The 117,529-nt window shown below is 33.8% G+C and overlaps 1 protein-coding gene across 4 annotated transcripts; it reads left to right on the plus strand.

Annotated features, from left to right (window-relative positions):
- Positions 1–5,575: 5,575 nt before the first annotated feature.
- LOC143237851 (cGMP-dependent 3',5'-cyclic phosphodiesterase-like) lies at positions 5,576–82,890 on the plus strand. 4 transcript variants are annotated; one of them, XM_076477529.1, is made up of 29 exons: positions 5,587–5,724; positions 23,966–24,087; positions 29,731–29,790; positions 35,591–35,643; positions 39,297–39,371; positions 40,750–40,791; positions 46,414–46,482; positions 51,103–51,233; positions 52,824–52,935; positions 53,765–53,804; positions 54,900–54,963; positions 56,143–56,227; positions 56,857–56,917; positions 58,596–58,677; positions 62,054–62,088; positions 62,592–62,704; positions 62,947–63,024; positions 63,616–63,738; positions 64,857–64,927; positions 65,394–65,519; positions 72,432–72,519; positions 73,351–73,398; positions 73,944–74,018; positions 74,634–74,733; positions 75,221–75,333; positions 76,958–77,103; positions 77,906–78,090; positions 78,507–78,578; positions 80,034–82,890. In XM_076477529.1, the coding sequence occupies exons 3-28, from the start codon at positions 29,754–29,756 to the stop codon at positions 78,524–78,526; spliced, it is 2,172 nt and encodes a 723-aa protein (XP_076333644.1). In that variant the 5' UTR covers positions 5,587–5,724; positions 23,966–24,087; positions 29,731–29,753; the 3' UTR covers positions 78,527–78,578; positions 80,034–82,890. The 4 variants fall into 4 exon arrangements, with proteins under 4 accessions (XP_076333645.1, XP_076333644.1, XP_076333643.1 ...); XM_076477530.1 differs by lacking the exon at positions 23,966–24,087 and having other exon boundaries at positions 5,576–5,724; XM_076477527.1 differs by lacking the exons at positions 5,587–5,724; positions 23,966–24,087 and adding an exon at positions 28,760–28,888.
- Positions 82,891–117,529: the final 34,639 nt, after the last annotated feature.

Below are 117,529 nucleotides of genomic sequence, written 5' to 3' on the forward strand. Positions count from 1 at the left end.
TAATGCAATACGTATAGATCACACAATCGCTATGAATTTTTAAATTAAAAATTAAACTCAGTCCATACATACTTTAGAATCTAAATAAAATTTCCAACATTTTTATAGTACAAAATAAGTTATTTTTCTCCCACAATTGTAAAGGTTTGCAGGTAAAACTTCATGTTCACATTTTGATAAAAGTATAAGTTTAGCTGAAAATATGATAAATTTGCTATTTCGAGTGAACTTAATGCAGTAAATATATCATTTCTGATAGATTTACTGTTGAATTAAATATAATTAAAATTGTAATTTGCATAAGAGCTATTAATAGTTCACTTAGGTTGCATGAAATAAAAGACTTGGTAATATTTATATTTTTAACACATCTTTTGGGTTCACAATTATAGGTGGATAACTATAATGTTATTACTTCATTGTGTTCACTGCTTTAAAATACTCACTGAACACCAGATACAACATGTTTCTCTCACTCGATTTTGCCAGTTTTCTACTCTCACTGCCTTCATCTTCTGTCAGAGTCTTGACCTTGGTGTCATTTCCTGAAGATATGTAGAAGTCAAACAGTATGGCAAGAAGGAAAAACAAAACGAGAATTTCTAAGAGTGGAGTCTTTCGTCACTGAAGGTTGACATTACAGCCAATATACTCACAAGCGTTATTAAATGCTGAAACTATCTGGAACGCTTACTCAGTTTGTAATATTTAACTTAGATCTTTTTACCTGGGTCTAAGAATAAGGGCCGAATTGTCATTAAAAATACGACATAAATACTTATATAAAAATTCAACTACAATAATAATACTGAACAAAAAGCGACATATTTCTAACCATTACTTATGAAGCTGTATCAACATAGATACTAGAAACTGTATGAGTATTTTTGAAAAATATACTATTATTGTTCTCACAAGCAACAGTTTCTAACAAATGTGTTCGAATTTGTACTAATACGCATGTCAGAATGTTCGATGAGTTATTTATGAAAATTATATTACTTTTGTTTTAGCAGCATTTTCTAATAATGTTTTGATAAACGTATTGACATACATTGTAATATTTTTGGTGACTATTATTGACAATTACATTATTATTATTCTAACAACAATCTCAAATAATCACTTGTTAAACTATATTGATATACACTAGAATATTTTTGGTGAGTATTCTTGGCAATTATATTAGTATTGTTTAAATAACAATTTCAAAAAGTCACTTGTTGGTCATTTTAGACCATGAGTATTTTCATCTTTGTTAACTCTTTAATTACTAACAGGGTATATAATATTTATTTATTTTAGCATTTCCGGGCAAAGTTAGTCGGAAGTGCTTTCTACATATATCTGTCTCTAATATTGAATAGATAAACTAGAAAAAAATCAACCATACCTATCTCCGACAGTGGGAACTGACCATCACTTTCATATCGTACTCATAACCCTAAAGTGAGCATATGCCACGTTTATTGTAGCAAGGGGCTGAGAACCACAGACTTTCGGATTCATAGTCTGTGCACGACCACCATGAAGCCACGTCTGGCTTTGACTTTTAGATGTCTTTCAACAAAGTTTCAAGTTTGACATTATCAGGTTATATGCCATAAAGCTTGGTACAACTAATCAAATTCTTATTGGATTTGAGTTGTACACTAGCAAAGGGTTTTGATTTTTCTCTGCGGAGGAAATATGAACTGTATCAGAATTAAACACAAACTTTGATACATATCGCACATATTTTACAAAACATGTACACTTCGTGTGATAACAGTACTCTAAACCCTCACAATCTCTTGAACTGGTAAATAAGATTTTCTTTGTTCGAGGTGTTTTGAAATTATGTTAACCTGTTTAAAAGCTTTTGTTTCGGAATACATAGTGCCATTCCCTTTGAATCCCTGTTGCTCTGCTGTAATATTCCATGTACCTCCTTTAGACCTGTAGAATTTCCTTTTAGTAGCCATGGCAGCCGAGACTCAAGGGTCCTTATGTTTCGTTAAGATAATAAATATTAAGTTACTGTGTTACGTTAATGTACTTTCGTTTATAACACATGTCTCCCATTTCATTGGTTAATTAAGTTTCGGTTTACTGTGTTCCTCTTGCTGAAACAAAGTCTAAAAGACTAAGTCACTCATAAATACCTGTTGTTTCCTTCTGGAAGCAAAATTCGTGTTGAACGTTTAATAGCTTATCTTCTGTTGTTTGTAATTAAGCACAAAGCTATTAATAGGCTATGTGTGCTTTGCCTACAACAGGTATCGAAATCCGGATTCTAGCGTTGTAAGTCTGCAGACGCATTGTTGTACCACTGGCTTGTGTAAAAATCGCTTCTGCTTTTACAAACAATAATTTATTTCTACAGCATTATGAGAGCATTATAAGTGTTGTTCAACAAAAGTAGCTATATAAGGACTATTAAACTCTTCTTCTGGTTAGGGCTAAGAACAATACAAAAACTTTATGGAAATATATTGTTCTAAAATATCGTATTAATTACTAGTACTGTTTTTCAGTCGCTAACTTAGTGTGAATTAATTAAAATGTGTGTTAGAAACTCTACGATAAAACAGCAGTGAGTACTGAAAAAAAAGTCAGCTATTCTCTGTAATCTACCATAAAAGCTCTACTCTAGGATATGATTTTTTAACGTTTCTAAAAAAGTTAAGATTTTTTCGTTTGACTTCCATGTCACTTTATTTATTGTTAGACTTTTACTGCCTGAATGTTAAAAATAACACAACTTTTAGTTACTTCTCACCAACACCAAAGAAACTGATAAGCACACACTGAATTATTAAATCATATTTATGGAATACATTTAACTGAGATACGGTTTCGGTCTTCACTTCCATTGCTTATTCGAATAGAAACTTTAGCCTGTTCTCAGAGAAGATTTAGTTTGTATTATTTTATGTCATTTTTTAATTGCTACCAAATATGATTGGTTTGTTTTACTCAAGTAGCTCGTAAAATATTATCGTAGGTGAAGCTATGTTAACCACTAGTGAAACTAGGTGGGCTTTTAAATAACCAGTCGTGTCTAGTCTCTTAAGTGTATATTTATAACCCAAAAGTAGACAAATGCAATAGACCGAGATCAGCCTACTGTGGAGTTCTGAAGTGAATGTGCTATTGTATTTAATGTACCATAGTAGAACATGTGTACGTTTTGAGGAGAAACATTCATGTAAATAAATTTAATATTGTACAAGCAATTGCGAAGTAGGCTTAGGTCTGTTTTGTGATCGTTAATCTAAATACCGGCTTACAAGATTCATTCATAAGTATGTATGTGGGTGTATATGTTTTTCTTGTAGCCAAATCCACCTCAGGCCATCTGCTGAGTCCACCGAGGAGAATGAAACCCCTGATTTTAGCGTTGTAAATCCGTAGAAATAGCGCTGTATCAGCGGGGACAACATCCATAAGTAAATAATGTACAATATTTTCAACCTGAGCAACAAATTATGCGACACATGGCCTAAACGATTACGTCTGTCAAAAACCCTAATGTTCAGACACAGCTGTGCCTAATTTAGAACTGCTTGACCAAAGGGAGGACAGCCAGTCACCACCACTCGCAGCTTACACATCTGTTCTCTCAACTGACTAGCGAGATTAATCAACTGTCACTGTTTAAACGTGGCCACAGATGAAAGTGAAAGAGTGTTCAGCAACACTTCACACAAGCTCGAACATGAGACTTTCCCATTTTCAGTCTGAGACGATAACCACTGTCCTTACTCCACCAAGCACAAGAGTAACTTACAGTTAAAATTACACGGGCAAGGGGGAGTAATTTCTTATCATTCTCTACCAAAGGAAAAGTAGTTCTCAGAACAATTTGTTTTTGTGTAATATCTAGAAACAGATATTAATAAGAATAAACTCCTAAAGTAATGTCATTAAGTTTAATTTGAATTACGCCCAGAGAAATATATTTCATGCTTGGTCAAGGTTTTATTAACAGATCTTTACTGTAATAGTAGATTTCAGGCTTTCCACCTACGTTTGGCATATGGGATTGGGAGGGTTTCTTTGTATGTTTATCGTTAAACACAAAGCTACAGAATGGGCTATCTGTGCTCTGCTTCCCCCCCCCCACTGGTATCGTAACCTGGTTTCTAGTGTTGTAAGTCCAAAGACATGCCTCTGTGTCCCTGGGATATTGGTAGCCCATTAGCCTATATTATATAATAAAACTGTACAGTACGTAACTGAGAACTACCGTCTACATGTGCATCAACATTCATCAACCCACTTAAAATGAAGATAAATAAATCCTGCTCTATCCTCATCTAGTTACGTTTCGTATTGTAAGTATTTTGTTATCACTTACAATTACTCATTTTAGCCATCGTTAATCAGTGATAGAAATGAAGGTCAAGGATAAAACTCTGTCAGTTTGATGGGAAATTAATGTCATCTCACTGAGCAAACGAATCGCCCCAGGCCTTGACCGGTCAGCTTGGTCAAGCCTTTAAAGTGACAGCTGTAACCAATGTGTTTCCGAATTGCTGAAAGGTTCGGGTACGTTGTTTTCCCCTCTGCATTCGGAACTTGTGTGTATACGCGTTTGTGTGTGTGTGTGGATGAGTAGAACGTGATTGTTGTTAGGAAATCATAGTAAGTGGATAAATTCTATACTCTTTACATACATGTGTGTACTTTAGAGCTATAAACTCGGATAAATCTCTAATTCTTAAAAATTAGATCACAGTTATTTAAGTTTAAAATTTGTAATTTTTATTTAAAATTCAGTTTTTAGAAATTATTCATAAAACCCAACATCCCCAAATCTAACTACTTCAACCAAAAATATCAAGACATTACCACGTGATGTAGCTCTATAACTAATTACACATTTAAAAAAAAGTAATGTTTATTTCAATCCTCGAAGTGCAGTTTGCTCCTCTTGTCCGTAAAGCTCTACTATACCACAAATATTCCAAGCAGTTGAAGTTATGGGTGCGTTATAAAAATGATAGTCAGTCTCATAGCATGGATGATATGATACAGAGTAATACCGATTAGTTGGCTACATTCAATATGGCCGTACGACAGTAGATAGCCTTTATAATATAAAATGCAAATGCCTCAGTTCTCGTTCATTAAGTATGAAGTTTCCTGAATAACAGAAAAAAAAAATTTAATTTTTTCTATATTTTTTAAATCATTATTAGCAACCTCGGATTAAGACATGAACTTACCGGGCTGGAACCTTTAGTCTCACACTCAAGCCATGACTACAACGCATTTCTGTCACGAGAGGTCTTCTCTAAGTTGACAAGCCTAGAGCCAATAAAACCCTTAATCCAGCCTTGATTATCAGTTCAAATGTTTCAGGCCATTGTAAGTGATATAAATAAATATCATGTTATGAAAAACAAACGGTAAAATGACCAACTAGTTTAATTGTGCATAATAACTGGGAGTCTTTCAACTTTGTCAACGAAGTCGGAAGTGCAATGTTTTTAATTCACTCTACCATTCTCCCCTGTATGGCTATATTGGAAAAGTCCAGTTCCGGGCTTTTATCCACTGCTGTTAGTGGCACATCGTTCAGAAGACTGCATCATTCGTGTTCGTTCGCTTAGTGCATGTAGAGAGATTCCAGACCATCAAGTGCTATTTTATTGTAGTGACCAGGAGACGTGTCAAAACGTTTGTGCGATGTTGGTATTTATGTGAAAATCTGTACGAAATAAACAGGAATAAAAGGTAGGCAAGGATAGTGTATTCAATGATTTCAGCAGTATTACTAAATCACTGATTAATTTTGATCTGAATTTCAAGCGAAAAACATTACGATTAAGCAAAGATGTAATGTGAATATATACTAGTATCGACACAGTACAATTTTTAAGTGCATGTGTACTAGGTAAGTTATTCATTTGATTCAATAAATAATTTATTGATTTCACATTAAGAAAAGGGAAGATTTTGTTTGTTTTTTTTTCGTTTGAGAGGAGGAGGGTTCGATTCCTCTCTGTGGTTTCAGCAGATAGTCTGATGTGGCTTTGCTATAAGAAAAACACACACACGCGTTTGCAAAGACATTAATGTTTAATTTTATTAGAACCGATGTTATAATAATTCACTGGAATTCTATTACATTAGTTACGTAACCAGCTAGCCAAACTGTGTGTGATAAGTAGTGAAAAGATAGTTAATTGTTATATAAAACGAAGAGAAAGAAAAACAAAGAGTTTCAGAGATTAAACTTCATATACAAAAGAAGTTTTGGGAAAGATAAACCTAGGATTTTCATTTGACATCAAAATGTTGAAACGTCAAGCTCAGATATTTTACGTGAACAAACGTCTAAAATTAAACATCTATTTAGCGAAAATGCTAGACTTTATTTAATCCTAATATTAAGTACATCACGTGGTTGCTTAACATTATAATTACTATGCAAGTATACTCTTTAAAACAAGAAACGCAAAAGAGATATTTTTGTTATTATAAAGAGAAATATATGTGATAACGTTACAAGCTCAGAGTATGTGATGTTACACGTGTTAAGGCACTGATTATCAGACCAAAATGACGATAAAAGTTGTGCACTTTGAAAACGGAAGAAAACATCGGATTTTTCGCCAAAACGCATGCGTGTCCAATAAATTTGTTTGAGAGGTCCGCATTTCTGCAAGTGCAACATGTTCAAAATCCCTATAAAAGTGACGGGTTCTCGGTTTCCATAGCTCAGTGTTAAGCCACCGACACGCAATACAGTTACGCCTAGACTGACTGAACCACAACGCAACAACGCCATTGGTCACATTCGGGATAGGACCACCACTGCGACGTCTACTGCCTCAACCATACCAGGGCTGCGTAGAATTTCCGATCAGACCTTACGCAACCGTCGACGAGATTCTTAGGCCCCATGTGCAACCCATCATGGTGAACGTCAACGACGTTTTTCAACATGACAACGCCTGTCCTCACACAGCCCGACTCACCACTGTCTTCTTGAGACACCACAACATCAACGTTCTTTCCTGGCCCTCCAGATCACCAGATGTAAACCCCATCGAACATCTTTGGGACGAGTTAGACCGACGTCTGCGACGGCGACAACCTCAACTGCAGACTCTACCTCAACTTGCAGCAGCTTTGCAGGCTGAGTGGACAGCCATTACACAGGATGTGATTCGTCATTTCATCGCTTCCATAGGCAGGAGATGCCAAGCAGTTATTGATGCTCACGGGGGGCATATTCGTTATTGACGTTGAGTGACGTTAAACTTCACCTAGTGAGCGTGGACTTCGCCTTTGCAGACTTTGGATGTTCAGCAGTGAATGTGCAAAGTTTCACACATGTCATACAGAACTACCCGACATAAACTTGTTAACAATTTGTCTCATATTTTGCCTTTTGCGTTTCCTTTTTTTGAAGAGTATATTTTAATTGTATGTATGTGTTTGTGTCCGAGTATTTTTATAACAAAGCCACATCTGACCGAGGGGAATCGATGTTTGTTTGTTTTTTGAATTTCGCACAAAGCTACTCGAGGACTATCTGTGCTAGCCGTCCCTAATTTAGCAGTGTAAGACTAGAGGCAAGGCAGCTAGTCATCACCACCCACCGCCAACTTTTGGGCTACTCTTTTACCAACGAATAGTGGGATTGACCGTTACATATAACGCCCCCACGGCTGAAAGGGCGAGCATGTTTAGCGCGACGGGGATGCAAACCCGCGACCCTCAGATTACAAGTCGTATACATTAACACGCTTGGCCATGCCGGGCCGGAGGGGAATCGAGCCCATGAGTTTAGCAGCGTTAATCTGAAGGTTTGCTTTCTCCCAGCGAGAGATACGATTACATGCCAAACACAACATTTCATACGTTGCATCTTTATCCTGTCATTCTAGCAATACAGAACATTCACAAGTTGGTACAGATTCTAACCATATGAATACGTAATTGCCATAAATCTCTAAAAGAAAATGTATAAGCAGTATTTAACGTATTAAAAGGGAATCTGTTAAAGACATACAACTTGTAAACAATTTGACATTGAGAGTTTCTGTAACATTTTGATTGTGTTTTTTTCACAAAATGTAAAATTTATAGCACAGCTACTACTATCACTGTAGCATGCCATGCAGGAAGGTTAGACCTGTAATGTGATAATTCAAAACTGAATAAAATTTTTAAGATGATAATTAACTTTCCAAGTGTGCTTTCTAAATTATCTCAGTCGATACTTCATTCAAATAGCTAAATATGTAATTTGTATCCCTCATAGCAAGATACAGAAAAGTCAAATCTATTACGAAATTGGAAATGTGTAGCAATCAATATTTAACGACTGTTTCGGTCAAAATTAAAACTTCTTTTGGAAAGCAACAACATATATTTCTATTCCGACTCATACGATTTTAGGAGCTATCATTTCCACTTAGATGACGTGTCATTCAAGTTGAGTTTCGAATATAGGCTTACTGTTTCTACACTCAAGGTATTCCAGTATGCGCAGCAAGTTCTCCTTGATGTTTCGTTGCACTGTTTGGTCTTATGTTCTTTCATAAGAAACAACAACAAACAAAGATGCTAGAAACAACATACTTAGGATAGGATTTCTAAAAAACTAGACATACAATATTATCAGAACCATGTGATTTCTTCTCCCTTGTACTGGACCATTGCTTTTCTTGAAGCTCTATTTTTGTTTTATTTTGACTGTACATCAGTACCTGTGGCCTTGATAGCAAGGAAGCGACTTTAGCGTGACTGCCTGTCATTCCCTCTTCTTCCTGTTACCATGGGCGTTGGAACAAATATGTGGTGGGAAGGGGAAATTTGGAAGTAAGTCAAGCTTGTTAGAATTGTGCCTGCTTTCGGCAGACGGAAACATATTACCCTAGAAAAGTTTTGACAGTTAATATAAGGGACGAGGTAAGACAGAAATAAGAAGTGAACACAAGTAAAATTTGTGTGAATATAATCTTCAATGTTCACTTTAACTGTTTTAACTTTTATAGTAACCAAATTCGTTTTTGTAGCCTTTATCTGTTTAGGAAAGGATCGTTAGTTTGAGCCATAAACTCAATTCAAGTTAGTGAGGTTAGAAAACTATATGGGAGGGGAAGGCACAGTGGATTCGGGTTCTCGTTTCAGCTTATGCATGGAAATGTTATAAATAACTTAATGTTTTTACCTCTTTCATTAACATTATAACGTTATCATTTAGATACAGAGGGAGGTAGTTTGTTAGTAGATTCAGTTAATTGCCTCCTTTAGTTTCAAGAGTGGTGCTAACTTTAGTTAGTTACCTTTAAGTTATGCATGGACACAGTTCTTGAAACACTTGCAGGTTATTCCTACCAAACTTAGTAATCAATGCAGATGTTTTTAATCTGTACTGGGTAAAGATTTTTAATCGATTATCCCTTACTCAAAACCACAGCATAAATCAAAACGATTTTTGCATTAACTTGTGACAAATTATGTTCATTTGTACTAAATTATCCAATAAGCAGAACTTCTTAGGTAAAAATTAAAAATTACAATTTTGACCTATTTCATTTGCATGTTTTTAGCAGTTATGAGAATAATTTTTAGAAGCTATTTACTACAAAGTCGAATAAGCAATTTCTGCTTAATGTACCATTTAAAGATTTAAAAACATGTTTAATATATGGGAAGAAGGTGCTGTACCTTCTGTAACTCTACTGATTGTGTGTTATAATAAGCCTGGTTGGCGCCATATTCTTATAGCACTATAATGTCCCTTCAAAATATGTTTATTAGTATTACAACACAGTAAATTCCAATTAGAATGTGTTATCAATTGCCAACACACACACACAATAGAAATGTGTGACTATAACAGCATTGTTAAATAATTATCAATTGTTGCAATACAGTAAAATGTATCCAAATATTTTTCACTAATTATTACAACTTAACAAACCACATTTGAAAAATGTTAGCATATGTTTTGCAAGTTCGCTCCTGCTCATGAAGTCGAAACATATAGAGTCCACATTTTATGAATGTTTTAAATTGTGTATCAATTTTAACACTGGTTGTCATTTATTTATTGTTTTAATGATAACGGTTGTTACAACACAATAAACACACTCGAAAAAATAGCAATTGCTATGACGCGATAAAATACATTTCAAAAGTATTCTGATTGCTACAATGACACTCAAAAAATATGTTCTAGAGAAAGGCTGGTTTTCCCAAAACTACAGCACGTGTATATGAACAGAATCCAGAAAAATAAAGAAATGAAATTAACTATATTGTGTTGCTATAGAATGGCTTTTTAATCGTTTCATTATCAGAAAAGAGTGGATGAGAGGGCTCCTCATGTTTTTCAATCAGAATGAAACTTGATACAATGATATAGAATGACATGAGAAAGGTCACCAAAGGGATGGCAGTTGGACGTCCCATCTTCTATACAAATAAATTTAAATATATGTATATGTGTATCTGTTCCTTATTCGTTTCCATATTTCTTGATCAAACAACATTCAGCTTGACACAGTAATGGCATGAGAAAGGTTAGATTTCCATATAATTTCATGTGTAATTTTTAGAAAAACTACCAAATCGGTACAACTTGCCACAGTGATAGAGGATATATGGGGGTTAGACCCCCATCTAATTTAATATTAATTTAGTTCTTGAAAACAGTGTATCTTTCTTTGCATTATTAGTACATTTATGCGTTATTATTGCACATTTAATCTTGATTATGTTAAGAAAATATGGAAGCATAATTTCCTATCCTTTTTTCTTTTACATATTAGCTCTATTTCACCTTCCAACGGACAGGTACTCTAGCTGGTATGTTTATATATCTGTGTTGTGTGAATGTGTCGCACATAGATATATATGCATGTGTATGTGTTTGTTATGAAAGTTCATTAACAACATATCTCAAACACTGGCTGACTTTGAATATTTGAGTATTGTGTCTTATTTCAGGTTATTTCATCAAAACTTACTGAAAAGTATTTTTGAACCTTTGGTTAACAAATTATCAGTAACATTTCTTGTGCGTTTTTTTAAAGAAACACAGTATGTTAAGGATGATATTACTGTAGAATAGACACTGAAAATTAATGCCAAAGTTCAGTTTGTGTATTTGCATATAGACTATACGCTATAAAAGACCGTCATAATAAAGAATGTACGTTATAAAATACAGTAGAATTCTCTCGAGAACTCTTGATCATATGATAATTGTTCTTCTTTTTAATTCGTTCTCCCTAAATTTCGTGATGTTACGAACAAATCAATATTAAATTCAAAGAGTCGCTTCTCTTTATTGTCCCCAGAAAATACTTAAAATACAAAGAAGGATGTACGTATGCTGAATACTGTTAGAAAGCAAATAGGAGTCTATGAAGTCATCTAGAAAAAAACCATAAAACCACCTTTTATACTTAGCAATATTTTAAGTAAAATATTTAATTGTTCATTATGGTCGTATTTCTGTAACTAAAAAGAAATTCATATTTCAACATTTTGTAGATACTTAAAAAAAAAAGTGACAGGTAATCCAAAATCCTCCATAATTTTTCGTTAATTGTTACTTCCATGTAACTGTTTATGAGAAACGTTGTAAAACGATTATTATATAACTTTAATTTGAGACAACCAGTTAAGATTTTACGATTATACAAGTGGGTAATTTTAGTGGAAGAACTTTATGCCAAAAACATCAGTCGCTCAGTTATTAATTCTTTATGGTTACTGTCAGTTAAACATAAAATAATAATAAATGGAGAGACAAATTATTTCGTAAAACACACTGACAGAGAGTTTTTATCTTCAAACATTGGGAAAATACTCTTTGTATTGTTCTCCAGTGGCACAGTAATATGTCGGTGGACTTACAACGCTATAAAACAGGTTTCGATACCGATGGTTGGTAGAGAACAGATAGCCCATAGTGTAGTTTTGTGCTTAACTACAAAAACAAACAAAAACTTTGTACTACGTTCTCTGTATGGAATCATACAACTAGCATTTAATCAGATTCTTCTGTATGCGACCTGATGGTTAGTCTGCTTAACTGAGGATCCGAGGATCTATGGTTCACAACTTGTTGAGTAAACACACAAAAAAACATGATCGTGAGTGCCTGTCAAATCTAGTTATATTTCATTTAAGCAGCTTAAGTATTTCCTTCTCTCCAATTCAAAATTAAGAAGAGTTGGTAAGTTGGCCTTTGTGTATCTTTGCGCAAATATTCGAAACAAATCAAATCAAATTTTCGTGTATGCATCGACGACTGTTGAATGAACTATGTCAAACTGCCCAGTCTTAAGAGTTCAGAGTAATAAAGTGCTGACTTCTCCTTACAATCATAACCTATCAAAAACTTTTTTAAAGTTTTAATTACAGGTTAACAAGGAAAATTCTTAGTTGCGGCTTCTATGTGATACTTTGTAAATGGCTCCAAATTTATTAAACTTATGATATAACTGTGTTTTATTATACGACTTAAAAAAAGGAATTTCCCCAAACATTTTTCTTCTGTCCAGCACCAGTTGGAAAATGGATGTCAAAGAACAACTATATAAACTATACATATTACACGTACTTGCAACTGAAAGATATTTATAATGAACTTACCAGTCCAAATAAAAATTACAAATCGAATAACGACTGACACGAAATTCCTTGGTGCGTTTATTGAAACAAAGGGCCCAGCATGGCCAGGTGGTTTAAGACGTTCGACTCGTAATCCGAGGGTCGCAGGTTCGAATCCCGGTCTCACCACACATGCTCATCCTTTCAGCCGTGGGGACGTTATAATGTGACGGTCAGTCCCACTATTCGGTAGTAAAAGAGTAGCCCAAGAGTTGGCGGTGGGTGGTGATGACTAGCTGCCTTCCCTCCAGTCTTACACTGCTAAATTAGGGACAGCTAGCACAGATAGCCCTCGAGTAGCTTTGTGCAAAATTCAAAAACAAACAAACAAGCTCTCGTGTAGCTTTGCGCGTAATTCAAAAAGAAATTATTGAAACAAAGTACAGTTGGGACCAGGTGGAGTTGGTTGCCTGGGTTTGTGAAACTGAGAAGTACAGTATAGGTCAGGTAGAGTTGCTTGGTTTTTTGAAACTGAGAAATACGGTATGGGTCAGGTAGTGTTGCCTGGGTTTGTGAAACTGAGAAGTACAGTATAGGTCAGGTAGAGTTGCTTGGTTTTTTGAAACTGAGAAGTACGGTATGGTTCAGGTAGTGTTGCCTGAGTTTGTGAAACTGAGAAGTACGGTATGGGTCAAATTGTTTGTTTTAAATTTTACGCAAGGCTACACGAGAGCTATCTACGCTAGCCGTTCCTTATTTAGCAATGTAAGACTAGAGGGAAGACAGTCAGTCATCACCACCCACCGCCAACTCTTGGGCTACCCTTTTGCCAACGAATAGTGGGATTTATCATCACATTATTGTATTCCCACGGATGAAAGGGCGAGCATGTTTGATGCAACGGAGATAGAGATCAGATAGAGTTGCCTAGGTTTGAGAAATGTAAAAGTATAGCATAGGTAAGTCAGAATTGCTTGACTTAGTGAAACCTGGGAGTGGACAGTATAGGCCTCGTAGTTTCGCCGTTAGGAAGCACAAAAATTACAACTTTATTCCATTTTATAAAATTTCAGTACATGTTTTCAAATTCTTACTATTACCAATCAAACATTTAGGTGTTCTGTTCATGTAGTAATGTATTCTCTGCCTTACATTGCTTGGTGGAACTAAATTGTAAAATAAATGGTAAAATAATTTTATATTTGTGGTAACACTGAGAATTAGATTGGTAAAATAAATCATTAGTGAATGTTAAGATGTTTCAATCAATGTTGTCGAAATGACAGCATCTGTTAGTTGTGCCTACCTCTTTTATTTTAATTTTTTTAAAGAAAACCAGTCATTGAAATGAGCATTTTGACATGAAAGATAGTTGACGTTTTTGTTGGGTTTTCTTTATACTAAAAAAAAACTGGATATATAGGAAGCGTTAAACGACTTCTTCGTGTATTCCTGTGGAGTTTAGATTTATTGAAGAGTAGTACGGTAAAATATTATTGGTTGAAATGACGCGGTGTGCTTGTAACATACACAAAGAAAAATTCCTATCTTTAAAAACAAAGGAAAAAATAGATTTTGGCACATTGCCAAATATAGATTTGTTTCATTATTCTGTTATTTTTCAAAAAAATCACTTTCAGGAATTGAGTTTCAGATAGACTTTAATTATAGTTTCTACACATTGGGTTGGATAATTTTAATGACCATGACGAAATGATTTAGAAAATGTGTCTGTTAGTAACAACAAACTCTCCTGAAAAATTTCTGAACTGTAAAGCTATTGATCGATTTTTGCATTTACCCTCTTACATTGATCGTTTGAGAAGCAAGAAGTGAACATTACGGAGACTATAATATTTGGGGCAGTGATGTAAAAAAAATAACTTTGTTCGAATTATTATCCAACTAACTACAAATAAGAAAGACCTGTGCAGTGCAAAGCAAACAACTGTTTACAGCAATTGCACAGTTTTTAGTGTTGAAAGCTACTTTGTTTTTATTAGTATATCTTGGTTATATAGTAAATCAACACGAATTGCATCATTGTTTTTTGTGCTCCATAAAATCGTTCACTTAATAAATTTCGATTGTAAAAATAAAGATTTGTAAACACTGTAATATGGAATATACAGATAGCAATTTCAAGGAACGCTTTTCCTTACGTTAATTTTTACATCTTCTAGCAAAATAATTTTTCGAAAATTTGGGAGTTTTATCATGTTTATTAAGAAATACCCTGTCTCGTCTGGAGATTGTAACACATCGTATTGATTAGGCTTAGTATGTGGTTGCACGATCCTTTGAACGCGCTTTACTTCTTAAAGCTCTTTTAGACAAGTTCTCGAGTTACTGATTAATTTAAATATTATAAAAGGGGAATACTGTACAGACAACTTTAGTAATTACTAAAATATTAGAAATATCAAATAATTAAACATGTAATCGCCCTGTTCAGGAAAAATCATCAAAGTTGAAGAAACTCAACATGAAAAATAGAATAAGCAAAACAAAAGATCCTAGGTTCGAACCTGTGAAACGCCGCTGAATACGTTCCGCACTTTCAGCTGTAGGCGGATTATGTAAATGTAATCAATCTAGACTTAAAAGAGAGTCAAACAGGTAGTAGGTGGTGCTGACTGGCTTCTATCCATCTGGTCAACAGTTCTAAATTAGGTAAGATCAAGCCAAAAATCTTGGCTGTTTAGCCCATGTATCGCATAAGATGCGATTCAAATTGAAAATGCTAAATATTTCAGACTGGGCTTTTACATTACAAGTTCGAAATGTGTGGGTAACTATCATCCGATCGACAGTCTGAGACAAAACCACTGTAAAGTATTTTAAATCTGAAAAGGGAATCACAGTCTGTGAGCTTTCTGTGTAAATGAACAGTGAGATCTTATAATATGATAACTTTAGTATTATATGAGGTTTGTGTTATGTAGCTGATATACTTTTTGAGTCTTCTATATAGTTTTTAATAATAATCACGAGGGTTGTGTTATCTGGTTAACTAATTTCTTTATCTCCTTCTATAAGGTTCACAATTACATCACGGCCAACTTAGAAGTAATTTTATCTGTGGAAACGTTTGACGCGGAAAAGTTGGTTGGTTGGCGTTTATTGGCGCAAAGCAACTGGTACGCAAAAATATAATTCTACTTACTACGAACAAAATACTTGGAAGCAGTCTTACGTTACAGCAGTGAGATCTATAGTATTCAAGTTATCTTTACCTTTTGGGTTTTCTACATGTAATATAATCTCCGAATACAGAGCGCTTTTGAATGATCTGTACCTTCAGGCAAGGTAAACTGATAACAAGGTGTCAAAACTACATTCCTTAAGTGTTATGCTTAAAGTGAGCTAGTATCTGTCGTATGGCAATTTGCATGCATATAATCTTTAAACTCATAGACTTTGAGCTATAAAGTTCACGTTATTCTTTGATCTTTCGCTATATAGTCCGCTATATACCGGGACAGCAGTAAGTCTACGGATTTACAGTGTTCAAGTCAGGAGTTCGATTCCGATCGATGGACAGAGCAAATAATTCGGTGTGGCTTTCCTATACAAAAAATATCACACACTCTTTTTCTATATAATTCATAGCTATGGGAGCTAACTCAGGTACATTTAACTTATATGAGCCAAATATACACTCTGAAATTACGATCTATCTCAGGTACATTTATCTTATATTAACCAAACATACACTCTGAAATCACGATCTATCTCAGGTACACTTAACTTATATGAACCAAATATACACTCTGAAATCACGATCTATCTCAGGTACATTTAACTTATGTGAATCAAATATACACTCTGAAATCACGATCTATGTCAGGTACATTTCTCTTATATGAACCAAACATACACTCTGAAATCAGGTACATTTAACTTATATGAACCAAATATACACTCTGAAATCACGATCTATCTCAGGTACACTTAACTTATATGAACCAAATATACACTCTGAAATCACGATCTGTTTCAGGTGCATTTATCTTATATGAACCAAACATACACTCTGAAATCACGATCTGTTTCAGGTGCATTTATCTTATATGAACCAAACATACACTCTGAAATCAGGTACATTTAACTTATATGAACCAAATATACACTCTGAAATCACGATCTATCTCAGGTACACTTAACTTATATGAACCAAATATACACTCTAAAATCACGATCTATCTCAGGTACACTTAACTTATATGAACCAAATATACACTCTGAAATCACGATCTATCTCAGGTACACTTAAATTATATGAACCAAATATACACTCTGAAATCACGATCTATCTCAGTTACACTTAACTTATATGAACCAAAGTGTATAACTCTGAAATCAAGATAATTATTTCTCGTATCTTTTTTTCAAAATTTCCGATTTTACGATAATGTTACGAACGGATACAATATGATACAATAACGTTTTATTCTCTAGCTTTAACCCTTTCTATGCCGCGTGTACAGATAAACAACTCTTCCCAGAGTTAGTTTATTAAAAAGATTCATAAATTAAGAAAATTATCTTTGATGCAGTTAATTCATATTAAGATTTTTTATATGCAATCAATCCATATTTAGAAGAAAACCATAGAGGCGGTAGGGGTTTCTGATACTTTTATTCGTTTTTTGACCCTTAATAGATTAGATGATCGTAACTTTTCTGCTCAAACTGGCAAGGCTTGAAATATATTTAAGATAAACGACAATGTTTTGCATATTTTTTCACCATTTTTTAGTAAATTAATACATTTTAAAACAAGTTCCTTTTTTATTTTTCCTTCTCACATTCATTTTAATTTAGTCCTTTTTCCGAGAATTACAATAACGACACTCATTAGAACTTTTCACAATTATAAGACACTAACGATGTTCGTCAAAAAATTGTCGTCATTCAGTAAATTAATGAAATATCGAATGGTCTTAAAACATAGACGTTTACTAACATTTATGTGAATCATTACGTTGAGAATTGGGTGTTCTTATCAACATTAATTCAAAAACAAGGTGTTCGATATGTATTAGGTCCGGCATGGCCAAGTGGGTAAAGCACTCAACTCGCCCTTTCAGTCATGGAGCGTTATAATGTGATGGTCATTCCCACTATTCGTTGGTAAAAGAGTAGCCCAAGCGTTGGCGGTGGGTGGTGATAACTAGCTGCCTTCCCTATAGTCTTACACTAATAAATTAGGAACAGCTAGTGCACATAGCCCTCGTCTAGCTTTGCGTGAAATTCGAAAACAAACTATGTATGTTAAATGTATTTCCAACATGTCTGAAAATATCGTCTTCATCTACGTGAAATGTACTCTATGCCCTGTATAAAGTATGCTTTGCAATTACGCACACTCACAAAAACAAATAAAATGGAATTACTAGTCGTCACTAATCATTACTCAGTGCATAATGTACTAAGAGTTTTCCAAAACTTCGTCTAGATATTTAGTTGAAATCCACAAAGTTATAGATAGCAATATGCAGTTCCATACGTTTTGTACTTACGATTTTTGGTATACTACAAAAATAACAGCCAATTCTACTTTTCGGGTACAAGTACTGCTGTCTTTCTGGTCCACAGTTCTAAATAAGGGACTGCTAAGACTTAACAGTTGGGTCAGACTTCAAGGTTCAAACGATGTGTCGCATATGGGGCCATTTATAGTTAAAATACCAAATTTCACCCGAATTACTATTATCTTCTCTGGCAAAGTCAAATAAAATGGGAATTTTAAAAAACACACCAAAATATTTAGAACCAGTCATATTATGCATTGTTCTCAGGATAGCACACTAAAATAACTGTGACAACTGACTCCTGCTTTACGAATGGTCAGAAACGTTTAGAACTTTAATCAGACTGTAAGTGAGCTGTCTCGAATGTTAAAATGGTTTATCAAAAATAACTTGCAGATGAAAAGCAATCATATTTAATTGCTTGTCACTTAGCAGTGATTAAAATTTTTCTTGTAATATTATACGTAATAACAAGTGAGGAAATAAGGAGAAGTTATACATGATAAGCTGTGAATTTTTTAAAACAGGCATGAGAGTACATGTGGCATGAACTGTGAATATTTTAAAACAGGCATGAGAGTACATGTGGCATGAACTGTGAATATTTTAAAACAGGCATGAGAGTACATGTGGCGTGAACTGTGAATATTTTAAAACAGGCATGAGAGTACATGTGGCGTGAACTGTGAATATTTTAAAACAGGCATGAGAGTACATGTGGCGTGAGCTGTGAATCTTTTAAAACAGGCATGAGAGTACATGTGGCGTGAACTGTGAATATTTTAAAACAGGCATGAGAGTACATGTGGCGTGAGCTGTGAATATTTTAAAACAGGCATGAGAGTACATGTGGCGTGAACTGTGAATATTTTAAAACAGGCATGAGAGTACATGTGGCGTGAACTGTGAATATTTTAAAACAGGCATGAGAGTACATGTGGCGTGAGCTGCGAACCTTTTAAAACAGGCATGAGAGTACATGAGGCATGAGCTGCAAACCTTTTAAAACAGGCATGAGAGTACATGTGGCGTGAGCTGCGAACCTTTTAAAACAGGCATAAGGGTACATGTGGTATGAGCTGTTAACCTTTTAAAATAGGCATGAGAATATATGTGACAATTCTAGAGCCAACAGTTCTGTAGAAGTAGACTGCTTCTACATTCGTCGTCTTATTCTTTTGAATTTTAACGAATTAAATGAGTGTATATATTTTTTTCACTAGTGAGGCTCGAAATACTTTTAACATAAGAAATGCCTGGCAAAAATATAGTGATTTAATTTTAAAGCTCACTAAAAGTAATATCTTGCATTGAAAATGATTTGCTTGGTTAGAATATTAAGAAATCACACCAAGCCTATACAGGTAAACCATATAAAGACATTACTCGGTGTTACAATAAACTAGATTGACGTTGTTTACAGTAAATTAGACTAAAATATTATTTACTAAACTGAAACATAACTTTGTACAATAAACCAGACTCATTTAATATACAATATTGGAAAGTATATTATACAGAGTAACAGAATATGAGTACAGCTAATATCAGAATAAGACATTAAACAGAATTTACAAAACTATAGCAACATACGATTAAACAAACGGAAACAGTAAAGTAGGCTGAAATACTATATTGTAAACTAAACTAAAAACATATTAGGTTGACCAGAAATAAATGTCATTTTTGAACTGCGAGGTTTGGAAAAGTATAAACCAGGGTTGTAAAACATACTTTAATCAAAGTAAGCACCATTTGCTTTAACACACTTTTGCCAAAGTGTAACGACGTTGTTATGCCCCTGCTACAGAAATCAGAATTTGTATGGTCAGCCAACTTCCTGAAAGTTTCTTCTACAGCTGCCTGGTTTTGAAAGCGTTTATTGTTCAAAAAGTTGTCAAAGTGATTGAAAATATGAAAATCTGTAGGAGAAGAGTCTGGGAAATAAGGTGAATAAGGCACAACCTCGGTTCCCAATTCGTTCAATTTTTGGAGTGTCATCCTTTACACGTGGGGACGAGTATTATCATAAAGAAGAACATGGCCCCTTCAGTTGACCAGAGTTGGTGTTTCTCATGCAACTTGTGATGCATTTTGGTCAATTCTTGACAATATATGTTCGCTGTGATTGTTTCTCCTGGATTCAAAATGTTGTAGTGAATGATGCCGGCCGCAGTCCACCATACAGTCACTATGACTTTCCTTTGGTGAAACTTGGACTTTGGGAAATGCGCTGGGGCTGTTTTGCGAAAGAACTATTGTGCAGATCGTTTCCGATTATCGTACAAAATTCACTTTTCATCGCATGTCACTATCCGTTCAAGAAATTGATCTTTTCGGTTCCGCAACAGCAAAGTAGAGCAGGTCTCATAACATCGATTTCGTTGTCAGCTCATGCGGAACACACTTACCCAACTCTGTATTCTTTTCAGTCGCACTCATGGGGTTGGAAATGCTTGATTTGCTTGTGCCTAACTTATCTACAAGCTCACGTACTGTTGTGCGAGGGTCTGTCTTAACTGCTTCCTTTAATATGTTTTCATCCATGACCTTCGTGGTCTTCAAGACTTTCATCTCCATATTAAAACCTTTGGAACCAACGTTGAATTGTATGTTAAGTAACAAATCCATGGCCGAATGCCTGGTTGATTTTCCGTGTAGTTTGGTAGCTTTTCGTTCAAATTTGAAGTCCTAGAAGAAAATTAGACAAAATTCCTTCTTGTCCATGTAGCCTTTGGGGTTGCAAAACTTACTCTGAGTGGAGTTGAAACAGCAGACGATTAAGATACCTTAAGCGACAAAAGTTGAATTAAACCAACCAACAAACGATAACTTACTCAATATTCAGCTTCGAAATGTCATCATGGAAGTTCCGACATTTATTTCTGAACAACCTAATACGTGCGATATATCAAATTTGACGTGCAATATTCTCGATTATGGCATTATACGACAGACTAGGCTAATTAGCAATAACTCCTGACAAAAGAAACTACCTACATACGTTTAAACTATGCAAACTCAACACAATGACTAATTTAGTTAATTCAGTACATTGGCTTCAATACTAATACATAATATATATCTTTATATAAAAGCTTGTAAGACTAATAATGTATCAGTTTATAAGCTGGGTAGCCTCTCTGTTACCGATAGTTTCGGCCTTAAATCCAATATCTCACCAAGTATACGATCAGTTTAGGATTTTTACATTAGTCTTAAACTCACGTACTGAGCTAACAATGCAAAACAGTCCTCTTATTAATATTTAAATCGCTGTAGACATAGAAGCAAGTTTTTTGTTCAAGAGATATTGCTGATTCACCGTCTGAAATCAGCGTTATGTCTAAGGCTTATCCTGCTAAAAATCGGGTTTCAATACTCGCAGTAAGAGGAACAAAGATAACCCATTGTAGAGCCTTACACTTATCAACAAACAAACACTGCATCTTGTATGCGCAAATCTTTATATAATCCACCTTAACTACGTATAACAACTAACAATAGCCCATTAAACGGTTCTTACAACGTAACTTTATCTTAATACTGAGTTAAATGGTTGTTGCACGTGTTGCTATTTAGCTATAGAATCTGTAGTTGGACTACAGATAGTATAGCGAAAAGCTAATCTTTATGTAAATATAAATAACAGATTAAATGAATAACAAAATTGTGATTGAAGCAGATGCAATAATTAGAACAAAGGTACTAAAAATAAAATGTGCTGTGTCTACATCTACAGTTAGTTAGTGATACGTTTATAGTTACTGATGATAATACAGTTAATTAGTGGTGTTTTTATTTGATGATGTTAGGCATTTCTTTAAACGCGCTTCAATATATTTCATACCATTATATATGTAAAAACAGCTGGTATGAGCCTGACGATGACCCAAGAAGGTCGAAACGTTGTTTGCTCCTCTATATAAAATTTTCTCAGCCCATACCAGCCATTTTTACATATATATTTTTCTCTACAAGTGGGTTTTCTCGTCATTACGGATTATTATTTCTTACCATTACCGACTAGAACTGATAAATCATTAACCGTAATTTTTTTAGCAAAGAAATAACCTGAATTTTGATGGTGATTCATTGAATTTGGAAATTTAAAATTATTTAAGTATTACTTTATAAGGTTCTTCAAAATAAACGTCAAAGTCTCACAAAACTCTAACATGTTTTTGTATGACATTATTGGTTTAACGTGTTTGTACATCTCGTTACCTAAAGGTTTTAGTGCTTGAATACTGCACCATAATTCTTTTAAAAAACATTATATGATTTTTGGTTGTTGTTGTTTTACAATTGAAATCAAAATTTCTGATAACTCTAGGTGTAGTGAATCAGAGGGTGCATGGTTCGCGATTTGTTGCCACAAAAATAGACAAATTAGTTAGGGACCGTTAGTGCGCTATAAAAGTGACGCTCAAATTCCAGTTTTCAGTCAGTCAAAAATATCCCAAGAGTTAGCGGTGAATGTTGTTAATCTTCCTTCAAGCCCATCAGTTCAAAATGAGAGGTGGCTATGTGCACATAGCCTTAATATAGCTTTTTGAAAACTTACCGAAACGAAAGCTTTATCGCCATTTACTCAAATGGCGAGTATTGGTTAGTATGATTTGTGTTTATAATTGTCTTAACCTCTATTTACCCATTCCTCAGGTTGGTATACTTTTCTACACCATTTATGTTTATTAATGAGTGACATAACAAATCACTTGTTTTCTACGACTTTATTTTAGTATATATTCCAGAAATTTTATACCATAGAAGTCATTAAAAGCAGTAAGTTACCATTAGCTACAATAGGAAGGTTACCAGTGGGTAAGTGGTCAACAGGAAAATAAACTAAGGTGATGATTTTGCTTCACAATGAGGAGATTAAGCCTTTTGTACTTTCTCATTAGTTAAATTAGCTAACATTTTATTATAAATCAATATTCTGTTGCGCCCTCTTGCAAGAATAGAGTTAATAACTGAGTATGTGTTTTTTGCGAGGGTTATATAATAAGTATAACACAGAAGGGTCTCTGACATGCAGGGCAATATACTTTTACCAGGCTAATACAACGTCTAAATAACGGACTTGTACAAGTTTAAGTACCTAATAAAGAACAGAAAAATATACTAAGCCAGGTTTGGACAAGTCAGAGGATGCCACTCTTGAACGAGATCATTAAATCTACACAATCTATGAAAACTCGGTTCTCTTGTCCAATATTCAAAAAAGAAATATCAAAGAAACGTTAGATTTACGTTGTTTTTTATTATATTTAATAGTAGTAACTGTAATAAAAGGGAAGAGCATAACTTTCTAGCTTTATTTTATTCTAACATATAAAAACGGTATAAACCAGACATAATGAACATCTTTAGTTTAAGAGTTCCATCAGCAATAAAACCTATGTTATTAGTGGCCTCTTATGTCTGCTTTGTTCAATATTTCAATGGGAAGCTCTGAAAGAGCTAAAATCCTAAGCATATACATGAAAAATATATATGTAGAACGTACACACAACGTCTTTAGTTACCATTGTAAAAAAAGCATTTTTTAAAGATGAACGCTGCGCTAAAAAACAAATAACGCATAAAAAGAATCAAAGTAATTGTATCACTTAAATTCAATGATACATCTTAGTTTAGCTACTGAAGTAAGGGGGTTTCTTATTAATGAAGGGGACGGGGGAGAAAAATACTTTGTAGATAGTTATGCAGTGATGTATGTGGAGACTTTTGTGTGAAATTAGTTTATATTGTGCAGATTAAGGACTGTTTGAAAGTTTTGTTACCCAGCTGCGTAGACGGAAGCTTGGGACCTTATAACGTACGAAATAATGGTTTGACTTTTGCAGGAAATGTAGCTGTTATAGCAAATTGTGGACAGCATTGCGTTTTATGTCCGGATCTCTCTTGTATGTATGGTGGAGTGTTATTACGCATTGTTAGTGCAGCAAAAGGAAACTGTCAGAGTACCGTAAGTTGTTAGTACATATTTTTCTTGTTTGTATGGTGGAGTGTCATAACCTTTTATTGGTGCAACAAAAGTAAACTGTCAGCGTAGTGTAAGCTGTTGGTACAGATTTTTCTTGTTCCTATGCTGGAGTGTCATAACATATTGTTGGTGCAACAAAAGTAAACTGTCAGCGTAGTGTAAATTGTTGGTACAGATTTTTTTTGTTTGTATAATGAGGGAGTGCTATCAGATATTGTTGATGCAACAATTATAATAAATATTTGTAGTTGTGCGTTTTCGTAATAAGGACAGTTGCCAAAATTAAGTGCGATAAGACAATTAAGAAATCATTTTACGTTCAGTTTTCAAACATCAAATGTCTAATTATTAGTAGAAACGTTTTGACTATTTTATAACGGGGATTTCCTCAACTGAGTTTTGAGTTAAAACAAAAACATCACTACCATAAAGCTAAATAGTTTTCTGTACGAATTGTAACATATTGTACATTTTCAATATCTCTATTCGTGTTTTTATATTTTTATTTCTTCTTAGTAGTTTAGCACGAGCCCTTTCATACTAAAATACTATTAGGAATGAGCTCGTCCATTATACCTACATGTGGGTTAGTGAGTAGGAAGATTCGTGGTTCCAGTACTGCTTCATACTTTGGGGTTCTGAGTACGATAAAAACTAATGATCAAATCCCACTATTAAGTCAATGTTCTTGACTAACTGCTGTTCCTTTTATATATCATTTTAAAATTACTTTCAACAGTTGTTGTTGCTTTGTGTCAAAATTATTAATTCTAAAGTAACGTTCACCGTAGAACTTATAAAACATTAGAAGTTTTTAGTAAGTCCGAACATATCTTGAAATATTACGGCAAAGTATTCTGCTTGTTATCGAACTGGAACAAAATACAGTTAAATACCTGTGTTCGAAGGAAAACGAAGTTTAACAATAAAAAGGGTAACGACACTTCTGATATAGATAAACAATATTGTTCACCAGAAGTGTTGCTATTCTTTTAATTATTAAATAAATGTGGTATTGTTTTGTGTATATCACAAGTTGTGCAAGTGAAAATAAAGCTCATGTTTCATTGAAGTCGTACGAACTTTACAAAACGTCACCTAATTATAAAAGCAGGTTTAGTGTCAATGATGATAAGCTGAGTGTGGCCAAGTGGTTAACGTGCCAGGTTTCAAATCAAATGGTCCAAGGTTCGAACAGTATATGCTACTGAATGGTATCCATACTTTCAGCTATAGGAACATTGCCAATTCTGCTATAGACTTAATAATATCCACGTAGGCGGCTAGTGCTGCTAGCTGGATGACCTCTATCTCTCTCAGACCATTACTTTTAAATCATGGTCGGTTATACAAAAACAGTTCTGAACTGAACTTTTAGCCATCGTGTCACATGAATTGACGTTTGGATTGAAAATATCCCACGTTTTAAAATGATAAAAATAAACATAACTGCTGCATGTTTTTCTTTTATGGCCGTTGTGTTGAGGATACATTTTCTTAGCTTTGTCTCAACTGTTCTTGTAAAGTTTGCTGTTCATTGTCATGAAAAGCACTCTTTAGTAGCAGATTATGATAGTTTATATGTTGATAGACAGTAACTACTTCAGTTACTTGGCTTTTTTCAAAGTTACTTATTATTTTCTGTAAACAAACTAAGTCACTTTTCCAAATCAATGTTAGAACTTGCTTTACGATGTTAAAGTTTCTGTTTGTCAAAACAGATTGTACAAATTTAGTTTTATAAACATTACATACATGAAAGCTGTATTTTAATTGCTTATTCCATGTCAAAATTGACTTTACACCAATACTTACATAAAAAACTTAGTTTAACTTTTGTTACAAGTTACACTTAATTAAAGTTATCTCACTCGGTACTCATCAGATTATTTATTTTTTATTAAAGAATTAAAGTCCTTAATAAATGGAGTTTAAGTCTAAACTCTTAATGAAGGAAAGAGAAAAATGCAGTTTAAAACCAAAAGTATACGAAAATTAAGGAAAAACACGGAAAGGAGCGCAAAAAATGAAAAAAACTGAATAGAAAAAAAAAGAATATTTGGATGAATAATGGAAAACAGGGAAGTGAGAGCGAAAGGAAAAAGAAAAAATAATTAGCTATAACAATTTCGACCAATAAGAGACCGTGATTATCGTGCTGGCTAACAACAAACACGTATGAAAATGTAAATAAAATAATCCTCTGAAAAATATGCATGAAGAAAGAAGATGATGAAATATAGCTTATGACGTTGGTAATGACGTGTTTGAATAAGTTATTCAGCCTGTGCGAACAGTCTGAACCGAAAATTCAATGATACATGTATATGTATGTACTTAGGCTTACGTTACAGTACAGTTTGGTAAGTCGATTCCGGTGACAAATACATCAGATGACATGGCAAAAGTTTTGGTGTATCATTATCCGTTTTTTACTGTTTTCTTTTTACTATTTTAATCGACGTGCATAAAATATGAACATTTTATCATATGATAGTTATCCATTTATAATACTGCTTTTGACACATTTTAGAAAAATTTGCTGTTCATTTTCATGAAAAGCACTTTTTAGTAGCAGATTATGGTAGTTTATACCATGATAGACAGTAACTACTTTAGTGACTTGGCTTCGTTCAGAGTTACTTATTATTTTCTGTGAACAAACTAAGTCATTTTCTCAAATCAATGTTAAAACTTGTTTTGTAGCACTAAATAAGTTGAGCCACAGGGAGCCGCTGGAAAATTAGACTTGATATAATACAAGGCTAGTATCCTCCGTAATATTATTATTAGTGTTAGTACACGTTACTATCGTTTTTAGTATAGTTTGGTCTTTAATCACGAGTATCGAGAATTCACCTACAACAATATATGAAGCGCTTTATTCGTCTCCTATGGAACAGCGATAAGTATACAGTCTTACAATGGCGGACGCAGCAGAGAGTGCAATGTGGCTTTGCTCTAAATTGAGTCTAAAACAAATAAACAAACAAAAAACACTCTATTTGACAAAATATTCCATAAAATCAACGTAATATTCTAGGACACAAATGTCATTGATTGTATTTGTTACAACAAATATATGGATCCTAACGAAATTAAACAAGCTGCGTTGTAGACACATGAGTAAAGATATTTCAAGATTTACTAATCCAGTATGTGTCGAGTATTGATTTATATAATATTATTTTGTGTACGGATTTACAACGTTAAACTCAGGGGTTTGATTCCCTTTGGTGGACTCAGCAGATAGCTAATGTGACTTTACTATAGGAAAACACACACACACATACTATTTTGTGCAGCCGCACTTGAATAGACAATTGCCCCAAGACGGTGTCTGGATAAAATGAAAAAATAAGAAATTAATGACTTTTACATTTTACAATAGAAATCTTAATATCAGTTTCAACATACTTCGTACATGTGGGCTAATATATAAAGAAATTATAGGATTTTAAACAAACCTTGAAAATTAAATATAATTATGTATATAATTGTTTATTTAAAAAAGATATAACGCATTGCGTCAAAATATAAAATTCTGAAAAAAAAATTAAGGTTTAATGAGTATGTACATTACATGATGCTAACATCAATATTTCACAATAAACATTTCTGTGGAGGTTAAGTTTTAGAAATCAATCTTACTGCATCATGTACTAGAAAGTAATTTATTAATTTAGTTGATGAATATATGTGCATACTTGCCTTTAGAACTTCATCAATCATGTCACATGAAATGTATAAGTTTACTAAAGTAGACTTGTCGTTTCTTAAGCCATTTACTAAGCGGTTACCCCAAGAAATTTATATATTACAAACAGGCGAGTCTTCGTAACACAATATTTCACTTCTCTAACAGGGCCCGGCATAGCCAGATGTGTTAAAGCGTTCGACTCGTAATCTGTGGGTCGCAGGTTCGAATCCCCGTCACACAAAATATGCTCGCCCTTTCAGCCGTGGGGACGTTATAATGTGACGATCATTCCCACTATTCGGTGGTAAAAGAATAGTCCAAGAGTTGGTGGTGGTGAGTGGTAATGACCAGCTGCCTTCCTTCTAGTCTTACACAACTAAACTAGGGACGGTTAGCGCAGACAGCCCTCGTGTAGCTTTGCGCGAAATTCAAAAAAACAAACAAATCAAACTTCTTTAACAGAAAGATAGCTTTAAAATATCATTTGTAGCCAAAGAACAGATAACATGTGATATATGCTGATACATATATAAAGCAAAATCGTTTTTGTTATCAGTTTCTTTACATAAACCTAAAGCAATTTGTATTGTCTTTATTTCTGAGTAGGAGTGTATACATTATGAGGATAAGTTATTCATGGCTATGAATATATTATCAAACATCTGAAATTACTGAAAATGTACTAATCTCAATGTTTAAAAAAGCCAAAACAAAAATACCGCTTAGTCATATGTTTGCCTCCAACCACATTCATAGAATGATCTGGTGAGAAAATATGTTTACTGTGTTCAGTTTACTCTTATCTCAAAGAACATCAATAAATAGTATTTGCAGTAGTTATCAGTCATATCGTGATTAGTGTTGGATTAGCAAAAATAATAAAAATGTTTTACCCTCTCTTCCGCTCAGTGACTGTATTTTTTTTTATCCCTTGTAGCATGAAATATCGCAGTTTGATCCATGCAGAGACTAGAGTGATTTAGTGGTTAGCGTGCCGAGCTGCGTTGCCGATAGTCCGTCCGTGTTTCGCGAACGAAAACAGTAAAATAAAAACCGCACTCCCTGTTTCTGAGACGATGATATGTTAGTAACCCATGAGTTGATAGTGGACGATATTTACTACCATATTCTGCTCTATTTAATACTTTAGAATATCTTTCTGGAAATTGTTGAGTGTACATTTTTTGAAAATATGCTGTCACGTTTAACTGAAATATCCTAAAATTGATATAGAAATAAGTGTTAATTATAAGATTAAGTTTCACGTCATAGGACCAGATACATAGGAGCAGTTCAGTTCTTAGACTGAAATATAACTTAATGATTTGTAGGCTTTGTTCCAATGATGTAGGTAGTAATACATCAATAATGTGTTAACCAATAAAAATAGATATTATTTTTTAAAAATAGTAATAATAAGGGATATGTGTCTTTCCAATTTTCATTAATGGCATAGATTGTAGTAACGGAAACTTACTGTAAACATGTTAAACTAGAATGAGTTATAGTGATGAAAACTTACCCTTATCGTATTCGACTGCTGTAGGTTAAGTGACGGAACTCTTCTGTATGGTCTATTCATCTAATAGATATTGTAGTGACAGAAAATTACTCTTGTCGTGTTTAACTTACTGCTTAACGTAAAGTTCCATAACATCAGTTAAAAAGTCTCTATAGCTGCTTTTTCTTATATAATTTGGAAAAGGGGAGATTCTGACTCCCTGCATTTGCTTTTGTTGTGAGTCAAATTTTTATCTGACCTTTTGTATTTCTGGACGTATTTTATGAGTGTGGTTTTAAAATCGCTTAACATACAACATTAAGTTTATAAAACTAAAAAGTAACTGTGAAGTTTAATTTTTAACAAGAAACTTGGTATTGTAATAATAAACAAACAACAAAAAGTATTCCTTTTTTTTTTTCAGTACCGATTCTTGGGCCTGTCAGAATGCAATCTGACCCCTACGAGTTACTGAAATTTTGTGGTAAGTGCATTGTATCTCATTTTAAATACCTCCATATTGTACTATACACTTTAGCTTAAACCCATTTTACATCACTGGAGATTGTTATGTGTATCTTAACCTAAACTCAAATTATAGAATTCCAGGTTTTAACTATATTCCTTAATTTAAACCCATATTAGACACATACATGGAGACTGTACTGTGTGCTTTAGCTTTAAAAATAAAGTAGATAACATGAGCTTGTATTGTTTGCCACGACCTAAACTCAAATCAAATAACTCAAAATAGTACTGTATACCTTACCTTTCTCTCTTCAGTCACACCAAATATGCTCGATCTTTCGGCCGTTGGGGTGTTATAAAGTGATGGTCAATCACACTACTCGTTGGTAAAATAGTAGCCCAAGAGGTGGCGGTGAGCGGTGATGACAAGCTGCCTTCCCTCCAGTCTTACACTGCTAAATTAGGGACGGCTAGCGCAGATAGCCCTCGTGTAGCTATGGGTGAAATTCTAACCAGAACAACCCGAGCCAGACATTTACGTCCATTGATCTATTCATTTTCACGGTCTTAACTTTTTTCGTTTCTTGGGGCTCCCCGCTAGTACAGCAGTATGTCTACGGATTTACAACGCAAAATCAGGGGTTCGATTCCCTTCGGTGGGCTCGGCAGATAGCCCAATGTGGCTTTGCTATAAGAAAACACACACTCGTTTCTTGGGAGGCGAACAAAGATCCACAAAACAGTAAACAGTTTCCGCCCATTCCGAGTAAGACTGTTTATAGTCACTGCTACTAGACTCGCGTACCACAATAGAAGTTTGAGAGGGCCAACTGGCTTTCTTCTACCACCCTTTTAGAGGTTGATCTTACCGTCATTAACCTATCCTATGTTTATGACTGTGTGAAGGCGGTAATTATTCATAATTGTACAAGCAGCTGGCTTTACCATCTCTAAAATCTCAACAACTTTCCCACGATATAGTTATCCACGGTGAATACTTGACAGGCTATAAGCATTCAAGGCTCAGAAATGGACTTGGAATATCATATGATTTATAGATATTTCACATTTATTTACCATACATCATTTCAGAAATCACGTGTCCGTACTGAGCAAGTCAGACATTAAAGAAAAAAATATTTATTAAATTTTTATCTATTATCTCTTCCGCCAACAGTTCCAAGGTCAATTAGAATAAATTTAGAACGCTTAGTGGGAAGTCTACATCTAATCCCTTTTGGTTTTAAAATACGACAGCCAAAAATTTACTAATTTACAGGGTACTGCTAAACCTCTTGAATAATGCTTATTCAATCACTCCAGCACTGACACCAGTTTTCCTGAGCTCTTAAACATCAAGCCTCCAACGTCTTTCAACATAACAGTCTGTGTAGCTACAATCAATCATTTAGTTTGGAAGATGAACTTTATAGTGGTTTCGAAGTGCATGATTCACACCAGATGATTTACATTACAAAACGGTATGCTGTCCCTCTTCTCCCTCTCTGAATCTTCTTCTAGTTCTTGTCATTCACAAAAAGGATCCTAAACTTTCTTCTAATTATAGTCCACTTGCTTTAACTAGTTGTCCCTACAAAGTTTTAGAGAGGATAGTTGATGCTCACATTGTTTGGTTCCTGGAATCAAGCAGTTTCCTCTTCAACACCCAGTGCGGTATCCACAAACGGTAATATGACGGTAATATGGAAAATGTCACTGGTAACATCCATTTATATGGACTGCAAGGCTATTTTCCCATTTTTTTCAGTAAGATTTTAGTACCGGTCATTTTGGGACAATATGTGATCAATATTATCCTGATTCTTTCCACAGGAGTTTGATATACCTCAAATTGTATCTTGAATATATCACATCTTACCATTAAAATTAATGCTATCATTGAACAACACATTCTACAATTGCAATAATCTCTGTGTATGTAACTTTCAGGCATCATGTGAGATATATAAATCCCTTAGATTGGACTTCTGACTTCAGTAAAGATTGCACCTGATCTCCATCTGAGAAGTAGATAAATTCCTGGTACCTGAGACAAAATTATCAGGACTTCTCTGTGATAATAAGACGACTTTTTCCACACGTTAAGAAGGTTAATTGTCTCACTTATTTTCTATATCCTCTTTTCCACATCTTGCAGATTGGATGCATGCTCAAGATCTGTCGTGTCTTCATTTGATCTAAGCTGAACTATGGATTTCTGGTCTATTCCTCCACTAGAATCATACATTGAAGATGTTGGTCCCTGCACAACATTGGGAGCTTTGACTGTGGATAGGGATTATCTGCATTTCTCAAATATAAAATGTGTACACAGTCCTGTGGATCTCCATTTCATCTCAGACATTTGCAATTTTCTTTACAGTAAGCTATTAAGCTTCAATCTGCCATTTATTCCACCTATCAATGTATCTTATGTCTTTCTAGGTTCTGATTTTTGTAAATATAAGGTATGATATTCCCACTTTTGGCTCTTATATCCAAAAAAGGTTGAATGAGATGGACCTGACATTAACTGATCAACCCACCTTGGGTCTTAACCACTACTACATCTGATGTTTTTTTTTAGATCACTGAAAAAGCTGAGTAATCACTACTGGCAGTACCGACTTATCTTTAACAAACACCTTTTTGCCATCCTTTTTTTTTTTCATTTTTATGGATGGATCAAAATAGGGTAATTCTGGGGCTTTGCTGTGGTTTTTATTTGTAACTGTTCACACAATTTCCTCTGAGAGTTGCATTCTATTATATATATCAACTCACTTAACACAATGAAATATCTTGAATCACTTAACTTTAGTTTTCCCTCACTTCATGTGAATATCCAGAAATATCTCACACATTTCTTTCTGTTATTTCCTATTATATATTTTTTTCATATTTCCAGGATGTATCTTTATCTGAAGTAATAAGCTTTCTGATCCCACAACAAAATCAGCCTATTCTGGCAATTTCTCAGGCATGTCTATTCCATATTTTATTTGCAAGCCTATGAACAAAGCAAAACTTCTTCCCAATTGGAAGGCAGTTAAGAATACGTAATGATCTAACAACGTTTACACATAAGGATTACTGCTGTTAATTGACATAGTTTACATAGTTGTTCTTTTACAAGGATCTGCATTGGCAACAGCTTTCTTGCACGTTATTTTCTCTTACAGGTGAATGATCTGTAAATGCTGTCTGAACATTGTGACACTCAAGGCTGCTACGTGTTTAGATTTTTACGTGTCAAATACTCTTTAGCTCTCCAATTATTTCCATTTTCATTTATCTATATTTAGTTCTTTTAACTAATTTTTTATTGTTTTTTCAATTTATTGGTAAGATATCCTGGTACTTTGCACCATAAAAACACAAAGTAAAACAAAATCAGTGAACCATAACCCAGTGGATGAGGATACGTAGATTTATACAAGTTAATATGAACTGAGATTTAATCTTCTCTTAAATATATCTTAAACTAACATACTTACTTAGGTGAGCTAAGATTGGAATACTTGATTATGACTTTGATATAAGTTGTCAATTTTGCATAAACACAATTAAATTTGTCTTCACTGTATACAGAGGTCTTTTGTCTTTCTCCTAACTTCACCAGCCAGAAAAGATTTATGGTTTAGCAAATACAATCAACTGCATTTGGCTTAAGCCATAAACTACTTGGTATCCATTCACTACTGAAGATTCACAAGTTATCTGTAAGCTATAATTGTAACAGTCAGCAAAGTGGTATGCAAAAAGTTAAACACATTCCAAGTGGTATTGAAGTGTTTGCATAATAATTGAAGCAGACACCTTTTCACTGACATGTTTGAAATATTTCCATATTGGATTACATTTCTACAGCTGTTATAAGTATAAAAGATATGGACAAATCATTTTAAATTATTGAAATTAATTGAAGCATTCCACTAATGGAGGGTCTCTTCGTTACAATGACTGTAAAGTAGCTACAGCATATTGTAAAAGTAAAATAAATTGCCTCACTAAGTCTATTTTCAAAATATAATTTAATCGTGCTTATTATCAGTGTGGCCTGGCATGGCCAAGCGCGTAAGGCGTGCGACTCCTAATCCGAGGGTCGCGGGTTCGCGCCCGCGTCACGCCAAACATGCTCGCCCTCCCACCCGTGGGGGCGTTATAATGTTACGGTCAATCCCACTATTCGTTGGTAAAAGAGTAGCCCAGGAGTTGGCGGTGGGTGGTGATGACTAGCTGCCTTCCCTCTAGTCTTACACTGCTAAATACTCACTTAAATACTTGTTGAAGAATCCGCAAGCGATTGCGGCCCTATGTTCCTAGATGGAATCTAATGGTGATACCTAACTAACTATTATCAGTGTTCCCCAAAGTGGGAACCACGGTCTCTCTGGGACCTATGAAGTATTTTTCTGGAGGGCCGCCAAAAACAAACTTTCTGAATTAGTTTCAATTCTAAATGAACAATAAGCCAATTAATTAAATTATGAAGTTATTGTTTTTACTAAGGCGCTGTTTTTTCAATCACAATGCGGAAGTAGTGAAACGGGAACAACCACATTTGTCGGTGGCGAGACTCGTGAGATTGTTGACTGATTGTGTTCAACTTAAGCACCCATAACGTAAGAGAGATTAGTCTACAATTGCCCTACTTTTCGTAAAATGTTAATAAGAGTGGTTAGAGATTATAGGCCTCAAATCTTTTTATTCAAATCAAGTGAGTCCAGACTAAAAGAGTTTGAGAACCACTTCTTTATATAAATGACTTCTAAAAACAAGTCGTGATGCAACGGATAAGCTTGTAACTAGAAAATCGCAAAAGTCTTTCGGAAAAGAAAGTTATATAGAGTTAGATTTTTAAACAATACAAAAGTGAAAAGACTCGACACTTTGAAGCAAGAAATATTCACAAACGTGCTAAGAAAGAGTGTTTAGGACAGCACAGAACTCTGAAAACATATCCCAAGCCAATAAGCCATCGTGTGTGAAATGAAGACTGTGATTTTGAAAAAAATGATCTTATGGTCTAAAAAATATGATTAAACTAGGTACCTTTTAACAAGATAATGAGCAAGGATTTGAAACTTTGTAAGGATCACGATCCAGAAATGTATAAGGTTTCAGCCAGATTTCGAAATCAATACCTTTTTCACAAAAGAGATGGCCGAAAAACTGAAGTCAAAACCATACCATTCGACCACATACTCTTCAGCAATACTGATGCAATCCCAATGGACTTTTGTGCATTAAGGCTGCTAAAAGAGGTCTTGGAAGTTCATGTTCACTGTTGAAAACATGTCAAGGTGTGGCTCGAAATTGATTTTATTGTCTTTAATATAGGCTTTTTGCAAAGAAATTTGCAGTGATGGTTATTATATCTGATAGGCTTTATATAGTTATTTTAAATGTTGCAAGGTTAAGGGTAGAAAGTGTGAATATAATGCCTTTTGTGGTCTCCCTCTGGTGCAGCAGTAAATCTACGGATAGCCCGGTGTGGCTTTGATATAAGAAAACACATACACACTTTTTCTGAAGTTGCATTCAAGATTAAAAGACAATGGTAAGTGTTAAAATGATAATTGAGTGATGTATCTCGAATAAGATGACTTTATAGTTTGTGAAAAACTATGGAGTATATCTTGTATGTTTCTAGTTTTGTAGATGTTTTCCTGTGATATGTCTGTAGCTGTACTCCGTAGCATTGTTGGACCAACAGTCTTAGCGTTTTGTTGGTAATAATATTTATGATATGTCACAACATAGACGTTAATATATTAAGATTTTTCACGCTATTCCTATTTTTTATATCGCAGAAACGTTGCATATTTCGTCTTCGACGGAGTTACAAGTAAAAATCTGTCAATACGTAAGTATATATTTTTAATTCTTTCCAGGTCATAATATCTCAAAAAATCGAAATAAATTTTTCTAGTGGGTACAAATGAGACTTTCAATTAAAACTAATCTAACCTTTAAAAGACATTGTTTCTAATAGATACATGAAATGTATAAATTATGAAATGCTAGATATTACAAATTGTTTAATAATCCGATTAAAATTTATCGCTGCTTGACTGTTAAACTCTTTATCACTTTTTAAACTTACAGATTTTTTTTAAAATGCTTATGAAGAATCTATTTTAGAAGTGACAAACCGATTAGAATACTCACGCTTACAAAGTTGCTACTAAGAAACAAAAACGACCATTATACCCAAAATGTACCTAATTTCTAGCAAAAGAAGTACTAAATGTTCTTTCACAATAAGAATGATATCTCAAACTCTTTACTAGTTTGGGGGAAAAATTATGACGTTTTAAACTTAAAAAATGGAAAGGTTTTCATTGCAATTTCTCCTCGCTTTTATTAGTCGCGGCATAGTGGCTCATGGAATGGTTCTGCGTTTTATTCAAGTACAAACGTTTAATTCATAGCTTCATCATCTCTTGACCGATTTGAGATCTAATTATAGTTTTGTACTCAGAAGGGCAAATCCTTTCGATTCGTGTGTCTTATTATGCGCAAGGTCTCATACAATAATTTACCCTAATCCTGTATAAAAAGAATTTCAATTTAAGAGTAAGCTCGTAAAGACCCTGATGAATGAAATAGAATCTGATATAAGCTTGACCTATGCTTGGTATTTCTGACGCACAAAAATACAGCTAATAAAAAGGGGAAAAAGTTATTATAAATCAATCTACTCTTATTCTGCCTAAACGAATTTCAAGTGCCGCGGCTATTGCGGATTCTTTTTTCTTACCCAACCTTCCACTCTGATTATCTTGATTTCTCTCTTTTTCTCACTGTTATTTACCGAGTGTCCTGTTTTCTCATTTCTTTATTAATATTTTCTTCATATTCTCGCTTTCGGACCCAGAATGGCTTTGCTGTTAGAAAAATCTGAATGCGGGTCTAAGAGTTTATTGTTTGTGGACAAAACAATACTTTTCATAGTTTGATTCAGAGTTTCAGCTATAAGAATGACATTCAGGTTTTATTATTTCATCGTACAAGAGTAGTTTTAAATTATATATGTAATATTCACTACCTATCTTTCCTTTAGTCACTACAAAATTAGGACCGATTACGTGCAAATTGTCCTCGAGTGTCTTTGCACGAAATTAAACAAAAACGGAGTTTATAGCTTGAAACTAGTAAAGATTTTCTTTACAACTACTAGTTACTTTTTATTATTGAACTCCTTTCACCTTATCGCTTTCATATCAACCACATTTATTTTTTCTTCTATGACCTGGCGTGGCCAGATAGTTAAGGCACTCGACTCGGGCTTGAATCCACGTCACACAAAAGATGTTCGTCCCTTATAGCCGTGGGGGCGTTATAATGTACAGTCAATCTCACTATTCGTTGGTAAAAAAGTATCCCAAGAGTTGGCGGTGTGGTTGGTCATGACTAGCTGCCTTCTCTCTAATCTTACACTGTGACGGCTGGCGCAAGTAGCCCTCTTGTAATTTTGCGCGAAATTAAAAAAAAAAAACTTTTCTGTTTTATATTAATCGACTTTTTATTCTAATTGTTTTGACGATTATTGATCAAGTTTTTTACTGTCTTCTTTTCACTCTCATACCAACCAACTTTTATTCTCTTACTTATCCCTTGTCATCATCGTTTTTCTATTATTTCCCTCCCTGTCTGCGAACTTACAACACTAGAAACCGGTATTCGATACCCGTGGTGGCAGAACACAAATAGCCCATTGTATAGCTTTGTGCATAATAACATACAAAAATATATTTTCCGTTTTCCATAGTTCTGGTTCTCTCTCTGTTTTTTCTCAGCTAACTTTCTTATTCTTCTATTTTTTAACTCAACAATCTTTTACTCTTCTTTTCATTCCTCTTCCAACTCTTAGTAATCATCTTTACTCTCTTATTCTGCTTTAATTATCAACTTTCCAAGCCACTGGCCTGCTAATTAACATATAAGTCTGGAAATCTGAGGGCAATTTAGTAAGTGCGTTATAAGTGTAATAGTCAATAATCCCATTATTCCTCCAGTGGCACAGCGGTATGTCTGCGGGCTTACAATGCTAGAATCCGGGTTTCGATACTCGTGATGCACAGGTAGCCAATTGTGTAGCTTTGTGCTTAGTTACAAAGAAACAAACATTCCAGTTATCCGGCTAAGAGTAACATCTTTAGTAATTAGTGCCGACTGATTGCCTTTCTTCTAGAACATAGCACAAAATTAGAGACGACTATGCTTGAAATATATGTTTCTCTGATCTAACCATTTAGCAGATTGTTGTGTGTATACCATACATGACATTCAGGAATGAATATACTTTATTAGGTGCTTAACAAACCTTAATGTACCTTTCTCTCTATCCTTAACTAGTTTTCTTTTCAAACAAACCCTGCTATCTAACTATTCAAGACCTCACTTCAAATCTTTTCATATTTCATCAATCTTTTTGTAATATTAAAAAGGTTTTATTAAAAAAAACTTCTCTTGTTATAACACTTAACATCCAACTTTTCTTCCTACAAGAGTCCCTGTTTTCTTCTCATTTTTATTTGAAACCTCCTTTTGGTATTTTCGCTAACCTTATTTTCATCGGCAACCATGGATAAGAGATGGATTGTTACAGCTGAAGCTACCCCAAAATATGCCTTAGTTTCCCTTACAGTCCATCTCCACCCAACGAAAAATGTCCACTGTTAAAGCTGGTTTATTTTCTGAATATCGTAATACGTGTGCACAAAATATTTAAGAGTTCAGTCTCCTACGAGCAGCACACTTCAGCACAATTAATGGGTTGACACTGCCCTTGTTTTCTCTGTTTGCTTTTTTAAATAATTCTTTCTATCCGTTCACATCACAATTTCTTTCCAATTCAAATTTCTTTTAAAAATTAACGGACATTAAAGTCTACGTAGCTTTGGTAATTTCATTTATTGCCGTGTGTGATTAACTAGATACTTAAAGTAATTGCCTACGTAACGAGTTTACGCGAAACTGAATGGTTTGATAACCACACTATAAAAAAGCTATACCACTTTATAAATTGTACGAGCTAAATTTAAAACTTTGAAAACATACACAGAAATAGCTTTATATTAAGTGTACACGAATAATCTTTGACAATAGTTTAGGAAAATAAATCACTAGTATAGATATATGAAGTTTGAAGTATTTGACTCAGCTATAGTTAAAAAGTTTCACTTTTAAGTTAGGGCAAACTAGGGTCCGATGGAGAAAAGAGTGAATGACAAAATTAAAGTGAAATATTTAATGACCTGTTTGTGTTTTAAACTTTATGTATAACTGAGTAACAGCTGCCGTGTTTTGAATCTAATCTTCCTTTGTTTCGCTTAAAATAATTATTTTCACATTTCTTCATTGAATTAATGATTGATATTACATTGACAGATTCGACTAGCTTCAATATGTATTTCCAAATTATAATCTTCTAATGTATCTATTAGTATACGCTTTTGTCGTCCTATGTCTCTTGTCACCTGTTTTCTATACTAAGTTTACATTAATTATTAGTTGGAGGATAAGACTGGAGCAGACAAAAGCTTCCTTCTGTTGGTGTCAGAAGACCAAGATGAACTGAGCTGTAAGGTAAGGTGAATAACCTGATGACCCTTAAGGTCAACAACAATATGAAGAAAAGAAGGGTGCTTTAAGTTTTTAATATTCACCTAATTATTATGATGACGAACATAAAAGATAGACCCAAGCAAACAGAAATAAATAGATTGGTTTAGTTTGTTTTGAATTTCGCGCAAAGCTACACGAGGGCTATCTGCACTAGCCATCCCTGTTTATGTAGTGTAAGACCAGAGGGAAGGCAGCTAGTGATCACCACCCACCGCCAACTCTTGGGACACTCTTTTACCAACGAATAGTGGGATTGTCCGTCACATAATAACGCCCCCACGGCTGAAAGGGCGAGCAAGTTTGGTGTGACGTGAATTAGAACCCGCAGCATTTGGATTACGAGTCAAGTGACTTAACCACCTGGCCATACCAGGCATGAAATAAACAGAATATGTGAAGAAGAAATCTACAAATTAGTATAGATTATCATCACACGGGAAACATGTACTGATAAAACTTGAGCAGCACTATTGTAAAATTAATTTATTCAAGAAATATATTCAAAAATATGATAATTACTAAAAATAGTTAATTATTAACTGAATTAACAAAAATTAATTGATTAACTGAATTATCTAAAATTAATTGATTAACTTATTTAAATAACTTAATTAAATAACTAACTAAAATAATTAATTAATTAATAATTACTACTTATAATTACTAAAATTACTATGATAACGATTAGCACCGTGAACGAATATAGCTACTATAGTAAAACTACGAATGTTTGAAACCAAGAATAGCATTATACATAATTCTAACAAAAGACAACGTAAATCCTAACTTAAATACAAAAGAAATAATTATATTACTTCTAAATTCACAAATCGCTCATCTCTTGTTAATTTATAATACAATGTCAAAATACGTTTTCATTGTCGTAACCAGCAGCTATAAATATCTATGATATCGTTGGTACTTGCTATCTTTAATGTCTCTTATATTTTTCCTTCATTTTATCGATGCTTTTGTGACGTCAGGTTAAAGAGAGGAAAAAGCGCGAATATAAATAACTCTTACGTGATAAATCACTAGTCTTCCAAGAACATTCTTGGAGTACTTTTGACAAGGATTAGAATTCCTGGGAGAAAGAAGAGATCACTGATATTATTATGATGAGTTGTCTTGGAAATATAATCTATTAACAGTACTGTATTCCTGGCTCTGGTTAAGAAAGATTAGTAACTCCAACGCGAAACTGAAATTATCCATAACAACACCAAGAGAATCTGATGGATGCATATCACTTGATAATATATAAGCTACAATAGATGAATAGTGACTATACAATAAAGTTAGTTTGCCTTACTAACAACAATTTGTTTTATTTGTACAGGTAGTTGGAGATAAAATTCTTGATGAAGAGGTGAAGTTTTTGGTGAGTAGTAAGACATACATATCCTGTTTCATATTTATAATGTTGACAGGTTCTTGTGTGAGACTTTTTATCAAATATCAACTGATTCTCAATATGAACAGTAAATTGTTCTGTTCACGAAAGTATGGCGTCGTTCGAAATAATGCGGATGTTCCCTTTGGAATACTGTCTAATTATTGTAATAATTTTTACACTCTAGGTTAGGTTGGATGAATCAATTGAATACTCACTTTAGCATTGAGCTGAAAATTTGTGGAGAATGGACCTTGTAACTTTTGTTTCCCAAATTGTAAAGAATATTCCTCCTAAGTATGAGTTGAGAAACTGTTGAATGTTATCTGTAGCTTTTAGGTGAGAGATCGAACTTTTCTTGTAGCTTTGAGCTAGAAGATCGTAATGAATATTACTGTAGTTTTGAGTCATGAGATTATAATGAATGTTATATGTGGATCTGAGTTAGGAGACTGTAATGAATGTTACTGTAGTTTTCAGTCACAAGGTTATAATGAGTGTTATATGTGGATCTGAGTTAGATATTGTAACAAATGTCACTGTAGCCTTCAGACACGAGGTTATAATGAATGATATGTAGATCAGAGTTAGAGACTGTAATGAATATTAGTGTAGTTTTCAGTCACAAGGTTATAATGAGTGTTATATGTGGATCTGAGTTAGATATTGTAACAAATGTCACTGTTGCTTTCAGACACGAGGTTATAATGAATGATATATAGATCAGAGTTAGAAGAGTGTAATGAATATTAGTGTAGTTTTCAGTCACAAGGTTATAATGAGTGTTATATGTGGATCTGAGTTAGATATTGTAACAAATGTCACTGTAGCCTTCAGACACGAGGTTATAATGAATGATATGTAGATCAGAGTTAGGAGACTGTAATGAATATTAGTGTAGTTTTCAGTCACAAGGTTATAATGAGTGTTATATGTGGATCTGAGTTAGATATTGTAACAAATGTCACTGTTGCTTTCAGACACGAGGTTATAATGAATGATATATAGATCAGAGTTAGAAGAGTGTAATGAATATTAGTGTAGTTTTCAGTCACAAGGTTATAATGAGTGTTAAATGTGGATCTGAGTTAGATATTGTAATAAATGTCACTGTAGCCTTCAGACACGAGGTTATAATGAGTGTTATATGTAGATCAGAGTTAGGAGACTGTAATGAATATTAGTGTAGCTTTCAGTCACAAGGTTATACTGAGTGTTCTAAGTAGATCTGAGTTAGATATTGTAGTAAATGTTACTGAGCTTTGAGTCACGAGGTTATAGTGAATGTTATATGTAGATCTGAGTTAGAAGACTATGATGAATATTGAATGTAATTTTAAGTTGCTCTTTCTGGCACCAAAGGATATGCAAGTATCACGTTGAGTCTGGCATTGCAACTCTATGTAATTTCATATAAAACACTGTTGCTATGAAGCAGCTACCCATATTACCCGTTCTACACACAAAATTAATTTGATCTTACAGACTCAATGATATATTCAGTGACGTACTAACACATTATCCCATCAAGCAGCTACAGACTCAGTGATATATTCAGTGACGTACTAACACATTATCCCATCAATCAGCTACAGACTCAATGATATATTCAGTGACGTACTAACATTATCCCATCAACAGATACAGACTTATCCAGTGACGTATCATCCCATCATCAACAGACTCAATGATATATTCAGTGACGTACTAACACATTATCCCATCAATCAGCTACAGACTCAATGATATATTCAGTGACGTACTAACACATTATCCCATCAATCAGCTACAGACTCAATGATATATTCAGTGACGTACTAACCCATTATCCCATCAATCAGCTACAGACTCAATGATACATTCAGTGACGTACTAACACATTATCCCATCAATCAGCTACAGACTCAATGATATATTCAGTGACGTACTAACACATTATCCCATCAATCAGCTTATTATTTGTACCCACCTCTCACACTTCGCGTTTGGGGCCTGGCATGGCCTAGCGCGTAAGGCGTGCGACTCGTAATCCGAGGGTCGCGGGTTCGCGCCCGCGTTGCGCCAAACATGCTCGCCCTCCCAGCCGTGGGGGCGTTATAATGTGACGGTCAATCCCACTATTTGTTGGTAAAAGAGTAGCCCAAGAGTTGGCGGTGGGTGGTGATGACTAGCTGCCTTCCCTCTAGTCTTACACTACTAAATTAGGGACGGCTAGCACAGATAGCCCTCGAGTAGCTTTGTGCGAAATTCCAAAAAAAACAAACACTTCGCGTTCTTCCTACAGTAAAAAATGTTATTTTGAGCGACTTTTCTTTCTTTGGCGGTCAAGAATTTATCATTAATTGATCACGCATTAGCCGAGCAAGTGCTCAGTCAGGTATTGCCTTGGCTACTCAAGTGTTTGTGATGAATGCCATTTTCAACTTTGAACTGCAAGATTGTGATAAGTGTTGTACATATTTGCTTTATAAGAAACTAAAACCCCAGGAAGCTTTAAAAAAATCAGACAGTAATAATTAGTGATGAAAATAACTTGAAGCTTCATTCTAGCAAACCTTACCAAAGTGTCAATTTCTAGAAAATTTCCTTGAAACCTATTCAGTGTCGTTTTATTTACTGTTTTTCTTGTTTTGTTTTCTTACCGTAAAACTAATGTCTGGATGTTTTAAAATGAAAAGTGTCAAAATATGAACGTTAAACATTCTATCAGTTGACATCTTGAAGATTTTCTTATGATTGATAGCTTACTGGTAACGTGGTTTAATAACCTTAAAAAATAAAAATCCAATAAACGTTTTATTAATTCTATACCGTATATTAGAGTAAAAAATTTGTCATTACTTTAACAACAACCGGAATCGTACAATCTTAAACAACAACCTTGCCTGACAAAATGGATGTTAGGTGGATCTGGCAACGACAGGTATGGCTGATCTTGTAGTTTTAGTGTGTGTGTTTTCTTAGAGCAAAGCCATATCAGGCTATCTTCTGAGTACGCCGTAGTTTCAAACTTGTTTGTTTGTTTTTAATTTCGCGCAAAATTACACGAGGGCTATCTGCACTAGCCGTCCCTAATTTAACAGTGTATGACCAAAGGGAATTCACCTAGTCATCACCACCCATCGACAACTCTTGGGCTACTCTTTTACTAACGAATAACGGGATTGACAGTCACATTATAACGCCACACGGCTGAAAGAGCGAGCATGCTTGGTGTGACGAGGATTCGAACCTGCGATCCTCAACTTGCGAGTCGAGCCTCAGAGGGAAAGCAGCTAGTCATCACCTCTCACCACCAGCTCTTAGGCTACTCTTTTAACAGCGAATAATGATATTGACCTTCACATTATAATGTCCCCACGGCTGAAAGGTGAGCTTGTTTAGTGTGACTGGAATACAAACCCGCAACCCTCCGATTACGAGTAGAACGCCCTAACAACCTGGTCATGCCGGTTTCATTCTTATCATGCGGAAAGAGTTTGTTTATGATCATATGCTTTTCATTACATTTTTCCAGTAGCCATTGTTTCTCCATTGAATTAACTAATATTGTTTTAAATATACGCACATTATGTTTTTCTTTTGTTTTCTTGCTTTATCCCCTGTCTAATTATACGTAAACAAAAACACGCAGCATATGACACTTACTAAACCTTTTCTTAGCTGAGACCAGAATTCTTACAACATTATGTTTTTTTCAATTATCGGCTATCTATTATATTTTAATAATATTTTAGACATGTCACAAATTACAAAATGATCCATTATTCGGAGAAGCATAATATAACTTAACAATCGCTATTCGCTTCAACTTGATACTTTAAACCTAAAATCTGATACGAACCACGATTAAAGTGAACATATCAACTTAGTGAAACATACGCTGACCCAATAATTCCACTCTGTGTAAGTCCAAACAACACCGCACCTTATTTAAAACTCAGAGAATCCTCAAATAAACAAGCAACATATATTTTTAAATTGAGAAAAACTGGATAGTTAAACAGCTTTTGCGGAAAAGACGGGTACGATATCACTCATGGGAATTTACAGAGGTGAACAAGATTTTATAAGCAGAATTATCGTGTTTTACAGAATTTTAACTTAATATTAAATACTGTAAATAAAACATTCGCTTCAGAAATCCTTTAAAGAAATATCATATTTTGCATGATTTTGTAGTAGGTTACATGTGAAAACCGTATCACATGACGTCGTATAAATTAGGTTGTGCCATGAAACCTCTATTGTGTGGCTTAGTAGTTGGTTGTTAAGCGTTGAAAATTGCCATGTGCCTGGCTAGAAAAAGGTTGTGTGTGTTGGAAACTGTGTCGTGTGGCTCATAGTAAGTTGTGCATGTGAAAATATTATCGCGTGACTTAGTAGTTGGTTATGTGTCATACCCTTCCTTATCTCTGAATTCGGATACGAAATATTGTAACGTCGTCTTTTTACGTGATTTTTATGTAAATAATAATAGTTAGTCCAGCTTCGTAGTGTGTAAGGCTTTTTTGCGTTCCAATAGGTTATGCGTTGGTGTGAGGCAGTGATAACAGCATTTTCAGTAGTAGCCACTATTGTTTAACTTTTCAAGAATGTGTCAAACAAAGAGTATCTTGGGTTTCTGATGAGAAACACGCTGTTTTTCAGAGATATCCTATTGAAACGTTAGTGTAACTTTTGTGGTCGAGAGACTGAAATGAAGAGTTCAAAATTTTCGATGAATCTTTTGACTGAAAGACATCTTTAATAACGTAGTATGTAACAGCCACTTTGTGTTAACTCGATGATTAAGTGATTCCAACAAAATTTTTGAATCATACGATCCATATCTCCAGTGTCAATACCTGTAACCAGTGTTAAACGTCGGTATTCAAATAAAATTATAATTTTATTTCCCTGTAGGTAAGTTTTGATTTGTTCACAAAACGTTTCAAAGATGTCAGCCGAACCATGGATGTCTGACTTCAGAGTTCCATTTTTTCTGAAACTTTGTTGACAAGTAGTATAATTAAGATTAAATAGACGAAGCCCAGGAACGGTTTTAGCCAACTTTATTTTCCTATCGGATTATATCTGCCAAAAACGAATGCTGTTAGTGGTCGATAATTTTCTCGGTAAAGCTCTTTAATAGGAGTGTTGAGGCTTAGTGCTAAGCGAAATGGGATAAAATGAGATTTCAGAGCCTTAGTTATCTTGGCAGCCTTGATTTAAAGCAGAAAAAAAATAGCTTAGTGCATTAAGAAACTTTTAGTTGAAAACCATGTAAATAAAATATGATGCTGAGATGATTTAATTAAAATTTTCCTCTTTCATTTTCAATCCTACATTTGAGCTTGATATATTTTATTTTTATGTGAAGTTCATTATTTTCAGAGTATAGAATCATCTACACATCTTTAATGTCGAACTGGTCGTATCTTGTATGCGTTAATAAGTCGGTTTGCAGACCAGGTGTTAGAATTAAGCAAAATAACCAAGTGTTGAGCGACGTTAAGGATCTTGAAGTTCATGGCATGTTAATGATAATTTTAATTGGTTTGTAAGTCATGTAAAGAAAACAAGTGGAAATTTCCTTTCATCCCACAATGGACTTGCACTTTGTTACAGATTCAAAGCAACAGTTTCAAAACTGCTATTACAGAAAAGAGACCAATCACCTTTCAGGATATAAAAAATGTGAGTACAAAAGATAATTGATTCAGTTTATTAGTTCCTTGTTGTGCTGTAAAAAATATTCTTCGTTGTTTTAGAATTCTTCATATGTTGTAAATTCTCCTTAAATGGTAAAAATGAAATAAAATATACAGTTTTACATCGTCATAAAAACGTTTAAAAATACTACACATTGTAAAATATGCGTAGATTTAATATTCGTTTTTGTTTTACTGAAAAAGAAAGCAAAATAAAGTATGCAAGACAAGGGCATTTATTCAATATTTTTACGTATATATTTATTTTTATGTTTCTTTTAGCTAAAAGTTCTACAATCGCATTATTTATTTAATTGTCAGGAAATACAATTATTTATTTGCTTTTGTAAAATGGAAATCCTTGGGTAGCTAATGGCTTAGTCAAGACTGAACTAATGCTGTTAACCCAACTATTTTATTTAATAGAAATGACTTTACGTTTACGTCATAGAATTACCAGAAAGAAGAAAATGAACTTTAAGTCTGACTGGTTTATTTGTGTGTTTTGGTTTTTTTTCTTATAGCCAAGCTACATCGGGCTATCTACTGTGTCCTTCAAGGCTGGTTTATTTAACCTCTGTTTAAATTACTAATACATTTGTATTTGTAATGACAACAAATCTTACATTTTGCAACCTCTCTGTACCTTTATATATACACATTTTAGTGCTTTAGACTGTATACGGTACTTTCTTGAAATTACGAAGTCTATGAATCTTTTCATCGGATGAAAAATGGTAGACACGTTATTATAAAAAACGTGATTCAAATTTATGAAACTGATATTCGGGTTATAGATTAATCCAGTTCGCGTCGCGATACTTGGTTTGATTTGAATTTCGCGCAAAACTACTCAAGGGCTGTTTGCGCGAGCCATCCCTAATTAAGCTAGTCATCACCGCCAACTGTGGGGCTACTCTTTAACCAACGAATAGTGGGATTGACCGACACATTTTAACGCCCCCACGGCTGAAATGGCGAACATATTTGTTGAGACGAGGATTCGACCCCGCGACCTTTAGATTACGAGTCGAATGCCTTTACCACCTGGCCATGCCGGACCGTCGTGATACTTTCTCTCACTCAGAAGCTCTAAGCAACAATACTCGACTACACAGTTAAAAAGTTGTACAGTTATTCAAACGTTTATTTAATGAGTTTGTTCAGATTTGCCTGAATTAAATAGACCACTTTGTTCTTCTAATAATATAGTGCTCTTTTTGACAAGTCTCTCAACAAGCTACATCTTATCTATTTTCTAAAAACAATTGAAAGTTCATTGATGAACATAAGCATGCCATACATAAGCATTACATGATTTATAAAAACACGCTTTTAAAATTTCAATAACGTGATTAATGCGCCAATGAAACAAGTTTCGTGTTACATATATTTTAGCTTATTCTAAAGCTTTTGTTGCACTCGTTTTAGGTTGTGATTGTAAAGAGAATTGTTTGTTTGTTTGGAATTAAGTATAAAGCCACAAAAGGGCAATCTGGGCTCTACCCACTACGGGTGTCAAAACCCGCTTTTTAGAGGTGTGAGTCCGCAGACATATCGCTGTGCCTCGGGGGAGTTCTGTAAAGAGAAAGAATGATATTGCAAAATAAAATCGCAGAGAATATTTTATCGCTCTTACGTAAGAGAAGTTATTTTATTGTTAGAAAAAGCTGATGATTCTCTCCCTAATCTCCAATTATGTTAATTTCAAATGTTATTATCATAAGTGAAAGGCCAAGATCAACATAACTACAATTAAGTCAGGCCTAATATTTAGTGTATCAGATTGTAATATCAACTGTGTGTGCATAGTACGAGCAACAGTCAATTTAATTATTCGGTTTAAAGAGCTGGACAACAGTCCTTGTGACGATGGGTGCTGCTGGCTGACTGATCGCTTAGCCCACGTGTGCGTAATGTACCACTCGGCTTTAAATTTCCAATTAAATATGTTTTCGGCGAAATAAATTTTGTGATAAATTGTATATGTCAAGGATCATAATATTCTTCTTTGGCTTATGATAACATGTAAAGATAAAACGGGAAAAGTACCTTGGAATCCCAGGATCGGATTGTTTGTTTTTTTGCACCAGTTAAACACTCAATACTGTCGTGTGAAACCGAAAGCATTTTTTTTTCTGTTCAAATTAGTTAATAACCTATCAGTGAAACTAAAATATATACACGTTAATCAATAGCTATTTGTTCTTTAGATTTTATAAAATCCAATATTTATTTATACAGTCTAAGATATATTTAAAATGTTTAAAACTAAATTCATACGCTTTATTTTAAAAATCAGGCCTGTAGCCATGGCATAAGAGGTTTGAGGGCTCTTTACCCCAAATTGAGTGATGTTGTTGTTTATCTCACCAGTCAAACATGAGGAGCAAACGTTTTCACGTGGTGCGTGTATAATTTATTAACATGTGAAAGAAAAGAACCACGAATATAATTTCAATTATTTATTTTTGGCAGAAATTTTCTGCACCATTTTTGCCATCATTTGTATTTGCATTATTTTGTATTTGCATTATTTTAAAAGAGCACAGCTTTAAATTAATTGTTATTCTCAGTAACATTATTATTATTAATAACCAGAAAATTAGATTTCATAATTGAATGGTAACATATATTATGAATTTATACTAGTCCCTGTAAGTGACCAATGGATGATCATTTTTAGCCGGAAGGGAATTTGGCCTGTTTCCTCCAATCTCTCTTCACAGTTATAGGCCTGAAAACTAAAAGAACCCCGATATAAACAAATTTTGTTGAGATATTTTGTGTTTTTATTCTAGCGTAACAGTTATGAGCTTAAGAGACTTACTTAAGAGATTCTAAATTATTCTTGCTTAGTTTTAAGGGTATATCTTGATTGGATTTCGAACGACCAACAATTAATTCCTAAACTTACGAAAACGTAAAAACAAATTATATTTAGTCAATCAGGTGAAGAAACGTAAAAAGACAATTGGAACTGAATAGCAGTAAAAGTTACATTTCTGCATTTCATCCTATAAGTATTTGGTTGGAATAATATATTAATGTGGCCAAAGTTCATGATATTTACATATACTGTTACGAAACCATCCGCCCTCTCATAAAAAATATTAATGAGAATAAAGACAAATAAGCAGTAAAAAACACAAATAAAATTTCATTATCAACTGGTCCATAAACAAATTAAGCTAAATTTTACGATCTCCTGATTCTCAAGTTCGGAAACAAAAAAACACCATTTGTACTAATTATTTCCAGTGAGTCCAAACGTCACCTAGTCTTAGGTATCTGAAATGTGAATGTAAAATTCATGATTATTGTTGGTTACTACCAATACGCTCTCCGTAATTTGAGGCTGTGGATGTGCTATAAAAGTGGCGATCAAAGTTTACTATTCCATCAAACAAGAGCTGACGGTAGGTGGTGTTGGTTAGTTGTATAGTTAATCTTGTCCATAAGTTCATAATTGGAAACAGCTATATACATATGCAGGTAGGTTTTGTATCTTCGCGCGAGATTCAAACATTATTCTTCAAAATGAAAAGTTTCCCGCTGGTACAGCGCTAAGTTTACAGATTTACAACACTAAACTCAGGGGTTCGATTCTCCTCGGTGAACTCAGCAAATAACCCGATGTGGCTTTGCTATAAAAAAACACACATACCCAAAATGAAAAGCTTTTAGTAAGCACATAGCGTCATATATTTACATTTGCAAAAATAAGAAAGTAATGCTCAAAATAACATGTCAAGGTATCAAATGTGGTGTAAAAGCAAGTTAATGTCAAACATTAATTTAAACTGCGAAAAGATGAAACTACAATTTCAAACAAAATTTTTAATTTAAGTAGGTTTGTTACTAGATAACACTACATAAGTTCCTACAATTGATCAAGGTATTAATAGTTTTAACTGTACAAAACATATCATTCCTTCTTACTTCAATATGCATCATTCTTTGTTTGGTTTTAGAATTTCGCGCAAAGCTATACGGGAACTACCTGCGCTAGTTCTAATTTAGGAGTGTTAGACTAGAGAGAAGACAGCTCGTCATCACTACCCACTGCCAATTGTTGGGCTACTCTTTTACTAAAGAATAGTGGGACTGACCGTCCCCAGGGCTGAAAGGGTGAGCGGGGATTCAAATCCGCGACCCTCAAATTACGAGTCGAGCGCCCTAACACCTGGCCATGCCGGAAAACAATAACTGTTTGTAGGTGTCTGAAGAAAACAACGACTAAAATAATATTTATATGATATGCCTGAACCACGAAACAGCTAGTTTTAAGACTAGTAAAACAACGATCTTAAAAGTATATACGTTCTTTCATATATCGTGCCCGTGTTTCGTTAATATAAAACTATCATCAATGTTGAATATGGCTAAAAACCATTAATCTTATTAAAATGTTGTTGTTTTTGTTTTGTTTTTACGATGATATAAACTAGGACATTCAGAAATTACATGTAGTAATAATTATATCGTATTAATACTCCTACTGTCAGCTTTTCTGTCGATAAGTATTCGCTAAGTTCAATACTAGCAACCCTTAAGGAAAGTCGCTTTTTTTGTAAAGCTAACAGAATAATTCTTCTTTCTTCAGGAATACAGGGAAGATGTAACAAAACTTGTCAATTTCCCAGTACGTTCACTTATTTGTATCCCCATATTACACCCTTCACATTCGGACAAGGTTGTACTTTTAGCCTGCCTGGCCAATAAATGTTTTGAAAGGTAAGCTACCTTATTATTGTTTATTCATTGTGTGCAATAAATATTTTTACATGTTTGTTGGAAAACAATGGTGATAATTTAGACTTTAAATGAAAACTCACTGAGATACTGTTATAAGTGCTGCAAGGCGAAATTCAGTGTATGTTGACTTCCGAAATTTATGTTTGTTTGTTGTTGTTTTTTTAATTTCGCGCAAAGATACTCTGCGTTAGCCGACTCTAATTTAGCAGTGTAAGACTAGAGGGAAGGCAGCTAGTCATCACCACTCACCGCCAACTGTTGGGCTACTCTTTTACCAACGAATAGTGGGATTGACCATAACATTATAACGCCCCCACGGCTGAAAGGGCGAACATGTTTGGTGCGGCTGGGATTCGAAACCACGACCCTCGGATTACAAGTCGAACGCCTTAACACGCTTGACCATGCTGGGCCCCGAATTTTATGTCTGGCTGACATTACTGTATAGGAGCCAAACTGTTCTCAGTATAGTTCATTTTGGGTTTTTTTCAGTAGATGGCGTGTCAGTCCAAGGATCTGTTGGTCACTTCCCGTTATCGCAAAAACCAAAAGAAAAAAAATCGCGTTTAACACTTTAGGACCATGGGTGTGTTATATAAGGGTGACAGTCAGACTAGTTGCTGTTAATCGCTAAGCTACACAATAGGCTATCAGTGCTTTGTCTGTCACAGGTATCAAAACCGATCCTTAACTAGCAAACCAATTGCTGAGCTATGAAGAACTGAAAATTAAAGGCCAATATTCAGTAAGACAAGAGTATCCAAAGAGTTAGTGGTGGGTACAACTGACTGACTAGCTGCCCTCTCTCTCTATCTAGTCCCTCGATTATAAATTAGAAACAGATAGGTTACAAATTTTAAGATTATCAGTGATTTTTTGTCACTACAACAGTACTACTTCAATACTTTATAATTTTAAAAATCTTCTTAAGACAGAAATACTTCTCGAATAAAACAGTTAGCATTATATAAATATTAAAGTGTACGTTAAAATTATGAGTCCTTACTGCACATTCTAATGTACCAGTGCAAGTAAAAATATTATACAAATACTTCAATTCTGTAATTGAATGCCTTTACTTCCAAGTAACCTTCTTAATAAATGATATAGTTATTTTTGTTGGTTACTCTATCTAATATTTCTAATTCTAAATAGCGTACTTTTATAACCTTTCTTTTTTTCTCTCTCAAGACCGCTTACAATCGTTGGGACATCTCAGGCCCTAATGCATCACTAGTGGTTCTAGGACAGATTTACTTTCTACATAGTTGTCCTTAATCTAGCAGCAAATAGTGGGATTTACTGTTACATTGTAATGACCCCACTCCTGCAAGGACCAGCATGTAGGGAGATGGAGAAACCCGCGGATGACGAGTCGAGCACCCTAATCACCAGATCATAATAGGCCCATTTCCTTACCAAAATACTTCACGACAACATTTTTTGTGCAATATAGGCTGATTTAAGCAAGAAATAACATGTTCAATAAAAATTTAATAATGTTTTTTTTTGTTTTGCTTGATTACCTGCAAACCATATAACACATTAATTATTCGATTTCATCTGCAGGTTTACGACAGAAACTGAAGCCATAGTAAAAGAATATTTTATGCCCGTAATTCCAATTCTGCTTAGAACACGAGAATATGAAGAAGAGAAGAGACTAAGGGAACAATGTCAGGTCGGTTTCTTAAGGGTCATGTGAGTCGAACGTCATATGTCATTTCAAACTGTGAGATCGTACAGTTGATAGTTAACAATTATTTCACTAATAAAAAAAAGTAGTAACGCAATCATCCACTTCATCAAATAAATTACATTTTATATTCCATGCAAAATAAATGTCGTAATTTTAAATATCAAATGGTTATAAAAGGAAGATTTTTTTCATAACTTAAGTATATCCATGATCTTCCAAGCAAGGAGTCTTGCGATCAGTGTTTCTTAAATGTTTTATGTGTATATGTTACATAACTATTAATTAGACATAAAAAGAAGTGTCGATTCTAAAGCTTTTAACTTTGAGTTCACTGTTACTTAGTACTTATGATCAAAGTATCACTTAGTTTTATGTTGACTACGTAGTATAAATCATTTAAGAAATTGAACGAAAGTCGTATCCAGTTGTGTTTACTTGTTCAGTTTAATAGTTTAACTATCTTAGAATATGGGATACATTTGGACTCAAGTACTCAAATAAAGATATTGACTGTATGTTGTCCATAATATTACTTGTTACCTACTCGACAAAGGTATTAATTGTATGTTGTCCTTTAAAATGACTTGTTATATACACAAACAAAGATATTGACTGTATGCTGTTTCTTATAAAGACTTGTTACGTACTCAAACAAAGATATTGATTATAAATTGTCCTTTAAAATAACTTGTTACATAAGTACGCCCTTATTAATTGTCTCAAGAGGTTTCCATAGATAAAAATAATAAAAATTACTTTTACATAATTACGTGTGTTCCTAACTATTTTGAAACTGTATTTCCATTTCTAGTCACTGCTAGCTGTTGCCAAGAATCTTTTTATCCACTTAGGTGAGTGTCTTTTATTTCTGCTTTAAAAACTATGCGGTTGTTTCTCTGCGTATAAAATAAAGTTTGTTAGTCCTATATTTTACCGTTGCATGATGTTCACAAACATCACATAAAATAACAATGATTCCGTCATTTCCGGAAATTCTACACATTGTTGAGAACGGTTTTTTTTTTCTTTTGACCTAACAACTGAAATAATCGTCCTTCAAAAATATCTGAGACTTAACTTGTATAATTTTAATACCAACCGAAATGTCCTATACTACACTATGTATCAGTCAACCTGTTGTCATGAAACAGAATGGACGTTTCTGTTTTACTTTTGCCTAAACAGTAGAAATAAATCCTTGTTATTTTAAAGTAATAATTTCATTGCATTGCTGATTAATAAAATATATATTTACGCTCTTGTTATTTGACAATAATATATATTTATCTATATAATTTAAAAGTATGATTATAATTATTTTACTTAAAAACATTTTAAAGTACCTTCATGATTAACATTTTTAAGTCTTATTGACAAGGGCCATGCATAGCCTAACGCGTTAAGGCGTGCGCTTCGTCGCGCCAAAACATGCTCCCCCTCCCAGCAGTGAGGGTGTATAATGTTACGATCAATCCCACTATTCGTTGGTAAAAGAGTAGCCCAAGAGTTGGCGGTGGGTGGTGATGACTAGCTGCCTTCCCTCTAGTCTTACACTGCTAAATTAGGGATGGCTAGCACAGATAGCCCTCAAGTTGTTTTGTGCGAAATTCCAAAACAAACTTATTGACAAGTAACGTAGTTACGTGCTGTATATAATATTTCTACACCAGTAATGTTCAATTTCTGAACAGAAAAAAAAATGCCTAAATTAATTAAAATACGTTGAGTTTTATCCTAAAAATATATATAAACTGATTAACAATCATACCAAATAAAAAATACTCTTGGATTTTTTTATACTTTTGAAAGTTATATGATATCAATTTATTGCAGACTAAAGTTTTTTTATATTTTTGAAAAGCGCAATTTTATCTTTCATTTATTTTTGCGCAAAACAAATCCATCTCGTGACGAATCTAGTTTACTATCATCTTTTTCTCTCATAGATGATGTTACACTTCTTTTAAAAGAAGTAATGGCTGAAGCAAGAAACCTCACCAACGCCGAGAGGTACGTACATATTATACAAGTATATATATGTTATTGCAAAATACCACTGCAAGATGGAATCACTACATAAACAGCAACTGAATGGCTCATTTTTGTACATACATTTGCGACTCGGGTTTTAACTTAGGTTAAGTTACAAAACTCATTGAATAATTAGTTTATTAATATAGATTCAATTTTCTGGGTTTGTCTAGCTACATTGTCAGCAAAGAACGCAATTAATAGACGTGTATTAATATAAGTAAGGTACCTCGTTACGTTTCAAGATTTATAACGTTTGAAACTTTTTCGATCCCCGCTGAGGACACAACGATTTTGACCAGTTGTGCAGCTTTACACTAAAACAAAGCAAAAAAAAAAACACTTTAGATATTGAAAAAGTTTTATTCGTACCTATATCATAGAAAGTAGAAAATAAACGAGAAACAATAAATTATATTGATTTATATTTTCACTTGGTTTTAAGCCTAAAATCATAAAGGAACCAATTTTCTGCTATTTAAAGAAAACAATTTAAAAGTAAACATAAAATAGTGATGGTATTACATGATGTTTCTTGTTATTGTTACTTCCTATAGTTTTCTCTTTAGAGTGTATTATTTTGGACTTACGACCAGATGGTAGAAAGCTCGACTCGTAACCTGAGGGTTGCGAGTTCGAATCCGCGTCACACCAATCATGCTCGTCCTTTCAATCAGGGGGGGGGCGTTATAATGTACAGTCAATCTCACTATTTGTTGGTAAAAAATATCCCAAGAGTTGGCGGTGGGTGGTGATGAGTAGCTGCCTTCCCTCTAGTCTTACGCTACTAAATTAGGGACGGCTAGTGCAGATAGCCCTCGTGTAGCTTTGCGCGAAATTGGGAAACAAAAAACAAACTATTTTAGATTAATATTATGCGCAATTCAAAAACTATGCCTATAGAAAAAAAATGTCTGATTTTGAAGTCCATCATTTCAATATATATATAATTTTGGACTTAATAAAAAGTTTAAAAAAGCCAGTACATAACTCGAGTAGTGCCGTCTATTAAATGTAGTAGTAACGGGTGAAAAAAAAAACATTTATGCGAAGTGAAATATAGTTATGTATATATATATATATATCTCCTTAAATATCGTTACTTTGTTTCAAAATGCAACATTTGTTGTGTAGTTTAATAACTGTTTCTGAACTCAGGTGTTCCCTTTTCCTTCTGGACGAAGAACAAAATGAACTGGTGGCTAAAGTGTTCGATGGAAACCTGGCAGATGATGGAACAGAGGTAAAATACACAATTTCTGTGTGTACATTTTGTTTGTAGTGAAGGGAACACATTATTAAACCTGATTTTATTATTTTCAAAGTATTGTCTTACAAAACAATATACGATTATTAGAGCATAATTGATCAACATTAGGCTTTACTACTGGAAAACTAATAGAGTATATTAATAAAAGAACCAATCTTAAAAATTATCTATAGATATCTATCAATTCTAAAAACTAATATTTTAGAGCCTAACTGTATATTTTATGTACTTATTATTTATCTGTATATCCATACATTATTTTGCACCACTCAGTTATTATTAATATATTGTTGTGTCATCTATCGGCGAGTTGTAAAGTTATTTAAATTATCCCAATATTCAGGATATTTATTTTCAACAATATATTAATTTTCGATTTTATTCCTTCATAAACGAAAAAATTGGCATCTAATAGTTAACAAACATTAAGCGCACTGCCAATTGTGGCACATCAACTGAAAGTCCATTTTATTTTGAATTAATTGATAATTGACAACAACTTAGCACACCCTTTAAATGTTAGTACACAACTATACAGGTTTTGGCTATTGTGAGTACTGAACTCCAGATAATATTCATAATACTTATTTTTCTCATCATAGACGACATCCGAAGTGCGGATTCCAGCAAACCAGGGGATTGCTGGCCACGTGGCAACTACAGGTACGCAATATCACTCAAAAAATATATTGATACAAGAGTGCTTTTTTAATATAAAACTGCACGATGAAAACTCTTAATATCAGTATGATAATGTGTTAATATTACTTCTCGGTCGTCAACATGTAAAAATTTTAATCTGAGCTACGTTTTCTGTTATGTATCAAAATGTCTTCCATGTGGAGAGAAATGATGGTGGTTACTCTATTTCCTTCAGATATTAAAAGTAAGAGAAATGTTTTATTATTATATTCGTGCTTCTATATGCACATACGTACTCTGATGCATACATTCATAGTTACGTATGTACTTGTACATATGTTCTTCTATCATTTACCTTATATAGTTTAGTACGAACACTGAATATTTATTCTGTAGTGCCCTTCTAAATATAAGTCGACGTGCCAACTTTTCTGGATCTAAAACACAGCTGCAGTATGTAATTATAAAGCTTTGCCATCTTCAATATAGACGTAAAGTTAAACTTGAAGTCACCAACTGTACAATATATTGTGTTTGTTTGCTTGTTTTCGAATTTCGCTTAAAGCTACACGATTTAGCGGTGTAAAACTAGAGGGAGGGAAACTTTTGGGCTACTCTTTTACTAACGAATAGTGGGACCGAATGTCACATTGTAATGCCCCAATGGCTAAAAGGGCGAGCATGCTTACGATGGGAGGACTTGAACCCGCGACCCTCAGATTACGAGTCGAGCGCGCTAACCACCTGTTCATGCAGGACACGACATCTTGTGGTGTAAAGATTTGAGAGAAACAATAAAACGAGATTCAGTGTTCAAAACTTGTATTTTAAAACGTCAGAGAATAAATGTTAATACATAACCAATAGCGTCCTATCAAAGCAAGCCACCTACGTAGATCAGGGCTCAACAGACCAACCCAGTGATTAATGTTGCTAATTTAACATATTGGTCTAATTAGTAGTATACATTGTCAAAAATGTTTAATGACAAGTCGCTGTTATCGATATTTCCCACCATAACTCAAAATATATTTAACCAGGATAGCCAACTTAAAAGATTTAGGATACTCCTTAACCCTTATACTGAACTAATAATGCAAAATAAAATGAAATGTATTAAAATAATATAAAATGTATTAAATATATATATTAAACATTTAACAAGTACCGTTAATAAAAGTCAAAGTAAGTAAAGAATGTAATATAATTATTTACATGTACAAACTAATTGTTTGTGCCCTATCATGATTCTTTGTCTCCTGAGAAACGTGATACCAATACACTTAAGACAATGTAATCCTCCCTAATAACGTCTAGTCTTGTAAGGGGAGGATATTGAATCATTGTTTGGTTCACCATAAAAGTAATATGTCTGAAACAGATGCTGAAGATTGATCTGGTTTGGGTGTTTAAGGAGCTTACATATAATAGTAAAGCTGGAATTAACCTGTAAAGTAATTATTCCGTTGTTTTCATTGTTTTTCTGGCGTTATGTACATTTTGTTAGATATGGAATATACTTTAGTGATTTTTTTTTTTCAGAATCATCTTTCTCACGCAGATGATCATACCGTTTGATTACGATAATAAATTAAACTTGAATCAATATATTAAGACAGGTGTATCTTTACTGTATATTTTATGATATATTAAGACAGGTGTATCTTTACTGTATATCTTATGATAATATTACTTTCAGGACAGCCGTTAAATATCCACGATGCATACGTTCACCCACTCTTCTACAGGAAGATGGACGAACTAACTGGTTTCAAGACAAGGTAAGTATTGTTAATGATAATTTTAATCAGAAATAATGCATGTAAAAACTTATAATTTTAACTTTAGTAAAGTAGACATAATGTGGTTTTCTGTATGAAACAATGGATAATTACAAGACTTAGTAAAGTAGATATCACGTGTTTTTATATATATGAAACAATGGATATTTACAAGACAAATAACAGCCTCTATTTTATTTCAAAGAAACTGTCACTTTTATTAATAAGTCGTGCAGCAAGTAAAATACACTTATGATTAGCGAGAAAATAAGGCTTAAATATTATATTGAACAGCCACATAAGTAGAATCTCCACTAATAACCTGTCGCTGTGATAAAAGCCTATGTCTTGTTCGATTATAAACCACTTTCCACTTGGTTCATATATTTCAGTAATATTCAAGGCCATCTCATGATAGTCAGTCAGATTGAGATTCACAAAGTGTGCTGACCTACGATGATAAAAGCCACTACTTTGATCCTTGAACCAAATTTGGACAGTATGAGTGCACTGGAAATTTGGACTCACGAAGTTTACACCGCATGTTATTGTGGCAAAAAATTATATTAATTTCTAACTATGTAACTTTTCAGTTATATTACTCAAATACCTTATATTACTTTTACCACTGTTGCTTTCTGTTTGCACTGGCATTATTAAATACTGAATAAGGGTAAAAAGAGAAGATAAATCGCCTCTCTCGCTCTGTTAGGGAAACATATACTAAACATGTACATCATGTTCTACATAGCATGTTCTTTATATTAGCGGAAGAGTTAGCAGAGAACAAAGAATGGTTATACTTATCTGCTTTCCCTTCTTCTCTCAGACTCCCTCATATCTCTTCCTTTATTTATTTGTAACTAGTAATTGATAGAATAAATGCTCATAGTTTGATAAAACACAATCTGTTCTACATGGTAAATGTCTCTGTATTTTTGGTCCTTTCACATTTCTCCAGAACCTGTGTAGGCCAAGTACGCAATAATTATATCCTACCAAATTTGCACTTCCAACTTTCGTTTGTCCGTCGTGGCTTTTCCAGCCACTTGAAGTAGAACATGATGTTTGCTTCGAAGTAGTGAATAGAGATAATGAACTCCAGTATCAGAATCTAAAGTCTAATAGTCCACTTTTCTGTTCAAACAGACACGAGTCTTTCTCCGGAGTCCACCTTCTTTTGCATTCCTTTTTCGTGAGTCGACGCTAGTCAGAATTAACCCTTATTTTTATATATTAGCTCCCACTCTTCCCTTAACCACCAGAATACTTTTTTTCTTTCGTTGACACACACTGTCTTACGCCTGAACGCCCAAATCTGGTACTTCAGTTCACTCACGAAGAAAATAAAAGATATGGATTCTACTGACTAGCACAGCTAGCCCTCGTGTAGCTTTGTGCGAAATTCAAAACAAACTTGTAATAGTTTTAAATAACACGGTTGGTCTTGTAGTTTAGATTCTTGTAATTTCAGTTGTTCTCTGAAGTATTTTACTCCATCGTCAACAGTGTTCAGATTTACTTTGGATGTTATTGTTGTTGGTTTTTGTCCTTTTAAAGAAACCATTGCAATGACAATTTTCCTACGCATGATTTTACCCCTTTCAGCAGCTTATAAAGATAATTTAACAGTCTCGTTATTTTCTCTGTATTTGTACTCAACCGTTCATTTAACGTATGATGAAATGTCACTATTCAGACGACATCATGTATTTTCTATTTTTTCATCGTTCATGGTTTAAGCTTTAAACACTAGTAGAGTGAGTTTTACTGCTTGTGTTTGGTTAAAACTGTCATATGCTACTTTATAATATCCTTTGCTTGGTATATTTTGGAATAATTCAGACCGAACCACTATTGATGAAATCGGTCAGTTGACTCATGCGTTTGTTGTAATTTATAAGCCAGTCTATTCCTTTTAAGAACATTCACCAACGCTTCGTGGTCGGCTTTCCAAACGAAAGACACATTACATATTCGTTGTTACTGTTTATTTTCTGAAAACAGATTTTTATCAGCCAAGGAAACAGTTAATGACACTCCTGCTAGAGGGGACCCCTATCGTGACCAGTTTAATAGTCTAAAATAATCTTTAACGGACATATTGTTTTATATGCTTGTTTTAGTGTGACTAAATTTCTGTGGTCACCTGGCACACCATATAGTCAGTGTGTTTTCATATTTGGTTTAGAAAATATGCTACAAATGTGTTTAAGATGGAGAGCCTAATAAACTGGCTAACTAGTATAGGTGGTCTTCGATAAATTACAATTATTATGTCCATACATAACAATATTTCGGTACACAAAATGCATAACTTTTTCTAACTGTCATTTTTATTAATTGATCACTCATAAAGGCAAAAATATGTTGTATGACTTTTAATAATGTTGTAACACAACATTTGTTGTATTAACAAAGTAATTTAACAGGAACTAAATGTGGTAAAGTGAAGTAAGACAACTCCTTTCGGTAAAACGGCCACCCTTGTATATCATCAGTTATGACGTGCTGTCATCTAGAGTGAATTATGTGACTATTTCTTACGTGACACCATATATAAACACTGTTTTTAAACAACGTTGGTCGAAGGTGAACATTATTAAACTTTTATGCTTACCAAGTAGGTGTCTCAATGAATTTCATTTCATTGCTTTAGAACAACGAGCAATTTCAAACTCCAATATATCCCATGAAACAAACACAGCTTAAATAACGTTCAGTGATATAGATCTATATATATATACATGTGATTGCTTTATGATGAATGACTGAGGACTGAGGGTAAGACGGTCGGAGGAGTCACTGACTTTTACTTTCTTTATAATGTGTGATCTGTTTACACTGCTACCACATTATAGATAATAAACAACTCGGGCATGGAGCGCGGTCTTTCAGACCCCTGCTAATAATATTTAAGTACATTTGCTAAATACAGCATTTATTTCAAATTTTAGTTGTTATGAGTTATATGACGGCTATCCTACAACATCTTGCGGGGCCGTTTTATCTAAACTTATAGGTAAAATGGCTCACAATATCGTAAGACAAGCATTTTATAGTACCTGATAAAATGTCTGTGTCGAGTCTTAGCTTTAACTATAAATAACATTTATGATAAACAAGGATTCATTTTAAAACTTTTATGGTTTCCATGACATTCATCAATATTGGCTGTTTTAACCCCCTTTACCCTACTTGTTGTGAAACTCATTCTAAAAGGTTGTGTTTTAAACAGAGCTCACTGTCTAATGTCTTACTGTGAAAAAGTGTAGACATTCTTCTTGCATAAGGAACGATGTTTGTTTATACTTTAATGTTTTAGACAACTGTGATTTAAAGTTATTCGATTAATGACCACTTGCTTTTCTTACAGGAATATTCTCTGCTTCCCAATCAAAGACGAAAAAGGTTTGTAATTGTAGATCTCCTTAGGGTTTCGTCTCAGTGTTAATTTAGTATACATGAAATTAAACTTATGTAAACTGTACTTATGTGTTAATAACAAAAACTAGTTACTATGTTTTTAATTAAATATTAGACTTAAACAACAATAATAAATAACTTCCAATGCAAGATTTTCGTTTCCTTTCCTTAAAAATGATATATATATATATATATATATATATTAATTTATTACATCTCTATACCAATTAAGCTATTCTTTCTACTTTATCCACCTTTCGTATTAACGTTTACAAATTATGTTGTTCAAAATTAACTTTTAATTATAAAAATTATGCTATAATTTGAATTTTATTTTTGTATTACTAGAAAGGTTAGTCTCGTGTCTTGCAATAAACATAATAATTTGAAGATACAACTTACTTCATACGTTAATAGACTTGTTGTAAATTGTCTAAAGAATGTATTTTTACAACTGTGTTCTCTGATATTGTATATAATCATTGAAGGAGTAATTGGTGTGGCTGAGCTGTGCAACAAAGTCAATGGAAGATTCTTTACTTTATTTGATGAAGAAATTGCAAAAGCCTTTTCAATATACTGTGGAATAAGTATTATGCATGTAAGTAGAAATAATTTTTATTACAAATTTATTTAAGTGATAGAAAATAATTAATCAGCTGTGAATTACTAAACGTGAAAAAAGTATCGTTTGGAATGTCCATTTCTGATGTATAATGCACACCTTTGAAAAATAAGAACAGATGTGCTTTTTTTGTCATCTTTCGTTACTCGTTGAACTATATTTCTAATAGAGATGTCATGATCTTGTATTTTGATGGGTTATTTTTTCTGTAATTGCAGTCTCTTATGTGGAAGAAGGTTCGGGATGCACAGCACAGAAACAAACTGTCCAACGAATTAATGATGTATCACATGCAGGTAAATGTAACCCATTAATTACAAAAGTTGTGAGAAATGTCTGAAATGTATATTCATTGACAGAGTAAGTACAAACTTAGTGTGAACAAAATATATAATATCACATTTATCTTGCTTATTATGTTTGATTTATGAGGTTGAAGTTTATCATTTGATCTCTCATATGACACACACATTGAAACTTCAACCAAAGCTGAAATTTATCAAGATACGTTTGTTTCCACTCTGTAACTTTACTTTACACAGTGTGATCAAGACCAAATTTCAGTGTTTGTTTTGTTATGTAGACTAACTGATTGGAAAAACATCTATTTAACTCCAAAACAATTGAGAATAATTTCATGGCTCTTGTTTACTAGTGTTATCCCCTTTCTATTCTGGTCTTTCAAGTAACCACATTTGTTCATTAGTTTGCCCAGTGAGTGCATCACTCGAAAGTACATATTTAACCAAATGCCTGTTGCTACCACAGGTATTAACTGCTATTATTATTATTATTATGGCCTCAATTTTTTATTGACGTCACTGTTATAACAGGTATTCATATTTACAGTTACTAGTGCAGGTATTATTTTTTTCTTCACCCTCCAGGTGACACAAGAAGAAGTTCTACGACTCTGCCATTATTCTATTCCTTTTCCAGAAACTTTCCACAAGGATTTCAGCAAGTTCATTTACACTCCACGCTCTCTCCCTACGTCGGACACTGCTCTGGTAACTTCATAACTGGGTGTTTAATAATTTATTTAACATTATTATTGAGATTTTACTGTATGTTTGTCGTTGCTTTTTTTTGAGGGGTGGGGTGTCTTTTCATTTTAAATAACAGTTTTACTACTTATTCTAAAATAAATTATGATTCTTAGATTTTGAAAGAAATACTGAGAAAATTCTATGGAACTGTAGAAATCAGATTGGTGTCAGACTGTTCAAATAAAATCTTTACTGAAGTGGATACCTTGAAATATTAATATATATATATATATATACTTTAAATATCTGTGCCTTTTTGTTCCTAAAAACTGTTTTTTATATAATGCAACTACCCCATCCTGTTTTAAAATTTAATAATTAACTAACTGAGATAATACAACCATACAGTTTTCAACGTCTTTTAGCCAAACTCAAACAGTTTTTACTAACATATCAGTAGACTTCTAAATTTGTACATTAGTAGCTCTTAGCACAATTAACCGACATTCGATTTCAGTCCATTTTCGATGCAAACGTCCACAATTACAACAACGATGGTATCCGTTATCATGATCTTTACCTACATTATATTAGCTATAGGTGTGAGATGCACAATATCTTTAACATGCACTTATACTTCTTTCTTTTACTAAGTCTGTAATTAAGCTTCACTACAATCATTGAATTGGTCTCTAAAACCAAACGATGCCCTGAGCCTTTTGTTACACAGTTGCCATTTAAAGAGATAGCACTACAAGCTGGAGTGAAAAACAAAACATACCAATAAAAACTAAATAGAGGAACAATATGTTGAAAACTGCATGAATATATTTTCTCGGTTATCTAATTATTAAAATTTAAAATAGGAAGGATAACTTTGGACCACACACCATTTGAACCTCTATCTTCAATAATATATTGTAATTGTTTCACATATTTTTGAGAGGAAGTTATCTGATTTTATTTACTATACAGGTATTTATGTTTACGTATTTTAATATATTTTATATGAGATATGGTCTGCTATCTTAACAGTGTAAATAAGACGGATGAATATTTTAAGTTTTATATAATATTATAAAAAAAATTGAAGCTGTGGTATACATCTTCATTATTATAAACTGGATAAATTATTTCAGGCTGTAATGAGTATGTTCGATTCCTTGGGTATGATGGCTCGATGGAGAGTGCGAAAAGAAACTTTGGCCAGGTAAGCTGAATGATACTAATTAAGAAAAAACGGTAAGTTAAGACACACGCAGCACGTCTTACGTAATGCAAGTATATAGAAACGAAATGATTTATAATATCTTGCAAATGTTACAAGTACCCATAAACATCAAAACTGATAAAGTCCAAACAAGTTGTAAATAATTGTATTTATTGTAAAAGTATGCTGCGTTATATAAATTTATGGCTTTATCACTTGTATATGAGTAGAGTACCATTTCTTTTAAGTTTTAAGACTTTATAAGTTTGATACTTATCAAAATTTCCTTTTGCTATTTCATTGTAGTCTACGCAGTTTAGCTTATGCAAAGTACAAACTCATAAATAAAAAGAAACTATATATATTGAAAATGTTAAGAGCATTTTGAATGGAAGTGAGATTGAAAACGTTATATGATACTAAAACAGATGATTGTTGTTGTTTTTCTACAATACCCTAACTCTAGATTTGTCCTGATGGTTAGAAAGGGTTACAGAGATCCACCTTACCATAACTGGACACACGCATTCGCTGTTGGTCATTTTTGCTACTTGTTGTTGAAAAACCTCAACTTGATGGAAAGTTATTTAACGTAAGATCCCGACTTTGTTTCACCTTTGTTGAGGTCAGACAAAATTGTAAAACGTTTTTTTTAATTGAAAAACAAGTTATAAAAAAACTAATATGCATAAGCTGTTTCAGGTACCATCTGGAATGTAAATATGTTTTATTTTTCTTGATGGTTATGGTTCTATTCTTAGAATAAGTCTTTAAGTCACCTCAATTCAACAGAACGCATGATATTGTTTTGGGGGTTCATTGAACGTTTAAAAACAAGTAAAATAAAGATCAAGATTCTGTTATGTTTAAAACTAAGTTTCTAGAAAATGAAACCAGGGATGAGAAACTGAAACACGTTCAAGTTTTCAATTTCAGTTTGAAATCTGAAAAAACAACGACTTCTAATTCGATTCAAGTTTTTTTTTATATATTTTAGATTCGAGTTCCTTTTTTGCTCTCAGTATTTTAGTTTTCAATTCAATTCAGTTTCGACTTCAATTCCAATTTTTCATATTTTTTTTAAATGATTATTAATTTCTTCTGCTGCAGTATGCAGCATGACTTTATTATATATTTGCATTCGCACCTAGTTTTGAAAGATAACTTTTCATATCTATATATGAGTATTTGTTGTTGTTTTTATTTAATATTTATAAGTGCCACACTTTGGCAACTTTATTTTTTCCTTCTCATGTCTCTTTTCTTCTATCTTCCTGGGTGATGAGGCACTGTGTTTGTATCTTTCTATTTACTCTTCTTATTCTTCTGTTCAATTACTTTATAAAGACACATTTAAGACCAATGCTAATAAAACCAACGTATTTAACAGAAACCCATTCATTCTTTCCAATATTTTTATTTACATTTCTTGTTTTATTTAAACTCTTTAATAGTTTTTAGTTCATTGTTTTATAAGCATATCAAGTTTTAAAATAGGAATAATAAAAAGGGGCTTATAATACAGTTCCTTTATTATATAAAAAAATACAAGCTTACAAGTTGAAATTAAAGTAAACAACTAAGATATTCTCAATGTTTTCATGCAACAAACTGCTTCTTTGGGGGACTTAAAATCATTTTAAAAATAGAAAATAACCTTTCTTCACTTACTTGTATCACTAGAACAGTATACACAACTATGGCCAATTTGTACAAGTGTTCACGCTGTAACTTCGTGGAGTTCCACTATGAAGTTAGATTGCCGCACGCCGGAATTCTTTCAGTATTCGCAAAGTCCTTCAGAGCCGAAGTGGCCCGGCATGGCCAAGCGTGTTAAGGCATGAGACTCGTAATCTGAGGGTCGCGGGTTCGCATCGCTGTCGCGCCAAACATGCTCGCCCTCCCAGCCGAGGGGGCGTTATAATGTGACGGTCAATCCCACTATTCGTTGGTATAAGAGTAGCCCAAGAGTTGGCGGTGGGTGGTGATGACTAGTTCCTTCCCTCTAGTCTTACACTGCTAAATTAGGGGCGGTTAGTACAGATAGCTTTGGAGTAGCTTTGTGCGAAATTAAAAAAAAAATCAGAGTCGAAGCAATAGCCTTTTTGGAATACTCACGTTTTTCTTGCTTTATGCAGCCACTTTTAGCATGTTTTCTAATTCGTCCCCTATTCCTTTGATGTTTTCACCTGAATGAGCTGAAGAACTTTGTAACAGCTAGTGTTCTTATTTGAAGAAAGTCTTTGTTAATGATTTGGGCATTAATGGTTAGCACAGGTCTATCCAGATGAGATGCAGTGTCACTTTCCAGTGAAAACATTCTGTTTTGCAGCTCTTCACGCATTTGCTTTACAATTTCTGTAGCTTTTTCATCAACTAAAGTCGAAATTTTCTTCCAATCCATTGTTGTGTTTAGCACCTTTTTAATTGGATTGATCATTTTACACAAACCATTGTTCTCTACTGCAGAGAAAGGTCTCCCATTTAGGGTTGCCAACTCATAGCTTTATTAAACGTTTTTATGCCCATTGGAATATTTATTGTTGGACAAAAACACCCGTGAATGGTTTTTGTGCATTTGATGTCACTTCGTCTTGAGCTGGACCATATTGTGGGAGTGATGTTTTCATGGTTGAAGCTTCGCATCTTTTTACTACATTTTCAAATTCTTCTTTACGGTGTCTCTCCAGATGTTTTGTTAGATTAGCAGCACAAGGATGCTTCAAAACCATAGTTCAAATAGTTACATTGCAAGTTGCTTTAACGTGTTCGCGAGAACCAGCGATTGTGAAATATGAATAAACTTCGTTAGTTTTGTAACGCCCTGTATTTGAAAAGGGTAGGAAACGTAAAAAAATGGCGACCAGAAAAAAATATGCAAAGGAAAGATCTTCCTCGATAAGATATAGATGGACTAAGTAATGTTCACTATTTCTCTCTAACTTTATCTACAACACAAACAAACAAAAAACTGCCAGGTATTACGATTTAAAATATCTCTGTCCCAATTGCATAAAAACAGAGATAATCGAGGGTGCTCAGAAAACTCCCATCTCTTCACTCCGTTCATGAGATTTGTTTTTCCGTGTATGCTGCCTGAGAAAAAAAAATGTGTTTGTTTTCTTATAGCAAAGTCACATCAGGCTATCTGCTGAGTCCACCGAGGTGAATCAAACTCCTGATTTTAGAGTTGTAAATTCGTAGGCTTACCGCTGTCCCTACGGGGGACAAAAGAAAGAAAAAATTAAGCAAGCAACTATCAGCGAAAGAGAGCCGGGGACAGGCGTCCATTGATGAGTGTGAGTATCGTACACAAAATTTGCGACCAATATTGAACTTAGGGTCCGTCAGGGCGGTGGGGATCCGTAGATACTATGCCAGATTTTTGGTGTAGAGGAAACAGGAAAACCCACTTTCACTAGTTGGCGTCAGTGAAGCCAGATAGTGTCTATTAAGTTGACTTGAAGAAGGAATGGTTGGCAATTTGAGCTGACTTCCCTGCTGATCCTGGTGAATATGAATACTATAGGCTTAAAGCGTCTGATATTTTCTGTGTTATGACTCAGTTCGAATTCGATGGGCATCAAGCGAGGCTGCGGATATGTAACTGCTGGCAGCTGTGCAAAGGAGTTCCAGAACAGGATAATGGATGATGGTGAATCAGCATTCCGGTTCCGCGGGAGAGTGGGTGGTGGTGATTCGGTATCCCGCTCATCTGTCGTCTAGGTAGCCTTTCTTCACCGATAAGTTCTAGTTTGAGTCGCTTGTGATACTAAGGAGCAGATATTGATATGTTCGGTAGAAGTCGAGGCATTGTTTGTAGTGGTATCCAGAATTGTAGTTTGAGTACTCTGTGATATCTTGCTGTATTAGTCGGTTTGCGTACTTTTCCTGGTTGTTTGTTAATTGAACGGTAGATTGATGGTTGGCTTTGGCAAGTCGTCAGGTGATGGTCTTTGTTATGGTTGTATGGAGGGTATAGGTATCGTGGGTTTGACTCTACGACGACGAGTGCGTTCGGCACTAAAGTGGAATATATGATAGTAACATCCATTACGTAGCATATAGTCAGCACTCTTGTACTTTTAGAGACAATCAGGTAAATGGCGTGTAACTTAGATTTGGTTTGACTTTCAATAGCATTCTTGATTTATTCAGTGTGGATAGATGGTTCGACGCCTCTAAGGAAAACAGAGAAGAGGTTGTTGGGGCTCTTAATGGGCGAACAGCTATCATTAGTTTCTGTGTTCCAGGGTTTGCATAGGTAGGTTAGGTCTTCAGGTGTAGAGAGCTGGAGAAGAATTCTGCCTCGACGAAGGATTGGGGTTCTGAAAGAGTCGATGGTTGCACCAAGCTTGGCCTGGGCGATAAAAGTGGCTATTTGTAGCTGCGTAAAGTGTGACGGGAGTTCGTCGACGATTAGCTGAGTAACGTCAAGTGCCTCCTTCAGTAGGCTCAGTTGGCTCACTGCACATAATTTCCCTTGATAGTCGACGATTAGCTGAGTAACGTCAAGTGCCTCCTTCAGTAGGCTCAGTTGGCTCACTGCACATAATTTCCCTTGATAGTCGACGATTAGCTGAGTAACGTCAAGTGCCTCCTTCAGTAGGCTCATTGGCTCACTGCACATAATTTCCCTTGATAGTCGACGATTAGCTGAGTAACGTCAAGTGCCTCCTTCAGTAGGCTCAGTTGGCTCACTGCACATAATTTCCCTTGATAGTCGACGATTAGCTGAGTAACGTCAAGTGCCTCCTTCAGTAGGCTCAGTTGGCTCACTGCACATAATTTCCCTTGATAGTCGACGATTAGCTTAGTAACGTCAAGTCCCTCCTTCAGTAGGCTCAGTTGGCTCACTGCACATAATTTCCCTTGATAGTCGACGATTAGCTTAGTAACGTCAAGTCCCTCCATCAGTAGGCTCAGTTGGCTCACTGCACATAATTTCCCTTGATATATCATGGCCTAGTTCATGTAATATTATACTTTAAAAATGTTATAGAGGAAAATATTTTAATTATAAGTAGTTTTCTAAGGAGACAAAAGAAACAGTCAAAATACCGAGTAATTTTGCCGTGTATGGATGTTTCAATAATGAGAAAAGAACAAGTTAAAATGGGAACTTGTTACTTCCGGTTTTGTAAGGAAAGAAGACATAAAAACGCATTGGATTAATACGTAGGGACAATATCAACATCGATAATCCTCTCAACATTTCACAAAGAATGATTATGCTGAGGATATGAAGTCGTGTCTTTTGAGGATCCCAAATCAAAGAAATAAAAGACTATTAAAGGGGGATGCAGTGCCATCTCTATTCTTATACAAATCTATTTGTGTGTTAAGCTTAAACGTGTTTATTTGTTGAATGAATAAACTTCATGAAAATTTTATGTAACAAATCGATGTAATAGTATATGTCTTAACTAGCTACCTTTACATTTCTAACGTCGAATGGACTTTCTCAAGAAATAATATATCAATAAAGATTCCCTGAATACTGTAAATAAAGTAATAATGAAATTACTGAACAAATACACTGAGTAAACAGAGAATCTGTGTGACAGATGTGATACATAGGGTATCACATAAATGTACTGGTGAAAAGTGCTAAAAACTGAGTGTTACTGTTGTTATTGTTATTGTTGAATTATGTAATCATGATTTACATAAAATAATTTCAATCGTCATTTGTCTGTATTGGTTACCTTCTTTTCTACTATACTCTGTAATATTACTTAGTAATTTCGTCCGTATTTAATCTATATGTAATTTCATCTTAAAATTATATGTGTGTATATATATACAAACAGTATATGTGCATGTGTGTGTGTGTGTTTTACCCCTTCAATTGTACTCTAAAAGTGGTTCTTTTAAATCATTTATATCACGATAACTGAGAAACATATATCATTAGAAAGAATCTTACATTACACATAATTGTCAAAAGTGTTGTCTGTTATTCACTGCACCCAGCAGTATTGCATCTGAGTTTTGGGAGATTACACTCTCCAAACGTGCTATTTAGTATCCAAGTGGTAAAAGGTCAAAGGTGCCGCTTCTTTCTCGATTTTGTTCCTTGTTGTCACATCTACAAATAAAGTCAACGGTCACTTTCCAGGAAGCAGCAGTCTCATTAAGGAATTAATAACTTACAACAAGAAATTTAATACAGTAGGACAAATTAAGTTTGTTTTATTTTTGAATTTCGCACAAAGCTTCTCGAGGGCTATCTGTGCTAGCCGTCCCTAATTTAGCAGTGTAAGACTAGAGGGAAGGCAGCTAGTCATCACCACCCACCGCCAACTCTTGGACTACTCTTTTACCAACGAATAGTGGGATTGACCGTCACATTATAACGCCCCCACGGCTGAAAGGGCGAGCATATTTGGCGCAACGGGGATGCGAACCCGCGACCCTCAGATTACGAGAACACGCCTTACTTAACGCGCTTGGCCATGCCGGGCCGACAGATTAAAAGAAAGGTTAATGAGGTCAATAAGAATGTTGGGGAAAAGGAAAATGGGTACCCGAACACAAATGAAAGGCCCAGTCTGAACTGAAGGTTTGTGTTTATTAGGAGACTAACACGTTTAGCGAGTGATTGGTTGGTTGGTTGATTTGGTGTTTTATGGCACAAAGCAGCTAGGCTATCTGCGCCAAACATCGAGTGACCCCCCACCAATGAAAAGTTAGGTATTCGAAAGTTTCCCGTGAAAAACCGAAATACATACCGATATTTTTTATCAATTCGAGCTCAATCTCAGTTTTTATATTATTTCAATTTAAGTTTTTTTTTAAAAAATTCGATTCTATTCCCACCCCTTCCCCTCTATTTCGGTTCAGGAAAAAAGTATCAGTTTATCAATTTGAATTTGATTCTGTTTCCCATACCAGAATGAAACAAATACAGTTGAAATATGTAAAAATCCCCAATTGTCTTTAGTTATAAGTATTGTTGTATGGCCGTTTGGAAATAACTATGATTTAATTATTAAATATTTAAAGTTGTTAGGTCATTTAATCAAACATGGATTTCTTTTTCCAAAATATTACTAGATTTTAAGACAATAAGATAATCAAACTTAGTCAAGAGTTCTACAATTGTGTGTGTGTGTATATATATATATGTTAATGAATAAAATGTTAAATAAATTCATGACAAACTACTCTAAATATGCTTACTTTAACAATAGACTTTTGCTTAATTCGAGGTATTATTAAATAATTGAGTGATAAAATATTCTACAGCAATAGTTTCAAAGTTTTTTTCTTAAGTTTTCACTAAAGCAGTTTATTCTATAGAGCCTAAAGATACTCGTTTAAGTTAAAACTGACTTGTTGGCTGCATGATAATAAAAACTAGCTGTAGGAAATAAAGGTGTCACAAAAAAAGCCAGAAGGGGAATGTTTTGATTCAGTGATATTATACACATTACCTCTGTATACCATACATTCATTAGTAATGAAGCCCTAATTTCATTTACCCTGTATTTTTATACAGACATTTGGAAGGTCTTGCTTTGTTTGTTGCATGTCTTTGTCATGATTTGGATCACCGAGGAACAAACAACTCATTCCAAGTTGCATCAGTAAGTGTGTGAAATATTTTCAGGTTGGTTGATTATTTGATTGATGCCACCAAAGTAGATTATTACTACACAGATCTTAGTATGAAAATATTATTTTACTGGTATTGCAATTACGTAGTTCTTGTACTCACTTCATTAACATTTGAATATTATCTTGGAGGCAGTACACATGCAAAACATTTATGTTCCTATTTATTTATAATGGTACTAAATAAAAAAAAGTTGCATTTTATTAATGGATAATAAGTTATTTAAAAAGTTCTATCAATTATATTTTAGTGTCCTGATGCAACATATTGCTAATAATTTTTCTATAAATAACTACTTTTAGCAGAATGTTTAAATAGCATTGAAATTTTCACATATATAACAAGACATACAAATATTAACAAAGTACAAACATGACTTAGTTTTATTCAAATATTTTATAGAAATCAGTAATTAATTTGCTTTAGTGATCCATTTACAATAAATCCAAGAACTTTTAAAAGTGACCATTGGTGAGACAGCAATAAGTTTATGAACTTACAACACTAAAACCTGGAATTCAATTCCCCATGGTGGACATATCAGACAGCCTATTGTGGCTTTGCTTTAAAACAGTCAAAACAAACCATTTAAAAGCATCTTTCATGAATTAAAGTTACCTTATTAATGTTTGATTTGACAAAGGTCATAACAGATTTAGAATAAAAAAAACTTCTGGAAGAATTATACAAGTGTTACACTATCACAACATCACGTTTTCAAAAATCAAGATATTACAATTACACAGTTTCAAAATGTTTACTAATTTTGAAGCAAGTGACTGTTTGTTTCTATTTTTTTTAGAAATCGCTTCTTGCAACTTTGTATAGTTCTGAAGGCTCTGTTATGGAAGTAAGTGCTTCTCTTGTTCCAATAATATTAACATCAACAGAAGAAATCACCTATTTTCATTTCTATATCAAAATTAATACTTAGTATAAGTACAATTTAAATTAAAAAAAAAATGTTCGTTTCCAAAACTTTAATGTATTTCATAACATGCTTGGTGTTTCTGTAGAAGTAACTTTCTTCTATTTCCTAAAATAGGGAAACATCAGATGTAAATAAACATTCCTTTATCCAAACATTTATAATGCTAAAATAACAAACTTTTGTTCTTTGTTATAGGCATCTTATCCTTATAAAACTTTTATTTAAACATTTTCATAGAACAAATATAACTTTAAGCAATAGACAAAGTTTAAAAATAAGTGTTTCACAATATAAATAATATTTTTACTTGTAACATCTGATGTGTATACATGGCCAGACTCCTATTCTATATTCAAAATCTCAGGTAAAAGTTACAAGTGAAACATTCTCTATATCATAAATAATTCTCCATGAGAATATTCAAAACCACTTTTTAAGTGTTTATACTTTTGTTTGTTCTACAGAGGCATCACTTTGCTCAAGCTATGGCAATTATAAATACTGAAGGTTGTAACGTGTTTGAAACTTTATCCCGAAAAGTAGGTATTAGAGTAAAAATGTTGTTTTGGTTAAACTTAAGTAAAATGAAAGCAATAGCACATTTATCAGAAGAAATTCAACTAACCTTACCTAAAGATGAGGTTATCATGCAATGATTCTCAAGGGGGAGTGTTTTGAAGTAATTAAGTAAAAAATATTGGTTTCCAGCTATAATTTATATGTACATACACACATAAACACACACACCCTAAGAAAGAATATTCATAACGAAATCACAACTTTCTAGTGAAAGTTTAAAATTTGATACCTAGATTGTGATATGTTTTAAACATTCTTTTAAAACATATGAATAAAACCAACACTCCCTTTTTGTTACCTCAAGTTACTAAAAAAAAAGGATTTATTTCAAAATATTTTCACAAAATGCCATAAAGAATCAAAACCCTTAGCAATGCAATATTATTACCTGTTTTAGAAACAAAGTACATATATTCTCAGTAAAATTTTGTTTTGGTATCATTTTGGACAAAATGGTGAAAGCTCAGGCTAAAAGCAAAATATCAAAGAAAAGCAAATGAATTTTTGTAAGTAAATATTGAAGTAGTTTCCTACAGTATTGGAATGTTCTAATCAGTGTTAATTCTACTTTTTAGGAGTACACACAGTGTTTGGATTATGTTCGTGATATAATTTTAGCTACAGACCTGGCCCATCATTTACGGATTACTAAAGATATTAAAAAAATGAAGGAAGGTGAGCAATTTAAAAAAAGTAATATTACTTTAAATGACTGCCAAAAATTGAATAATGTTTATATTTGAGTCTTCAGAGCTCCCCTATTAATTTAACCAGTGAATTTTATTAAATTTGTATGTCCATTACTGTACAAATTTTTTCTACAACAGGGAGGGAAGTTCCTTGATGAAATATAACTGTCTTCAAGTTACCCTTTATTTTGTTTGATTTTTGTGACTTTATTAATCATTAATTACCATGGTGCTATTTGGTGGATTATACATAACATTTTTTTATATATAGTTATTGTTTTCTAAAATATCTTATTATATTCAAGACCTTCCATCAATATATGAATAAAATGAAATCTCAATATTTTTATAAAATAAAATCACCTTACGTCATACAGACTCCATACTAGTGGTTGAATGTTAAAGCAATTATGATATAGATTTCACTTCGACAAAAGAAACAACAACACTACATACTTGTGCTCATATTTCAGATGGTTACAATCCTAATAATCCTGAACACCATCAACTCCTTCTGTGTTTACTGGTTACATCATGTGATCTCTCTGACCAAACCAAAGACTGGAAGAGTTCAAAGAAAATTGCAGTGAGTGAAACTGTTTTCACTGATATTTAAATTCAACTGAATGTTTTTTAATCACTAACTTTGGTTAGTGAATTATTTTACATACATTTTGTGATTTGTAAAATTCTACACATTATACTATGTATTTTAGTTGCAATAGCTACAACGTTTGTCATTAAATTTTGTATTACAAAATCGATGGTAATGGACCCTTAACCCCTATATTCTAGCACTTAAAACTTTATTTATTTTAATACTACATGTAATTGAAATGTTTAATCAATACAACAGGCTACCTTTATCACTGCCTGTTATAATATACAAGTAATATGAAATTAAAACTTGCAAGTTAAATAGACATATGCCAAGAAAATAACTGTTGTATAAGAGTTATATTTAACAACTCATAAACTTGAATTGTGGTGAAATATTTAGCCACTTGAATAACTGAATCCAACTCCTTCAGGTAACTTTGAGAGAAGTTAAATAGCACGTAGACAAACATAATGAAAGATGGGTTCACATATTTTAAATTTTCAACTGTACAGCTAGGTTTAGTATTTTAAAATTTAAATCCAATCTAAACTTCTGATTACTAACAAACAAAGCCAATAGTGCAGAAAATTATAATTTTAGCATACATATGACTAACACACATAGGGTGGCAGAAACATAATTTCACCATTTATATAAACTAGTGACTGGCAAGACAGATTAGATAGATGAATCAAAATTACTGTAAATATAAAATAAGAACATGATTGAAGGACTTATTATTGAGACTTAACTGTATTTTAACTTGCAGATATATACTTAAAATATCAAAAATGGAAGAATTACTTTTGGGCCACTTACTAAAGACATGTATTACAAAGAAGGTATTTTAGAAAAAAAATAAATTTCATCCAAGAGAGTTAAGCTGTTTGTATTTCAGTACTTAAAGATAACATTTTTATGTTCTGTAATATCCAAGATGAAAGAATGAAAAATGTTATGTAACATTATGTTTAAAATGGAAAAGTTGCATAAGAGTTTGGATTAAAATAATCATTCTTTTGAAATGACCACTTAAACCTTATTCTATGAAAATTTAAAAAGTAAATATAAATTTTATTCGATTACAATTTGACATGATTAAACTTGATTTTCTTTATGAATGGCTCAATGATAACAGTGCTGCATACAATCTCACAGTTGCTATGGGGTTATTTTGCTATTACCTTTAATATTTGATGTAAAATGCATGTTAAGTACCTAAACACTACAATAAAAGAAATTTCACTAAGGTGTATGAAACTTTGTAGCAGATACTATGGGTTTTAATAATAACATCAAGATTACTACAATAGTTTAAACTGGTGATTACAATGTATGGCACCTTCTAAGGGAATAAGGCTTCTAACTTTAGATTTAATTTAATATTCAAAGATATGTAACTTTTACTTCTATACAAAATAAATAAATATTAATTACCAACTACACCCATACCTTACATATTTACTCATTCATAAGCATATCTGCCACTTTTATATCAAGTTTTACTGGCATTCATCCTTTCACCTTTGTGCATCTATTATAGCTAGTTTGTCTATTCATCAAACAAATGTACTTGTTTAATGATTTCCATGTTTTTATTTACATATAGGAACTTGTGTATAGTGAGTTTTTTTGTCAAGGAGACTTAGAAAAAGCCATGGGAGTTAAGCCTAGTGAAATGATGGACAGGGAGAAGGCTTTCATCCCAGAATTGCAGATCAACTTCATTCAAGGAGTTGTGAAACCTGTATACGAGTAAGTATGTTATTTAGTGTAATTACAATCAAACCATGTTGTATTGTTAAACAGTGAAAATTATAAAATTTTAATATGCCACATGTCATCTAGAGCCTGTAGTTGATGTTAGGAAAACTGCTCCCAAAACACAACATTAAAAAAACAACTATTGATCAGTTTAGCTTAAATAAAAACAGACAAAAAAAAAGGAAATGTGTGTTCACACCGTGACAGTAATATTTTACACACTTCATGAAAAGCTAGTTTTCTGTAACTGTAAACATATTATAATACAGGGTATTCAGAAAGTCACTGTGCACTTATACATTTATTAACAGACATGTTTCAATAAAGAAAACAGGAGGTAAATATGAATGACAATTATAAACAATGTTGAAAATGGCCCCCATTGTATCAATACAGGCCTGGATCCTTCTTATTTTGTTTCTAAACACTGCTATCAGTTGCTGGCTTGAAATAGACTGAATGAATGCTGTTATCACTGTACAAAACTGCACAGTGACTCATAGAGTACTGGAAAAAGAGTTCTTCCACAGGTAAACTCAACCTGTGAACTGTAAAAAAAATGTTTTTCTGGGCAACTCCAGACCAACAGTTTAATTGCTTTTATTTTTTAGCATATGACAATTTTTATGATACCCAGCCAAAATTCCTAAATCTTACTACTAACACAGTTCACTAGCAATGAGCAGCAATGTAACTAAATGCATATCAACTTTCAATAAGATGAACTGTAAGGAAGCTAGTTGAAGTTAACTTAAGTTTGTGCTAAAACTTAAATTATATTTTTCTCTTGCAGTTTGCTGTCTTCATTCTTCCCTGCAGCTGAAGTAACAGCCAGGGCTGTGGCAACCAACAGAATGTATTGGGAGAGGATGAGAGACATTTATAAACGTCGCTATAATAATAGTGGCTCCTCACTTGATCTGTTTGATGATGAAGTTCTTGAGAAGGAAGTGCTCAGTGGAACTAAGAGTTGGAGAGGTAAAGAAGGTCAAAAGTAAAATTGCTGCTAAGATATCATTAAACCTGTTTCCAGTGTAAAAATTCCCTTGAATTATACATTGAGTTTAACAATGGGCATCAATTGACACTGGTATTTCTGTTATTTTTAAAAGGCCATAATTTTCTGCAAAAATAATTAATGAAATATCTCCAAAAATACAAGAAGCATAAGAAAGATGGTTACAATTAACTTAGTGCCAACAACTATTAGCAGCATTTTCTATAATTGATAAAACATAAAATATTAGAACAAAAGGCTACTTAGCACTGATAAAATTAGACCACTTGAATTCTTGATGTATGTATTCACTTATAAGTGTTTATTTATAAAAGTGTTTATTTATTTAGTAATTTTATTGAAGGTTATTTTGCTTTTTTATTTTTGTTTAATACAGATCCTCATAGTCATACATAATGCATTCTCAAAATTGAAAGTTACAGAAAAAACTGACTTCTTCCTCCTTTAGGTAAGATTCGACAGTGTGTTATAGTGCATTTTAAAAAATTCCCCTTGTAGTAAAAAAAAAAGGCAATAGTAACATCTGTAACATCTAACCTGCAAATGTATGCTATTAAAAATATAGTTTTGTAAATAGTGAACTCTATATTGTATTCCAGTTTGCTTACCTTTAAAAAGTATCTTAAAAACACTTCTTTAATATTTTGACAGTGTGATAGGTTAGATAATTTCAATAACAGAAATATCGTAGAGAACAGTTCCTGACATTTAACCATCCACCATACCTTTACCAACTGATACAAGACTACTGCAGTACTAGTAACTAAAAATGCTGCACAAACCTGAGTTTTTCACCATGCAATTACAGAACATTTTGAATTGTTTGGCAAATGATGTGTTACAATAATGAGCAAGTTAAGCAGGTCTATTACATTTGTAATTCATTGTAACTAACAGTTTAATGTATTTATTGTAAAACTAATTTTTTTGCACATCCTGAGAACTTTTCTTAAGACACTGGGACAAACTACAAAAAAATCAGGCCTGTCCTGGCAAAACTAGACCATCTGATCGCACTTATTTACTCAAACTTTTAACATAATAGCATCCTGTACTGGTTGTAACATTACTGAATTTATAAATTGTAATGACTAAAGTGATTACATACAATATTCATAAGTTTTTGATAAGTTAAAAGGTATCAACCCTTATTTAAAAACACATCCCAAAAATCAAAATGCTTTCATTATAATCATTTTTACTAATCTTAAGTCATGTGATTTCAACAGACAACTGAAACAATCCAAACTACAAATACTTGAACACCTTTAAATGAACTGAAATCAATAAAAATATTTTCTGTTCTGACTTGCCTCAAATTATTGATACATTTTTGTTTCAAAAGCTATATTAGATAAATTAAGCAAGAATAATGCCCAGAAAATCATGTTTTACAAAAGCCATTTCAAATGGGGAAAAACATTAACAAAATAATTATTCTTATAGAGCTTCATTAGCCATGTGATAAAAGTAATTCTGTTATGACTAACAGAAGTTTATGAAATATATATCCAAGACAGATTAACTGTTGTTTAGTTATTGTGTCACAGCAAGTGAATAACATCAGTTATAATATGAAGAAACCTGTAAGTTGTGCATTCTGAAGACTTCAGTGTCTGTATTACTTCATTGAATCAAAGATCAAAATAAAAACCTAAAAATTACACATTTTAAAGGAAGTAGAGCTTTTTCTCATTGAATGGTATCACAAAATCTGTCAAACTCTACATCAATGTCATATACCAGAAAGTTAAAGAGAATATCTGAATTAAGTGTATTTATAAGTTTTTTATTTGTAAAGCAACACACGTTTACAATATAATCACTTGTATGGATAACTGTAAGAAATTGTACAAGTAGGCTAAATATTATTTTCTCAATGCAAACTATACTTTTAATATAGACCTCTGACCCAACATGTGGCAAATGTGAGAATACAGCAAGTTAAGATGAAGGCCAGCTACAGTGACAGTGGAACAATAGACAAGAAGAAAAAAGGATAGAAACATTCACAATGGTTTAACACATTGTGAACCAAATCCTTCATTTATTTATTACCACTATTAAACTCTTGCTTAAAGAGAATATTTTAGCTTTTAACTTTTTAGCAATAACAAGTCAATTATGTGAAGTTATGGTAATCTAAAAGACTACATATTTACCCATCTGTGTGGTTATATATATATTGATGTGTACATTCAAGATCATATCAGACTAGGATACGATGATGCATTCTAATTTATTTTATGGTGAATGTGATTAAATAATGAAAATGTCATCATCCATTTTTCTTAAGTTCATTTGGTGTTTATTACTGCAGATTTGAATTTAAAAGGTAGTATTGTTAGTTGTGTGGTAAACTAATTGTTTAGACTTTGATTATATGTATTGCCATCTACCAAATTATATGAAAACTGAATACAATGTCAAAGAACAATTTTGAGTTGAAGTATAGTATTGCAATGCAAGTATTAATCTGAAATTGTAATTATGTACAAAATTTGAGATGGATGTTGAAAGTAGCAAAATCTGTACAGTTCTTATTGTCTTTACTTAACTCCTGTTTTAAAGAAATCATACAGAATAATGTTGCAAAATTATTTGAATTGGTTGCATGTGACAGATTAAGCCTTGACTTTTAGTTTTGTAAAACTACTGTATAATGATGAGATTTCTACTTTTAAATGATAACATGTGATGATGTTTTATTCAAGCCAGAGAGCCAAAATATATTATTAATGATAGCCAATTCCACTATAACAGCCACATTTTTACTGTTGAGATATTTTTCTTCCTTGAACAGAAACTTCATAAAATATTCCCGATGAATTATAAGGATAAGGATTACTAAATAGTAATGTGTAGATTAAACTGGAATAATCATGTACCAAATCTGTGTGTGTAAAACATAAAGATGTTTATCAAGATTCTTCTTCTCTACTGTAAAAATATGTTAACATCATATGTTAAACAGAAAAGATTGTATTCTATCATCTAAACCTTTATGGCTAAATTCTATCAATTTCCAGGTAATTTTCTGAAATACTCTTATGATGAAATAACTGTTAAGCTTCTTTTCAAATTTTTTAGTTTTCTTCATTAAAAGATAATTATAACACTATGTAACAATTTTTTACTTTTTCTTATTCCTGGGCATAAAGTGTTATTTCTCAATTGCTTATGCCTAAAGTAAATGGAAAAGACCTATTTTTCTCTTCAAACTTTTGCTTTTTTGACCTGGGAGCGTATCACGAAAACACGATGGTAAACTATATTTGGGGGCTGATATGTGAAATTGATTTACATTACAGCTGCAAATCTCTAAAAACTACTCACTTCTAAACATTTTTGTATAACTTTAGTATAAATACATGTAAATCTTGATTCATATGTTGTTTTATTCAGACCTTATGCAAATGAAAATGTGTAAATTTGCCCATTTTTACATAGAAAATAGATTAATTTCTAAATTTCATTATCCAGGTCACAAAAGCAAAGATTGAAGGGAATAATGTCCATTTTCTGTACTTTTACAACATAAGCAATTAAGAAATAACACATACTATCCAGGAACAAAATTTGTGTTAGGTAGTATAATTTAATAAAATACTTTTTGTAATACATCTGATATATATTTTGACAGGAGATCTTCAGGACACCTAAAACAGCCTTTAACTGAACTATTACTTTACCACCTGGGTTGGGTTTATGATTTGATCTAGTGTTTCAACATGTGCTAACTTATGATTATGATATGTCAATGTTTTTAGATGACAGTATGATGCTCCAGTACACATACTGAATTATTATGTACTGTTATAGTTTTCAAGGTGGTCAAGTCTAGGTGAGTGTGTTTTGTGCTCCTGATTATCACTTAATCCCACTAGATTCAACCAATGGGTAAAATTATTAGTATATTTACAATTATTCTACTTCTATCAGCTCCAATTCAACACCAATTTAAGACCAATACTACTTTGTCTCAAATTAGTACATTTCTCTAGAAGAACTACTTTGTAGTTACTTTGTTTACTTGAATAAATACAACTACATAACATCACTGTAACAGATTAAATATGATCTCATGGTTGTGTGTAGGTACATTTTTCACATCTTGATAGCAGGCAGTTTCAATTAATGAAAGGTATTGTAAGATACAAACCTATTTTTCCTCTATTTACAGAAAATGTCAAAAAATACTGAAAACCTAGGCTTAGATTTAAAAGGGTCTTGTAAGATTTATTCTTCATTGTATGAGGTACATGCCCATTATTACAATGTAAATTCTGTCTGTGTGTGTGTGTGTGTGTGTGTGTATATATATATATATATATATATATTTATTTTTGTGTTATAGGACTTTGCAATTTAAAAATATTTATACAACTGTACAGTTACACCCACAAATGGTTATATATTTCTTCAAAATATCAAATTTGACAATTCCAGCACAAAACAGGGTATGGGCTTGTATTAAAAAAGTAAATTACTGACTACTCATCCTATTATTAGCTCTCTACCTAGTTTTAAATTACTTGATAGATGCCACACCTATGACAAAAGAGGATATGACCTTTTCTAGAACAAACTGTTTCTTCCAACTTCATTATTTTTAATGATAAGTTTCTCCATATTGTCTTCATTTGGTTGTCATCCATGTGTAGATAATTTTAAAAAAATTAATAACAAAAAGTTCATATAGGTGCAAATTGTAATTCTATTTCTATTTATGGAAACATACAATAAAATATCTTATAATGGACAATATGGAACATCCAGTTGTTTATAAAAATGCATTTCAACACATTATTTGATCCATTTTGTTACATGCACAATGAAACAAATCAGATTTCGATATCCAAGGTAGACAAAACACAGATAGTCCATTGTGTAAAGTTGTGCTTAATTACAAACAAACAAAACTAGAAGTAAAATTGAATTTTTTAGTTCACATTTGTTAAAATATATAAATGAAAATAAGTTGTGCACTGATAAAGTATTCATAAGCATAAGTAATAAAACAACTAAAACATTATGAAAATAACAGCACTTCTGTTCTTCTCATTTGAAACCCTTTGGTGGACTCGACAGATAGCCTAAAGTGGTTTTGCTAAGTAATACCAACCAACCAGTTCACAACAAATATAGATCATTGAAAAAATTATGAACTTAAAAAATAAATAAATACAATTATTTCAAAAAGGAATATTAATTTGAAATGACAAAACAATAAATATAATAACCAAAGAGTTTTCAGAAGGTCTAGTTTTTGAAAGTGCTCAGGTTACTTGGTTTTTCTTTTATAATTTATCCAGTTTACTTATATTTAGCTAATCAAAATACTCTTACACACACAGTTATTCAACTGTAAAACTTGATGGATTTAACAAAATTTTGTGTATCCACAAGTGATTGGCATGTTCCTAATATACATATATGCATAAGTACTCAAACAGTCAGTTTATTAGAAAGAAATAGCTACTTCTTAATCTCTTCACTTAATTCACTGAAAAAGAGAAACACAAGAAAGACAATAATTGATCTAATAAGATAAAATTCTCAATGTGATTTTAGAAGAAAAAAAAAGATAAAAACCCCACAATTGTTTGGAATTAAGCACAAAGCTACCCAAAGGGGTATCTAAGCTCTGCCCACCACAGTTATCAAAACCCAGTTTCTACCAGTGGCCATTCACAGACATACAACTATGTCACTTGGGCACAAACATATAATAATTACAGTCCTGTTAATTTTGTATACGAATACATTTTAATAGTTAATAGAAAATGTTTCTTCAAGAAACTAGAATAATTTAATACTTTAAAACCAAGTACAGGAAAAAATAAATTTCAGCAGCTCAAATTTATTAAAAATATAACATATAATTGAAGATAAATTTATATATTTATAAAGTACTTGTACAAACATGAAAGTGTAAAGTATAATAAAGTTAACAATTTCTGAACCTGAAAATGTTTTCCTAATACTCGTCTCTTCATGTGGATTAGCTGTTTTCCTCTGCCAGAGAGATTTGTATGCCACTTGCCTAGAGACAACTTCCACATAATTTTATATGATTTTATAGAAATTTCACCATTGCATTATGACCTCATTGTATGATGAAAATCCTCACCCTAAAGGAGGGTGACACATCTCTATATGCACTAACTCTTCCTATGTATTTATACTCATGAATCTTCATTCTTTGATGATGCAAGTAAGAAAATGTGTACCAGCAGTGTAGATGATGTGTAAGGAGGTGAGAATGTATCAGAAATACATTTTCAGGTACAAAAGATATTAACCTACAAGACAATAACTCACCTCTAATAAATTGCACTAAAATGTTGGAGAGGCTAATGCAAAATTTACCTAGATAAGCACTTTTTAGAAAGTGTCCAAATAATAGGTATGAGATATGACACCCAATAGCAGGGTCCTCCTACCCATAGAAGACCACATATCTTCTTAACCAGGGTATACACTTCTGTGATGACGAGAAAACCCACTTGTAGAGAAAAATATATATGTAAAATCAGCTGGTTTGGGTTGAGAAAATTTACTTCATCTGTGCAGGGAAAGAGAGGAGGCATAGAAGCTAAATTTATATCAGAGTGACAGACAGAATTTGTGCATGGCTGTCCAAGTACTTGCACACAAGTTATACACTATCTGCTCATCTTAATGCTACCAGACTTGATATTGTATCTTTTAATCTCAAAACCAGCTAGATAATTGAAGAATGACTACTGTGAAATCTGAAAATCATCAACTACAGCAGCCAGAAGGTGTTGAAAGAATCCACATGCCTGTTTGGAGGAACTCGTCCAAGAGCCATCAAAGAACTGCAAGGAAGCAAAAAAGGTAACAAATCAAATATGAAGAAAAGGGAAATAGTCTGCAAGCATCTCTGTCCTAAGTTGAACATGTCAATAAAGAACTGATGGACCCATCCCACAAGGGGAAGAAACAGGTCCATGGAAAAATAGGGTCCCAGGATAGGGAGAGACAAAAATAGAGACCCTAATCAGAAAGGTTCATGATGGGGCATAGTGAATAGTACAAAATACAAGTTGAGCCAGGTGCAAGTAGTCCAGCAAACAAGAGACAGAAAGAAGGAAGATAGTAGAAAAGCATTGTGTATCTTCCAAGCAGTCACAGTCCGAAGAAGAATTAATTGGTCTAGAGAGAAGAAAAAAGATGTCTGGTGGAATGGGGTGAGAAACATCTAAAGGAACAATGATAATTGAAGGAGAGAATTAGGAAAAACACACCAGAAAAAAAAAGGCAGAAAAGTCAGGAGTCAAATGAAACATTCATTAGATTGTACAAAACCTTATTAAGGTCTCAATCAGATGAAAGGATTGAACAAAACATAGGGCATGGTACCAGGAAAGGAGAAAGGTCATCCAAAAAGGAGGAAAGAGTGAGTTGAGTAAGAAATGCAGAAAGGTAGTACACAAAATTACTTCCAGGAGAAAAGGGGTAGTGAAAGAACTAATGACAAACAACCTGCCACAAATACTGATAAACAAAAACACTGGAACGATGATGAGAAGGTGAAGGAAGGATATTCCTCTATGAAGAATTCAAAAGTGAGAAGAGATAGTGGAAAAAGGAAGAGAATTCCAACTATCAAGCAATGAAAGGTCAAGGAAATCAGGTAGGTTGAGATTGGAACTCTGTGGGGGCCACTGCATCATTTGAATACTCCAGTAGTTTTTTCCTTAGCTAAGTAATTTATACATAGATTATTTAACGTCATTATCGTCTTGGAAATAGAGTTCATTACCAATAATACACAAAACATTAAGTATACCACTGTTTTTTATATAGGTCAGATGTAAACTTATACTATAAGTTGGGCAGAAATCCCTCTTTAGGAAAAAAAAAAAAAGAGCTAAATGGTGCTGCACAAAAACGGAAGTTTAACATTTTTCTCGATTTTCTTTGTAAATTACAGAAAGGTAATATTACATAAAGATAAAATATCAATCCTGAAATATTTATGTATGGAGGCGTGTACTCAATGACAATCTGAATAGGGTTAAAGGAATATGTGAAACTAGTGCTGTTGATGATGGAAAAAGCTGAGAAAGAAAGTTCATAGTTTTAAAAAAGTGTTGTTAAGTAACTTATGATATACTTTTCATGTAATACATGAAAATCCAGCATAGATCTTGTGAATGACCTAACTGTAAGTTCAGGTGTAGGCCTGGCATGGCCAAGCGCGTAAGGCGTGCGACTCGTAATCCGAGGGTCGCGGGTTCGCGCCCGCGTCGCGTTAAACATCCTCGCCCTCCCAGCCGTGGGGGCGTATAATGTGACGGTCAATCCCACTATTCGTTGGTAAAAGAGTAGCCCAAGAGTTGGCGGTGGGTGGTGATGACTAGCTGCCTTCCCTCTAGTCTTACACTGCTAAATTAGGGACGGCTAGCACAGATAGCCCTCGAGTAGTTTTGCGCGAAATTCAAAAAACAAACGTATACATTCAGTAGATTATGAAACTCGATATAAAATACAAAATACATTAAAATGATCGGGTGTCAATGGTTATATAGCCGCTGTTATTTGCTAGATAGTAAAATAAACTTAAAAGTATGATGCATTTAGTAATACTGCCAAAATTTGATTGCAACATTCACAGCCATTTTTTGCTGTAGGCTGACGAAACAATGTAAAATAACGAAAAGGAACAAATGAGCGATTACTAATATGAATTGCTACTTTGGTTCTTGATAACATAGATATGCTAAAGTAATTTTATGTTTAACCTCCTATTGTATCTCACTAATTCCAAACACTAAATTGCAAACGAAGAACAACATCGCTATGATTCAGCATACGTTATAGTTTAAAAGTTCTTCTCCTGTTATTTATATTTTACACTCGGATGGTTGGCCCTGACAATAATAGATTGATTTATATCTATGCTGACAAAAACCCTAAAGGGCATGTGGAGCACCATTTATCTACTAGGTCTTTCAATTGCTATTAAAATATGTATATGGCAATAGAGATGCGCATATTATTAACCTTTGGTACGAAGGTATAACAAAACTAGTGTCTAATGTAGTGAAGAAGAAAGGTAGTTTTAGGCCTAATATTTGGCTTCAATTTTGACATTAAATTTTATATAAAATGGTATAATTCCGTCACTTATACATGTGCTATGCTACACGTGATAATAAATAAATAAATCTATTACCATTTTAACAATTAAGAAGGAGAACTAGAACAGTATTTAACGCTGTGAAACTCCAACGAAATGTTAACCCAACATCGGCAGTAGAAAGTAGAAAGTGATTTTCCTTTTTTTCGTTTTTGCAACAAGTTTTAATACTAGTGTTCAAGAAAGGTTTTTTTTTACTCTTCAGCTGTCGGAAAACTTATTCTCCCCTTCCCAGACTTTGGTAACATTTTTTATAATATTGTTGTTGTTGTTTTCAATATTGTTCTATATTTGCTAATTATATAGACCTTGATGTTCTTCAAAATGGAATTAAAAAAAAAAACTCAAACGAGAGCGATGGTATTGTTGATTATTCATCACAATGTTTAGGGCCTAAATTATTTTTACAAAGTACAACTAGTGTAGACAAATTGGACAGCATACCTACCTAGACATTTGGTAATGACATCAAAGAAAGTATTTTTAAGAACATCCGGAACTTGAGAAGATACTGAAATATATGTATTCTTATTATAACTTGATATTAAAGAAACATCAAATACAACTCGTCGTTTCACTTTTAGTGAAATAGATTATTTGGGATTTACGAAGGTACGATAACGTGTTGCTACGTTTCTAAATTGTGGCACTAATGACAATAAGCAAAGGCCTAGGCTATTATCATTAAGTCCTCAGTTTAATGTGAAAATGGAAACTGTTTATTTAAATTCAAGTAATTAAAAATATGAAGTAATAACAGATTTCGGAAACAGTGCGAAAGTAAAAGGTTGATGTTTTAGCAATAATTTTTCTAATAGCAGTTAGTTTCTCCTTGAAACATTTTTTATGAAAACACTGGAGTTAGGTCTAACCCAAAAAATTGCGAGTAAACTTTCTATATTTATAAAACAATAGTCCTAAGATCAACCACATCTTAATTTTCTTTGAACTTTGTCTCACTTTTTATACTGAAACTAAGTATTAACTATTTTTACATTGTTTTGAATAAGCTTAGGTGAAAGATGGAACTCTTAATAACAAGAATATGCGTTAATTTAGTTGCTTTTAGATTTAAGGTTAGAAAATTGTATGTATTTTCTTATAGCAAAATCACATCGGGCTATCTGCTCAGTCCACCGAGGGGAATTGAATCCCTCGTTGTAAATCCATAGACTTACCGCTGTACTAGTGGGGGACGGTTATAAAAGAAATTAAAGTTAAACCAGTTTGTTGTATCTCATCTCTTTGTGTTTTGTTTGTAGCAACCTAAAGCTCTCGCCTACCATGGACGATGATTATTAACTCGTAGATAGTATTATAAATTCAAAATATCCAATAGAATTTCAAATACTTTGTTATGGATATTTGGTGAATCGATCAATAGTGTCATCCTCTCATGAAACTCTTAGTTTGTGATTATCCTATAGGGAAATTACTTTTACTAACTCGGCACAGTTTAAATAATGGGAGTAGCTCAATGTGTTTTCATTTATTAAATGGCGTTTTAAGAAGGTCCGGCATGGCCAGGTGGTTAGGACGCTAGACACGCAATCTGAGGATCGCCGGTTTGAATCCCCATCACACCAAACATGCTCGTCGTTTCAGCCGTGGAGACGTTGTAATGTGACGATTAATCCCACTATTCGTTGGTAAAAAGAGTAGCCAAAGAGTTGGCAGTGGGTGATGATGCCTTCCCTCTAGTGTTACACTGCTAAATTAGGAATGACTAGCGCAGATAGAAAAATTGGAAGTTTTATACTAGATTATGTTTATAAAAGAATTTTATTTCTATGACGGTAGTACAAGCCAACATCTAGTGTTTGTTTGTTTGTTTGCTTGGAATTAAGCACAAAGCTAGTAGCTACACAATGGGCTACCTGTGCTCTGCCCATCACGGGTATCGAAACTCGGTTTTAGCAGACGTGGTTTTGTGTCAATAGGAAGGTTACATCTAGTGTTTCTATGTTCCCTAAGTAAAGTATACTGTGTCAGTTACACTATTTAAAATATCTAAAGTCACTACTTTTTTATTATTATTGTACTTTTATTATAGAGATTATTTTGTAGTTAGTTTGTTTGTTTTGAATTTCGCGCAAAGCTACACGAGGGCTCTCTGCGCTAGCCGTCCCTAATTTAGCAGTCTAATACTAGAGGGAAGGCAACTAGTTTATCACCACCCACCGCCAACTCTTGGACTATTCTTTTACCAACGAATGGTTGGAATGACTGTCACATTATAACGCCCCTATGGCTGAAAGGGCGAGCATGTTTGGTGCGACGGAGACTCGAACCCGCGATCCTCGGATTACGAGTCAAGTGCCTTAACCACCTGGCCATGCCGGGCCAGTATTGTTTGTCTAACCTAAATCTCCTAATCTGACCGAATAGTGACGATCCAAATTAATGAAACAGTTTATTCTAATCTGTATACGTATAAATAACAAAAAAATATATTTAATTAGCTAAACTGATTGCTAGGTTGATTTTCAGTTTCACTCTAATTACAGAACTAGTTCTGATCGGAAATTAATTTAAATCGTTTGTTATATGTACACGTAAAATTTTTATTCTAACCTGTCTGGTTCTTTTTGTTGTTGTTGTTGTTTTTCTGATTACACTACTTCGTGATCCTTTTTAACAATTAAATTATGATTCCGATGCTGATAAACGTCACTAAAAATTACAAATTTTGTTTTAATTACAACCAAATACAATACAGATAGCTTTCGAGTAGCTTTGTGCGAAATTCAACAACAAACAAAAACAATTGTACTCCGTTTTTAAAAAAGTTGAATGTCTAATTGTCACTTTTATTAAACTCAGTCTCATATATGATAGGAATATTTGAGCTAAGAAAATTTAAACAGAATTAAATAAAAAAATTAAAAAAACAGGATTAAGAAAGCAACATTTATTTATCTGATACATTTCAATTTATATACCAGTACCTCATAAAGCGGGCCCGGCATGATCAGGTGGTTAAGACACTCGACTCGTAATCGACTTAATTGCTATAATTGACTAGAGGGAAGGCAGCTAGTCATCAACAACAACCACCAACACTTGGGCTACTCTTTTACCAACGAATAGTGGGATTAACCGTCACAATATAACGTCTCCACGGCTGGAAAGGCAAGCATGTTTGGTATGACGGGGATTTGAATCCGTGACCCTCAGATTACGAGTCGAACACCTTTTCCCACCTGGCCATATCGGGCCATGAAATTATAATAATGAAAAAAGTATACAATAATATTTATTTTTTCTAGTTTAGTATTTTTTGTTAAATAGTCGAAACCTGTATATTCGTACATATTGTTATAATGTTTTCTGTTGCTTCGCTTATTCTTTCAGATTATTTTGATTTTAAAAAATGCAAATTCCAGTCTACTTGTTGATACTAAAAACAATTTATTTCCATTATAACAAGTTAGTTTATGCTTACTGAAAACCATAAATTCGCAATAGACTCTAAAATAATATTTTCACATATTTACTAACTCTCTCCGTCTACGAAATAATATTGTGTAGCTATTAGTACTTCGTCGAAACAAAATTAATAATCTCAGCATTTACAGCCCTGAACTAACTGGCTAACAAATTCAATCGAATAATATATAACTATTTCAGACTTGATTAATAATTACCTACTCTAGCCTAATTCGGGTTTTAAACTCTTAAAATTGTTTCCTAAACTTTCAGGAAAATTGTAATCTTTAAACCTGCTCCTTACGCTACAAATCTCCATCTGACCAAACAATAATACAAACTTCCGAATTAAAAAACAAAGCAAAACGTATAGCTTACAACAAAACATAACGAAATCACATTTGTTTTGTAAAATTTTCTAGGATATTTTATGTTGGTACGTTATACACAAATTCATTAAAAATACACAGTCCTTTTTGCGTATTACATATTTAATCCAATAATGTCTAATAACAGTGCAATCTTAAATTTTCAAAGGAAGCGAATTTCGGTGTTCTGAAATAATTGGTAAATAAATGTTTGAAGTTCATTATGTCGTCTCTTTAGAGGAAGGCATTCAATGTATCGGAGCAACTATGAAGTAATTAGTTGTAGTAGGTGGAATTTAATGTTGTGTGTTATATAACAGTTGTATAAGGCATATTTGTTAATGCCAATTTACCACGATTATATCGTACTTTATTTATATGTATAAAGCACATAGAAATTGCCCCTCTGTCTGTTTTATCCTTATCTAATTACTCCTAGGTCGCTGGGTCTATCTCAACTAAATTATACGATATGATAGTTTGGAACGAGTAGCGTGTTAAAGAGAGGTTTACAACCACTTTACAACCATTATTGTTGTTATTGAGCATTCATCATCTTTGATGCGAGTTAACGTTAACTATATTCATAGATGGCGCCACATCCTCATGCCAAAAACAAACACTATTAAATAAATGTTTCGTAAAACCACACACAAATGTGAATCCCAATTTACCATGATTATTTTAAACTTTACAATGTAAATAATAAACACAGGTGTTAAGATTTAGTAAAGAATAAAGTTCAAGCAAATAAAACCACATACTATATGCTTGGTAGAAGACTGTATAAATAACAAAATTTAAAAATATAAAAAATAAATACGAAGTTAATCACCACGATTATTACAGCATTACACAAACGTAATACAATTATTATTGTATTAACGTTCTTTCAAAAGTTTCAATAGAGATTTTAATTCATTTCAAAACGTGATACTTCCTCGAAACGAGTAGTATAAGAACAACGTTTCAGTATGGTTGTCTTTGCAATCATTAGATCTCGACTTAATAAAACCAACTGAAAATATGCTAATATGGGGTTCTGATCTGATCATATTAAAGTAAGCTTTAAAAAAATTATTTTATATTTAGACTACCAACAAACAAACCCAGAATACTTTATTTTCTAAAAATTTTGATTGCTTAACAAATCTCACTGTCCTCCAATAGTTAATGATAGTCAGTTTTGTTATACATTTAACGACCTTTTCAAGGGATTCTTCAGACTGACTTGACCAGTATCGGTGAAAATAAACAAAATAATGATTATTATAAATATAAACCAGCTATGTGTATATTCACGACATTTCATAAGCTTTCGATAAACATTACGAGTGTATTGTGCACAAAATATCAGATTTATTGATAAATTTATTGATTTATTTTCCTCATCATCGACAGTCCAGTGTTTGTATATTTTAGCTAATTTCAGTCTCGTAACAATGTTTAGAGATCAAAGTAAAGGTTTTTTTTACTTCTACACAACCAAACACTCCATTCTCGTTGAGTCTTCTTGATACTGTAGATCTGGACACTTTTCTGTTATTTGGTACATGGTTGTTTATCTCATGCTTAAGATCAGTGGCAGTCTTTCTTTTGTCCCAAAGGCTGCATGAACGAAGATACTTAACATCAGTATCATTACGTTTTCTATTTTTAAATTTACTTATCTCGGTTTCACGATCTAGGGCGTACTTGACAGCGTTTGCGGAGCATTTCTAAGTCTGCAACAATTTATTGAGTCCAACCAACACCACGTAAAGCTTTTATACGAACGCTCTGCTCTACTGACAATTCCCCACGTTTTTTGGGCCTTGAAGTTCAACATAACATATATAGTGTTAAACACTGTTTGTGTCAAGATATATTTCTGGAGCACTATTAAATTATACTCAATTGTATTAAACTAAAAATTTTCAAGCTTGACTTTAAAGTGCTAACTTTCTGACATGCCTTTCTTTTAACTTTATGGTTTTATTGCTAACCTTTGTACCCACTAGAATAATAACTGTCACGAGAAGAACAATAAATCACAGCACGAACACAATTAACTTATTCCTGTAGAACTAACTTGTAATTATGAAGCTTCATGTAACATATCCCACCGAAGCCAGTGAAGTTTTAGGTGTTTTGTTTTATTGAAGTTATGTTAGGCAAAATCGAGAAGTTCCTAGTCTTTTATGTTTTATTAAAATACATAACAGTAAATGAAATACATTCATGGAAACAAGATCTGTAGTGCTTACTACGTACTGCAGGTGATTTGCACCGACTTAAAACTGGGGACATTTTGCCATAGGCCTAACTTCGTTAATTCTCATGACTTTCAATTTCCAAACAAGAAATCATGTATCTTTCGAATAAGTATTTTAGAATACAAAAATTATACCAGTCGTTATAATGCCCCTCAATGGCATAGCGGTTTGTTGAACTAATAGTCTATTTCTCGTTATAAACTCCATTTTTCTGTATTAAATGCATTTAGAGGTATAAACAACGATGAGTTAAACAATGATAAAGCGACAGTTCTTGCTCCCTATAACTTAAAAAATAAAATAAATTACAACAGTTCTGGCAGCTAAGGAATTTTATTGTATCTTTACTTTAAATAATTATTAGGCTATAAAAATATAGATTAACTCATGGAAGTGTTTCTGTTACGAAAGTCTTTCTTCATCGCGTACTTAATATAAAATATCATCAAAAACTGTGTAGTATATAAGAAGACCTTTATATTAACATTATATATGTTCAAACTAGTTCATTAACACTTTGTACAAATCAGACTATTATGTTACTACTGTAAAATATAGGCAGATTATTATCGTAAAATAAATAGAATATGATCATACTATTTATTATAATTAGTGGGATATTGTCAGATATCTACAATAATGATAATATATATGTTATGGCTAGATCTCCGAGTTAATAATAAATATATGATAAGAATACTTTATTACCACGTTTAGTCATGTTCTATCTGACGACCAAATACTTTAACTATAGCCATACATTGTATTTCAAATTCCACCCATCCTGTTGTTTGGTGTAGAAGTACGAGTGTTTGCAAGTTATGAGAAGCTTATATGCCTTGCTGGCCTTATTCAGAACTAGCTGGGGTACCTGTACCCTGAATGGAAATTATGTAAGTTCATGATTAATGAAAGGTTATCTCACAACATAAAAGTTGGTTCCTCTCTATATACTTTTTAAGTGCTCATACAAATAGAAAAACAAAAAAATGTGAAACCATAAATTGGTATGTATCTCCCCACAGACCTAATGAATCTCCATATCAAGGTTAGTGAAGATCCAACCACATCCTGCGAAGTATATACATGGACATATAACAGACAGTACTATTATATTTGTATAGATGGCGCTAGAGCATTAGATTAGGGTGTGACGTATTGATGACGTTATATCTGCACCTTGAGAATGGACTCAATGGAGTAAAATAAAGTTCTCCGTAACAGGAAACGGAGGCAAAACGTGAAAATCGTGACCCCTACTGTAAATCTACATGCACACAGGATAAAATTTTCGAGAAGCTGAAGATTGCACATAGCGTAATAAAAAAGATGATTCAGCGTCATGTAAGCAAGACTTCCATTATAGTATGATGATGCTGTTTGGTCAGATAACGAATGCAGAATCAACTCTTTTGCTATGCGTGGTGCGAACGTCATCTGAGGTTATAATTATTGTGGCAGTGAACGTCTGTGTGGTCGGCTTCATTACTTTGCATCAACTATGAAGTAGTTTCAAATGCACTACATATCAAGATCCCTGTGAGTAAATGTATTAATTCACATAGAATCGAGAACAGTCAACTAATACCTGTGAAACCTCGCCACATAAACTATACATATATGTACTCCAAAAGCTGCTTGATATAGTGACCAAGTGTAATCTGTTTGATAAGTAAAGACAGTTAATTAACAAACTTTATGGGTTATACCATATATGTTGACTAAAGAAACACTTCTAGAGAACTGCTTATTTAGAAGCGACCAAAAGTACCCAAAAGAATGAAAATCACAAACATGCATCTTGAATTGACTTTTTACAATGACTGAAGTTCGAACTTAATTACTTTTATAATTAATAATTATTTTCAGTTAGTTATAAAAGTACAAGCACCGATTCAGAATGATGTGGAATTTAACTTAAACAGTGTCTGTAATTCACGTGGTCTAAGAAGTAAGAATTCTACTAGATCTCAAATAGGGCTGGGAATTGTGACTTAAATGCAGTTTAACCTGCTTTTGCCTGCTTATATGTCAATGAACACACTTTACACATTTAACTGAGAGGGTATTATAACCCTAATAGTCAACTTTGATACTTGGTTAAGAATAGCATCGTGCATATCGGGTGTTGCTTCCTGTTGTGGGAAATTCTAACTTAGTCACCCTAACCTGGCTATGTGCTTCATGAGGTGACATTGACTTTGAAAAATCCAGGTACCAAATGAATGAATAATGGTAATAACATTATTATGCAGAAATTAAACCGGTAAAATGAATTGAAATCCATAATTGGTTGAATGGGAATACCCTTTCTGTTATCAATATTTTCGGTATTACTCATAGTAACATAAGCAAGGTGGTAAGGGCACTCGACTCGTAATCTGAATGTCATGGATTCAAATTCTCCTCGCACCAAACATGTTCGCCTTTTCAGCCATGATGCTGTTATAATGTGACGGTAGATCACACTATTCATTAGTAAAAGAGTAGCCAAAGAATTGGCAGTGGATGGTGATGACTAGCTGTTTTCCTTCTAGTCTTACACTTCTAAATATGGACGGCTAGCGCAGATAACTGTCGTGTAACTTTGTGCGAAATTCAAAAACAAACATAATAGCATTATAAGACAATTGGTCAGTTTATAGAATATTTGAGTTAGGCCTACATCGACATCCTGAGCCAACAAATTAAATTAATTTTCATAAAAGTATTTAATTTTAGGAAATTATTCACGAAATAAAATAAAGAATTGTTTGTTCAAATTAAGATAGCAAAATAGAATGACGTATTTAAAAGAATGACGTAGAAACCAAACCGACTTTAAATACTGTGAGGCCTAGTGCTGTTCCTCATACCAATCGGCAATAAAAAAAATTGACAGAAATTGTTCAATAGAACAATGTGATACTCGCTTCTTCTGTGTGGGCATTTGGGTAGGTTAATTTTTGAATACCCAGGAGGGTCAGGTGTACGAGACCTCTTTCTCCAAAGCTATACGAGGGCTATCTGCTCTAGCCGTCCCTAAATTATCAGTGTCAGACTAGAGGGAAGGCAGGTAGTCATCACCACCCACCGCCAACTCTTGGGGTACTCTTTTACCAACGAATAATGGGATTTACTGTCACATTATAACGACCCCTGTGATACTCGTGAGAAGTGAATATGTTTGTTTTGAATTTCGCGCAAAGCTACACGAGGGCTAGCCGTCCGTCCTTAATTTTGCAGTTTAAGACCCGAGGGAAGGCAGCTAGTCATTACCACCTACCGCCACCTCTTGGGCTACTCTTTTACCAATGAATAGTGGGATTGACCGTCACATTAAAAAGGCCCCACGGCTGACAGGGCGAGCATGTTTGGTGCGATGGAGATTCGAACCCGCGACCCTCATATTACCAGTCAAACGCCTTAATCCACTTGGCTATGCCGGGCCATTTCTTATTAATATACCTGAAAATGTCTGTTTATGGAACTTCATATTTGTCGAACTGACATAAAAAGAATGTATAAGTTTTTCTTTAAAGTTTTCTATCTTTCGTTGAACTATATATATAAATAAACTAACCATTTCGTTATTACAGCATTTTATTCTAGATAGTAAAAATTATATGTTGTGACCAATGACAAAAATGTAGTGATTATAAATCAGAATGTGGCAGACGTGATAAAAATCATGTTTCTTAGTGTATTTGAAATAACAGTATTGATGAATACACAACTGATTTATTGTTTGTATATATGTATCTCCATGTTGCTATTGTTGTTAAGCATTCGACTCGGTTAATTTATGCTAAAATACAGTATTCTAAAACTGTTGAATTTGTGGTGAACGCCAGCTGTTTATCGGTATCTAAGGTTATAATAGGCCATACTATACAAAAGAAATGTATCATATTTCCAGTTTTAGATGAGAAAGTGAACCGAATACATTTTATTTCTTGTTACAGATTTTAATTTATTTTTTACGTATTTTACCATGTTAAATGCTCATGTTTTGTAATGTAACATATACAGAATTCATACATTTATATACATACATTTTTGTGTTTGTTGTTTTTCTAAAAGAGCGAGAGATAAACAGCAAAATCCTATAAATGTTTACTATGTTGTTTTACTCAGTATTTCTTCTGTGCCGATAAAACGATGCTATGCTATATTTGCCTTTGTTATGTTACGCGGATATACATAGGTTAGTAACATAAACCTAACTGTTCTGGAGACTAAAGCACATCTAGTACGTCAAAATTTAACAGCAAAATCAAAATGTTATTATGACTAATCGAAAGTATATTCATAATTTTATATATATTTATATATAAACTATCTTCGCTATTTCGTTTGTCCTCTGGAAAAATAAAAAAATATATGGAGCTAAATCAAGGCACTGTAAATTACAAATTTTCTAAAATGCTTGATCTTTCTGTCGCATAAACTGGTATGATAATATAACTGTTAAATTGAATTTTGTTGTTTTCTTTGAAAACAAGTTTGTTTGTGTTTTAATTTTGCGCATAGCTTCACAAGGGGCTATCTGCGCTAGCTGTCCCTAATTTAGCAGTGTAAGGCTAAAGGAAATGCAGCTAGTCATCACCACCCCTCGCCAACTCTTGGACTACTCTTTTACCAATGAATAGTGAGATTGACCGTCACTTATAACGTCCCCAAGGCTGAAAGGGCGAGCATGTTTGGTGCGAAAGGGATTCGAACCCGCGACCCTCAGAATACGAATCGAGCGCCTTAACTACCTTGCCATGGCGGCCCTTTGAAAATAAACAACTCATTCCCAGAAGGCAGAGCTTCCTCCGGTCACCACTGGCCTTTCGTTCTCAAGGTGCAGACCGCGTACACGATACAGTGATGATCATATAACTGGACAATAAACAAGGATATTTCGTTTCACTTTCACGAATAGTAACATGCTAAACCAGTAATTTTCACAAATTTAATCAAACTTACCACATCACAAACGCCACACATCCAGTGAAATATGCAGGTGGCATGGATACTTCCACATGTGATTAAACACAGACGTACATCAAATAACACTATGTAACGCAAATTTTGTTCCTGGATAGTATTGTTATTTTTTAATTGTTCATGTTGTAAAAGTACACAAAATGGCCGACATTCCCTTCAAACATTGCTTCTGTAACCTGGATAATAAAATTTAGAAATTAACCTATTTTCTTTGTAAAAACGGGCAAATTTGCGCATTTTCATTTGCGTAATGTCCGAATAAAACAATATATGAATCAAGATTTACATGTATTTGTACTAAAGTTATACAAAAAGGTTTAGAAGTGAGTAGTTTTTTGAGATTTGCGACTGTAATGTAAATCACTTTCACGTATCAGCCTCCAAATATAGTTTTCCATCATGTTTTCGTTATACGCTCCTTGGTAGCGGCGTTCAAAGTCCAGTATATCTTGGTGGTGCGCTCACCTTGCTCCTCTGAGTGTACTCCCATGTTTTCCCTGAATTTATCAAGATGAGCGTCAAAAAAGGAAGAAAAAGAAAAACAACAACGTCCTTATAACCGTTCAACCAACAATTACTGAGATCAAATAATGTGTTTATCCATAATTGAGTGTCAGAGTGATGGGGACATGAGTACTTGTTCCAAATTTGAAAAGATTTGTTTGTTTGTTTTTTGAATTTCGCGCAAAGCCACACGAGGGCTATCTACGCTAGCCGTCCCTATTTGACAATGTAAGACTAGAGGGATGGCCACTAGTAATCACCACCCACCGCCAACTCTTGAGCTACTATTTTACCAACGAATAGTGGGATTGATTGTCACATTATAACGCTCCCATGGGTTAAAGAGCGAGCATGTTTGGTGCGACGGGCATTCGAACCCACGCTCCTTAGATTACGAGTCGAACGCCTTAACTCACCTGGCCATGGTGGGCCATTTGAAAAAGGAGTACACCAGTTTCCAAAGTTTAAAAATCAATGAACTAAAACGTATAAGCAATATGGCGCTACATGTTTATGTTAATTATACTATAATTTTTACTTAATACTTAAAACGTTGTTTGAGTGTTTGAGTTATCTGATACAGCGTCGTGTAAAATTACCTATAACTAATCTTAAATTTACAAAATAATATTTGTGAATTTATAAGCATAAATACTCAAAGTTTGGAATTCGTATGTAATAAATAAAAACATTTTCAAATCCTGAACGTTGCGGAATCGAATCCCATTACCAAATAAGTTTGTTCTTTCAGTCGTGGGGCTGTTATACTGCAAAAGTCGATCCCACTATTCGTTCGTAAAAGGTAGCCTAATTTCGAGGTAAATGGTATTGGCTAGCTGCCTTCCTTCTAATCTATAACTGCTAAATTGGTAACTGCTAACACAAATAGTCCAAGTGTAGCTGTGCGCGAAATTCAAAACAAACGGAATCCAAGTTGAGTATAGTATGTGACTGATTTATCTTTACTCATTAACCACCCCTCGAACAGTTTTGTATGAAATCCAAGAAAAAATATTCTTAAAATTTATTATATGTATGTTTTATTTGGTAACGCTTTTCGATACATTTTTATTTTAGGTGTTAATTATGTGTTGTTTACATGGTGTAAAAACTGGGGTGACATATTTACTTTATTTTTTAACTTTAAGTTATAAAGTTTTTTTGGCGTACACGTGCACCTTTCAGAAAGATAAAAGACATTATGCTATAGGAACTACAGAGAATCGTCATGATTTAATCAAACTTTGTAAAAACATTGTTCCAAATATTGTGCTGATTTTGAAATACCTTTCTGTATGACCGAACATAGTCCTTCTAGTGGTTTTGGTTAGGTTTGCATTTGAACAAACTTCTGAAAAATACCGTGACGTCAGTACTAACTCAGATTTTCCAGAAACCTTATACTGTACGAGGGTGTCGACTACCAAGACCACGTTTAATATTCCAAAAATACAGAAGTCATAAAATCTATGAAAACTAATTTCGTATTGAAGTTCATAAACTCACAGATGATCCAATTTACATCTTGTTAAATTTCAGGCACATACAAGTTGTTCAGGAAGTGATATATTTATTTTAATTGTTTTGTCATTATTATTATCAGCAGGGGTGAAATAACAGGATTTTGCCATCTAGGTGGCACTCTTTTTCTCTCTCGACAAGGACGTCGAAAATTTGCATACAGTTAGCGTATTAGAAAACAACGTGGTATACTGCAGTACTTTCCTCAATGTTTTAATAATCAAAGGGTGTTAAATATTTAAATAATAAAATATTTCTTAAATTCAGATAGCCCTCGAGTAGCTTTGTGCGAAATTCCAAACAAACAAACAAACTTAATAATCAAAGGGTGTTAAATATTTAAATAATAAAATATTTCTTATTATTCAAGAGAGTTGTGTAGTTTTAGTTTTTTTTTCTTGTGTATTAGACGTTAGAGATATGTTGGTATTAATACGAAATATATTTACGAATTAATGTATTTAGGCCTAAATATGAATTACCGTTATAACGCGTGAGTGCTATAAAATAACTTTAACCTAATAGTTTTAGCAAACATCTACAATTAAAAACAAACCAAATGTTATTCCTTATACCGAACTAACTCATAAATTCAGTTTGTTCATTTATTTTCAAACGTACATACTTACAAATTAAGAACTGTTTTAGAGGATAATCATGTAACTTAAGTTTCATTTGGCTTACTAGCACAAAAATTCACGTAGTTCTTTATCGGGGGCGATGACTGGCCCTAGCCTGTATTGCCAAGTGGTGAGGGCGCTGGACTCGCAAAACTACGGGTCGCGGGGTCGAATCCCCGTTCCACCAAACAGCCACAAGGGCGTTATTACAATCGATCAATCCCACCATTCGTTGGTAAGAGAGTAGCCCAAGAATTTAGCAATGTAAAACTAGGAACAGATAACGCAGCTACCCCTACGCGCTAAGTTCATACCAAACGAACAAATTGCTTGGCCTTGTGGTATAACGCTGTGGTTCAGAGGTGAGAAGCTGGGTTAGAATCCATGCAATAATCCTGTACTTTAACAGTGAAAACGGATCCGTTAATGTGGATTGTCGGCGGTTGGGTACTGGTGACCAGCTATCTTCCTGTTGGTCAATAAATCGTAATTAGGAGCTATGCAAAACTATTCTTTTAATAATATTACATAAAAACCTGTGCTTGAAAAAAACTTGAAACACCACAAACATATGTTTATTTGTAAACACAATAATGTTAAAACTATATCTCTTTGTTTGTTGTTAAGCGCAAAGCTGTACAATGAGTTATCTTTGCAATACCATGTTTGGGATCGAATCTCCGAATTTTAGTGTTATAATACTTTAAGCTTACTGTTGAGTCACTGTAGGGTATGTCAAATGTAAGAAGTTATCGTGGCTTGTTACTTAAAAGACCTGTAACGTATTTAATTAACATTAGCCGTATTCGTGTCATTCTTAAAACTTAACCATTTAGTTGCAAACGAAAAATTGACAATCCGCTAGAGGGCTCTAAACAAAAAAACTGTGATAACTCGAATTTGAGTGACATAAATATTAGGGTTTAGTTACATGCTTTCTTTCATAATGCAAGTGTTATAATTAATAAATTTGAATTATGAATCGCTGGTACTGATTTGGTTTGTTTTGAATTTCGCGCAAAGGTACATGAAGGCTATCGGCGTTAGCCGTCCCTGATTTACCAGTGGAGGGGTAGAGAAAGGCATTACCACCCACCGCCAACGAATAGGGGGATTAACCATCACATTATAACGCCCCCACGGCTGAAAGGGCGAGCATGTTTGGTGTGACAGGGATTCGAACTCGCGATCCTCAGATTATGAGTCGAGTGTCTCAACCACTTGACCATGCCGGGCCACGCTAATAATGACTCATTGGTGATATGTTTTATTATCTTTGCACATCAGAATATAAAAAACGTTTAAAGATTGTCTTTTTTAGGAATCCTGTAAAACTGTTTTTCATTTTATTCATTTATTCTTAAGTAATAAAGAAATTAAATAAATATATTTTAGGTTCGATTATAAATTTCGAACTGATGAAAACTGGTACTTAATCTTTTTCATCTGTTTCGCAATAAAATATAACTATACACATTACACTTCCACGAAATTCATAGCTCGTCACGTATAAAGATATTGTAATTTTTTGCTGTATCTGCTTTTGGTATAAGAAATAAAATCCTTTTGTCGACCATCAGCTAAACTCTACAAAAGATGCAGTCATTAATGAAAGGAATTACGTACTAATTCCAGACATGACCTTACAGAAATGATATTGACAGAAAAAAAAAACACTTTTTTTTTCGTAAAAGTTGAAACTGATAAAAAAGTTTACGATTTTAGTTCTCTACATCAATTATTTACTTTTATTTTTTACCATATATCCCTAAGTTAATCTTAAGTGCTAGTAACCTTTCAGACCTTTTAAATTTAGTTAGTCAAAAATGTCCAAAATATATATATTTTTATTCTAGTACTGGAATATTTTAAAATAATGTTTATATTATTTCAAACATAATAATTCATTTTTTGTTTTATGTGTTTTCTTATAGCAAAGCCACATCGGGCTATCTGCTGAGCCCACCGAAGGGAATCGAACAGCTGATTTTAGCGTTGTAAATCCGTAGACATACCGTTGTACTAGTGGGGGGCTCATTTTTTGTTTTAAAAATGTAGCAACTGATGATAAAGTTGAAAATGAACAGACAAATTACATTTTATATTGTAGATATATTCTACTGCATTAGCATAATAATATCTATGTATTTCACTGTATACACAAGTAGGTATTTATATTCCGTTCATATATCATCTCAAATATCTTGAGTATGTATGAAATGCTAATGGATGTGATTTATTGCAAAAGGGAAACTTCCTCATGTGTGGTAGATAGTTGACGTCTTTAATCGTCAAGTGTTGGGTCCTTAAAGATGAGAAGATGATGTGACAACAGTGGACCTCTGTAACATATCAGTGTTGAACGATCTGTAGCACTCTATAAATCCAAAGTCATTAAATGAGAGGAAACGTACACCTCAGAGCTAAGTAAGCCCTTGGCAGTTTGTTTATGTATTTATCAGTCAGTCTGTCTGTCTATCTATCTATGTGTCTTTCTGTTTGTTTACGTGTCTCTGCATTTGTTTGTCTATCTACTCCAGTATTTGTCTACTTATCTAACTATATCTATTCGTTATTGGTTGACTATATACGTCAGAACATTATTTTGTTCACGTTTACCTATTTCTCCAACTATCTATTTATCTGTCCATTTATCCGTACGCCTCTTTAGCTGAACGTGGATATTATATAAATTGGCTTTTTTTTTAAGCATGTGCCTATTGCGAAAAACCTGTTAGTAGGATAGAGACCACATCACTGGTGGTTTCTGGTCTAATTTGGATATATCGCATCTTTCATGACGATTATAATTGTTTTCTAGCCTTAAATCATCTGATGTAGGATATTACATTTATCAACCACAATACATTATAAACGTCAAGAAAAATAGTAATATACAGGATGGCCCAAAATAATAGGCCACCAGAATACGCTCAGAAGAAATTAATTTCCTTAGAGCAATTTATAGCCATACTAGACACTGTAAAAATAAACATAAAAGATAATTATTTGATCATAGGAATTACTGCAGCCACCGTTTCGTAAGAAATAAAGCATTACAGTCACATAACTTTGAGAGTACTTCTAACGCACCCAGCATGGCAAGACGGTTAAGGCATTAGATTCACAATCTGAGGGTCGCGAATCCCCATTACACCGAACATGCTCGCATTTTCGGGCATGAAAGAGTTGTTGGTACAAGAGTAACTCAAGAGTTGGCGGTAGGTGGTGATGACTAGCTGCCTTCCCTCTAGTCTTACACTGTTAAAGTAGGGACGACTAGCGTAGATAGCCCTCGTGTAGCTTTGCGCGAAATTGAAAAACAAAAAACAATATTTCTAATAAAGCGAAAGGTACACGAAGAGTTATTTTAATTTTAAGCCAACCTAGGCCCGACATTGCTAGGTGAGTTAAGGCGCTCGACTCGTAACCTGAGGGCTGAGGGTTCGAATCCCCGTCACACCAAACATACTCGCTCTTTCAGCCGTGGGGGCGCTATAATGTGATGGTCAATCCCACCATTCGTTGGTAAAAGAGCAGCCCAAGAGTTGGCAGTGAGTGGTGATGACTAGCTGCCTTCCGTCTAGTCTCACATTGCTAAAGTAGGGACAGCTAGCGCAGATAGTCCTCGTATAGCTTTGCGCGAAATTCAAAACAAACAAACAAATATTTAAACCAACCTTGATTGCTGTATATATATAACAAACTGTTGTTTTTTGTGTTTTTTTACTGTGGGTAACTTTTCTCGAAATGCATTTCTTTCTAAAGACTTGAGGGCATGGAAATACGAATGATGCTGAGGAAGAAAATGAATAGCTAAGGCACTGTAATTCTACCCCTAATCGGCTAATCTAAGGAAATGATCTACAGACCACACGTAAAATGACACACCACTAGTACCCTGACCGTGCGCCATCTGTTGTGATTCTATTTACCTGTAACCCAGGTGTTCAAGTAGAAATCTGGGAAAGCAATATAAAGTTGGGATCTCGTCCAACAAAAAAGGGAGTGAGTCACAGAGGTAATTTGAGAAAATGGGTCATTATTATTGTAGTTGTGCAACTTTGAAAACTTTGTTTCTAATCAAACTACCAGATAATATTAACTTTGTGACCCATTTTTCTACTGCCCGTTCATTTATTTGATTAAAAGTATTCCCAGGTTAACATTAATGCAATAACCGTTCTGCAACAATACTTGTATTTTCATAATTAAATTCAAATGTACGTAGAAATTTATTGTAATATGAAGCTTAGCTGAAGTTATCATGGAACTAACTATATTCATGCATACAAAAAATACAGTTATACTTGCATAGAAGTACACTCTTTCTGGCATTTTTTTCTTCATGGAGCAATTTTAATTGGAGTTGAAACTTCCGTCTAACGAAGTAACGAGAAACAAATGCTCTTAAGATCTGAGGTCAAGGGTCAAGCTTCTAATTACTCAAGATAGCGGTTTGTAACAACTCAAACAGCTCAACTAACACTGTTTTTAATTTCCTGTAAACCTTTCATCGCATCATTAAAACTTTTCATCTGGTTCATGATGTCTATTTTTTCCTTGTCTTACGTCTGCCAAAAAAAAATCCTACTGATTATTACGTTTTGCTAATTTTTAACTTTAATTACGTAAAACTAGATCGAATTATCAACACGATTAAAAATGTCGTAGTGCCTTTTTCGAAACACATTTAACGAAATACAATAATGCTTAATTTCCCGTATGACAGACTCCTTGTTTCTACGTAAGTAAAAGAACAGTAAATTTAGGGTAGACGCGAAATATGTTCTACAGAGGCTATATGCAGGTTTAAAATTATGAAACTTAAAGTTGGTCATGAAAATGGAAGTCAGTCCATTAAAGGTGACATGTTGAAACTTGGACATGCGACTTGGGTCGAGTTTCCATTTGTTTGATTTACATATGCTATACATACTTGTGAAGAATAAGAAGAAATGACCAAAAAAGAAGTTTGCTCGAATGTTCTTTAATTTTGATACAAACAAGCCTTGCAAGGTGTGTGGTTGGAACATACATTTTTGAGAAGCTAGTGGGGTGAAAAGGTCATAACACGAAAAGGAAATGAGGAAAAGTACCCTCAGTTTGGTATGCCTACACATGTGCGAAGGGTTCTATGAGTGTTTTAAAACTTCTCAACATGTCATGGGAAGTATTTTATGGCTGACGGTAGAGATTAAGTTGTAACATGTATAAAGCTCTTTCAGATGAAATGTATAAATGGATAAGCTTACTAAGAGATATAACAAAAGATTGTTATCTGTATATCAGATAGTTAGTGAACCCCAAAGAATATTTATCTAAATGTTTGAATTTCCGTACTTGCAAAGTTATATGTGCAGAGAAGATAATATTGAGGATAAACTTAGTTTTCAAAATCTTGACCTTAGTTTCATGACTTTCTATCATTTTAAATTTGCTTTGAATTAATTTTAGTCTGTCATTATTTTGGACTTCCGTTTCGTCTTTTGCAATCCCCCTATGAGTCAGCCGTAGTTTATGGACTTATAACTTTAAAATCGGGTTTTCTACGGTGGACGCAACGCAACTAGCTTGGGCCAGGCATGGCCAAGCGTGTTAAGGCGTGCAACTCGTAATCTGAGTGTCGCGGGTTCGCGCCCGAGTTGCCCCAAACATGCTCGCCCTTTCAGCCGTGGGAGCGTTATAATGTTTCGATGAATCCCACTATTCTTTGGTAAAAGCGTAGCCCAAGAGTTGACGGTGGGTAGTGATGACTAGCTGCCTTCTCTCTAGTCTTACACTACTAAATTAGGGACGGCTAGCACAGATAGCCCTCGAGTAGCTTTGTGCGAAATTCAAAAAAACAAAAAACAAGCAACTAGCCTATTGTGTAGCTTTACGATAATATAAACAAACATACGATTTTTACAATTAGAGTACGTGATTTATTATGATGAAAAAAATGTTTTTTCTTCAAACTTTCAGAAGTTTAATTTACAAATAAAATATTTATTGACCGGCTGAAAACTTGATCAAAAGATTTTTCTTTCACCAGAGCGGTTTACATTCAATGAATGTAATTTAATTTATTACGCAAATAAAAGAAAAAAATTCACTCAAGATTTCATCTAATTTATTTTGATTAGTTTTAAGATATCTTTTATACGATAACGTTCAGAACAGTCTACCCAGCTACTAGTAAGCAAGAATATTATCGACATGATGAACAGTTACGGAAGTTATTTGAGCCCAGTAGAAACATGAGAAAGTTTTCAGGAAATTTAATTTCTTCATCAAAGACTTGTACTAATGTGGACCGTAAATCAAAAAGATAATATGGAATTTTCTCACCTAGTGCTAGAAAGCTGTCTCACAACGAATTTATCTTATACATACTGTATTCAAACCCTATCACAATATCTGGAATCTGCTTAACATACATTTGGGTGAATAAAAGCATAATTAATTATCTATGAAAACTTAAATTAAAATATTAAATTTAAAGGTAAGTACTACAAATGTATATTTTTTTGCTCAATTAAATACAGATATTCCTCCATCTCAAGAAACTATTTCTTCTTGACAGAGAACTAAGAAGAGTTATAAAGTTATTTTTTGAAAACTCCCAGGTCCCCTATTAAGCTTAGTGGCTTGTAATACAAGAATTCAATGTTAGGTCTCTCAGATAGACACAAAGCAGATAGTCCGTTATGATGAGGCAAACCATTAGAGTTTCTAGAGAATAATCATTTTCTCAAACCTAAGGAAATTTGTCAAACAAAGATACAGTTATCAAACTTTCAAGGATGGACATTGTCCTATGAATTTGTGTTGTTGTTTTTATGAAGCGAAAACTGAAATCAGACAGGATTCAAACCCATCATTTATCTTATGATAAATAGCAACGCGAAATCCAATGGCGCCCAGTCTTAGCTTTTACTTCTGGAAACAATTATGAGCTAATTGGATTAACGAACTTAGGAATTAAAGTAACTCCATGGAATATTGCAGCTCGTCGCCATTAATAGAAACCAAATGTAGGGTGTTCTCATTTGGGAAACATTTTGAAGAACTTATTTGTACACGTAAATTATGAGAGCATCGTTACTGATCGTCATGGTTACGGTCTAACCTGTTTACACCAAACATGAGTTTTTGTGGTAAAACACCGCGACCATAACCACTGTTATAGAAACTGTCTCATCAGGTGTATTTGTTTCAGTGTTTGATTACTGTCTATTTCATACTGTATTTGTATAACGTTACATAAATGCCATGATTTATGATCCGTCACAATCACATTCGACCCAAGTAGGTTTATAATATTTATCATAAATACACGTTATTGTTAATAATACACTAGAAATTTTTTTGTCTTTTTCTGTTTTGTTTTTGAACAAAGCCAACAAAATACACGGTAAGCAATCTGTGTTTACAACGAAGAGTCGAACCAAGTCTGTAAAGCTAACGTTGACTTACAAACCAAACAGCAAACTGTGACTTTTGACCTACTAGATGGTACACATTATTTTATTCTTATGAATAAATATTTACTCCTTTAGCCATGTATAGATGTGTGTGTGTGTATATATATATATACGATGTAAATACGATTTTCGTCATTGTTGCTTATTCACTGAGGACGAGGCCAGGTGGTTAAGGCACTAGTCTCGTAATCCGAGGCTCGCGGGTTCGAATCCGCATCATACCAAACATGTTCGCCCTTTCAGCCGTGGGGGCGTCATAATGTGGCGGTCAATCCCACTATTCGTTTGTAAAAGAGTAGTCCAAGAGTTGGCGGTGGGTGGTGATGACTAGCTGCCTTCTCTCTAGTCTTACACTGCTAAACTAGGGATGGCTAGCGCAGATAGCCCTTGTGTAGCTTTGCGCGAAATTCAAACCAAAACCAAACCATCTTCACTTAGGATGGCTGAAAACAGCGGCATCTACCATGTTATTTAAAAGTTAATTATTTTACAAGAAAATTATTAACGAACAGACAGTTTAATCAAACGCATAATAGTATTGGAAAGTGTAATAGTTAAACTAATTAATCGAAATATTACCTATTAAGGTTCAATGAGAGAAATAAGCTTAAAAAGAAACAACTGAATGCATTATACATATGTATTATAAGAGTAATATACATGGTTTCGTGTATATTATTCGTGTAATAAGTCTTTGTATTTGGCTTATGCTAGTATCCTCTCTGTTTAAACACAGATAATATTGAAACAAACACATTTAAGTTCAGTATTAAATCGACACTGGCAGATATATAAAATAACCAAAGCAACAAAACGTTTGGACTTAAAAAGTTAAAAAATGAAATTGTCGCAAAGACCCATTCAGACTAATTATATATATAAGCTATTGAGAATAGAAATCCAACTGAAACTACGTATTGTAAATTAGGTGACTAGCAGACTTACAAAGAGGTTAAGTAATCTTTAAAGGATGTAAAAGATTTTTTTTAATTGGCATTCTATATCATCGTAAAACAATAATCATAACACGATTCCGACCAGAGTTCAAACCTATGTCTTGCTGACCTAAAGTTCGCTCTAAGAAACAGAGTTACTGACCTCTATCAAGCCTCAATAACGTTAGAATGGGCGCAGTCACTGACTTGTTATTAAGTATGCTTGATACACCTAGCTGGTTATAAGTTGTTATTATAAAGATATTTGAATAGTAAGATTATTCTCGTGGCTTTTGAGGTACGGGGAGACTGCTGATCAGAGAAGATTACCGAGAGCAATAATAGACAGAAATCCACATATTAAGCAGATTGTAAATAGGAATAAGCTTCCACGTATAGAAAATGGGTTAATCCTCAAAGCTTTTCTAAACCGTCCAGGTCTTTTTTTTTCGCTTTATCCAATAGATTAATAGCAGAATTTGCTATCACAAAGATAAAACCTAGTTGTAAAACAATTATAAGTATTAAGAGCTAGATAATAAAAAAAAAACATCATTTACCATGACAAAATATATATTAACACATGCATACATAAGACATCTCACTTTGCCAAGTGGTATTTTTGTTTTTAATCTCGTTGTTTTCACCAAGCATAAGATTACTTCATCCACAAATTTCACTAATTGTGGCCCAAATATTCGAAGAGTTGATAAATCTTTGAAATTGCCTTTCCCCTTCTACATCTTTCTCTAATGAATGCAGTTCCTTGACCTCTAGTTTTGTGCTAAAAGCTAACGTTGGGTCAGAGAAACTCGGTTTAAATTTAAGTAATAGTGTGTACGCTTAAAAAAGCTGCATTTATTTTTCCCATCCCACATTTCAAAGCTACTTCCTCCTGTACATTGTACCTTAAACAACACACTTGTACATTAAACTAACATGGTAAACCATTCAAAAATTTACAAGTAACTTAAAACCTTGAAAGGTTCGGTGTTATTGTATACGTATACAAACAGAAGTGGCCTTATCACTTTCAGACGTTATCACCCGTATATTGTGCTTCAAACGTTGCTCTCCAAAATTTAACTGACCTGACTAAATTCTTTAGAAATAAAGGAAGGTTAAGTACAGATGAGTTGTGGATGAGTCATATCTTATATCAACGTCTTAAAAACCTTTTCCCACAATTTCTCTAGTTACACCACGATCTTCAACATCAAATACAAAATAATATACGTGTACCATGCTTCAATTTTAGAAGCTTCTTTTTAATAAATTTTGGGAAAAAATAGAAGTTATCAAGAACAAATTAAATATTAATAATGAATAATATTATATTTTTATAAAACAAATTTAGTTTTTGCATAATAATTACTTGTCAAAATTGCCCTTTTGAAGTTTTTACTTTTAATTTTGTTGAATTGATTGTTAATACAACAAACTTTCGTTATTTTCAGTTGAGATACTACATACGCTTTATAATCCAACTTGTACTGTCGATTTGATAAAGAATGAATGAGAAATGTTGTAGAACACATGATTTTAGTCAACGAGAAGAATTAGTTGAATATGGGATATATTTCTACATATACTTTCAGTTTAAAAAACAGTGACCAAAAACTGCGAGCAAATAATCTGGTTGGAAGTGCAGTATTGGTTTAATAAATAGTTGATTATAGAAACGTTAGGGACACCGGCTTTACATGTGTAATGTTGTTGTTGCTTGTTTTAAACTTTATCGAACCAGGCGTGGCTGATGATAATGTGCCCAATCTTTGAATCTAAAGGTGCATAATTTTGTTATATTTCTTTCAAATTTCAATATTATCTCAAAAATAGTTTAAGAATTGTTGATCAATGTTGCTGATTAGCTGCCTTCTGTTTAGCCTATCAGTTCCGAATTAGAGAGGGCTATGATCATATTGCCCTTACGTAGCATTTGCGAAATTTTGATAGAAAAATAAATTAAAAACTCCATCTTTGGATATCAGTTGATGGTAATGAGTTAGGATTATTGAACATCAAGGATAATAGTTTATGATCGAATTGATGTAAAAGTTTTTGTCATTCAAATACAGATAAGCGTATTGACAGCCAATATATCTGCTATAGTCTCTATTTCCATTAGCGAATATTTCATTTCTGCTTGAAACAGTTGTATGTATCAGTACTGAACCATTCTCTCAGTGAAGATATACAATGTGTTCAGTTATGCGTTTTAAATTGAAATAGTTAAAAACTGATTCATCACTAAAGTTCCTTTTAATTTAATGATATTCAATATCCATGTTTTTTTTTGTGGGTCACATGTAGAGTCAACAATATACGTAATATTTTAGATGATCGTGGAACAATAGTCCTGCCTGTTCTCGAAATTTGTAGAACATTCTTGAAAGTAAAAAGTCAATAATATATGTATTACGGTGTCATCGAAATACAGCTTTGACACATTTTATCTTTTCCATACTTTTAAAAATGTTATTATGTTTTTCTGTTATGCCCTCTGCATGTTGACAGTGGTAATTAATCACCGCTTAATTGCTTGTCTCCTAATGGTTCAGCAGTAAGGCTCTGGACTTATGACACTGAAAAATCGAGTTTTGATACTCATTCTGTGCATATCACAAATAGTCCATTGTGTAGCTTTATGCTTAACATCAAAGATGTAAACAAATTCCTGAAACTTATTTATTAATTACTTCGTCTTACAACAAATCAAATATCCATTCTTTTCTTGAGTGACATAAAATCTAGCAGTGAAACCTTGCGTTTTGACTCAGTCATAGTGTCTATCATTCGTTTAATTACTAAGATCGTTTTAGCTCTACTTTTATAAATCTAAGAGCTTCACATCCTCAGTGGGGGTTTGTTTGGCATTTGAATATACGTGTAACCATCTGAAATATTAACACAAGCCGATTATGTGTTCCGTATTGTTAAGTGCAGTTTGCTTTTTTCATGGTCTAATGCACTCCCTGCACTGAAGAAATAATCGCTGGAACGTGAACCTTCATCGTCGAGTATGGTGTAGCAGATGGTTCTACAACACTCACTTTTTTAACTTTTTGCTGATGTAATTCCTACTGCTCTGACAGTGGATGTTTCTTTGTTGCTATTTTCTAGTTGTAACAGAATTCTTAGACATGTAAACACACGTAAAATGGCTATGCTTATCGCAACTTTGCAACATTTTTCCAATAGTTGAGTAAAATTCATGTCCGTTTTGATGAGGAAATGGCCCTTCACAGTTACGATGATTTCTGTTTTTGCTGAGTTTTTTTTTTACTTTATACCAATATCGTTTTTGATATTGGCTTAATATCTTCTTGTCTCTTGAATACACTGCTCGCAGTATACGCTCAGGTATCCTTTCAGTTGTGTTTACTTGTGCTTGAGACATCTCTAAAATTATTGTCCAGAATAGCAGTTGTTTTTGCATTACGTTTTCTACCAGAACATGTTATTTAATTCTGTTTGAGGAACTGTGTTTATTTCGTAGTCTGTCATTCGTGTCGTTAAATTCACACACTGAGCATCAAATGTGGTGGACGTCAACGGTCTTGTTGTTCTGCTGCTTACACTATTGAAATATGCATATAGTTGGTAACCTACGTTCACCCTAAGTAAAGACGAAAAGCGTTTGTTAATGCTTTGATAACTGCATCATAACTGTCAGCTCCATCAGTGCTAGACATTGAGCCAAATACCATAAATAGGTACTAATAGAAGGTGACAATGTGGGTCTTTTATAGCTGCTGTCTCTTAATCTTAAATTTACCGAAATCATTCGAAATGTGTTTTTTTCAATCTTTTCCCTAAGGGGTTGTTGATGTTTCTCTTACGTTACTATTGATTCTCTGAGAGAAAGAAATATAATGAACATTTTTATATCCATTGTGTTTATTAGGATGTCTCCTAGGGTTCCATCATTTTTTTTCTATTATGAATGTTTCTCTTATCCGTTTTAAATGATCAAACATTATTTTGTTTTAAATAAAACAGGGGACCATATGGAGAAAAACACAAGGGAAGAGGCACAAACTAGGTTGAAATACTTTTAGAAATAACACACACACTATATATATATATATATACATTCAACAATGTAGTCAGCTATCGGTCAGTTACCGCTTTCTTTCTTTGTGAACCTGACGATGACCGAAGAAGGTCCAAACGTTGTTCGCTCCTCTATATAAAAATTTATATATCAAATATATAAAAATTCTCGACCCAAACGAGCCGTTTCTACATATATATTTATATAAAACAAAATTCGTACCTCTGGTTTTAATCTGTGTGTGTGCTCCACTGAGTATGTGAAATTAAGAATGATTTTATTCAGTGTCAACCTTTTTCTGTATATTATATTCCAGAAGAAAATGATATTCAGTGTGCATCAAAGTTGTTTTTTTTTTTTATAACTGTTGGAAAAGTGCAAGAGTGCAGCCATCAGATGAATAATGTTTTTCTTGTAATAGCAGTGTGACTCACTCTTGGAAGAAGTAGAATGTTTTTCTTTTCACGAAAAGCACATCGGTTGCTTTACTTCATTTACTCCACTCCATATAATTTGTAGGTTTAAATAAATTATTTTAATTTAAGCAAAGGAAACAGATGCCAGTGTATTCATAGAAAGACCCTTTTTGTAATCAATTCTAAAAACAAACTTATGAAATGTATGATTTCACGACGTAATAATATGTGTATTTTGCTTTGAAGTTATTTCTTACATGCTATATTATATGTAGCTTTTCATCACACAGTGATGCGTCTGTTTATTTTGCGCTAAGCCTAACGAACAGACTGCTAACTACACTATATTCTACAATACACTGCCTAATTTTTAAGCTTAGCTAGGAAACAGTTAACTGACAGGTACATATGTTTGCTACTAAGCGCAAACTTGTATAATGAGCCATCTGTGCTGTACATATAGCACTCGTAATCTGAGGATCGCGGGTTCGCATCCTCGTCGTGCCAAACATGCTCGCCCTTTCAGCCGTGGGGGCGTTATAATGCGCGGTCAATCCCACTCTTCGTTGGTAAAAGAGTAGTCCAAGAGTTGGCGGTGAGTGGTGATGACTAGCTGCCTTCCCTCTAGTCTTACACTGCTAAATTAGGGACGGCTAGCACAGATAGCCCTCGAGTAGCTTTGTGCAAAATAAAAAAAAAAACACCTTAGAACTCTCTTGTATAGACCTATATTGTGTTTTTTCAAATGTATCAACTATTTTTATTATTGTCTAGGTCATAATCATAAACATATATATCACATTTACATATATGCTTGGAGGTAAATTAGAAATTAAACTTCTCAGAGAACAGTAATATACTCTTCAAAACAAGAAACGCAAAAGGGATATTTTTGTTATTTTAAAGAGAAATATATGTAATAACGTTACAAGCTCAGAGTATGTGATGTTACACGTGTTGAGGCACTGATTGTCAGACCAAAATGACAATAAAAGTTGTGCTCTTTGAAAACGGAGAAAACATCGGATTTTTCGCCAAAACGCATGCGTGTCCAATAAATTTGTTTGAGAGATCTGCATGTTCTCCAAGTGCAACATGTGCAAAAAATCCTATAAAAGTGACGGGTTCTCGGTTTCCATAGCTTAGTGTTAAGCCACTGACACGCAATACAGTTACGCCAAGACTGACTGAAGCACAACGCAACAACGCCATTGGTCGCTTGGAAGCAGGCGAATCTCGATCAGATGTTGCCAGGGCTGTGAATGTCCACCAAGGCACCATCACAAGGCTATGGAATTGTCACCAACAACATGGATCAACTCGTGACCGTCCACGATCTGGCAGACCTCGTGTGACCACGCCCGCACAAGATCGCAACATCCGATTACTTCACCTTCGGAATAGGACCACCACTGCGACTTCTACTGCCTCAACCATACCAGGGCTGCGTAGGATTTCCGATCAGACCGTACGCAACCGTCTACGAGATGCTGGAATCCGACCTCGACGTCCAGTCAGAGGCGTCATCCTCACCCAGCAACATCGTCAAGCACGGCTGCAGTGGACTCGGACACATCGGGTATGGCCTCATCGACGGTGGAGGCATGTTTTGTTCAGCGATGAATCACGTTTTATGCTTCATAGGCAGGATGGAAGGACCCGTGTTTACCGTCGCCAAGGTGAACGTTTTGCAGCAAACTGTGTGCAGGATGTTGACAGATTTGGTGGTGGCAGCGTCATGATGTAGGCTGCCATCGCCTACAATGCCAGAACAGACCTTTTGCACATTCGAGGGAATCTTACGTCTCAAAGATACGTCGACGAGATTCTTAGGCCCCATGTGCAACCCATCATGGTGAACGTCAACGACATTTTTCAACATGACAACGCCCGTCCTCACACAGCCCGACTCACCACTGTCTTCTTGAGACACCACAACACAACGTTCTTCCCTGGCCCTCCAGATCACCAGATTTAAGCCCCATCGAACATCTTTGGGACGAGTTAGACCGACGTCTGCGACATCGACAACCTCAACCGCAGACTCTACCTCAGCTTGCAGCAGCTTTGCAGGCTGAGTGGACAGCCATTCCACAGGATGTGATTCGTCATTTCATCGCTTCCATGGGCAGGAGATGCCAAGCAGTTATTGATGCTCACGGGGGGCATATTTGTTATTGACGTTGAGTGACGTTAAACTTCATCTAGTGAGCATGGACTTCGCCTTTGCAGACTTTGGATGTTCAGCAGTGAATGTGCAAAGTTTCACACATGTCATACAGAACTACCCGGAATAAACTTGTTAACAATTTGTCTCATATTTTGCCTTTTGCGTTTCTTTTTTTGAAGAGTATATTAACATTTGTATCCACAAACTGATAAACATGGATAAGAGATGAACAGAGAATTAAACATAGTATTCATAAGAAGCCCGGCATGGCCAGGTGGTTAAAGCATTCGAGTCGTAATCTGAGAGTCGCGGGTTCGAATCCCCGTCACACCAAATATGCTCGCCCTTCCAGCTGTGGGGACATTATAATGTGACTTGATAAAGGAGTAGCTCAAGAGTTGGCGGTGGGTGGTGATGACTAGCTGTCTTCCCTCTAGTCTTACATTGCTAAATTAGGTACGGCTAGCGCAGATAGCCCTCGTATAGCTTTGCGCGAAATTAAAAAACAAATGAACTAAAGCATTCACAAGAGTTATCTCGCCTATAAATATATAGCCAAAATGTTATCAGCATATTGACGAATTCACAGAAGCATTCGAGAAATCTTTCATCATAATCTTTTAAGTGGTGTTCTTAAGTTAGATGATATTCTAATATCGATGTGTATGTGTCAAGGCTCGTGACATTCTAAATCATTAGTGGGATGAGTGAAGAACAAGGAGCCAAGGTTGTTATGTTGTCACATCTTTTCACTTTATTTTGTTACTTTTATCAACATGGGAAGAAGTTAAATACCAGGTGCGTAATTTACTTCGTTTTGCGAGTTGTGTGTAAGGTATCCAGAACCGTGGCAGTAGTGTACAGGTACCTTAAAGGCATGCGAGTGCGCGTAACGTACTAAACGTGTTGAAGGCAAATGAAGCTTCACTTACTCATAACCACGTTTTAAACTCTCCATTTGTTTGTTTGTTTCGTGTGTTTTGAATTTCGAGCAAAACTGCTCGAGAGCTATCTGCACTAGCCGTCCCTAATTTAGCAGTATAAGACTAGAGGGAAGGCAGCTAGTCATCACTACCCACCGCCAACTTTGGGCTACTCTTTTACCAACGAATAGTGAGATTGATCGTCACATTATAACGCCCCCACAACTGAAAGGGCGAACATGTTTGGGTGTGACGGGGATTCGAACCCGCGACCCTCGGATTACAAGTTGGGTGCCTTAACCACCTGGACATACTTGGCCAAACTCTCCATATTGACTCACAGCTTATACTTGAACACCGATCTTTATAAGAGCAAATATTGATAAGGAGATCGTAATAAATGCTTAATCATTCTTTCTCTCCGTCTGTCTATCTATTTATGCAAGCCCCAGTTACTCTGATACTCAATAACAGTTTAAAACTTATGATAAATTATCAAAGCTTTCGTTTAAGTCTAAATTACTAGATCTTAGTTAGACTGAAATACGAGTAAGAAATGACAAATCTTAATTGTCCCAGGGTCGTC

Source organism: Tachypleus tridentatus, chromosome 13 (assembly GCF_004210375.1).
Source record: "Tachypleus tridentatus isolate NWPU-2018 chromosome 13, ASM421037v1, whole genome shotgun sequence".
In the NCBI taxonomy this organism is placed as follows: Eukaryota; Metazoa; Arthropoda; class Merostomata; order Xiphosura; family Limulidae; genus Tachypleus; species Tachypleus tridentatus.

Bases quoted from the DNA above. Each gene is read 5' to 3' on its own strand.
- LOC143237851 (XM_076477527.1), top strand. The intron at 62,705-62,946 runs GTAAGTAGAAAT...CTGTAATTGCAG, and splicing joins GTGGAATAAGTATTATGCAT to TCTCTTATGTGGAAGAAGGT. The intron at 64,928-65,393 runs GTAAGCTGAATG...CCCTAACTCTAG, and splicing joins CGAAAAGAAACTTTGGCCAG to ATTTGTCCTGATGGTTAGAA.